Genomic DNA, 136,578 nt, shown 5'->3' on the forward strand with positions numbered 1-136,578 from the left:
GCTTTTGCAACTGACGTCTGCCCTACTTTTCATGCTAATGGTAATGCTTGTCCTCCTAATGCAGCTGTAAACTTTATAAGCCCATAGGTAGACAGCATCACAAAATATTTACCCCTCCCCACTGGCCCACGCTCAAGCTTCACTCCCCTTCCCCAATACACAAATGTACATCAATGTGCTTGAGACCAATATCAACATACTGACCTTCAATTCTTCTACTTTGCAGCTTCCCTCTTATCAGGAGATGTCAGCATTTAGTGCCCAGAGGAGGCATTTCCAGTCATCTCAGCTTAGAGGTCAAATATCCAAATATCCAAATATCCAAAGTAAAAAAGGTTAAAGAAAAGAAGAAGAAGAAGAAAGCAAGGAAGAAAAGAAGGAAACAATTTTCTTATCTCATAGTAATAAGGCAGTTTTCCATAAAAAAATAAAGACTTAAGCCTTAAATTCTCTTTCCTAATCAAAATGTGCTTTTCCTTCTTTAGACTATTCCTCTTATATCCTGTATTATTCATGATGTTTAATTCTTGAAATAGCACATGGCTGAAAACAGAAGCTAACCTCTTGTCCACTATGAATGAAATCTTCTTTTCCTAGGACCCGTCTACAATGTACAATTTGGGGTTTGCCAACATAATTATTTTCTCTGAAATAAGGTACAGCATTTTGCCTTTTCAATATATAGTTATACAATATATTGTTAACACAACATAGTTAATATAGTCAATATAGTCAATACAACTAGAACACACATGATATGATGCCAGTTTGGTGACTTTCTTCATCCATGTAATTCTGAAATTTGACAGTATAGTTTTCATATTGTAATGAGCTGAGTATTACCTTTGCAAGGATAGAAAAATAAAATAAATTCATAATATTCTTGTGTGGTTTGCCCCTGTGGTGGATTACCATAATGGGGGCATATTTGAGCCTTTCTCCAAGTCATTAAAAAACCTCCAGCGAGTAGCCCCTTGTCCTCTCCAGGAAATTGCGGGAAAGTATCTTTAATCACAATAATCCTGGGGGGAGAAATCTCAGAAATAAGACATCTGCTTCTGTGCCTTGTTGTTTTGCAGAATAGCAATGATTGCTTTAGCAGCTTCTATTGCCATATGTGTATAGTAAGTAAATGAACATAAAATTGAATGAACCCATAAAAGAAGGATAAACCCACCCAGTTTAACAAATCCACTCTCTCACCTGCTGTGCCCTGAAACATGAAAGAAAGAATCACGGGATCATAAGGATTCATAAAATAAGTCTCTGTTAACAATATTGACAGGAGGTATAAGGATGATTTGTCTGATGTGGGACCAACAGCTTAACTGCTTAGTTCTTTTTTTTAAGGGCAAATCATTCATTTACTGTTTAAAGATTGCAAGACAACATCTGAATTTTTGTAGCACAATTTAAATGTTTTAGTTTTTTGATAAAGCAGAGTATAATAGAAAAACAGTTTCCAGTAATATCTATATCTCTATTCAGAATTAAGTCTTCCACAGACATGTAACCTGGAAACAAAAGCCTGTTACAATAAGCAAAGCTTCAACGGAGCAGCTACTTTTCAGGCCAGGGAAAGGTTCATCCCTATAGGATGATGATGTGCTGTGAAAAATGGCTGCAAGGTCACAGCCTTGAGGGCGTTGGAAGTCTATTATCCTATTCCACATTAAGTAGTTTGGTGAACTTCAAACGACCGTTCATCTGCAACCAAGCTGCCAACCTTTCAAACAGGTAAAAAATAAATGAAAAGACATCCCTACACTGATGTTCCTTGATTTACACTGTTAAATGGTTCATTAACATGTAATTCTGGCTAAGAATTACATTTGAGACTCCTTGCTCAGATTTGGATTAACAGTACTAATGTTTAGAAATTCAAGTTCTTATTAATCAATAATTTGTCAGCTAGGATACGTTCAGGCATCAGCTGCAACTACAGAGTATGTGCACTGCCTCAGCGCTTTGGAAAGACATAATCTACAACACTACCAGCAGACAAAATATCTGTTACTAGACAGCATATGTGCAGTACAGCAAGACAAAAACATATATTCATATGTGCCGCGGACCAGCCGGAGAAAGAGGATTTCACCGCCCAGGGTCAGAAGGGACGGGGTAAGGAAATGAAGTAGCACCGACGAATGGGGTCAGAAGGACCAAGACAACTGATGGTTGCAAGGCAAGTTTTACTATGCTACGGTTGCAGATTATATAGACTAGAAATGGAAGGTTGCCAGACGGTGGTTTACATTATCTATAGACTGTCTCGGCTCAAGGTTAACTTCCCTGGGAGAAAACCCATAAGCCCAGAATCATCCAAAATAACCTGCATGTGCAGGGGGGAGACAGCTTTGCTTGTCTCATTTTACATTCTTTCTGATTTCTGGGCCCTGGTGATTTATCTCCCATGGAATGGAACAAGGAGGGGAACAAGTAGGGACAGTCCCTTCGAGCAGCGGCGGCATGCCTGGCATGTCCGTAGCCTGACCTCAAGGCTGACTGTTTCCCTCAGTTCCCCCTTTTTTATTTTTTAATTTTTGCTGCAAAATAATTCCATGAAGCGTAGTGCCGAGAGTAGTATATTGTTGCATGAGGATACGAAACAGACATGAGAAGATTATTATCAATAATAGGCAAATTATGGCCAGGGTAATAAATCCTGACAACCCTCCAGTAATCCACGACTGAGGGTTTAACCACTTTAAATGGTCCAGTAAAGTTTTAATTATATCTTCTTGCGAAATATCATCAAGATGTGCATTTTGTATATCTTGAATTTCAGCATTTAATTTCTTAAGATCAAGACTAATAGTATTATCTGACCAAACACTCAGCAGATGCATTTTTACTTTTTCCCATTCCCAAATACAGTCAGTGTACTTGTAAGGAGTAACACAAATCCATGTATACTTTTCATGACAAGCTAAACGCATCCTCAATTTTAATGCTGCCATCTGATCTCCAATCCCCCAAATTGCGTTTTTAAATTCATCTAACTTGTTATTCATCTGTAAATCTATGTGACTTTGTAAAGATAAAGCAAGACTGGTATTTTGAGATAACTGATTAGCAAAGTGAGCATGATTAATACTCTGTGAAAGAGCAAGACCGGCAGTAGCCGCGGTAGCAGACAGAGCAGCCAAGGCAAGTAAACTTACTGTTAGCCACCCAGTAAAGCGTCTCCTTCTCTGCAAGGCTTTAGAGAGTTCCACCCATGCCTGTACTCCAGTATCTTCATACCAAGGTTCTCTCAGATGTACAGGCACCATAACATATATAGGTTGCCTTAGTATAAGCACAGATTGTGTTCCTGCAGAAGGGAACATACAACTGTAAAAATACAATGAACACAGCTAATATTCTATCCTCCTTTGGAAGAATTACCAATGTTAATAGAACCAATCAAAGGTGTATATGGAGGAGCAACACAAGTTATAACAGGTGTATTGGAATAAGTTAGAGCTAGTTTCCATATATCCCAGTTCTTTTGAAATGCGATAAACCTATCTATGACGGGAATAGAAGAGATAAGAATTTACCCCTTGGTATAATCTATAGTACACCATATTTGGTTATTATTCCAAGATGCATTGCAACATTCAAAATTGGATCCAGGAAAGTTAATGGTCATAAAAGGAGGAAATTGAGTTTTTGATTTTCTCTTAAGAATAGTAACCATATGTCCAGCCATAAGTATCCCTTGTCCTCCAAGTAAACGCTTCATACACAAATAATTTCCTGAATCTTCACCTGTAACCTTGGCTATAGTAATAGCGGAATCCCTAAGTGGTGAGGCGTATGAGATTCGACCTCTAATATTAATAGGTTGCCCATTTTTATAGCAAATGATGGTATCCTTAAGATCCTCTCGTCGGCTGGTAGCCGGGCATGTAAGAGTAATGTTGGTTCCTGTAAAACGAAGGATGCCTGGAGAGCCTGACAAACTAACTGATTGATCCGTTCCCTCATCAACATCTGTAATAGCCTTTACACATCCAGTTTCCAGATTCAATGGGCTAAGACACACAGGATAGGTACTAAACCAGTTAGTATAATTTACACACATATTGATTTGTTTTATATTCCCAATAAGAGGCCCATAAACAGTATCATTGTAAAATACAGGAAACTCTGCTTCAGACCAAGATATGGGTTGTAACAGTGGAGGATCAGGTACATAGGCCCAGTAAGTTGCTGCATTAACAGAGGGGACACATGAAATTGTTACCAACATACCCAAAAATAAAGTCACAGGTGTAACAGGATTATTCTGTTGGTTCACTAACTCTTGAGCTCGTGAAACCAATTGTTTAATCTGTCGCCAAGTTGGAACATCACTCCTTTGAGTCGTCCTGGCAAGTGGTCTCCTCTTCTTCTTTTTCTGAATCAACACTGTCAAGTTTTCGGGAGAGATGCAGAGCTTCTTCATCTTCTGAACTTCTTGTGAGCTGTGGCGAGCCATCTATTTGCTTGACTAAGCAAGCGCTCAGGAAGCCAGAGAGGTCCAGGAGCTGATCTGGGAAATATACACACGTGACCACGTCCCCAAATCAACACAGGATCAGGACCACATCAAGTGCTGGTTAGCGGATGTTTCCCGAGGACCTCCAGAGATTGAAAGGCCAATCTTGGCTCAGCCACCAACCTTTCTCCTGTCAACAGTGAGAAAATTTAAAATAAACAGAGCATGATTTATAAGGTTATGTAGTGTTGTTCTATATAATTCCCCCATTTTTATTTTTTCAATGGTTAGCTTTAAAGATCTATTTGCACGTTGTATAATACCTTGTCCTTGAGGGTTATATGGAATGCCTGTAATATTGGTAATTTGTAATGATTTACAAAATGTTGCAAAAGCAACACTAGTGTAAGTGGGCCCATTATCTGTTTTAATAATTTTGGGAAGGTTCATGAAAGCAAAACAGTGTAATAAATGAGTGATAACATGTTTAGTAGCTTCTCAGGTCTGTGCTATAGCACAGAGGAAACTAGAATAAGTATCAATAGTGACATGAACAAACTGTAATGTCCCAAAAGACGGGATATGAGTAACATCCATTTGCCATAAATGACTAGGTAATAATCCACGAGGATTAACACCATAATGTGGAACAGGAAGGTGAGGTAAGCAGTGTGGGCATTGCTTAACAATTTGTTGGGCGGCTTCACAAGTAAGGGAAAATTATTTGCATAATGTAGCCGCCGACTGATGGTGTAAAGCATGCGATTGTTGTGCTGCTTGTGAAGCAGTTTGATCATAACTTACCATAATATGAGGGTGTCCAGGACATGGACCATGAGTATCAACAGTATGAAGATAAAGAATGCAATACCTTAGCCATTCTTGACAGCATGACGAACGGAAAGGAGGAGGACGGTAAATTGGGATATGTCCTGCTTTAGGGAAAAGAGATTGAGGAGGAAGAGCAACTATAACTTTATTTTTGGGAGGAAAATGCACAGGATAAAGATCACGTTTAGATCGAGTTAAAACATCTGCAGTCGCATTCATTTTAGACAATGGACCAGACAAGTTAGAATGAGCACGGATATGCAGAGCTGCAACAGGACCATCGTGGGAACGAATAAGCTGTTGAAGCAAATGAAAAGAGGATGACAATTCAGGGTCATTAGTATATCCTCTGGTTGCAGTCTCCAGAAGAAATAATAAGCGAATAAGATATTTACTATCAGAAAACAAATTAAAAGATATAGAAGGCAAATGTTTAAAAGCCATAATGACAGCATACAGTTCACCCCGTTGAGCTGAAGCCAAGGAAGTTTGTTTAATGAGTTTTGCCCCATCGTCAATGATTACAGTAGCCACTCCTGAAGAAGAACCGTCTGTAAAAACCAAAGGTACATGAGGAATAGGCTGTTGCTTAATTATAGAAGGAAAGATATAAGAGTTAAGTTTGCTGAATTGGATCAATTTATCAGCAGGCTAATGGCATTCCAAGGTACCTGAAAATCCTGCAAGAACAAGACCCCATTCATTACTATGTTGAAAAAGCCAATTTTGTTGACTAACTGAATAAGGGATAATAATTTGAGAAGGTTCTATACCTATAAGTTGAAAGCATCTAGTTCTACCTTGCATTATTAACTTACTAATAAGTTCATAAAAAGGGTTAATAACTTTAGAGGATGTAGTTTTCATATGAATCCATTCAATAATTCCAACAGTTTGCCATAAGATGGCAGTAGGCACATGAGGTGTTGGACAGACAACTAAAGAAATTGGCAGGTGAGTAGGTATTCCAGTTAATTGTGCAGAGCTGTTAGCTCTAGTAACTATTTGTAAAGCTTGAAATCCTCTGGAGTCATAGATCATGAAGTAGAAGGATCTGAGTCACCTTTAAGAATATCAAATAAAGGCTCTAACTGAGCAGTAGGAAGTTCTAAGGGAGGCCTTAGCCAATTAATATCTCCAAGTAATTTTTGAAAATCATTTAATGTTTTTAAATTATCAACTCGAATTTGCAGTTTTTGAGGCCTAATGGTAGAGTTATCAATATATTTTCCCAAATAGAAAAATGGAGATTGTCTTTGAATTTTTTCTGAGGCAATGACCAAGCCAGATGATTGTAAGGATTGTTGTAAAAATTGAGACGCAGTCTCTAATCAAGAAATATTATCAGTGGCTAAAAGTATATCATCCATATAATGTATGAGATATAACGTTGGAAACCTTCTTCTCACAGGAGTTAAGGTCTGAGCCACATATATTTGGCATAATGTAGGACTATTTGTCATGCCCTGAGGCAATACTTTCCATTGAAATCTCCTCATGGGTTCCTTAAAGTTTAAGGAAGGCAAGCTAAAAGCAAAATGTTTTCTATCTTCAGGAAACAAAGGAATAGTGAAAAAACAATCTTTAAATCTATAACTAAAAATGATAATTGTGTGGTATGGCTGTTGGAGAGGGTAGGCCTAGTTGAAGAGCTCCCATTATTAGCATAGTTTTATTAACAGCTCTTAGACCCTGTAATAACCTATATTTTCCAGACTTTTTCTTGATAATAAAAATAGGAGTATTCCAAGGACTATTGGAAATTTCTAAATGCCCTAATTGTTCCAGTACTAATTGTGCTGCAGCTTCTAATTTCTCCTTTGTGAGGGGCCATTGGTCCACCCATACAGGGTCATCACTCAGCCAAGTAATTGGATCCGCAGTGAGTGGAGGAGAATCCAAGGCCCCTAAGAAAAACCCAAACCTTGTCTATCACTTTTTATTTTCACATCAATAGGATAGACAGTTCCTTTTTGATTTGTTCCCAGCCCTTCTGTGGGAAGAAATCCTTGATCCAACACCATATTAGAGACGTGAGGATTTGGACTATAAAGTAATACTCCCATTTCTTTTAATATATCTTGGCCCAAGAGGTTTAAAGGCAGCCCAGGCAAAACATAAGGCTGGAAGTATCCTCAATGGCCCTCACTATCTTGCCATAATAATAACTGACTACTTTGCATAGGAGAAGAACTCTGTCCTATTCCTTGAAGTTCTGTAATAATAGGACTAACGGGCCAATGTTTAGGCCAGTGCATCTGCGTCATAGCAGAGACATCAGCTCCAGTGTCTAACAAACCTGAAAAAACCTTTCCATGAATGGTTCATTTCATTTCTGGACGTTCTTCCCCTATCTTCTGAATCCAGTAGGCAGCACTAGAAGATCCAAAAGCCTTTGTTTTTCTCTTTTGATGTTGTAAAATTTGTCCATGAGGTACAAAGGGCAAAAGTAGCAATTGTGCAATTTTATCACCAGGAGAAATCGTTAGTATATTTTTAATAGTTTGTGCCATGATTTTTATTTCTCCTTCGTAGTCAGAGTCTATGGGTCCTGGCATAATAGTTAAACCCTTCATGGCAACACTACTTCTTCCCAATAATAGTCCAATCAAACCCTTGGGTAAAGGTCCATAGATGCCCATAGAGAGGGCCTGAGGACCCATTTCAGGAGTTAATACATATCGGGCGGAGGTACTGAGGTCCAGTCCTGCGCTTCCTGCTGTTGCTCTGGAGAGCGAAGATATTGTATGTTTTTGTTTTTGGTTAATGTCTGATTGATAGTTTGAGGAGGATACACAGACGTTGCCCCTATTATTTGTTGGGGCCGGGGAAGGCCCTGAGAGGAGTTTCCCGACAGTGGTGTCCCATCCCTGTGGGCCACTGAGCGACAATCTCGTGCCCAACGTTTTCCCCTATTGCATTTAGGGCATAAACCAGGGATTTTCTGACCAGCTGGAGAGTTTTGAGTAGGGAAGGAAGGACCAGGGTGACAATGAAAAGATCCACATTCTCCAGCAAAATGACCTGCCTTTCCGCATTCAAAACTAGTCTTTGTTCTCTTTTGATTGTTTTAAACCCCACTTTAGTTAATGCTGCAGCCATAGCAGCACCCTGTATATAAGCAGGCCCAATGTCTGCACAAAGGCGAATATAATCCTCCAGTGTTCCCCGTTTTCTCCAAGGTCGAATCACAGCCTGACATGCATTATTAGCATTTTCAAAAGCAAGTTGCTTAACTACAATTGTACCAGTGAGTCCATCCACAATGAGTCTCCCCACCGCCTGTAACAATCTGTCTACAACATCAGCATATGGTTCATCAGGTCCCTGTCTCATTTTTGAAAGATCCTCAGTTTTGTGTGTAGAAGGTAATTTCCTCCAGGCTTGTAATGCCAAATAATTTATTTGAGGATAAGCAACAAAGGTATAAGTTAATTGATCTTGTAAAGAAATATATGGTCCTTCCCCAATCAGCATATGATAATCAACTGGAATATCATGGGTAGCATTCTTTTCTGCTTGTTCAGCAGCCCATTCATAAAAATCAAACTTCCATATTAAATAATCTCCACCATTTAAACAAGCTCGTGCAATAGACTTCCAATCAGCGGGGGAAAGAGCTTCTCCTGCAATAGTGTCAACCATAGCAGTAGTAAAAGGAGCAGTGGGCCCATATTGAGCACAAGCAGATTTTAAATCTTTCAAAACTTTAAAAGGAAGAGCCTGATGCTCCCTAATAGCCTGTTGAGGATTATTAGGATCAGGTCTTTCTAGGACAGGACAACAGAAAATAGGATCTTCTCCTCGTTTTATTGCTGCTTGTACAGCACGTTGCAAGAGACTGAGCATTTTTACAGATGTAGACTTTTGAGGAAGACAGTCCTTACTAATGTGCAGCTTTTTCACTGACTTATCTATCATAGCCATTAGAAAATCATCCTCAGGATGATTCTCTCTTTTATGTTTTTTTTTCTCTCTCTTTTATGTTTAAAAGCCTCATCGGTTAAGTCAAAATGTTCCTCTTCATCTGAAATATTTAAATTAATTAGCTCTTTCGGTTTAGGAAGTGGCGACACAGTAGCTGATAATACAGACTTTTCTTCTGTCAGAGGCTTATGTTTTTCTGACTTTACATTCAAATCAACACTATCATGAGAAGAACCTAAACATATTTTTATCAGATTCCACAAACTAAATGTAACAACGGCAGTATGAGTAGGCAGGCCCTCGAGACTCATAATAATTTTTTAAATCTTCTCCAACTTTCTGCCAGATTTCTATGTCACAGAGCCGCCATCAGGAAACCAGGGAGATACATCATGGATATGCTGCAAAAATTCAGTCAACTGTGAGGTAGAAACTTTATTACCCCGAGCTTTAAGCATCGAAAGTAAAACCGGAGCAAATAATTCACGCTCCTTTGAGCCCTTTTGCCCCATCTTATTTTACTTCTGACTGTTGCCTTATGCCTCTATTAGTCTCACTTTTACTCGTGTCCACACATATTTTGCATAAGGGTTCTCTTACCTGCACTTTCTTTTTCTTTTAATTGCCTTCACACTTCAGGTCCCTGTTCGGGCGCCACTTGCCGCGGACCAGCCTCAGAAAGAGGATTTCACCGCCCAGGGTCAGAAGGGACGGGGTAAGGAACTGAAGTAGCACCGACGAATGGGGTCAGAAGGACCAAGACAACTGATGGTTGCAAGGCTGCAGTTGCAGATTATATAGACTAGAAAAGGGAAGGTTGCCAGACGGTGGTTTACATTATCTAATGACTGTCTCCACTCAAGGTTAACTTCCCTGGGAGAAAACCCATAAACCCAGAATCATCCAAAATAACCTGCACGTGCAGGGGGGAGACAGCTTTGCTTGTCTCATTTTACATTCTTTCTGATTTCTGGGCCCTGGTGATTTATCTCCCGTGGAATGGAACAAGGAGGGGAACAAGTAGGGACAGTCCCTTCGAGCAGCGGCGGCATGCCTGGCATGTCCGTAGCCTGCTCTCAAGGCTGACTGCTTCCCACACATATGTTGGCTTGTTTAAGCCTCAAGCCCTCGATCCTTTGTTGAAATACAATAATTTCATTCCTATGGTTTTCAATACCAAAAACTCAACCTCCAGGAGGGCTAAAGTCTAATTTGTACTCCAAACCAAGTAGCAGTGCAGTTCGCTACTACTGAGGCTGAATCCATAAAGACTTCAAGACCACGACCAGAAGACAAGTTATTATATATAATACCCTAGAAGGCCTGAAACATAATTATCATATACATAGCTGGTCCTTCAGAGCTTTTTACCTATAACATGTTTTTTGATGAAAGTTATTTAATGTACTGGAGATAACTGTGAATTACTGATAAAATATTTGAATACTTATACTTACCTGGAATTTCATTTCTGCTGAAAGAAAAAGGAAGAACAGGACTCACCTAAAAAAATACAAACTTGAGAAATGAAAGTAAACATCTTATCACACACTATCACTTTTGGAAGCAGCATAGAGGGGCAGTCAACAGTAAAACACTGGTGAAATAGGACAAAACTCTAGGCCAAAAATCCATTATTATTATCATCAGTGACAGTACCACAACTGTGCCCTTCATAATTAATAAGCACTCCTAACAATCTTCATTTGGCACCAGATGATGTGTTTAAGAGAAACACTCTGGGAGGTTTTGAATCAGACTTGGTTTTGTGTTAGCCAAGTTACAGGAGAATTTTTAAAGTGGGGGGAAGGGAAGAAGGAAACGGAGCAGAAAAAGAACTGAAGCCATCATCTACAAACCAAGAAAGCACCGAGAGTTCCAAACGTTATGTCAGACACTAAAGTGACTGATACAGGCTCAAGTGGTTGATAAAACCTATAAAAAGACTACAGCAGCAAAGTCCCCATTTATCTGTAGAGTTCAGAAACTAAAACAAGGAATATTTCAGCTTAACATCTTATCTCAAGAGAATCATACACACTTCACATGTATAAAAATAGCTGAAACCAAACATTTTTAAAAGCTCCAATACCCAAAATATAAAGAAAAATATTAATTCAGAAGACTCAGTCAATCCATGATAATCACAAAACGGCTGGGCAATCTCTATCTCCCTCCCACACTAACCATCCATTCCCTGGAAGACCAAGGGAGATCAGACCTTCCAGACTTACCTTCCAGACCTTCCAGACACCTGGCTGTGCCAAAATTCGATGGAATCTCCTTGTGGAACAGCAGTTTCCCATCTCTTGTGTCTCTCCCTGTCATGATCATGCAGGAAGCAAGTCTGGCTGTGCTATTTCTTATCATTGTGTGTCACCCATCTGCAACATGATATTGAAAAAGTAGTTCCCTTTCCTCCAGAAGGTTGAGGCTCAGCTACAGGGGTAATTCTCCTGGGCACACAGTCATGATTTAGGCCGACTCAGTGACTTCAACAGGCTTAATCATGTGATCGGGTTGGTTTCCAGCTGCATAATGCTCCCACATCTGTAGATAGAGCTGCTCTAGTTCCATCGTGTACTGTTTGGTGTTGAACAGAGGGCTAGATGTTCTCTGCTTCCAGACTTTGCCACGAATTTTCTTCAGGTATTCGAGATCAGTTCCCAGTTTCACAGCTATCTCTTCATATTCTTGTCTATTTTGAGCAATCAGCTCAAGACAGCCTAAACAAGTGAGCTGGGAAGCTGCAACTCGGGAAGCAAGAGTCTCTCCTGGCATAGTCACCATGGGGGTCCCTGCCCAAAGGACGTCCATCCCTGTGGTGTGTCCATTACAGAGTGGAGTGTCCAAGCAGACATCAGCCAGCTGGCCTCTCCGAACATGTTCCTCTTTAGGAGCAACAGGGGAAAAAATGATACGGTTCGGGGGAAGGCCCATATTTTGTGCGTACTGTTGAATATTAGCTTCTCCTGCTGCTGGAAAACACAACAGCCACAGTACACTATTGGGAACACGCTTCAGAATATTTGCCCACATCTGCAAAGTAGATGGGTCAATTTTGTATAACTGATTAAAGTTACAGTACACAATGGCATCTTCCGGTAACCCATACTGAGAACGTGTGGTTACAATAATGGTACGGGGAACCTCCTCTCCAGTGGCAGCCTTATTGTTGATCAGGGTAGTTGCCAGTCCATTGCTAATACTGAATCCATTAATTGTAATCTGAATTTGTCCTCTGTTAATCATTTCAATAACTGCTTCTGCAACAGTATTCATAGGAATGACAGGCATATTAAGAGCTGTATTACTGCTGTCTGCGTTGTCTTCTCCATCAGGACATTTCATCTTGACTATTTGCACATCTGATAGACTATCAAGAAATGCTTGGAGGTCGATGCCATTCAGCACAATCCGATTGTCATAAATGTGCCCATTGGACTTAACATCGATGACGGCTTTTTTCTTCAGGTGAGGGAACATATTAGCATGATCACCAATAAAGAAAGTATGGGGCATATAAGCCAGTTTCTCAGAATACTGCTCAGCAACTTCAGCAGGTGAAGTTTCCTGATCAGTGATGATATAATCCATGAAAAGCACGCCACTAGTCCCAGGGTACCCCAGCCACATTGCCTGAATAGGAGCTGGCCTGAGAGCAAAGAGTTCATTTCGAGCACCCCTGGTATAACCGTTCATGTTTACAAGGATGTGTATACCATCTTGATGGATGCGATCAGCTGCTTTCCCATTGCATGGAATCTGAGAAAGATCAATGAAATGATTGGCTTCTGCCATCACCTTCGCTCGGAAGTTTGTGCCATCATGTGGGCTCAGGGCATAACAGAATATCTCAAATTTATCAGGATTGTGCATGCCTGGAATAGACTGCATAAGATGAGAAGTAGGATGATCCCCAAAGTCAGAACTCACGTATCCTACACGCAGTCGACCATCACTGAGCTTCAAGTCTTTTGGATGTTCATACGGCGGTTTATGAAGGACACTTATGTTAGCCAAGCAGAGGTTCCCATGCCTCTCAGCAATAGCCTTCCTGAAGCCATGAGAAAGAGGATAGAGCATACTATGATGAGGCTGCACAGAAGGCAACCTATTCTTCTCCAACTGGTCAGCCACAATGCTGGCCAACTTCTTCATTCGCTCATCATAGTCTGTCCAGTCACAGACAACCTGCAGGCAATAAGCCAAATTACAGTAAGCATCAGGAAAGTCAGGTTGAAGCTTCAGAACAGTGCAATAAGAAGCAATTGCTTCTGGAATATTCCCTGAATCCTGGTGAATGGAAGCCAGATTGCTGTGGGCATCCGCAAATGCAGGGTTGATCTGAATGGCACGAGTATAACACTGCAAGGCTCCCTGAACATCCTGCATCTCCCATAGAGTGTTTCCCATATTACAGTAGGCCTCAGCAAAGGTAGGACTGATTCGAATAGCCTCCTTGTAGTGCATCAGAGCTTCGTGCAGTTTTCCCTGCTGCTTCAGTACACTTGCTAAATTTGAATGGGCATCAGCACAGTCTGGGCAGAGCTCTAATGCTTTACGATACAAGCGAACTGCCTCTTCACTGTTTCCCTGTTCTCCTTTGATGTTGGCTAGGTTATTCAGAGAGTCTGCATGGGTGGGACACAGCCGGAGAGCTGTATGATAACAATCTTCTGCTTCGGCAACACTGCCCTTCTCTTTGAGAGCGTTGCCTAGGTTGCAGTAAGCATCAGGGAAATGTGGTTGCAGTTCAATAGCTCGCCTGTAGGCGTCTATTGCCAGATCCATCAGGCCTTGCTCATAGTATACACAAGCCAGGTTGCCATGTACCACTGCATGATTCGGACTCAAGCTAAGGGCACGAAGGTAAGCTGCCACAGCTCTGTCAAAAATCCGTGCCTCATTGAAGACATTTCCTAAATTGATATGAGCATCCAGGAAATTGGGGTCAAGGGTGACAGCCTTTTCAAAGTGATGAATTGCAAGCCAAATCTCCCCTTGTGCATTGAAAACACAGCCAAGATTACTCCAAGCTACTGCAAAGTTCGGTTGCGTCTCAATTGCTTTCAAATAACATGCCTTGGCTTCTTCTAAGCCACCCAGGGCTTTGAGCAGGTTCCCCAGGTCACTGCGAACACAGTACAAATCAGGATTGTACTGAAGAGCAGAGACGTAAGCTTGTGCTGCCCCTTCCATGTCGCCTGCTGCTACCAAAGCGGCTGCCAGGTTAATAGAACCATCGATGAAATCTGGTTTGAGACGCAACGCATGCCGGTAATGCTCAGTTGCTTCCTGCAACTGCCCTCTTTCCTTGTACACATTCCCCAAATTCGAATAGGCTTCTGCCAGAAGAGGGTTCTGTTTAATTGCCAGAGTACTAAAGTGGGCAGATCTGTCCAGCCTTCGACACTGGAAGTGTATAGATGAAAGTAATAAAAGTACACCAGTGTTGCCTGGCTCTTGTCTCCAGAGCTGCATGCAGTGTCTCTCAGCTGCCTCAAAATCTCCTGCCTGATATTCTCGATGTGCCAACTCAGCTAACCCTTGGAAGGAAAGCATACGTTTCGTTGCTTCTGTGCTGTCGGCCATGTTGCCCACGGAAGACGCCATCTGGAGCTTCTGGAGAGAGTGAAAAAAGGGGGTAATTGAGTCCCGCTGCCGCCACTACTGGCAAGAATGTTTCTAGTGGTAGCAAGCACGAGCGCAGCAGCCGTACCACTGCTTTGACAGGCTTAAGCGGCGGCAACAGTTACAGGCACCGAACCTTAGGAACTCTGGTTGGCCATCTACCTCTCATGCTCTTGAAATCTTAATTCTTAACCCTGCCCTCTTCCACCATTTTTCTCCTAATCAGGGAATAAAAATTACCTATCCATTTGCCTTAGAAGAAATCAAAAGTCAGTAGGCCAAACACTTTTTAAAATATGGTTTTCTGTCCATTTGGAAATGAAATTCATGATTGACTTTTCTTCATCATTCATATAGTCAACGTGGAAAACATTAGGGCCGTGAATTTCAATACAGTAAGATGAGAAAATTTTAAATTGGCCTTCCCAAACCACTAATAAGTAACCGATGTTGTATATAATGCTAAAATCTTAGAGACTGAGTTTGATATTTTAAAAGTTCTGAAAACATTAGCTAATTTCTCCTCATCAAATTTCTTATGCCTCAAACCTGAGTATTACTTTTTAAAAGATAAATTTATTTATTTTTATTTATTTATTTTTATTTTGGCTGCGTTGGGTCTTCAGTGCTGCGTGCAGGCTTTCTCTAGTTGAGGCGAGCGGGGGCTACTCTTTGTTGTGGTGCCGGGGCTTCTCATCACAGTAGCTTCTATTGTTGTTCCACAACTCTATGGGTTCCTTTTTAGGTCCTACGAAGAACCCTAGAAATTAGTTCATGTAATTATAGGTTTTTGCAAAATTGTCAAAAGTGAGATATTTTAATTTCCATCAGGTAAGACCAGCGTCTATTTCTTTGCCAATTTTCCTTCAATCATATTCTGCTATGTTGGATCATATTGGATTGGTCACAGGCTTTTTGGAAATCTGGCTAAGGAGATATTTTATGTGAGGCTATTATGTGATTTTCAGACACCACCATATGTAATTGACTATATAATATCCCATTACAGGAGTAACTTCCAGTACTCTTACTGACTACTCTAATGACTTAACTAGCACAAGACACAGAAGCGTAAGGACAAAAATCACCTTACAATATAGCCATGTCTTGCACTTCACAGCTCTCAAAGCATGTGCGTTTGAAGAAGAAAAAAAGAACTGAAAAGTATAAAACCAGAAGTTATTCTGTGGAAAATAATTTCAATCATCAGGCATGTGAAAGATAAGTCAAATATTCAGTTTTCTTCAATGCTTAGTCAAAATGGAAATTTCCTTCTGTCAAGAATATACTCCAGGGCTTCCCTGGTGGTGCAGTGGTTGAGAGTCTGCCTGCTGATGCAGGGGACACGGGTTCGTGCCCCGGTCCGGGAAGATCCCAAATGCCACGTAGCGGCTAGGCCCGTGAGCCATGGCCACTGATCCTGCATGTCGAGAGCCTGTGCCCCGCAACGGGGAGAGGCCACAACAGTGAGAGGCCAGCATACCGCAAAAACAACAACAACAATATACTCCAGGGGCTTCCCTGATGGCACAATGGTTAGGAAGCCACCTGCCAATGCAGGGGACACGGGTTCGAGCCCTGTTCTGGGAAGATCCCACATGCCGCAGAGCAACTAAGACCATGTGCCACAACTATGGAGCCTACGCTCTAGAGCACATGAGCCACAACTACTGAGCCTGTGAGCCACAACTACTGAAGCTTGTGTGCCTAGAGCCCGTGCTCTGCAACAAGAGAAGCCTCCGCAATAAGAAGCCTGCACACTGCAACAAAAAGTATCCCCCAGTCGCTGCAACTAGAGAAAGCCTGCGCACAGCAACGAAGACACAACACAGTCAAAAATAAATAAAGAAGTAAGTAAGTAAATAAATAAATAAAAGAATATACCCCATCAATAATGTGTGTAATGGAATGGTGTGAATGAGTATTTTATCAGAAATCCTGTAATGCACAATCCTATAGCAGTACTGAAATCAGTAATGCATGTATAATAGTAAATATTTATGAGGAAGTGATCCATAGACGTTTTCTCAAAGTTAACAATGAAAATTAATGTGACATTATCAATAATAAATTGTGACACTGAAATAAACTTTTCTAAACTATTAATAACTAAAAGCAAACTCTAATCAACCATGTTAAAAGAAATCTGTCTATAAACTACAAAGTTTATTTCTTAAAATTTTATTTCTAAAACACATAAACTGTCATATGAGGAGGCAGTTAAAGAATATATAGCTACAAGAGTGGGGAAAAAGTTTTATAGAGACACATCTGGCAGGAGTTAATTTTCAAATGTCATTTTTCTAGATTTTGTGACACCTATAGTATTGATATTTGAAAGCATTTAAAAAATTGTAATTTGAAGATTTGCTACTTCCAGGTAGAGTAAAATATTTTGAAGCAAAACAACATTTCCACTGAGAAAAATTTAAAAAGCCAAATAAAATAGTCAACATTCAATCAAAAAGTTCTAAACATACCAAGAGATAGAGTCATATGACTAAAATTCTAAGAAAGGAACAGATAATACAAAAATATTTATATAAGATATTGTGTATCTTTATCAGGAAAAGTCTTTATCAAGAAAAGACTTTAAAATCATCAGAATTAATATTAAATTTTATTTATTTGTACATTTTATTTATATATAGATATTTATATATTTATATAAAGGACTTAAAGATAAAGCCCTAGTTAAGGCAGTGACAAAAGCAGTAGCAGTGGGAGTGAAAAGAAATGGTTATATGCAAGGATATTTTGTCAGTAAAAGTCCAAGATCAAATGTTTGACTGCATACATGGGATGGATAGACGGAGTGGGAAAAATCAAAGTTAACTATAGAGGTTCTAGTGAAGATGGGGTTGCCATCACCCAACCCAAGGGGCTGCGATCATCCCCAAGGTCTAGGAGACTCAACGGGAAGGTCATGGTCTCTCCATCTCCTTATACTAGTTTTTTTTTTAATCTTTATTGGAGTATAATTGCTTTACAATGGTGTGTTAGTTCTTGCTTTATAACAAAGTAAATCAGTTATACATATACATATGTCCCCATATCTCTTCCCTCTTGCATCTCCCTCCCTTCTACCCTCCTTATCTCACCCCTCTAGGTGGTCACAAAGCACAGAGCTGATCTCCCTGTGCTATGCGGCTGCTTCCCACTAGCTATCTATTCCTTATACCAGTTTTGTTTTTCTGCTCATATACGTAGCAGCATTTCATTCAAGGGGAAAGTCATTGATCTGACTGGTCAAATTAAACACCATAGTTGAAGGCACATTTACAGTGGTTTCTTCCTCCACAATTTAGAAAGTAACGTTCACAATTTCCCTCTTCCTACACCGCAGAACACATTGGTCATTCCTCCAAAGTTTCCACTCCATAGAGTGGACCAGAGATGACGTTAGCCCAGAACTGAGAGCTTGGCATGAGATGGTGTCAACCCCACCTAGAGCTCTGGCATAAGTTATGACCCAACCCAGCTCTACAGAGAGCTCTGCATGGAATCTTGTCTCAGCCATAATAATGTGATTCCGGTTTTCATTTGGTATTCTTCTTTGCTTAACTTTCCCTGGCCACTCTGACAAACAAAATTTCAGGCAATCCTGGGCCACTCACTAACTTTATTCCATCTAATGTTATCCAGATTCCCAAGAAAATTACTAACAATAAAGGGGGAAATTTGGAACATGGTGAGTTTTAGGTGCCTGAAATATACAGGTAACTGAATCCAGTTAAGTAGCAAATTATTTGGATCTCAAATATGCCAGGAGAAGAGCAGACTAAGCTCAATTTAATGTACTCTTACTGGAGACACATGTAAATTCTGGGTCAATTTTGAAAAAGTTAAAAGCACATAGCTGAGATTAAAAGAAAGAAAGGAACACCTGCATGTTTCAGAAAGTAACAGAGAAATTAAATCCAGAGAAATAAGAGCAGACTGATGTCTATGGGCTCCGTTCCTTAGTATAGGCCTTATGTAAATAGGGGGTGGAGCTAGAAATCTAACATTACCTTGAGGCCAGGAATTTAGACTCAGGATGGAACAATATTGAGAAGTTAGTACAGATATCCTACAGAAAATTCATGAGGAACTGCTTAGTCCATTAAGAGGGCCAAGGGAGGTGGTGAGGAAGATTGATATCTCTTGAAAACCTTCAGGTTCAGAAAACATCAACACCTCTGAAAAGTAGGCCTGTCCTTCCCAGAGTTGTGATGGCCAGGTTGTCACTAACCTCTAAGGCCCTGTAGGAAGCAGAAACTGCAAGGAGAGTAATTCAAAGAAAAACAGATGCAGGATGGGTGTGGCAATAAATCCTAGGACCCTACCAGAAACAAAATTAAAACCACTCTAGAGGGAAATTTTAACAAACCAGGGAAGAGAGTATCCTAACCAGAAGAGAATAATAATTCTGAGGAAGTTACTTTACTTATTTAAGTAATATTCAATGCATTTCCATGGCCAGGCCCTTTTGAAGAATTCTAAAACATATACAAACAATTCATTTACATCTTATATATCCCACCATCCAGAGCCAAATTCACTTAAGAACTGTACTGGTGGAAATTGGGCAGCACTATGGAGAAAATAAAATGTGTTTACCATCAAAAAACATGAAGGTAAGAAAGTTAATGTCTAATATTTTAATTATCCTGTGGTTTCTTGAAATATTTTGAAACCCAAAATAGAGAAACCTAGGAGGAAATGAAGATTTAAATATTTAGAGATTTATCAACTCATCTATAAAAGCTTTATTAATCTCTTCTTTTAATAACATTCCTGAGAGGTATAAATGTGTCCAGTGATAGGGTTGAATAAGCCTGAGAGAATTTCAATTGTTCACTATTCTTGGTCAGCTCTTAAGACCTTTCAGGAGCATCTTGATTTTCATGGCCTCATCCAACAAAAGCAGGATATTTTACAGAAAGTCCTGGGCCACTTTTTGGCTTGCTTTTGTGCTTATGTTTTTGGTTTTTTCACATCGGGCGGTACATTAGGCTACCTATTGCATACTCCCTCATTCATGCATGCATTCATTCAAACAATATTGACTGAGTTGAGACATTTAATTAACACTCAATAAATGATGTTTAGATGAATGAATGCGCTTTCTATCAAAGTAAGTGTAAGTACTGAGAAAAATTACAGAATGTATGATCCCAGCCCCACAAAAGCTTATAACTGTGTTGAGGATATAACATATGCTGATTAAATAACTAATATATCATATTGGACAGTTTCTAAGTTCAAAGATGAGTTTTTATAAATAATCAGAGCCTAAGGAGGACAAAGAAGGGACAGTTCATTATGGGGTGAATCTATCAATAAATGTACATTTCAGATGAGATTTGAGATTGACCTCAAACAAGAGGACTTAGATATGTGAACAGAGAACAAAAAAGGCATGGTGATAGCATGTGCATAGATAGTGTGGCCAATATTTATGTTCTTCATTAAAGATAGTCAGAGATAACCCAAATGTAACTGTTTCCATGGGTCCATTCTCAGTATCCAAAGAAAACGGCAAATCCTATCTCAGTAAAACTAATGAAAAACACAATCTTTCACAAAGAGATTGTGAAGGAAAGGGGGAGAGAAAGGCTTGCATCCCACACCACACAACAAAACTTATTGAATTAGTTGTTTAATTTTCTCCCTCTGAAAATTTCCTCTCCTTCTCTCTGTACGTGTCTCTTCTCCCACATCTGGCCACACTCTACCAGCCATCTTTCCAGATCTTTCCAGAACTCTCCATCCTAGTTTCATTAGGCCCCAATTTAAACATCTCACAGGTCTCCAGGATGCATCCCCATCACTTATTCCACAAAGACAAACAAAGGACACTTCTCAGGATCACGTTTCTTTGAAGGAAGAGGTCATGAGGGTGATTATAAATAATATAAGGAGGAGAGCAGTGACTTAAAATACCATTTTTCAGTTTAGAATGTGAATACAGGGAACTTTGGGAAACTAGAAAATCTAGAAAGGATTCATTGATAATTATTTATGTTCAATGAATAAAATAAAATGTAATAATACGGCTAAACTCTGACAGATTAACTTTTTCAAAAGTTGCTTTCACACACCTTCACTATTGGGATGTTTGATAAACACACCTTTCCTTCTTTACTTTCTTCTTTCTTTGCAGATACTGGCACCAAACATTCAAACAATAAGAACCTTCCCATAAGTCCCTTGTCAGGCAAGATTAAGGTATAACAATCCAAACAAAGTTTTGAAGAAGATAACTGGTTGAAAGCACAGGAAAACCACTGGGTTTCTCTTATTTGACAGTCACATAATGAGTAATGTGCGAATTGGTTTAAAAAGTCTCTCTGCATGAGGGGCTAAGGTTAAGATTAGAACTTCTGAGGCCAGAAGAGCAAAATGACTATAACAATCCACATATTTTCAAGAGCTGCCCTTTGGATGTGAGGGATTGATTTTTCCCACTATTTTTTCAGCAACCCAACTGGTGTCTTTATTAGACGACATAAGAGAATACAGTGTGGCCAAGAAGGCTTAGATTTCCTTAGCCCCAAGTCAGATATTCTCCAGTGACTGTCCACTCAAATGAAAAAGAGAGATTTACAAGAGGAACCTGGATACAACTGAGTGTACTTTAATTTTACCTGAATTATTTGTTTTGTTTTCAATTCTCCGCTGAAGTGCCTACATTAATATATTTTGAAGAACATTTCCTTAAGTGGACGTATTCATTCAGTATATTTATTTACTATAATTTAGAAAAGCCAAATGATTTAGGCAAATTCATTTCTATATTGCCACAGCAGTGTATTGTGAACTAAATGACACCTGGCAGTTCTTTACTCAGATACTAACTCAATTAGAAGGCAGAACAAGGATACCTACCCATTCAGGGAGGGAAAGGTCACTTAGCCTCTGTAGCTGTCTTAGGTCTCTCATCATCACAGTAACAAATTGAAGACTAAAAACCATATGATCATCTCAATAGATGAAGAAAAAGCTTTTGAAAAAAATTCAATATCCATTCATGGTAAAAACTCTCCAGAAAGTGGGCATAGAGGGAACATACCTCAACATAATAAAGGCCATATATGACAAGCTCATAGCTAACATACTCAATGGTGAAAAGCTGAAAGCATTTCCCCTAAGATCAGGAACAAGACAAGGATGCCCACTCTCACCACTTTTATTGAAGGTAGTTTTGCAAGTCCTAGCCACAGCAATCAGACAAGAAAAGTAAATAAATAAAAGGACTCCAAAATGGAAAGGAAAAAGTAAAACTGTCACTGTTTGCAGATGGCATGATACATAGAAAATCTGAAAGACACCATCAAAAAATTATTAGAGCTCAAAAATGAACTTGGTAAATTTGCAGGATACAAAATTTATATATAGAAATCTATTGTATTTCTATACACTAACAGTGAACTATCAGAAAGAGAAATTAAGGAAACAATCCCATTTACAATCACGTAAAAAAGAATAAAATACATTAGAATAAATCTGCCTAAGGAGGTAAAAGTCCCGTACCCAGCGAACTATACAACACTGATACAAGAAATTAAAGATGACACAAACAGCTGGAAAGATATACCATGGTCACGGATTAGACGAATTAATATTGTTAAAATGACCATCATACCCAAGGAAATCTACGGATTCAATGCAGTCTGTATTAACATATCAAGGGCATTTTCCACAGATCTAGAACAAATAATTTTAAAGTTTGTATGGAAACACAAAAGATCCTGAATAGTTAAAACAGTCTTGAGAAAGAAGAACACAACTGGAGGAATCATGCTCCCTGGCTTCAGACTGTGCTACAAACCTACAGTAATCAAAACAGTATGGTACTGGCACAAAAACATCGATCACTGGAACAGAATAGAGACCCCAGAAAGAAATCCATGCACTTATGGTCAATGAATCTATGACAAAGGAGGCAAGAATATGCAGTGGAGAAATGTCTGGGCTCCTTAGGGATGGTTTCATCAATTAATTTGTTTTCTTAAATGGACCATACTTTTCCATGTCTTTGTATACCTTGTGATTTTTTTGGTTGAAAATTTGTCTTTCAAATATTATAATGTGGTATCTATGGAAATCAGATTCTCCCACTTTCCCAGGGTTTCCTGGGCTTTTGATTGTTGAAGGCTGTAGTAGTCTGTTTAGGGACTTTTCCAAATTATTTTTGCAATGACTGTTTTCCTTATCGTATGTATGCACTGAAGTCTCTGTTCCTTTAGTTCATGTTTAGCTAATGTTTTGACAGAGATTTCCTTGAATTCCTGCACCTAAAACAAACAAAAACAAATATACACAAGAACATCCACATGCATAACCAGAACCACACACCTCTGCCCATTGTGCAGATTGCTGGATCACTCCTTTAACATTTAGCTGACGTGCATTGAGTTCAGGGCTCAGCCCATGGTAAAAGCTTAGAGACTCCTCTGGTGTTTTCAGAACATACATCTTATCTTGAGTATGTATGTGGCTTTCTTAATTTCTCTGGACACATGTGTACTTTCTGTAGGTTCTAATTTCCCAAAGAATCTCCCCCGACTTTGGCTCCTGCATCTTCTGTGTCTATTGTATTTCAGTGCACAGTCTTCTGCCGCAGCCATCTGTGCTTTGTTAGTTCACCTTGCACTGCTTTTGAGCAATGACCGCCGCTTTTCCAGACTGTGTTCCAAGTTAGCTAAGACAGAGATAAGCATCTTGTGTCAGTCCTTCAGGTAGCTCCCAGACAGGTTAGAACAGATACACAGAATAATCTGACAGTACGGTCTCTTCTGCTCCCTCCTGAAGCAGGATTGAGGGTCCCACACTAGGAATGGTCTGCTGCTACTTTAAGACTATCACTGCATTAAGACTCCACCACTTTAAGACCACCACTACACTAACAGTGGATGGGGCAAGGGCAAGTAAAAATGCCACAAAGCTTTCCTGCCATTTTCAAATCTTTGGCTGATTTCAGGACTAAGAGAAACTCAAAGAACCCCACAGCAAGAAACAGTACAATCAAACTCTCAGAAGCCAAAAGACACAGAAAGAATCTTTTCTCACAAAGGAGAAAGAAAAAAGAAATTTGTTACAAAGCAGGGATCCTCAAAAAGATTAGAGCTAATTTCCTATATGAAACCATGGAATCAAGAGGCCAGACATATTTATAGTGCTGAAAGAAAAAAACTGTCCACCAAAAATTCTATATTTGGCCAAACTGGTTTCAAAACTTAGGGAGAAATTAACGCATTCCCAGATGAACAAAGGCTGAGGGCGTTTGTTTTACAACTTCCTACCACTGCCCTATGAGAAATGCTAAATTGAACCTTCAGGTTGAAATCAAAGGACACTAGACAGCAACTCGAAGCTGTAGAAAGAAATAGAAATCTCCAGTAAAGATAAATACATGGGCAAATACTAAAGCCAGTATTGTGTTATTGGCTTGTAACTCTACTTTTTATTTCTTACATGATTGAAAAAAAATGCATAAAATAATCATAAATCCATGTTATTGGGCTCACAAAGTATAAAGGTCTAATTTGTGACAACAATAATGTAAAGAGGAGAACGGAACTGTAGAGGAACAGAGTTTCTGTGTGCTACTGAAGATGGTTTCAATTGAAATTATATTGTTTTAACTTTAGAATGGTAAATGTAACCTTCTTGATAACCACAAAGAAAATATCAATACATTATATGCAAAAACAAACGAAAAGGGAATCAAGAGTTCACCACAAGAAAATCGGCTAAGCACAGAAGTCAGTAATGGAGTAAATGAGGGGCAAAAAAATGCATAAGACATACAGAAAACAAGCAGGAAACAGACAGAATTAAGTTCTTCCTCATCAGTAATTTTTGAAAAAGTAAGTGGATTAAGCTCTCCAATAAAAAGATGAACATTGGCAGAATGGACTTTAAAAACAACCATAATCCAAGTACATGCTGTCCGCAAAAAACTCACTTGATTTCAAAAGACACAAGTTGCTTTAAAGTTAAAGCATAGAATAAAATATCCCATGCAAATAGTAATAAAAAAGAAGGAAAGAGAGACAGAAAAAGAAAGGGAGGAAGGAAGGAAGATAGATCTGTGATGGCTATGTTACTATCACACAAAATAAACTTTAAATCAAAAACTATCACAAGAGGAAAAGGAGGCCACTATATGTTGATAACAAGTTCAATCTATCAAGAAGATATAACAACTATAAACATATATGTACCAAACAACCCCCAAATATGCGAAGCAAACATTGACAGAATTGAAGGAAGAAATAGATAGCTCTAAAATAATAGTTGGAGATCAATACCTTGCTTTCAATAATGGATAACACATCTAGACAGAAGATCAGTCGAGAGGTATGGGGACTGAATAACACATTTACCCAACGAAACCTAACAGCCATATATAGATCACTCCACTCAACAACAGCAGAATACACATTTTTCTAAAGTACACATGGAACATTCTCCGGGAAAGACCATATGTTAGGCCACAATACAAGTACCAATACATTTTTAAGAAATTGAAATCATACAAAGTATCTTCTTTAGCCACCGTGAAATGAAGGTAGAGATCAATAACAGAACCATTGATAGCCATTTCCCAACATGCCTGCCACACATGATATAAACCAATGAAGGAAAAAACATAATTTACCATTTAGAAAAGTGGGAAAGAGGACATACCATTGACACAGGGTGTGTGCTGTTTCCCGTTGTCAGGGATAGAAATAAATTAGCATCATTTATTCATTAGTGTGTTAATTTCTTGGTCAATCATTGGGCAGCCAGTGTTTCTCCCTGATGGGAAGATTTCCTATACTCAGTGTTGAGTGGAGCCAACCTTGAAAGGGACATTTTAAAGGATTATACTGTGATGGGCTTCGCAGTACCCTTCCTCCTATGCCAGTATTTAGGCTGGGGTATTTCCATGGAGTGTGTACAATTGTAGGCCCCAGTTCACCAGAATTTAGTTTGACTCGTTTTGTTAATACATTCCCTCAAGTTCTAAGGGGGAAGTTTATAGCAATACAATCCCACCTTAAGAAACAGGAAACATTTCGAGTAAACAACCTGACCCTGCACCTAAAGCAATTAGAGAAAGAAGAACAAAAAACCCCCAAAGTTAGAAGAAGGAAAGAAATCATAAAGATCAGATCAGAAATAAATGAAAAAGAAATGAAGGAAACGATAGCAAAGATCAACCAAACTAAAAGCTGGTTCTTTGAGAAGATAAACAAAATTGATAAACCACTGGCCAGACTCATCGAGAAAAGAAGGGAGAAGACTCAAATCAATAGAATTAGAAATGAAAAAGGAGAAGTAACAACTGACACTGCAGAAATACAAAAGATCATGAGAGATTACTATAAGCAACTCTATGCCAATAAAATGGACAACCTGGAAGAAATGGACAGATTCTTAGAAATGCACAATCTGCCAAGACTGACTCAGGAAGAAATAGAAAATATGAATAGACCAATCACAAGCACTGAAATTGAAACTGTGATTAAAAATCTTCCATCAAACAAAAGCCCAGGACCAGATGGCTTCACAGGTGAATTCTATCAAACATTTAGAGAAGAGCTAACACCCATCCTTCTCAAACTCTTCCAAACAATATCAGAGGAAGGAACACTCCCAAACTCATTCTACGAGGCCACCATCACCTTGATACCAAAACCAGGCAAGGATGTCACAAAGAAAGAAAACTACAGGCCAATATCACTGATGAACATAGATGCAAAAATCCTCAACAAAATACTAGCAAACAGAATCCAACAGCACATTAAAAGGATCATACACCATGATCAAGTGGGGTTTATTCCAGGAATGCAAGGATTCTTCAATATACGCAAATCAATCAATGTGATACACCATATTAACAAGTTGAAGGAGAAAAACCATATGATCATCTCAATAGATGCAGAGAAAGCTTTCGACAAAATTCAACACCCATTTATGATAAAAAACCTGCAGAAAGTAGGCATAGAGGGAACTTTCCTCAACATAATAAAGGCCATATATGACAAACCCACAGCCAACATTGTCCTCAATGGTGAAAAACTGAAACCATTTCCACTAAGATCAGGAACAAGACAAGGCTGCCCACTCTCACCACTCTTATTCAACCTAGTTTTGGAAGTTTTAGCCACAGCAATCAGAGAAGAAAAGGAAATAAAAGGAATCCAAATTGGAAAAGAAGAAGTAAAGCTGTCACTGTTTGCAGATGACATGATACTATACATAGAAAATCCTAAAGATGCTACCGAAAAACTACTAGAGCTAATCAATGAATTTGGTAAAGTAGCAGGATACAAAATTAATGCACAGAAATCTCTGGCATTCCTATACACTAATGATGAAAAATCTGAAAATGAAATCAAGAAAACACTCCCATTTACCATTGCAACAAAAAGAATAAAATATCTAGGAATAAACCTACCTAAGGAGACAAAAGACCTGTATGCAGAAAATTATAAGACACTGATGAAAGAAATTAAAGATGATACAAATAGATGGAGAGATATACCATGCTCCTGGATTGGAAGAATCAATATTGTGAAAATGACTCTACTACCCAAAGCAATCTACAGATTCAATGCAATCCCTATCAAACTACCACTGGCATTTTTCACAGAACTAGAACAAAAAATTTCAAAATTTGTTTGGAAAAACAAAAGACCCAGAATAGCCAAAGCAATCTTGAGGACGAAAAACGGAGCTGGAGGAATCAGGCTCCCTGACTTCAGACTATACTACAAAGCTACAGTAATTAAGACAGTGTGGTACTGGCATAAAAACAGAAAGATAGATCAGTGGATCAGGATAGAAAGCCCAGAGATAAACCCACGCACATATGGCCAACTTATCTTTGATAAAGGAGTTAGGAATGTACAGTGGAGAAAGGACAGCCTCTTCAATAAGTGGTGCTGGGAAAACTGGACAGGGACATGTAAAAGTTTGAGATTAGATCATTCCCTAACACCATACACAAAAATAAGCTCAAAATGGATTAAAGACTTAAATGTAAGACCAGAAACTATCAAACTCTTAGAGGAAAACATAGGTAGAACACTCTATGACATAAATCACAGCAAGATCCTTTTGGACCCACCTCCTAGAGAAATGGAAATAAAAACAAATATAAACACATGGGACCTAATGAAACTTCAAAGCTTTTGCACAGCAAAGGAAACCATAAACAAGACCAAAAGACAACCCTCAGAATGGGAGAAAATATTTGCAAATGAAGCAACTGACAAAGGATTAATCTCCAAACTTTATAAAGAGCTCATGCAGCTCAATAGCAAAAAAACAAACAACCCAATCCAAAAATGGGCAGAAGACTTAAATAGGCATTTCTCCAAAGAAGATATACAGACTGCCAACAAACACATGAAAGAATGCTCAACATCATTAATCATTAGAGAAATGCAAATCAAAACTACAGTGAGATATCATCTCACACCAGTCAGAATGGCCATCATCAAGAAATCTAAAAGCAATAAATGCTGGAGAGGGTGTGGAGAAAAGGGAACACTCTTGCACTGCTGGTGGGAATGTGAATTGGTACAGCCACTATGGAGAACAATATGGAGGTTTCTTAAAAAACTAAAAATAGAACTACCATATGACCCAGCAATCCCACTACTAGGCATATACCCTGAGAAAACCATAATTCAAAAAGAGGCATGTACCAAAATGTTCATTGAAGCTCTATTCACAATAGCCTGGAGATGGAAACAACCTAAGTGTCCATCACCGGATGAATGGATAAAGAAGATGTGGCACATATATACAATGGAATATTACTCAGCCATAAAAAGAAACGAAACTGAGCTATTTGTAATGAGGTGGATAGACCTAGAGTCTGTCATACAGAGTGAAGTAAGTCAGAAAGAGAAAGACAAATACCGTTTGCTAACATATATATACGGAATTTAAAAACAAAATGTCATGAAGAACCTAGGGGTAAAACGGGAATAAAGACACAGACCTACTTGAGAATGGACTTGAGGATATGGGGAGGGGGAAGGGTAAGCTGTGACAAAGCGAAAGAGAGGCATGGACATATATACACTACCAAACGTAAGGTAGATAGATAGTGGGAAGCAGCCGCAGGGCACAGGGAGATCAGCTCGGTGCTTTGTGACCGCCTGGAGGGGTGGGATGGGGAGGGTAGGAGGGAGGGAGATGCATGAGGGAAGGGATGTGGGAACAGATGTATATGTATGACTGATTCACTTTGTTATAAAGCAGAAACTAATAAAAAAATTAAAAAAAATAAAAATAATAAAATCTGAGGGCAAAAACTTCTCTGAGTGAAGACATCAATGAGCAAACCAAGAAACTAGGAATGATTTCATTTCTCCTGAGAATTGGGACAACTGACCTTGAAGAATTAATAACTGAATCCTTTCTTTGACAACTCTGCATGAGGCATCAATTGTGATGATGTACCTGCCTAAAGGATATTTTTGCCATAATTTTTTATCACATCTATATCTCTAATTGGACTCGAGTAAAAAGAATTTAGAAGTAGAATTTCCTAAGAACGTCTTCTATCTATTAAGAGAAATAGAAACCCATCATTATAGGCAATGCTTGCTCTTTCCAGGACATTTACAAAACAACGGAATTTGTAAGAAAGAAAAATATGAGATGAAGCTAATTTTATAAACTGCTATTTTGTGCTGTGATCATGTGTTTTATGTTTTAGCATGCTTTGCTCTGTGTGTACTTGATTTTTGCTTCAAACAAAACAAAACATTATGGAAAAGCATGAATACTCTATCTGACCAGAACTGTTCTTGGGAATTACAATGTTCTAAAGTTCTAAAATAAAGGCAAGTCTGATGTGGCCACTTGTTCTATTCATTTTTACTTAACTGTAGTCCAACTCAGACCCATTAGAACAGCAATACAGGAGTAAGCATATTTGGAAAAAATACATAAAATGTAAAATAAGCCAATAGTGAGTTGGTTTTAAAAATTATTCAGTTTGGTTAAGGCAACAAGTAATTACCAAGTCAATGAATATATGTTGTATATTTTTAAAGTGACTGTGTTAAGGGGGTAATACTAAAGGATTTTTCTATAATTCTCCTTAACATTACTCTTGTGTTTGAATGTTTTTAAAATAATCCAATCAACTAATTCTAGGTTGTCAAAATTTTTACAGTAGCCATTTATTGCTCTCTGGGAAGTTCTAAAGCAAACTCTACTCATTTAATAAAGTTTTGTTTTACCCTAAAAAAAAATACATTCCCTCAGTACTTTGTCTTTTGTATCCTTTTGCATTTACTTCATTCTTTTTTTTTATATAAAGAAGTCAAGTATCTGATACTTTTTTATTTTTTTTTGAATTTATTTGTGCTGTGTTGGGTCTTCGTTTCTGTGTGAGGGCTTTCTCTAGCTGTGGCAAGCGGGGGCCACTCTTCATCGCAGTGCGCGGGCCAACCACTATCGCGGCCTCTCTCGTTGCGGAGCACAGGCTCCAGACGCGCAGGCTCAATAGTTGTGGCTCACGGGCCCAGTTGCTCCACGGCATGTGGGATCCTCCCAGCCCAGGGCTCGAACCCATGTCCCCTCCATTAGCAGGCAGACTCTCAACCACTGCGCCACCAGGGAAGCCCTACTTCATTCTTTATTATCACTGCGAAACAACTTTGTTTCCTGTTCAGATGCCAAAAAGTGGATATCAATACCTCCTGAGTTTTACACATCACAGATCAGTTTTGGATATCAGGGACAGAGACAACAGCTATTTCCAATGACTTTGAGACATACTTTGAACATGTGATTAACATGTTGAGTGTTGAAATGTGTGTCGAGCTCATTATACTTGCTCTACAAGGTTTCAAACTGCAAAGATTTAAAAACCTTTATCTTTGAATAGTTTTCCTGTGCTGTCCCTTTGTGTCAGACTGTTAATGTGCAGTCTGGCACCTTCAACTAATGTGGCTTTGTAACCAATTATTTACATGTTGTTTTATCCACAGAGAATCTTTTTTTAAAATAACTTTACTTATTATTTATATTTGGCTATGTTGGGTCTTTGTTGCTGCATACGGACTTTTTCTAGTTGGGGCGAGCAGGGGCTACTCTTCGTTGTGGTGTGCGGGCTCCTCATTGCTGTGGCTTCTCTTGTTGTGGAGCACGCGCGCTAGGCACTGGGGCTTCAGTAGTTGTGGCATGCGGGCTTCAGTAGTTGTGGCTCATGGGCCCTAGAGCACAGGCTCAGTAGTTGTGGCGCACGGGCTTAGTTGCTCGGTGGCATGTGGGATCTTCCTGGACCAGGGCTCGAACCCATGTCCCCTGCACTGGCAGGCGGATTCCCAACCACTGTGCCACCAGGGAAGTCCGCACACAGAGAATCTTAAGGTCAAAACATACAACCTGATTAACTACACTTCCTCCTGTTCACATTTCCCTCATCTTTTCTTCATCTTCTGTCTATGTATCCTTGGCCCTGTTTATATTAAGTGCTTTTACCATTTTATTGGATTGTCTGTATTCCGGTGAGTTACCACAATGCTTTATGAGACACGCTAGGATATAAATGCATTTAAGTAATATATATATATATATATGTACTCTGCTTGAGTGCAGTGAATTCATTATCATGGGTCGGGATAAAATTTAGCATAGGTCGATATGTAATTTGTAAACTAATAAAGTCTTAAAAGTGAGGAAATAAGTCTTTTAAATTTAATTATTTATTGTAAAGAGCAGAATAGCATACATAAACACGTGCCTAATGAAAACTTGTATTTTAATTTGGAACTCTCATGAACACCTATTTTTTTGTTCTTCTAATGGTATGATAGTAGGCCATTTGATTATTTTTCTTTTTATGGCTTTAACTTTAGAACAATGAAATATTCATAAATTTTAAAAGGTATTTTTCTTTATTTGATGGGGGTGGGATACTGGAGAAATGAAAGGTCAAACACATACTTGTCTATATAGTGTGTACTTTTATTTCAATAACTGATTTAAAATTCCTAAAAGGATGCTATAATAAGTTATTATGCCATTTTACAGACTGAATTAAGTGAATTTCAGGGAGGTTTGAAACTTGTCTAAGGCTATCCAGCTGCTAAGTGGTAGAAGTGAGAATTAAATCCAGGTACACCTATCGCCAAAGTTTCTGCTCATCTCTTTACATCATCCACTTTTAATAGCCAATGCTTTTCTGCTTACAAATATGACTGAGGTTTCCAGACAGTCAACATTGCTTTTCAATCAGATAGAAAAATTACTGTTGCTTCTCTATAGACAGATTCCTTTTCCATTAAGTGACTTTAGTCGTTCAGATAATACTTCCAGACAGTAGTCATCATACAGTTGGAGACTAAGAACAGAACTCAGGGATGTGTCTAGCAGTCAGTAAAGACCAACTGGGCTCACTGATGATCCTTACGGTCATTTCCTCTAGACTAACGTAATGTTATTAAGAAGACCCTAATAATTCACAGTACTGCCCTTGCCTGATTGTTTGTTCTTCTCCCTCTATCACTCTCTCTTTCCCCATATTATTATTATTATTCTTGACAATTTTTGGTGAATTAAATTCAGGGATTAGTATTCAGGAGCGCTAGTCACAAAAGCAGAGAATCTTAGCTCACACCAAAGGAAGAAAATAGAGAAAAAGTATAAATTATATGAATACACACATATATCACACATGTACCAACTATATGTTGCACTTCTCCAAAATCTATTCGGTATCTGCACATTTATTGTATGTTAGCAGTAAGACTAGAAATGAGCATAACGCTCTGTTTACAAGATACAGAAAACAGACCGAAATATGAAAATTACTAGCAATGAGAATGGGGAAGAAAGACTACAACAAGGAATGTAGATGATATTTTTGTTTCTTAGCTATGATGCCAAATATTGAACTTTCAACTTGAGACAAGGAGGCCATAAAAAGTTGTATTAGTTTCCTAGAGCTGCCATGACAAAGTACCAGAGACTGAGGAGGTTAAACAACAGAAATTTACTCACTCACGGGTGTAGAGGCTAGAAATCTGAGATAAGGTGTCAACAGGATTGATTTCTTCTGAGGTATCTCTTCTTGGTCTGTAGATGCCATGTTCCCCTTTTGTCTTCACATGGTCTTCTCTCTGTGCATGTCTGTGTCCTAATATTTCCTTTTTATAAGTACACCAGTCATATTGAATTACAGCCCACCCATTTGACCTCATTTGACCACAGTTACCTATTTCAGGGCCTTATCTCCAACACAGTCATATTACGAGGTATTGGGGGTGAAGACTTCCACGTATTAACTTGAGCAGGACACAGTTCAGGTGATAATAGAAGATAAGAGTAATTTAAGCAAGTAAGTAACTATTGTTTACAGTGAGTTGCTTAAGGATATGAATTTACTCAAGAAAAACAAGAAGAAATTACATAACACTGTGTGTTATACAAAGATATTAAATTAATCATCATAACATCCTGTGAGATGGGCATTAAATTAGACTAAGCAAGAGTAAGCAACTTATCCAGAATTGTATAGTTGGTACTTTCCAGAATTTAAACCAGGTATTTCCCAGTTCCATTCTACGTTATATATTCATTTCATTATTTGAAATGCACTTTGAGTCTTCATTTTGCTTAGTTTCTGAAGTTATATGGGGATAGAATGGAGTTGGATATTTTCAGTGACATTCACACATGAGGAAGGAAATTGAGTCCAGAAGCTTCAGCAATGTTTGCATGGAGAACGCTAACAACAGAACCAGAAACACCGTTATCCTTCTGGTTCAGAATCAATTTTAAGAAGCCCAATGTTTTCCAAACTTTCACTAATGGGCTCTGTAGGGTCCTCTAACAATTTCTAAGAGACTAACTAGCTTCACATTCCAAGCCACTTAAGACAAGGAGGTCTGGTTGTTCTCTGTGAGGAAATCAAGTGACAATCATAGCTGGTAATTTAGGGTAATTTCTTCAGGGCCCAGGAAAAACCTAATACACAAGTAATAATCATTGTTAAGTGCATCTTTGACAAGGATTCATCAAGTATCAAAGAGGTCTATAAATTGGGAGAAATTATGATCAAAGACAAACATAGACCACAGATATTTAATTAATGCTCAATTATTTACGAGTTTAACTTTGGTTAACCTCGTTTTCCTTCTTCTAGACAATTTCCAATTCATCTCCACAAAGAGACCAGAATACTTACCTTCCAAAACAAGATTTATTGTGTTCCTTTAATTCAAAGCAGACAGTGACTTCTACATTCACTCCACCAAGTTTTGCTAGGAGAGAAAAGGAGACATTATATTTTGTCTTGAATTACATACGCCACCATACTTGACTTAGCCCATCCTACTGGAAGCACTTTGACGTAGATTCTACAGTCTTGTCTTACACCTTCTACGGAATCAAGCCAAGGGAATCACACATAGTTACAGCTGGAAAAACGTTTGTTCTGGGTTGATACTTTTAGCCTTTACCACCAAGACTTTATCACCAAGATCTATCTTTACAGTCTCTAAACAGGAAACCTTCTTGCCTTCCATTTTCATATTGACAAGGAACCTAACGGGAAGAACTGAGAAGTACCCAAAGTCAGCTAGCAGCCAGCACAGATAAATCATCTGTCGACATATTGTTTCTTTCAAATGATATAAACATAAGAGGAAGTCCTAGTGTTTGAAACAATTGTGCATGATAAAATTCCATGAAAACCTAGAAATCCAGATGCAGATCAGTAACATATTGGCTAAATAAGCTGTTATGTTCATGCAATGGACAAGTGTACAGACATTAAGAAGAACGAGATACTCTTTTCTATGAGATTCTCTTTTCACTGAACTCATCAGTGCTGCAAAAACAATGTTACATAATACTTTTTCTTTAACATTATATCAGGCATCCTCATCTTGTCCTGCATATTGCCAGTGTTACTAAAGTTTATCATTTACCTCTTTCTCTTTTAGACATATAATTTCTTCTTATTTTGGAAGCATTCATCAATCCCTATTTTACTGTCTCTTTTAAATTACAAATGAATATTGAATTTTATAAACTATCTTTTGCGGGATATTTCAAGTGATTGTATAGTTTTGCTCTCCTTGGACCTTGTTACATGGTAAATTATATTTTGTTATTTTATATATGCTATTTATTATATATTGTATTACATTTACTAATTACATTTATTACATTATAATTACATTATAATTAAGGTAGCATTTTGTTTTAGATAGACAGAACAACCAGAGGAATAGGAAGCATCTTAAAATTAGATGCAAGAGCATAAGGGAATTGAGATGAAAATAAAATTCACATATTGGATCAGTAGCAAAAATTATTCAACAAAAGTGGCCAAATATGGCTATCATTACTAAATTCTAGATACAGCAACTAGTTAAAAGTTAAAAAATAAGGAAACTGTAAAGGCATCAGAAACCTGGGAGACATGAAATAAAGTATTCATGAGGAATACCTTTCTAAGATACAAAGAAAAAAGGATACATTTAATTATATAAGAATTAAAATTTGCCTCATGGCAAAATGCACTACAAAGGTCAGAAAACAAGCAAAAGAAATTGGGAAATATATTAAGAAATGGATATGCTCTCTTTACAACTCTTGAGAGAAGCACTTGTTTCTTTTTCCTTTAACCTGTTATGGGGGTATTAATCTATAATGTAAGTGCATGGTTCCTTTCCTTTAACCTCTAATGTGAGATTTAATCTATATGGTAAGTGCATGGTTCCTTTCCTTTCATCTGTAATGTGAGTGTCAACATGCGGCACTGTTCCCAAGCACAGACTTTGGATGTTCCTGTACTGGTCCCATCACTGACCATCCACAAAAACTTACAAATGTTGCTTCACTTTCCTGGGGGTTAGAGTCCTGGCTACGAAATGGAAGCAAAATAGAACTTTCCCGCAGGGATGATAGAAGGTTTAAAGGAGTAAATATGTAAGTGACTTAGCACAGTGCCTAGTACAAGAGAGATCAATAGAAGTACTTATCAATTTTTAAAGAGACAGATGAAAGAAATCAAATGTGGTGATTTCAATCTATTGATATATATTCTTGACTTTAAACTACCTTTTCATTCATTGGATGACCTAACTTGCTCATGCTTTTTCTTACTCTGGTGAACTTGGGTAGCTAACATCATAGTTTAAAATTTTTGCTTTTATATTTACAAGTAAATTTGACCTGTAAATTTCTTTTTCCTTATAGTCCTCATCTATTTTCAGTATTAGGATTATATAGACTTCATAAGATGAATAAAGGAGCATTCTTACTTTGCTACTCTCTAGAAGTTTTTCTTTGTTAATATTGATGTTATCTGTTTAATAGAAGTTCGATAGAATTCACCTCCCAAATGATCTGGCTGGGCCTGGTATTTTCTTGGTGAAAGATTGTAAACTATTGACAGAATTCCTTTACTGGTGAAAGAACTCCAGCTATAAATTTCCTCTTGTGTCAGTTTTGGTAAACTTTAGGAGCTAGGAAATTGTCCACTTTACAGAAATGTTCAAATTTACTGGCATTTCATATATTCTCTGTTTGTACTCTCTGCTGTAACATTGTCCTGATTCTTTCTGTATATTATTTACTTGTGTTTTTGTTTTGCTTAATCAAAGTGTGTTTTTTAAATCTTTTCAAAGAATATTCTTTTGACTTACTGCATCACCTCAATTTTATACTTTTTTCTGTTTTATTAAGTTCGGCTCATATCTTTATTATCTATTTTTCTATGTTCTCAGGGTTTATTGTTTTACTCTTCTGATGTCAATTAAAACACTTGGTTATTAATTTTAGGAAATCTTTTTAGTTATAAATAGTTGAACTTTTTGAAGATTCCAGCTTAGTTGTAAGTATCTAAGGGTCAGCTCGTCCACATTGTTGCTAGCCTAAGGCTTAGTTCACCCTATCGCAATGTATATATTGACATTTTTTCCCCTCGACTTTCTGTGTTTTGCTACTTCTCACTTTTCTTTGGAGAGAAGCCCTTTGAAATACCCTTAACTTATTTTACAGCCAACAAGTCTTTAAAATAATGTGTATTTTTAAAAGATAAATCTACTTATATAATTAGGCAGAAAATCTGATCTGCCATATTTTTAAAAACAGCATAAATTCACTCTTCTCCATGATTAATCTGCTGTATTACATGACCTTCGAGTTTTTAGCTTTATCAATGACATGTACTTGAAAAATGTTTTAAAGATCCTGCCCAGTCTTTTAGAACATCCTTGTTCCTTGTTTCAGTTCTAGTTTTATGTATATTTTCTGCCTTGCACCTGATTCTTCCAACATCTGATGGATGGCCTTGGGAATCTAATTGTGGTATTGATTGTTTTTTGCTGATTCTCTCCACTTCTAGCTGATTTCTTCATTATTGTGTAAATTTAGATCATGAGCTCATGTTTAGCTAAACTTTATCTGTGGGAATGCTATAGGCCTGTGTTGAAGGTCTACCTCTCCAGAAAGGGTTTAGTTTTGTGTTTGGAATACCACCGATTTGGGAGCATTTTAAGTTAATTTCTTAGCTTCTGTTTGCAAGACCGCACATAAATTTGCAACCCAAACACTGTGAACACAGATCTGGGGTTCAGAATTCTCAAGATTTCCTGTTTCCTACCCAGAGCAGAGGCCAAGAGAATTTGGTCTTAGTCTCCCTTTGCCAGCAGATATTTTTCCTCCTGGCACACCCTTTCATTGAAGGTGAAGCTAGGGATAGATAGGTTTAGTTCTAACTTCCCATCTAGTAGGGATGGAGTCTTACCTCCTGCCTCTCATGTGGTCATGGCCATTTAAAAACAAGTCTCTATGTCAGGTGTGTCATTAAACTAAGGCATCCAGACAGATGCCTATTTTTATGGCCTATGAGCTATGAATAATTTTCACATTTTAACTGGTAACATTTTAAATGGTTACCTAAGTACCTAAATAATATCCTCAATTTTGCCACTTTGGTCTACAAAGCCTAGAATATTTGCCACTTGGCTCCATAAAAACAGGATTTCCAGCTTCTGTTCTAAGCTATCAAGATCTTCAATCCACTCCTAATATAGCTATAACTCTCACACATGTACCACCCTTCTTTCATGGGTCCTGGAAATTTCTACTGCATACTTCAAAAATCAACCACGCACTGAAAAATAAGTTGTGTACATTTAACCTAGCATACCTAACCCTTTTCCTTTAGGAGAGTTTTTCAAGTAATCTTGCCCACTGTATTCTTTAGAGCTTCATTAAAAATGGCAAAAAATTGGGGCTTCCCTGGTGGCGCAGTGGTTGAGAGTCTGCCTGCCAATGCAGGGGACAGGGGTTCGAGCCCTGGTCTGGGAAGATTCCACATGCCGCGGAGCAACTAGCCCCGTGAGCCACAAATACTGAGCCTGTGCGTCTGGAGCCTGTGCTCCGCAACGAGAGGCCGCGATAGTGAGAGGCCCGAGGCCGCGATAGTGAGAGGCCCGTGCACCGCGATGAGGAGTGGCCCCCACTTGCCGCAACTAGAGAAAGCCCTCGCACAGAAACGAAGAGCCAACACAGCCATAAATAAATAAATAAAAATTAAAAAAAAAATGGCAAAAAATTAAAACAACTTAACATTCAACAAATGGGAATTGTTCATAACAATTATAGAAGCACATACAGTAGAAAACTATAAACTGTTATTGAAACAGTGAGACATAACTAGTTTTATTCTTAGAGAACTATGTTTATTTAGGTCCCTTTTGTTTAAATAAGTATATTTCTGTGAATGTATGTATATAGTCATGTATTTATATACACATACATTATTTGTATGATATAGTTATGTAAACATATGAAATACATACCTATACACATACCTTTGATTTATATTTGTATACATACACAGGAATATAATTATAGATATTATATAGTTATATACATTGAACTGAAAACTGGTAGTATACATATATATCATATATAAATGTGTGTCTATGTGCATGTGTAGAACAGCAGGTTGAGAGATATGGAAGCATGAGTTAGACAGGGTTCACGATTGTAAAAGTAGTTATGTGTAGGTAGTGAGTTTAAGGCCCATTTGAATGAAAATATTGCATATTTTTACATCAACTGTTATGATGAACAGATTCCTATGTAAATAAAATTATAAATAGCTATACATACTTGTATGTGTAATGTAGAATTAACATATATATAGTTTTATAGATGTATTATATTTATATTATATAATATAATTGTCATACTAATGCATTATGTATTGTGTTATATAGAATATATTAACTATAGTGTATTATATCAGATAATAATAATTATATATTTATAATATATATATAAATACATATATTTATAATTTATATATTATGATATAATTGTTTTATAATCAATATTACAGGATATATCATATTAATATTATGAACATATTAACCATATAAATACATTTCATTACTCATATATTTTGTATATAATATATGCTAGGCAAAAATATATATTAATATAATACATAATTGTTATACATTAATATAAATATTAGTATATTACATTTATATATCAATATAATATTTAATACTGGTATATTTATATTATATTTAATATGTACATAGCTAATGCTCTTTAAACCCATCTGCTACAAGTAGAAGAAGACCAGGAGTATGGGCAAAGCAAATTCTAAAAGTATTAGATTACTCATATTCATTTATATGTCATTTTCCTGGAATCTGCATCTGGCTATTAGAGAGGACACACAGCAAAATCAACACGAAGTGCCCAGGAGGACGTAGGATCCTTTACTTATCGGAACCTCAAAGGAAACACAGTGCTATCCGGTTCCCCATCAAAGAGCCAAGAGCAAACCTTGAAGCACCCAGTAAAAGCCCATCAAACAAAAAAGCTTTCCCACTTAAACTGGAAAAACTTAAGTTCCCAAGAGAGCCCCTACATCAACCACCGAAGCTCATTTGGCAGTAAAAACAATAACGTTCACCGAACAACAAGAAACCCAAAACAATAGTTGTTTTAGCACAAACAAAAAAAAGCAGCTAATGAGTGTCTCTCCTGTTTGAAAGAAGGGGGTGGGAAGTGGGCAGAAGACTTGATAGGAAAGATAAAAAGAAAAGGAAAAGGAAAATAAAAGTTTCCAGTTTGACACTCAAGCTGTCTTCTGCATCCATTTCATCAAGACCACCAAGTCAATGTGGAGGCTTTTTCCTCCTTCCCTTTTCTTTTCATGACACTGATCACAACCAGCACTGCAGATTCCATCGAATTAAGGAATGCTGTTACCTACATGTGTGAATGAGCTGTGAGTAAAGTACTCAAGTAGAGGAAACCTAAAGTGAAACGTCTTCATGGATGTCCATGTGGCTGAGCAGGAAGTTAGCCTCTCATAGATGTGCTAAAGAAGAAGAGTTGGCTTTTATTTTATTTACTTTTTCCCGGACTGTGTTGAATGACTATCATCTACAAGTTCAGGCTACTTTTTGCTGAGGATTAATGCACTGGGAGAGCTGAGAGAAAACTGAAGAGTAGAGCTGTCTTTTTCTTGACCAGCTCACCTTACTTTCCAAAACTCTAAGTCTTTCCCTAATGCTTTCTCCTTTTTATTGTAGTAAAATGAACAGAACACAAAGTTCACCATTTTGATCATTTTACAATTCACTGTACCATTCAGTGGAATTTAGTTTGGTCACAATGTCGTGCAACTATCACCACTGTCCAGCGGCAAAACATTTGCATCACCCCAAGAGGAAACCTACACCCATTTTAAGGAGCCATTCCCTATTTCCCTCTGTTCCAAACCCCTGGCCACCACTAATGTATAATATTTGCCATGTGTATGGATATGCCACTGCTGGACGTTTCATATAAATGGAACCATACCATATGTAGCCTTTCGTGCCTGACGATAAGTTGTGCAGTGGTAGGAACAACTAAAATGCGATGTACTGTATGATGTATGTTTTACTGAAGTGGCTTGGTCAGATTATAATGATTTATGATAGAAATCACGTAAAGCAAGCATCACAATTCTCCAGGAATATTCTGTAGAATGCTAATGTTAATTACGAATATGTGAATCCCCAATCTTTCATTTGCATTGACCTTATCTCATTAATTCTTCTCCCAACACTGCCATAATTAGAGTTGAGTTCTAAAATGTACCTTCCTCTTTCCCCATAGAAATTGTCCCACAATTTCAAAAAGTTCTCAAAGGTGAAAAAGTGCACACGACGTTTATCACGTTTCCAAATGCCGATGGAAAGGCTAAGCTAACACTGTCCAAAATGCAATCTTCTTCTGTGAGAGCACCCAGCTTTAAACAAATACACATATTCTAAATACAGCTTAGATCTGTGACATGTTTTGGCCACTGAAGTATGAGCAGACATGATGGCCTTAAATGAGCAGAAGAGGCCTTAAATGGGCTTGTGCGGTTGGGCTCACCTCTTATGTTTCCGTGAACTTTTAGAGAAGACAGGGCCTGGGAGCTGCGGCCTCACAGTTGGGCTCCAGACGAAGAGGTGTATGACAGACCTCAAACTGACCCAAAACACGGAACAAAACTAGCCATCTAGAGGTCTAAAAGAGAGCCACTGCAGCTGGCCCAGAGGTCCAAGAAAAATAAATTCTTGTTTATGTAACTGACTTTGGTGTGATTTGTTCCAAAGCATTATCACAGCATGAGCTGACGAACACAACATCCTCCAAATCATTGTTATGTAAATGGTGCCACCATGCCTACATTTAAGGGAACTGTGTACTCAAATTGTGAGAATTCTTGAACTCTTGGTGCCTCTTCAACACAATGTACATGGCTAAATTTCCACAAATAAGTTCACTCATATACCACAAAGATCTCCCTCAACTTTTATTAAATGTAAAGCAAAGTTCTTTCTTTTCATTTTCTGCTTCTACATAGTTAAAATGCTGTTTATCAATGGAAAACGGTTCTTGCCGTTTGGCTTCTGTCGTTAGAGTCCTTTGAACTCTTTGGCTTTTCAGCTCCTAGGCTGTAACATTTGAACCAGCAAATGCCCCAAGGAGAAAAGCTGCGCCCAATGTCAAGCTTGCGTCTGTGTTTCCTTCTCTCCAGAACGTGGCCCACATGTCTTGGTGTCTCTCTCACATTGAGACGCCAGCGAACAGAAGTTTTCCTACTCCATCCAGCTGTTCTACGATTCCTTTAGACTTCGCCCGATCTTACGTTATTATCCGACCATCATCTCAATTACCCCGAGGAAGAAAATGTACAATTGTCAGAGAAAACGGAACCCTGGCACACTGTTGGTAGGAATGTAAACTGGTGCAGCCTCTGTGGACAAGAGTATGGAGGGTCCTCAAAAACTAAAACTAGAACTACCATATGACCTCGCAACTCCACTCCTGGGTTTAAATCCAAAAAGAACAAAAACACGTGTTTTCAAAAACACGTATTTGAAAAGACACATGCACCCCAATGTTCGGAGCATCAGTGTTTACAATTACCAAGATATGGAAGCAACCTAAGTGTCATCAAGTGATGAATGGATAAAGAAGATGCGGTACATATAACCAATGGCAGACTACTCAGCCTTAAAAAAGAAAGAAATGTTGCCATTTGCAGCAACATAGATGGACTTGGAGGGCATTGTGGTCAGTGAAAAAAGTCAAACAAAAACAAATACTGTAGAATATCACCTATATATGGAATCTAAAAAATCCAGCAATCTACCGAATATAACAAAAAAGAAGGAGAGTCACAGATATAGAGAACAAACTAATGGTTGTCAGTGCGGAGGGGGAGGAGGGGGCAATACGGGGTGGGGAAGTGAGAGACGTAAACTACTGGGTGTACGATAGGCTCAGAGACGTATTGTACAACACAGGGAATATAGCCAATACTTTGTAGTAACTGTAAATGTACAGTAACCTTTAGAAAGTATATAAAATTTTTTTAAAACAGAAATCATACTGAAAATTGGAAACAATTTAGATGTCCATCAACAGGAAAATGCACATATAAATTATTGTATTTCCTTACATGGGAATCCTACATAGTGAGGAAAGTACATGAACTACACAGATCTTTACGTGTCAGCATGGATGAACCTAGCAACGATAACACTAAAAAAAGCAAGTAAGAAGAGAAAACATAGTAGAATACTATATGAGGTTTAACAGTACTTAAAAATGTAGCCTAAATAGAAAGACATGCATGCAGTGATGGAGACCAAGTTCAGAAGAGTGGTTACCCAGGGTCAGCTGGGGAGTGGCTGTGTTGGGGAAAGTGGTCACAGCAGGCTCTTGCACAGGAATGGTAATGTTTCAGTTCACACGCTGGCTGGAGGACGGAGGAGTGTCTGCGACGTTATAATGTGAGCACGCTGCGTGTGAAAGCCATTGCTGACCACATGTAGGGGATCTGGTACGCGGGAGCTGGTAGTGGGTGGAGGCATCCAGAAGGTGGTGGTAGAAGAGGAACGCTGTATGCATAACGCCTAAGGCCTGACCAGAGGACGACCACTGTTCTAGAAACTGGACACAAATCCAACTTCTACGGCCAATGTTAAAAGACAGACTGAGGCATGTTTAAAATAAGACTTTCCGTGAGCAAAAATAGATTCAATTCAGGCACCACCAAAGCGGAAGTGGTGAGGAGCGCTCCAGCCACAGGAGCTGCAGAGATGTTTATTTTAAAAGGGCAGAAGCCAAGCAAGGAAATGACTGACTTGCTATCGCTTTAAAGCCTAGTTGGTGGTTTGTGACTGGTGGTCCTCAGCGGTGTGCGTCACCCTGAGCCGTTGACAGGCTTAGATTTTGGTTGGTTTACGTAGGCGGCCGCATCGCTAGAGCCACCGCAGGCTAACGGCCCCCTGCAGGGTTCATTTACTAACACCGATAGTCTGAGTCCTTCCTCTTAACTCGGTCACTTCACTTCCTACGCCTCAGTTTCCCTTCTGTAAAGTGGATATTCAGTAGTAAATTCTCTGTGCAGTTGTCAGTACAAAACAAAGTAATTATTAGTAACCACGATCATGTCCTGAATGCATGGAACACGTCACCATCTGCCAACTACCGTGTCAAGTTAGCAGAAACTCCAGAAATTAAGAGCTCTCCGCATAAATTCACACACCCGTGCACCAGGTAAGGGACCACAGGCAGACGTTCACTCCGCCTTTCGTGTGTCCCTCACGGAATACACGCTCTCTCCTGGGCGGGGGGAGCCCAGACACTTACGGGAGTTTACGTTTAAAATGCGTTGATACAACCAGGTCTCACGTTTGTTAGGATGAGTCAGCAAACGCTGTTTGGAAACCCCGAAGTCTCCACACCTCGCACGTTTCGCGCTGCCTTAGTCTCAGAGCTCAAGCCCCTTCTCTTCAGGCCGCGTCACCATGGGAGACAGGGCTGCGGGGGGACGCGACGCACGGCGAGCGTGCTGACGTCCTCGAGCCCCGCCCCCACGGCACCGCCCGCCGACGTAAACCGCAGCCCCGCGGCGTGGAGGGCGTTGATAGCTGCGCCAGCATGAGGCCACGCGGGGTCTCCGGAGCGCGGCATGGCGATGTTGGCCTACCTGGGGCGCGCGGCCCTATGTCTTCTGGCTGCGACGCCGGTCCTGCGCACGCTGCGGGGCCACAGCCGCCGGGCGGTGGGCGCCCGAGGGGCCGGGAGGCGAGCCGGGCCCCCAGGCGGGTGTGGGCATCGTGTCCGCAGCCAGCGTCCCCGAGGCCGCGCTCGGGCCATGATCACTCGGTGAAGCTGCGCCGGGACAGCGCGGCCGACATCTTTACGCGCTCTGAGGACCTGTGCGCACTGCAGGACTCGGTGCCTCTGCCCTCCGTGCGCGCTTCCCTACAGGAGGGCCTGCTGGACTTAAGGCCGACCGCCTCCGCGGGGTGCACTGGGCACCACTCCTGAGCACCCGCTGCCCCTGATCTGTATCCAGAGCTTCTTCCAGCCACGGCTTGTCGAGACAGGTTTGTACTTCCGGCTTCCAGGGCCCCTCATGTAGGCGCTGAGAAGCGGGGTGTTAAATGGTGCAAGGTGGAGGGTGGGCACTAGAACCAGTGCGCAGTGCCCGGGTGTGCGTGCACTAGACGGGGTGTGCGGCCTAGGACTCCTGCCAGCTCGGTGACCCCGGCCGGGTGCCTTAAGGATTCAAGGTCTCAGTGTTCCCATCTGTAGCGTGGGCTGAACAGGACCCAGTCTCTGTGGCGGATACAAGGATGCACTGTGTTAATGCTTCTAGACTCTACAAAGTAGAACACTTAGCACAGTTTGGAGCATCGTTAATTGTTGCACAGATGTTACCTGGTCTGTTGCATGACTTTGCCTGGTACACACCAAAGCGATTAGGAAATGGATATATCCCAGCTTCATTTCCTTTCCATTAAAACAGGGCTCAGGAAAAAAAAATTTTTTCAATTGTCGTATCATATAGTGCAAAGAGCACTGGTGTGAAGGCAGCTTAGGGTGTGAATTGCAGGGCTTATGCTGTCTGTGGCCTGGGCAGGTTTCTTTTGCACTACAATCCCCACACTTGTAAAATGACGTTAATAACCACTCTTTCTGTGGGTTCTTAGAATTAGTTAAGCAGGTTATGTGTGTAAAGTAGCCTGGCACTTGAATGAGTTGTCAGAACCAAGGGCTGCTGGGGAGGATGCTTCTGCCGTATGTAATCTTCCCTTCTACTGGGCAGCAAGTAAACACAAGCACAGTAGTCAGTGCTCTGGAAGAAGTGAGTTCTGGTGCTACAGAGCCCAGAATCTCTTTTTTCTTTAATTTAATTTTTATTTTATATTGGAGGATAGTTGATTTACAATATTGTGTTAGTTTCAGGTGTACAGTAAAGTGATTCCGTTATACAGATATCCATTCCTTTTCAGAGTCTTTTCCCGTCTAGTTTGTTACAGGATATGCAGTAGAGTTCCCTGTGCTATGCAGTAGGTCCTTGTTGATTATCTAGTTTATATACAGTCGTGTGTATATGTTAATGCTAAACTCCTAATTTATCCCTCCCCCCGATCTTTCCCCTTTGCAGAGCACAGAACCTTGGAAGGGAAAGTTCAGGGTAGGATTCTTGGAGGAGGTGCCATCCTTTCTAAGGATATGTAGAAGGTCCTGGGGTGGCAGGAGAGAGGAGTGTGTGTTGAAGTTTGAGAAATATAAGAAAATATGGCAAAACTAATGTACAGGAGTGGAACTCAGGGTTTGGGAAAGAAATGAGAGTGGATACTGGAAACTTAGTGAGGCCCAAGAGAAGGGGGCCTTGTTTGTCGTGTCAGAAGTTTGGATGTTTATCCTGAAGGCTGTGGGAAATTTCCACCAAAGAACAGTGAGATGGACTTGTGGTTTAGAGGCTCACTCGGACCTCCATGTGGAAGGCAGTTGATGTGGTGCAGGGTGATTTGTAATCTGAGGGTCCCACTTAAGTTATGAAAGGTGGGACTGGGTTTTGCAGCTCTGAGAGAGAATGGGTGAGGCCTGGTGACCAGTTAGAAAAGGGAGGGCAGCAAGCATGGGTGACAGTTTACAGCTGCATCTTTTTGAGAGACACAGAGCACAGTAGGAAGGGATTGGGGGTGGCGAGAGGATCTTACTTCATCTTCAGTGCTTTAGAGGGGCCTGGTAGACGGGTCTGGACCCAAGGTACAGATCTGGGCTTTTTGGGAGGACAGGTATTTGAAGGCATGGGTGAGACTTAGGTTATCCACAAGAAGATCCAAAGAATCCTAGGTCTGAGAGATTTTTAAGTGGGTATATTTGAGGATGTTTATAAGCTGTGAGAAAGTAGCCAGCAGAGGAAGGGTGTGAGGATCTAGGAGAGGAAATGATTGTTCATTTGATTTTGAAAAGCTGAATACTCATCGTGTGCCTGGCCCTTTTCTAGGATCTGGGGTTCACACCATCTGTTATCTCTTCTGCAAGGACAGTTCAACTCATCCCCTGGTGAAGAGAAGTCAGATTATTCTTTGCATCCCATTCAGGTATAAGAACTGTTCTGTACCTCTGAAGGGACTTTACTCAACCAGAGTAATAAGTTAGAAATCAAAAGGAATTAGAGCTGGAAGGGACCTTAAAGGCCAGTGTACTTAATTTTGCCTAATATTTTACACTGAATGTAAGAAAAGTTTATTGCAGAGCCCATTCTCTTCAGAGTTCCTTCACTGAACCTTCTTTACGTCTTGCACCCAGTGGGTCTATCCTGTAAATTTTGGCCTCCTCCTAAATTTGCTTCTTCATCCATATTGCATTTTGCCCAGACTATGGCAGAAACTCCTGGGTGGTTTCACGGCCCCTGGGTTCAGTTCCTCTAAGTTCATGTGCCTACTCGGGTTAAGTGATCTTCTAACATAAAAAGATGTGCTTAAAATAATGCTGCTGATGGCTTGCCCACACAGAGTTAGTGCAGACTAGCCGCCCAGCGTGTGCTCTGCACGGAGGCGTGTAGTCTGAACTATGTTCGGCCAAGCCTCCTGGGGCTCTTTGCCCTGAGGAAGGGGAGCTTTTTGTGATCACTCCCTTTATCTAGTCGGTCCTTCAGCAGCGGGGAGCCTTTTTCTAATCAGCGGAGGCACCCTTACTCAGCCAGTGGTAGCCCCAGGTCTCACCACCTGTGGGATACAAGCCACGCTCTCTCCCAGGCTTGCTTGGGCCAACATCTCTATTTTCATTTCTGTCTCTTCTCACACTTGGACCCCTGGCCTTTAGTCATCCCCACCTGCAGTATTTACAGTGCCCAGCAGGAGTCAGGCTTGAGTGTCTTTTCACAGATGTTCCCTCTGCAGTTAATGCACCTCCTACTCCAACTCTGCGTAGCCTCATCTTTCTAGACTGTACTTCAGGGTTATCATGAAGCCGTCACTTAGATATAACTTTTTGCCTCCATAGGAACCTCTATGCATAAAGGTTATGTTTATTTATCTCACGTGATTGAAATTTTGAGTTTATACATCTTCCTCCTTAATGAAAGCTTTAAGGGCAGGAGTCGTTCCTAATCCTTAGCACAGAGCAGATGCTTTTGTTTTTATTTAGATACTTTTTAATGATGATAAAATGTATGGTTTAAATCACTCATTTTACAACAATTTTGCTTTAGGTTGTGACAGAAATAAAGTTTACAAAAGTCGTGTTCCTGAGATAAGAAATAAAGATGTGACCTTCCAGTTGTGTAAAGCTCATAAATGCTGTGTAAGTGCATCGGGTGTGCTAAGGAATGTGGAGCTTAGTGGGCTAGTTGTGAGAGAGAGAGACTTAACTATGTTAACAAAGGTAAGCCTTCATTGTGTCCTGCCAACATTTGATAGTTGCTTTTTGGAGCGAACTAAACCAATAAAAGTTTAAACTGTTCCTCCCCATTAAAGGGATTGAATAATTGGCTTCTTTGGTGCACCTGTGTCTTGTGAATTGTCCAGTTGGGGATGGAGGTTTAGAAAGTGAGTTTCAGTCTTGTTTAAGTCTCTTCCCATCAGACTGGTCTCGTGATTTCCTACACACCACGTCTGTCTACATTTTCTTGTCTACCTTTTGTTGTTGTTGTTCAGGCCTGGATTGTCTCCTGTACCTGCTCAAACCTTGGTCCATTCTCATTTGTACCATGGAAGTTTGTCATGCTGGATACTGTCAGAATTAATCTTACTTAAGTTTGTGTTAAGCCACAAACCACATGTTTTGTATATTTTCTGTTTGTTTATATTTTTATGGTTTCTCTTCAAGAAATAGGAAGGGAAATAGCAAGATGAAGAGCAAAAAAGTCATCATTCTCTTTCAATTGTTAAAACATCTATCTGCAATCATAATTATGCTGCAGTGTGGTATGTGTTAAAATAGGAAATATATGTAACGTCCCGTAGGAGCAGCAAACTCAGTGGTGTTGGTGAGGGTGTGTCATGGAAGTAATCACAAAGCAGGTGACTCTTGATTAGGGTCCTGAAAGATTAGTGTGCCTTCCTTGTGTCCAGTAGTGGTCTGGAGGGGTCAGGAAGCCTGCCTTTCACTTTGAGGGAACAGAGGGTTTGAGGTCCTCTCTCTTCTATTGCTCTAGTACACTGCAGAGCAGCTAATAAAATACCGGGATTATAGTTGACATTTAAATCGCTGATTGATCATCAAGATTGGCATGTATCATTGGAAATGAAAATCGGAGGAGTCTTATGTTTTTAGGTTTTTCTTTTTTTCCCTTTGTCTCAAAAGTATGTAGTACTTTACTGAGTGGTTGGGAATAAAGTTTGCAGTATTCAGTGTATTCAGTTTTAGTACCTAAATAGAATTAAACTGTTGCTGTAAACTGGAATAACACTTTGTTACTGACGAGTTTTAGAATGCATCAGTTCATCAATTACCTGTTTGGGAAGATTGTAATTAATGGTTTTAAGAATGTGGCTATAAACCTCCAATTGACTCAAGAAAAGCAAATAAGTCAAGATTGACAAATGTATAGGCTCTTGATCTTATTGTGTGTGTGTGTGTGTGTGTGTGTGTGTTTTTCCTTTTAGTTGTCAAGGTATAAAGAACTCTATCACTGTTAAAACAGTAAACTTCATGGGGTATAATCTGACCTGGCAGGGAACAGATCACATGGTCAAGATCTTAAAGGTGATTTTATGTTTAAACTTTCATGAAAACATATGTGATTGAAGCACACTAACATATTGATACAGATGGCAGTTAATTTTTGTCTTTTCATACATGTGAGTGCAGCTTTTGTTTTGTAGAAAGAATATGACCAAATGGTGATGTGAATTGCTGTTGCATAAACCATAGTGTTGAATCCCCAGTGTTTGCACTTGAGTTTAACAACTCTGTGGTTTCCTGTCTTCTTCCTGAGACACTTAATCTCAGGTCCATCCTCGTTACACAGAGTGGTAAATTAGAGAACGATTAATATCACCATTTAAAGAAGTGAGACTGAAATCTCAACCATCCTGAACATAGGAACTGAAGGGGCCTCTCAGCAGTTCAGAGAGTTATTACCAAGCCAGTCGGCTGAATGCTGTTGAGTTTTCTCCATAGCAGAGCCTTCCAGGTCCTTCTTTTGAGCTTATTTATTTTTATACACAATTCTGTATGGATACTGTACATAATACTAAATAGTTGTATTAAGTGGGTTTAACTGGTGATGTATTTACATGAAGATCTAACTTCGTTCTGTTGATATCTTTTTAGGGGCTTTCCATTCATCAAAGCTTGTGATGTAGGTAATCAGTTGCCGGTTTGTAGCTATCATATTTATGATATATAGGGCTTGAACTGGGAAAGGTGGATGGTCATTCTTCTTGCTTTTGAAACTGACAGAGCCTTACATGAAGCATTTCCCTCTCTGAAATAAATCCATGTAAAACATGTTTGGTCGCTCTCCCAATGCAACTGTGTAGTTGTGTGGATTTGGCACACAGCACGCAGCCTGTGGTTATGTCTGTAAACAAGGAAGCCTGTTTTCCAGTCCGCAAATCAGCTGTTACCCAGTGAAGCGAACTTGACTGCCATTTCTGACCCCTCACACGGAGCTGTTATACTCAAGAATGTTCACACGTTTTCAAGAAACGTTGTTTGCGGGCTAAATGTACAAATTCCTGATCTGAAAGCCAGTATAAAGCAGCATCTCCCAAACCTCTGCTCTCTCACCAAGGCCACACACATTCCCTCGCTTATGGCCTCATGTCAAGCTAATACTGTCAGTATCAGATTCTCCTTCCCAGTGGTCTTGGGAGACTGCATAGTTGCTCTGTGAATGGCACCACTGCTGAGGTTGAGAGAAGAGCATCTCGGGTGTCAGTCCTGGCCTTGCATTCCCAGAGAGAGGGGTGTGCACCTCGTTCTCCTGTTAGGGTTTTCCTATGCTGCAGGGTTTGCTGCTTGTTGTCAAAAGGATGTCCTAGTGAACTGTTTTCTGCGTGGTTGTATAATCCCAGCACAGTTCTTTATGATCTGTAGACTTTTATGGGGTTGTGGCCAGGTCAGTTTTTAAATGTTTGGAAATGTCCTATTGAACAACTTTGCAGTGGCAGTGAAGCTTGATGGGAGAATTGTATTACTGTTGCCCTAGTTTTGGCTTAAGGGTGGTGAGAAGATGAAATTTTTGATGGGTCAGTTTTAGTTGTGTATGTGTATGTGATTTATTTTTTTAAATTCTAATGTCTATTATTCACAGCTTAGATATGTTGACTTTCTGATTATTCATCAGTCCCTTTGCTGATGTATTTTCTTCTGAAAAACTACATTTTCTTCCAGATTGTTTTTGTCTGATGGTGAAGAGTAAATTTTTCATTTGCAGTATAAAGTTGATCTGAGAAAAAATGTTTACCTTGGATCTTCACTTGGCTTCTGTGAAAGAAACTTAAAAAAATAATATGGGCAATTCCCATTACTAATCCTAAGCACGTACAACAGAGGTCTGTACAGTAACATAGCAAAAATAAGTTCCTGTAATTTTACTCAGTCATTGCCTGTTTTAGACTAAGGAGCAGTGAGAGACATTTATAAAGAATGATACCTCAGTTCACTTTTGTTAAATGTCCTCTAATATTTGGATACTTGGTATCTGGCTTGTGTTGTCTTTTATACAATCTTGTCTTCTTTCTTTGCACTTCAGTGTAACAACTCTGGGATTTCTTATCTTCTTCCTCAGACACTCAGGTCCATCAGAATTTCTTATGACTGTGACTGTAGAGAGTCCTTCCTCCTCAGAAGTGGAAGAGGCTGATGATTCCTCAGAACGTGTTCAGGAAGAGCCAGAGAAAATCCGTTTGAAACAAGAAGCAGTGCAGGTACAAAGTTATCACTTTAAAGCTATAGAGAAGATTATTTTTCAAATGGAAGCCTCATTGCAACACGGCACAGCTTGTGTGAGGGTTCTGTTTTCTCCTCCCATCTGCATTGTATCCCCTTGAATGGTTCCTTAAGCTTAGACCAAGGTGAATGGTGGACATTTGAACTCTAAGAAATAAAAACCAAAACATGCCGTTAGTAATATATTTTCCTTTCCTTAGAACCTTAGTATATTAGATGTAGGGAGAACCTTAGTGATCATAAGATAAGGAAATTGAGTTCTGAATGAATACAGTCAGCTGATTCAGTGATCTTGTTTAAAGATGAGAAAATTGACAGTTCTAGTTGAACTCTCTTTTTATAAGAGGAAAATATGGCCTCATTTTAAATAAAAGTAAAGTTGAAAAAAGTTTTGATGTTGATATTCTCCATTCCTAAAATCAAAAATATCAAGAAGCTACATTCTATTACCAAATAAAACTGACCTCTAATGTCATTCCATACTTTTGTTTGTATGGACAGAAAAGAAAATTTGATTTTTATAAGAAATTTTTGCACCTCAAAAATAATATATTTATTTTATTTCAACTTCAATGCAGAGCTGAACACTTCTAGTAAATAAAGGAACACCATTTGTGGGGACCTTGTCTTTGTGCTACAAAGTCCATATTTAATTTTTAATAATTATTTAAACTTAATTATTTAAATTTAAAAATTAGTTAATGTGATTTTCTTTTCATATGAAACCCAAAACTTGACAAGTTTCAGAATTAATTATCCCATTATTGTAGGACTATGGGAATTACTCTTTGATTTTCAAAAGAGAAAGTGAGATTTTTATTTTTTATTATTTTATTTTATTTTATTTTTTTGTGGTACGCAGGCCTCTCATTGTTGTGGCCTCTCCTGTTGCGGAGCACAGGCTCCGGACGCGCAGGCTCAGCAGTCATGGCTCACGGGCCCAGCCGCTCCACCGCATGTGGGATCCACCCAAACCGGGGCCCGAACCCATGTCCCCTGCATCAGCAGGCGGACTCTCAACCACTGTGCCACCAGGGAAGCCCAATTTTTATTTTTAATGAAAATTAATGATAATATAGAGAAATTTTAAGAAAAGAACTTAGAAAATTATGAGTTAGAGCAGGAGAAATCTTTAGTTCATGTAAAGTTACCCCCTTTCGTTTTATAAATGAGCACCTACAATTTGTAGCACATAAGTGGTGTATTAGTAAATGGCAGAGTACAACAAGACCCTAGTGCATCTAACCCGCATTCCTTGTCATTTTAGATGTGGTGTATTCATTTCCTTCACGAGTAGACCAGGAGATTGTATTTCTAAAAGCAATGATAGACACTGGGGAAGACCAAGAAGTTTAAACACTGGGACCACAGAATAGCAGATTCAGAATGCATGAGATCCCTTTTAGCCCTTCTCCATTTTGACAAGACACTACAATGATGGTATCAAAGTGTTTCAGTATATAAGCCCACAACAATCAAGAGATTTCAACATAGTATGGAAAGACGGATGACAGGTGGAAGAGTGTGAAACCGAAGCAGTAGAACAGAGGAAAAGCATCACCTAGAATATGCACAGGGACCACCTGCAAGTGAGGAGGATTCTGACCCCACCTGCAGAAGTAGCTCCGTGCTTTGATGCGCATGTAGGAGAGAGGGTGGAGTTAGTTAAAAGTGTGACTGAAATAGGGGAGCTCATTGAAGGGCTGTGTTTGGAGGAGGGGACTGCCAGCCCCACCCTCATGCTCCTGAAATGAGATGATTTCATTTTGAAAACAGTGAAACTTGCGAGAGCTAGGGCAGCTAGTCTGAGTTTTTACACCCTAGAAAATTGTGTTTGGGGGAGATCCTGTTACAGTTACTGCCCGCTTCTTCCTGCATAAGACGCCAATCAGTCGTTGACTTCAGGGAGCTTTCTGCACTCATTCTTAAATAGAAAATAACTGTCATTTGCCTGATAGTTGAGTAAAGCTTACAACATGAGAGAGGGGGGAAAAGAGTGAAAACATATCCTAGTAGGACCAGGGACAATTTAGAGAACAAAATAATTTAAGGAAAAACCTTAATTAATATCCTGAGAGAGGTTTAAAAAGAGCTAGGAACTATAAAATAAGACTAGGGTGTTAATTAAAAAGAGAATGGTCAGAAAGCAAGAGAGGTCTCCTGGAAATGAAAATATGGTTGCTGAAATAAATTCAGTAGGAATTTAAAAAATTTCTCAGTATATAAAAAAGACACAATGGAAAATGTGATAGACATATGTTAGAGGGTGCATCTGGGAGATCCCACATGTTACTATTAGCAACTCCAGACCCAGAAAAAAAATGGAGGGAAGCTGTCAAAGGGCAACAAAATTCTCCACAGCTGAAAGTAGACATCAGGCCTCAGATTGAAAATAGTTATGCAAGACGAGCAAGAATAGACTCATACCTAGGCACCCTTCATTGTGAAACTTTAAAATACTGAAAAAATAAATTAAAATAGAATAAAATACTGAGAGGACACAACCATTCCAGAGAGAAAACTACTGGTCACCTAAAAAAAAATTTTTAAATCTGACTTTATCATACTTGTCATCAGCACCATGGATCCTGGAAGGCATTAGAAAGATACCTCCAAAGTTTTTCAGGCACATAATTGTCACCCTAGGGGTTTGTATCCAGCCAAACTCTGAGTCATAAGTGGAGGCTGAAGAAGATATTTTGTACACAAAGTAATTTGAAAAATTGACCTCCTATGCTACATCGTAAGCTATTTATAGAAATAATCCAGCAAAATGAGGCAATAAACCAAGAAGGAAGGTAATAGGGGATTCAGTGCAGATTGCAGCTAGTCTAGAGTGGAGAAGCTTCTATTGATTGTGTGATTGAGAGCTTAGAAACACCTTGAGGCATATTGTACTTACTAGGTATTAGGCACTGTTGGAAGGGAGGAGGGAGACGAAGAGGAGAAGGAACTTGAACTCCAGAGGAGAAAGGGCTATACGGACATAAACCTGAAGCCAACTAAACTCTGGTTGATTTTTAACCTACTATTGGTGAGGAAGGGAAGAATCCACTTAAACTTGACACTATAGATGTGCCCCTTTTCAGTGACACACAGGGGTAATGACCACCTATCTAGTTTGTTTTCCAAAGCAGAACTTGTCCAAACTCCTTACACTTCAATAGTGTAAGGAGGGGCTCTAATGCTATAACATCAGGACAACAGGTATAAACTGGAACAGCCCAAGGTGGTTTGGGGTATGTGGTCACCCTGCACAAGGGCAGTGACACTGGCACAGTACGGAACGAGGTGTAGTCTATACACAGAGACACAGTACATCTGCAGGGGGCAATATTAATTTCATTGTAATAATGGCAATGCTGCCTTGGTTTGCAGCTTTTATTGTCAACTTGAATGTAATCACAAATAACTAACATAAACTATACTTAGTATGTATTAGTATTAACTTGGTATGTACTGAAATGTATTGTGTACTAGTATGTACTTAATATATATTAGGCTCTCAGTGTTTTTGCATATATTAACTCATTTAATCCTCTGAATAGCCTTATGAGGTTGGTGCTAATATCATTCCCACTTTTGAGAACAGGAAGCTAAGACAGGGAAGGAAGCTTGCCCAGGCTGTACCTAATTTAATGTTGGATCGAAGCTTTGAGTTTAGGCTGTCTGCCTGTTCCCTTAAACCTTACTCCATACTGACTCTCAAATAACAGAAGACTTAACTGCACATAGAACAGAATATAAATTTCAACGTTGACAACGTAAAAGCTAGGTTTGGAAGGTAGACAGGAAGTAGGAAAAAGGGAAGATGGTATGAATGGTCTCATTTTACAAAGTGTGACGTTGAGAGAGTTTCTAGTTGATCAACAATGTAGGTTTTTAAGTATATCACTACAAGTCAAAGAGATCATGAGCAGTGGAATAACTCATGATGGCATAACTTTACTGAGCAGTGCGGACATAGGAAAGAGTGTAAAGGAACTAAACCCCTACTTATTAGTAAGTTACAAAGTGAACAGATAATGCCTCCAATTTAGTGAGATAATAGTCATGTAAGAGTATTACTTGGAAATGGAGAAGAATTCAAAATAACAACAGTTGGACCTCCCTGGTGGCGCAGTGGTTAAGAAACTGCCTGCCAAGGCAGGGGACACGGGTTCGAGCCCTGGTCTGGAAAGATCCCACATGCCACGGAGCAACGAAGCCCGTGCGCCACAACTACGGAGCCTGCGCTCTAGAGCCTGTGAACCACAACTACTGAGTCCACGTGCCACAACTACTGAAGGCTGCACGCCTAGATCCTGTGCTCCATAACAATAGAAGCCACCGCAATGAACAGTAGCCTCCGCTCGCCCCAACTAGAGAAAGCCTGCACGCAACAGTGAAGACCCAACACAGCCAAAAATAAAAAAATAATTAAAAAAATAATAATAAATAACAATAGTTGATGTAAACCTCATAAAAAAGGAAATCCAAATAGCCAGTAAACACAGAAAAGCGTACGACTTCATTAAGTAATAAGAGAAAATTAATTAATTCTGTCATGAAAAATACTGTGATAAAAGGAAAATCCAAGATGAATTTGTCTGTTTTTCAAATCTTTAGAAAACAGCTGTTTCACAGGCATTGTTGTAAGCACCATAAAAGATATAAAAATCTAACTGTTATTATTTATGGAAAAATCAAGGATTGCAATTGGATCTATAGAGTAACAAATGTAAATTTGTGATGTTAATGACCTACTGCTTAAGAGGTAAATGTGTCAGTTTTCAAAGTCTAATGTATATATTTATTTATTTATTAAATTTCTTTATTTTTAAAAATTTATTTATTAATTTATTTTTGGCTACGTCGGGTCTTTGTTGCTGCATGCGGGTTTTCTCCAGTTGCAGCAATAATGTATTTATTTTTATTTCTTTGGAGATTTATTTTCTTCTTACAGATCATATGGTATCACCACTGTTTAAAACAGTTAGATTTTTGTCTCTTTTATGGTGCTTACAACAATGCCCGTGAACAAGCTGTTTTCTAAAGATTTGAAATAGGCAAATTCATCTTGGATTTTTCTTTTATCACAGTATTTTTCATGACAGAATTAATTGTTCTAAACATGTTTATTAACTTGTCAAGGGAATATTTATCATTTCCTTTGTTAGATGTAGCTGAACGATGTTTGAATGTGGAATGATAAAGGCCTCCTTTGCCTCTGGCTCTTCCTCTGTAAACTGGACACAGTAAATATTCTTTCTAAATTTCTAAATATAAATTCTTTCTAAATTTCGAAATAAAGAATATAAATTCTTTCTAAATTCTTTCTAAATTTCTAAATATTCTTTCTAAATAATTCTTTCTAAATTTCGTATGAAATCAAATGGGTTATTTGTAAATCAATATAATTTATGTAACACGGGTTTGCATGTTATCTGTCTCAGAATAAGCATCCAGTATAATATTGCTATTTCATACAGTATAATTATAATCAGAAAATAAAAGTAAACTATATTCAATGCATAAAGGGGAAGCAAAAGTCATAGAGATCTTCTTATATCTCACAAATATTTTCATTTATTTATAGGAATATGCTTTAAAGGCTCAAGATATTTAGATTTCATGGTGTTTATTTATATAGTAAGAGAATTTTCATAAGGGTATAATTTTAGCTTCCTTACCTAGAAAAATTCTGAGGAACTTGTATAAGAGCCAATGTTTCAACCATTCCCTTTAATAATACTGTAACTAGCAAGCTAATGAGTATTTACTTATCTAAAATATCCTAAAGTTCAACTGGGCAGCTTCAAAATTTTTCATATGACTGTTGATTAAAACTTTTATTTGTACCTTGCATCCATTTCAGTGTTTTTACTTTCCAAAACAATATATTGTATAAAGGACTCATATCTAGGATGCATAAAGAACTCTTAAAACTCAACAATGAGAAAGCAAGCAACCTAACTTTATATATGTGTGTATACAAACACACACACACACAATCTATAAGAACAAAAGAAAGAAAAATACATATATACATATTTTTACCAAAGAAGATATACAGATGGCAAATAAGCATATGAAAGGATGCTCAACATCGTATGTCATTAGGGAGATACAAACAAAACCATAATGAGATATCACTACACACCTATTAGAATAGCTAAAATCCGATAACTGACGATACCAAATGCTGACGAAGTGCAACAGGAACATACATTCATTGCTAGTGAGAATATAAAATGATAGTTATTTGGGAAGACACTTTGACAGTTTCCTACAGAGCTAAGCATAGTTTTACAATAGGATCCAGCAATCATACTCCCCAGCTAATTGAAAACCTATGTTCACACAAAGGCCTATACCCAAATGGTTATAACAGCTTTTTTTTATAATTGTCCCAAACTGGAAATAATCATATCATATTATCCTTCAACAGGTGAATGGATAAACAAACTTGGTATTCGAGATGATGGATACTTCAGGTGACAAAAGGGAAGAAACTATAGATTCAGACAACAACATGAATGAATCCTAAATGCATGTTGCTAAGTCAAAGATGCCAAATTCAAAAGTCTACATATTGTATGATGCCGTTTATTCAACATTCTGGAAAAGACAAATTATAGGGATGGAAGACAAATCAGCATTTGTCAGAGGTTGGGAGTGAATGACTACAAAGGCCACTCACAGAATATTTTAGGTTGATGAAACTGTACTGTACGGTAGTAGGCATAAGATACATGACTACGCATCTGTCAAAACACATAGAATAGTACATCACAGGGTGAACTTTAATGTATGCAATTTTTAATCAGAGTATCCTGGATGTAATGCATACTGTGACAAATAAATTTAACTGTATTCCCAATATATGATGAAATGGCACTGAAGGGGGTGGAGAAAAAGGAACTGACATAAGTGACTTTGGAAAATGATGTTTTGATTGGTAAATATAAGACTAGGCGCAAAAATAACTGTACATAAACACAATTTTAGTTGGTAAGTTTGTTTCTCACAGGAATACAGTTAAGAAATCTGAAAACACATTTACACAAGTGTAGAACAAATAAGTAAATAAATGGGAAATAATTTGAGTTAGGTTTCTCACTGTCAGTAAAAGATGTTACAAATAAGCAAGGGGCAAAAGCTAGAATGAACCATGTGATACTGGATTAGAGTCTTAGACATTAGTATGAACTCACGTTTAGTTTAATAGGTATAGAGATAGACACCTATAGAAATGATTATAGATATGTGTGTATATATTGGTTAATATACATGCGTATATTTCATAATTCTGCGGAGAGACTAGAAACAATGACACCAAGTAGCAACAAACACATCTAGCATCCAGGCCTTAGTTTCTAAACATGGTTCTCCAAAATAACAAAAAACAGACATCCCTGGAGAAATGACTAATTCTAGGCCTGGGGCAATGAAAACACAAGATGAGCCTGGAGCATTATGTAGTGCCAGGAAATAAAGCAGCACTCAAAAATCAAAAGGATAGAGGCAGATCAAAGGGACACAAGAACCCAACTGAAGGAGCACCTGATGGCCTAAGCTGGAACAATTTGAGTCATAAAATTAATTAAACTTTAAAGTTATAGAGAAATATGAAATAAATATTCATGAGTCCATACTGACGTAAATAACTGAATACATAGATAAACGGGGAAGAAGGTACAAATCTTTCTTACAAAGAATTTCAAATAACATATGTAAATACTCTTCCCTCCAGGAGATGGGGCTTAAACTCCCTCTTAGGAGAATTGGCTGGATTCCAAAAGATAGATTATGGAAAGGGAACAATAGTAACTTCACAGTGAAGAAATCTGGCAGACCTCACCTTAACCAAGTGATCAAGGTTAACATCACCAGTAATAAGTCATTACTGACACAAGGTGATGAGAAAGACATTTCACCTCTATGGTAATCTTCCCCAAAACCCCCAAAACCCTGGTCTGTCTAATCATGAGAAAAACACCAAACAAACCCAAATGCAGGGCCATTCTACAAAAGCCTGGCCAGTACTTCTGAAAACTATAAAGGTCACGGGAAACAAGGAAAGGCTGGGAACCTGTCAGAGACCATAGAAGAGAGATTATAACTACATTCAATGTGATATACTTGATTAGATCCTAGAACAGCAAAAAGACATAATTGTAAAAAAAAAAAGATCGATAAATCTGAATAAAGTCTGGAGTTTAGCTAAAAGTAATGCACCGCTGTCTTTTTAGTTTTAGCATATGTACTATGTAAAATAGTAACATTAGAGTAAGATGGGTGAAGAGTACATGAGAACTCTCTGTACTATTTCTGCAACTGTTTGATAAATCTAATATTCTCAAAAAAAGGTTTAGCTTTTTTTAAGTGCATAGTTGCATTGCATTATGATGAATCAACACAGAATAGATATTAAGCATAGTAGAAACTGTAGCTCCTGTAAAATGCAGATTTGCAGACCCCCCTCTCTCCATATAAATTGTATCAGAATTTTCTAGAAATGGAGCCAAGAATCTGCATTTCATATAGCTATAGGTGAATCTTATGCACACCAAAATCTGAGGATTCCATTTCTAGAGCCCTGTGCCTTTTATAGTGCCAAAAGACTTTTAAAGGCTTTAAACACCAAAGTAGTAATGGTATTATCCAAGGTAACCAAATTTGAAGAAAGTCAAAATTCAGCATATGCAAGATAGGTAAGGAAAGATAATATGTATATAACTGGTGGGCACACAGGATAACAGGGTCATGATAGTTTGGCAAGTGGATTCAAAGTATGGTAAGTATCCAAGTGGCAGCTGAAAGACTAAAAGTGGAAGCAACTTGCTTATTCAATCAACCCTTCCTGGGTTGAAGAAAAGTGATATTGCTATGGAGTGCAGAGAAATTACAACGGGCCTGTTCAATCAACAGGCAACAACTGCCTTAGTATGAAGTGATATTACTTCAAAAATGAATAATGCAGTACTGACAACCAAAACCAACACCACCAAGCTAATACACAAATGCTCAAGCAAGTTGAAAGGCTCTGACTGGAGTATCATAGAATGAACAGATGAACAAGGGAATGAGAATAAACTATGAAAATCAACGTGATGAAACTCACTGGTTAAATGAAGTCTAATTGGTCTTGAGTATGACATCCTATGTACCTCTGCCTACCCTCAGTTGCCTACCACGTTTACTGTGGTAGACTTCATGCTGGCTCAGGGCACCATTTTTGAGCCCCAACAGATTCAAGTAGTCCACAACCTTGCTGCCTCCTCCACCCACACAGCATATGCCAGCCCTCCTCTGATACCCAATCACATTCCCTCTGAATGAACCCACTTCGGCATTCTTCTGCCTGCATCAGCCAGCCCTCACTCATGTTTACCATTTATGATGGTTAATTTTACATGTAAACTTAGGCTATGGTGTCTGGTTCTTTGGTCTAGAAGCTGCTGTGAAGGTATATTTTAGATGTGATTAACTTGTAAATCAGTAGACTTTGAGAAAAGCAGATGATCCCTCCACAGTGTGCTGGACATCATCCAATCAGTTGAAGGCCTTAAGAATGAAGACTGAAGTCCTCCCACGAATAAAGAACTATGCCTCCAGACTGCAATAGAGAAATTCTGTCTGAGTTTCTAGCTTTTGGACTCAAGACTGCAACATGAACGTTTACCTTAATTTCCAACCTGCTGACCTACCCTGCAGATTTCTGACTTGCCAAGCCCCACAATCACATAAACCAAAGCCAATAGCCAATTCCTTAAAAGAAATCACCCCTCCCCACATATATACATTTGATCCTTGGACAACATGGGGGTTAGGGTACAGTTAAAAACTGCATAATCCAGTTCTGCGTCCGCAGATTCAACCAACCATGAATCATGTAGCACTGCAGTATTTACTGAAAAAATCCGTGTATAAGTGGACCCACACAGTTCAAACCCATATTGTCCAAGGTTCAACCACAATAGGATATTTTACCCTATTATATAAAATACAATAACCTATTATATATCCAATGCATTACAATATAATATAAATATCCTATTAGGTCTGTTTCTCTGGAGAACCCTAACTAATACACTATTCTGATCATTTTTCTACCAGTAACACTGTAACCATCTTCTCTTATAATGAAATACACTGCAGCTATTTTACCATTGCTACACCCAATGATATTTTTTCTTAGTAAGGTATGATATTTAGATAAGTTATAATCAATATATAGACTGAGAGAGTCCCATTTTGTTCTTTGCACCAAATAGCATAGAATCAATATTCCATATCCGGGCTGAGTATCAGAATCACTTGTGGCACTTCTTAAAAGTACAGTTGATCCTTGAACCACACGGACTTGAACTGGGTGGGTTCACTTAATCTACAGTACTACTCAGTCTGGGGTTGACTGAATATGAAGATGTTCAACCATAGATACGGAAGGCCGATTGTAAAGTAATTCCTGTATTTTCGACTGTGTGAGGGTCCACACCCTTAACCCCAAAGTTGTTCAAGGGTCAACTGTACATATGCCAGAGTTCAACCCCGAACTTGCTGAATCAGAATTTCCTCAACTGATTTTGATTCACAGCCAACGGCTGAAATCCCTGGGCATAAAATCATTTGACCACAGTATCCGCAACAGCATCTAGTCCAAGGTCACTTTTTTAAATAGAGAACTTGAGGTTAAGGGAGAATAAATTACTTATTCAAATTCCCAAAAAGGGTAAGAATGAACAGTATCAGGCTGCCATGTTTTTCATATTTCTATAAAGTACCTTTTATTTTCTTATATAGACATTTCCAGAAAAAAGATAACAAGTGGCATTCCAATCACTCAGTGCACACAGTTATGCATATCGTATCATCTGATCCACAGCTCCAGTTCACTAATATAGATAGATTATAATATTTAGGAAATAAAAAGAGGCAGCTCTATTTTATAAGGTAGTTCATGCCATGTACACATGAAACTGCCTGGTATATAGTTAGAAGACCTCGTAAATAGCTAAAATCTTGGCTATTGTGTTGTAATAAAACTTTGAGGACATGTAAATGGTACTATGTTATGTTTGATGATTTAATCAAAGAAGGGTGACCTCACTTTCCTAGTGATGGAACTTTGGTAGATGCATTCAAAGAGCTAACATAAATCTTAGCTTAGTTTCTAGTAGCTAGCAAAAAACTTCCAAAATCACTTCATATTGTGGATATGAAAACACAAAATAATGAATAACCTCAGTTTTCCACTACCGCTGACTTCTAACACTCCATGGCTTCTAATACAATATTTGTGGTTTTTAAAAAATTAAAAATTGACAGAGTATATACATACACAATCAGCTAAGATGCATGTTTCCAATAGTGTCTGCTTTACCTAACTAACGTCCAATATTGGAAGGGTAGGCAAAAATATTCAATATTATTAATATTTTTAAATTATACCATTCTAACCCTAATTATAAAATACAGAATACTATTCCATATTAATAATCATTTATCTTTATAATAATTTACTACATATAGATTCATACTACAATCCACATTAAGGTACAAATTTTAGCGAACATTAACATTAGTGATCAAAGCCCAGTATTACGTACAAATGTGTGCACTCCATACATACATACACACAACATGGTTTTCTAAGGTGTCACTGAACGTATCACAAAATGTGAATTGAGGTGTTATTTTGTAGAGGGTTCTAATATCATATTATTACCTGTTTTCGCTTGTTCATTTGACGCAACAGCATTCTTTTGCAAGAAGACAGTCTGAGGGATGCTCTACATCATCCAGCTATGAAACAGAGTTTTATAAACCCAAGTGTCCCATAGAGACATTTACTCCAATGAACTGGTATAATTCAAAATGTAATCTAACTAAACATGCTTAATAGTCTGGCTAGGAGAAGCAATACCATGGTTTATAGAATAGTGTCTCTGGAAAGAAAAGGAAGTGGACTCTTGGTTCTGCATAAAATCTTGTTAATCCTATTTCCATTTCCCCCTCCTACATTTGTAACAACTGAATAAACTGATTATGTTCTTTTATCTTATAGCTGCAATCTCTGTAGACAGACTGATTAAAATACATTGATGTGATCAATATAGTTACCAATCAATAACGCTCCAGGAATTGATTTTTATAATTTGAGGAATTCTGCACCTTGATTCATTTATATGCTATTGTCTTTTTTCTAAAAATTAGGGATTGTTAATATGGAAAATAAAAAAAAGGATTAAGGGGGAAGGGCCACGTAGGGAAAATTGCAGTTCTCTACAGCATAACTGAGGAATACATGTGATTAAGGAAAAAGTGATGATTTGGGGGGGGATAAAAGCGTGGATAATTGATAGAGAACTCGTGAAAGAGGGAAGCAATTGTAAATAGATTATTGTGGATGTGGAACTGACATTTCCAGTTATCATTACTGTTTTTTGTCCTTGACACTTAAGATCTGAGGAATGTTAAGCAATGTTTCAAGAGCTGCATGTATAAGAAAATAATATTCCCGCCACCGGAAGCTGCTCTAATACAGCTTCCCCCTTCCACTCCAGGCCACGGACAGACACTCAAAGGCAAGAGTGTTATCCCTTAAAATTGTCAGTAGTTCTCTTCCCCTCAACTCCCAGTTCCAACAGCCACTTCCCTTTCTAATGGGCTGCCTTTAGCCTCACCTTCCTTCCCAGATCCAGCAGTTACTCCACAATAGATCTGCATTGCACGTCCTGTAAAGGAATGCAAGGTTTTGTCTTGGTGTTCAGTCTCTCTTCCAAGAGATACACACACACACACACACACACACACACACACACACAAGGTATAAATTCATATTACTGCCAATGGTTTCAAAGAATCACTTTTCTGGCAGAAGAAAATCAAGGGATTTCATTACTAATGGCGCATTGAGTCATACAGCTGACGGTATTTGGCAGATTATTAACGAGCCTTTAATCCTGGGTTCTTTGTCGTGTATGAAATCGGAATTTAAGAGCACCATCTACATTAGCAAAAGCAGGTTGATAATCTTTCTACTTAAAGAATATATGCCAATCTTTTAATTCACTTTATAATAAATGAGATTTAAAATCATTTGGGCAGAAAGTTACTAAATATCAGATATTTCCTAGAAATTTTAAACTTTAAATAGGTTTAACTGACCTTAACTATTCAGATATATTTGGAAAATGGCAAAAGACTTCAAGAAAATAAGTCAAAAGGACATTGTTTATTTTTCATGTATGAACTGAAATATAAAAAGCTCAGAGGAAAAGTAATAAATGTGAATAATACACAGGAAACACTTTACAAAACATTTACTTTGGAAACCGTGCTTTTTGCTGAGTTTAACAGTGGTTGGTTGAGGTATCATATTTTTATAAAAAAGGAATTCAGCAAATAAGTCATTGAGAATATGGTATAAAAGTTTAGAAAATTAGGGCTTCCCTGGTGGGGCAGTGGTTGAGAGTCCGCCTGCCGTTGCGGGGGACACGGGTTCGTGCCCCGGTCCGGGAGGATCCCGCATGCCACGGAGCGGCTGAGCCCTGAGCCATGGCTGCTGAGCCTGCGCGTCCGGAGCCTCTGCTCTGCAGCGGGAGAGGCCACAACAGTGAGAGGCCTGCGTACCGCAAAAACAAACAAAAAAAAGTTTAGAAAATTTAAATGTGAGAGCACATTACTCATGTCAAATTATGAAGAATAATGATTACATTAAATACAAGCTTATTAACACATTGGGTTAATAGTATATAAGGTATGGAATCATAAGGAACATTTTATAAGGATTTTGAATTTTTTTCCTAACTTGTTTGGAAAAACTTACACTTGATTTTAGTGAAACAAAGTATCTACACCTTCAACCAAGACATTCTGGATTTGTAGGTTGACTAACACCATTCCACCAAAATTATTTTTCCTAAACCTAATTGCTATGTAGGAAAAGGTATGAGAACGTCTGTAGCAATTTCTGTATCTGTGACAATAGTAGTAAAGATATCAAACAAAATATTCTTGAATATATATGAATATTTCAATATATGTACATATTCTATTATCAACTCATTAGCACCTAATTCTACATTCATCACATATACATTCTGTCAGTGAACATAGTGAACTGAAACCGACTCTAGGGCCCATGAGATTAAAGTCAACGCCTGTTGCAATCATTCAGCATTTAACACAAAGCTGGAATATATTAGGTCCTAAATAGTTATTGACTAGATATATGGTGGGTCCATGTCATTCTAACTCAGTGTTCTCTACCTGCATTGGTGAATTCCATGGATCTGTTCTTGTGTTTACATCCAAATGAAAAATTCCTGGAGGCATTTTCAGAATTATCTTGATCTGTCTATAGCTCAATGCAGCAGCACAAACTCACTGTCCATGCCTGCGTGTGTGTTTTGAATCACACTGAGTGTGACTGCTCCTAGGCTGGCATGTTCTAGTGTAAAAAGGACAACTGTCGCATGTCCACCCTTATAGTCACATTTTACCAGCTGCAAACACTAAAATTTCCTTTTAAAGTGATGACTGGGAGGTGAAAAATAGTTTAATAGAATGAAACTCAAAGGCAAGAGTATCATCCCATAAAATTCTGTCAGTAGTTCTCTTCCCCCTCAATTCCCAGTTTGAACAGCCTCTTCAGTTATTGACGTTACTGAGACTTTTAATGGTATTTCATGAAATCAACAAACTGCATCAGAATTACTTTTCACAAACTAATAAAAAAGAACATGGACAGACAATATTTGAATGATGCCTTCACTACCTGAAAGCAAAAGTACATTATGAATCATCTTATGAGCTAAAGTATGTCATGTCTTCAGTAAAAAAGGGTGGTAGAGAACTGAGATGTTTCATGGATATCGGGGCACAGGCATGGCACACTCAAAAGGAAACTTGCATCTGGTCAACTAGTATGTTCTCAGTGAGAAGGGACTGTGTTTAAGACAAAAAGCATAATCTGATGCATAATTGGAATTTCTTAATTTTGATTTTAATAGTTTTATAGTTGTATTTGCATATATTTACAAATTGTTTGGTTTACAGTTATAAAAGCATACCAATTTCTATGCCTGGTTTTATGTTTATGCATATTAAAGTAAAATTATAATAGTAATTTATCACCATTGCGTGTCTTTGATTTTTTTCCTTCTAAAGGAAATAGAGTTTAAATATATATTCAACATCTACTCCCACTCATTTGTTTAATTTGGAGAAATAATGAGACTAAAGCTTTTAATAGGCCACTCAATATTTTAATTTATATTTTTGAGCCCCTACTATGTGAAATTTAGCATCACAAGTTGAACAGTCTTTGTTCTAAAGGAGCTCATGGTCCAGCCAAACTTCCCAAACTACCTAGAGAGGAATCCAATTCAGACTGTCACTCTCTGCTATTTACAAGCTCTGTGTTTGATCATGTTACATACTTTAATTCACAATTTCTTTATCTGTAAAATATGGGTAATAATAATCAAATTTAATCCAGTATCTGTATTAATGAGGTAATGCAGATTGAACAGCCCAGAGATATATAATATTGATGTATCACTTTTCACTACCTCTCATTAAATGATTTATTTATACATATGTATACACACACACACACACCACAGAGAGCAAGATAAGCCACCAACTGCTGCTTCATATGGTCTACTTCCTTAAGATTATACCATTGATCCTACTTCATGTATTAATTTTCAAAGAAGGAATTATATGTAACATTTACTAGCACTTAGCTACAAAAGAAATACAAATATGAAGAGCTTATAGAACAAGTTTTATGTTAGGACCTATAAAATACCTGTCATATAATAGGTGCTCAATAGAAATATGCTGAATGAATGAGAGCTAATCATTGACATGGAGTCAGAACTTATTGTCTAATATCAGTTGTGTAACTATTAGTTCTGTAACATTTTTAAATTAATGAAGGGAACTGAAAGTCAAAACAGTTTTTGCAGATTATAGCATGAGAATTTTTATTAGTTGACTCTGCATTTATCATGAATAATACTGTGATAGCTAATTTTTATATGTCAACTTCAAAGGGCCAGTGGGTACCCAGATATTTAGTCAAATATTATTGTTTGTGCCTGAAACGGTGTTTTTCCATGAGATTAACATTTGAAATACTAGACTAAGTAAAGCAGATTGCTTTCCTTAAAGTCGATGAGCCTCATCCAATCATTTGAAGGCCTGAACAAAATAAAAATGCTGACCTTCCTCTGAGTAAGCGGGAACTCCTCTTGTCTGACTGCCTTGGAGCAGGAACATGGTTTTTTCCTGCCTTCAACTTGAATTTCCTGGGTCTTGAGCCTCCTGGCCTTTGGACTGGACCTACACCATGGACTCTCCTGGGTCTCAAGTATGGCAACTGCAGATTTTGAGACTTGTCAGCCTCCATAATCACGTGAGCTAATTCCTTATTTTATATAATATACAAATATATCTTCTATTGGTTCTGTTTTTCTGGAGAATCCTAACATAATACCAACACTGACCACAAATATTTCAAAGAAACCTTCATCTTATAGTCCTATACTGATATTTTAAAAGACATTATCTTAGCACATACCAAGTTATAAACTATAAAATTTGATTGTCAAAATTTTTAAAATTTGGGGGCTTCCCTGGTGGCACAATGGTTAAGAAAACGCCTGCCAATGCAGGGAACATGAGTTCCAGCCCTGGTCCTGGAAGATCCCACATGCCACAGAGCAACTAAGCCCACATGCCACAACTACTGAGCCGGCATGCCACAACGACTGAAGCCCGAGCACCTAGAGCCCGTGCTCCATAACAAGAGAGGCCACCGCAATGAGACACCCATGCACTGCAACAAAGAGTAGCCCCCACTTGCTGCAGCTAGAGAAAGCCCGCATCCAACAAAGACCCAATGCAGCCAAAAATTAAAAATAAAATAAATAAATTTAAAAAATAAAATTTAAAATTTTTCTAAAAACATGATCTGCTCTGAAGTTTTCTCATTCTGTGTTTGTATTTAGCTTTACATTCCTCATTAAAGAAAAACTGGATGCAATGTTTTTGTTTATATATATGTATATTTCCTTCATGGAAATTTGAGGTTCCAGTTCATGCTAGTTTATTCATTTTCCTTAAAAAAGTTAGATTTTAAACCTTAGGTTTCTCTTAGTTATAACATGTATTTTAACATTATCTTCTAACCTAGGAAGTAATGATGAGGGATAAAACATCTGAGAAACACCATTATCACCCCTTAGTACACATATAACCATTCAATAGTATTATTTTAATATTTGAAGAGTAAAGTTGTCCAGATAAATTAATTATTAAACAATCTTGGAACATAATGAGAAAATGTTCTACAAAATCAAGATTTCTTCTATTTAAATAGATTCTTCCAGTGAAGTCTACAATGGATTCTTCCAAGGAAATTTTTGAAAGACTGCAATTATATTAAGACTAAACACTGGTGTTAAGCAAACATAGAATACAATTTTATCTCACTGAGAAACTGATGATGTAGTTCTTTTCCATCTCTAATGTATGATCCTATCATTAAAATCAACTTATCAAATAGACATTCTTACTATTCTATTTCTTTACAGACTCAACAATTAAATGCCTCTAAAATTGCTTAGATAAGTTTACAATGTGACAGTTGATATTTGATCCTTTGCTTCCTTCATAAACAATGATTATAGCATAGCATGAGCTTTCAAAGAGAAAAAAGTACATTAGTCAAAGCCATGGTAATAAAACTTTAAGTGAAAACAGCTATTTTATCCAAAAGCTTTAAAACCATTGAGAGCACTTAAAACAGTCCATCACTCTTTCTTGTACCTTGAGAACAGAGACCATGTTTGATTCTTCTGTGTATCTCCAGAGTCAAACAGTGACACATATTTGGAGTACTGTATATAAATGGCTGTTGAATTAATGTTGAATTAATTAATTATAAATACCTAGATTGGTCTTACGTCTTCCACTATAACATCCTTAACTTCTAAGAAAATATTGACTTTTTAATATCATATACATGTGTAATATCTTATACGTATTTACTTGAGACAATAAAGGGAGAAAAACAGTAGTTTTTTGTTTTGGTTTGTTTTGGTCTGCTTCTCCACTAGAATACAAACCTCATGGGAACAGACTTTGTCTCTCTTTGTTACTAATATATGCCCAAATCCCATACCAGTGCCTGGGCCATATTAAGTAATCAATAAATATTTATTGAATGAATGAATGAAAGATAATTTGAGATCAATGGTATTTCCTACCACTGTGGCTCATTCCATACAACATAATTGAGGGGTTAAAAAAATGCTTGCAGAGTGGCAGTGAAAGAACAAATGAGGTTGGAGGGGATAAATACATCCCCACAGTTAAGTTATTTGCTCTAAGAATGCATCTAAGCCTTTTGTTTTCTGACAAAGAAAAGAAAAGTCTGCACTTACCCAAGAGGAAGGAAATTGGTAAATAACCTGAAAGGGGCTCCGTCCGAGGCAGCCACCACAGGCCCCGCGGCTTCGCCTTCACCTTGGCCTTCACGCCCGCCACGCTAAGCATGCGGCCCTCGCAGGTGCGAGGCCGCCGTCAACAGCCATTTCACCCTGGAGCTCCACGCCTCTTTCGTGTGACTGGCTGCGGCCTTTTACCTCGACCGCGACGACGTGGCCTTGAAGCACTTCAGCCGGTTCTTCCTGCGCCGCTCCCACGAGCACAGCCGGCGGGCCCAGGGCCTGAAGCGCCTGCAGAACCAGCGCGGGGGCCGCCTCAACTTCCAAGACATCAGGAAGCCACTCAGTGATGAGTGCAAGAGCGGCCTCAGGGCCATGAAGTGCGCCTTGTTCCTGGAGAAGCAAGTGACCCGGAGCCTGCTCCACTGCACCAGCTGGCCACCGACAAGTGCGACCCCCACCTGCGCCACTTCCTGGCAACTCACTACCTCAGCCAGTAGGTGGCGTTCATCAGAGAGCTGGAGGGTCATGTCACCACCCTGAGCACGATGGGGGCCCAGGACGTCGACCTGGCAGGGTACCTCTTTGACAAGCTCACCCTGGGCGACAGCGACAAGAAGAACTGAGCCTGGACTGGACCTCCCCAGAGCCACGGGGAGACCAGAGCCCTGGTCACCGTGCCTGCCATGCAGACGGCAACAGTGCCCTTGCAGAAGAAGTTCACTTTTGTTTTTGGTTTTTTTTTTTGCAACAAGTGCAGGACTCTCTTTTCCTGGACTTTATCACTTAAGTTTTTTTCTTCCAGTTTTTCCGTTTCTTCCAATAAAGTTATTGGTTCATAAATAAATAAAGGTCTCTGGTTGATTCATGTGGGCAAATCTCTCATTTTTAAGTTTTAAAACAGGTATCCAGGAGTTTCTGAACACCGCCATACCCCAACCATATGCAGCTCAGGATCTCCACAGTGGGAGGGAGAAGGTGTTCCATGGGGCCCTGGAAAACACAAAATCAGTCTTCCGCTTATAAATAATGTAGGTATATGTGGGGTAGACTGGGGTGGGGTGGGGTGAGGTAGGGGTCGCTGGTGAATGTGGGTGCCTGTGCATAGTGAAAGTATACAACCATAGCCTGAAAATCATGACTGCAGTTGCCTCTGGGGAACAAGTGAAGGGAATGGGATTGGGCAGGGATTAAAACAAAGGGTGTCTTCAGTTTCACCTGAAATGTTTATGTGCATTAATTATGCAAATACTAATGGTTAAGTATGAGTAGCAAGATGGGGGGTGGAGGGGTTTGGAAGTCTGAATGGTGGAGTATCTCTTTGACAAGTTCACTCTGGGCAACACTGATAATGGAAAAATGAGTGTTAGGCTGTCTTGCTCAGAAACACGGGGGTGACTTCCCATGGTCACCAATGCCTGGAATGCATGTTGTAATAACAAAACATCCACTTATGTATGTTTTCTTTCTTTGTATCTTATGTATATATGCATGCTTGTGTGTGTGTGTATATATATATGTATATACATATATATATATATATATATTTTTTTAATTCCAACCAGCAGCAGAGTTCATTTTGAAGTTCATTAGGAAGACGCCCTTTGTTCAAAAGCAGTTCAGCGATCACATTACTGGAAATGATATAGCTGCTTCCTAGACCTTTCCTGAGCCTGGCTCTATTTCTGCCCTTGGGTTTCGTATATCCAACTTTGATTTACTTTTTGTTATTTGCTACCAAGAGAACCTAAGCTAATATGTCTTATTATCAACACACTTTTACCAGCCTCCACTGTATTTACAGTAGAGTAAATAGCTCTTCTAGGGTACTAAATGACATTTTCCCCTTTATCCCTACTACAGAGTCCACTGCACGGAAAAAGGATCAAGGGTGGAAGGGATTAAGTAAGAACAATTTCCCGAATGGAAATACAGAATACTGAAGCCTGCTACCATATGCATCTCTTCTCACCTAAAAGTGTTTTCCTCATAATTTACAGAATTTTAATTCCTTAGATCAGCCTTCCCAAGACTGTGTTCAGTATCAGCCAGTGCCTCAAAAACATTCACAAGTGTTCAGTGGAAAACTTGTATTAATCGAATTAGCAGGATTTTTTGTTTTGTTTTTTCAGTTTTTGTTTATTCTAGGAATTTTATGTCTGATGTAAAAAATATACATTTTGAATGTATACCATGGAGATAAAATATTCAGTGTTTCCCAAACATTCTGATCATGGGATTCTTTTTCTACCAAATCTCACAGAACAGTATTCCAAAGAAAATAGCTTTGGAAACAACGTTAAAAGGTCCCACTGTGGCCTCCTCTGGTGGCGCAGCGGTTAAAAATCCGTCTGCCAATGCAGGGGACACAGGTTTGAACCTTGGTCTGGGAAGATCCCACATGCCGCGGAGCAACTAAGCCCATGTGCCACACTACTGAGCCTGTGCTCTAGAGCCCGCAAGCCACAACTACTGAAGCCTGTGCACCTAGAGCCCGTGCTCCGCAACAAGAGAAGCCACCAAAATGAAAAGCCCATGCACCACAATGAAGAATAGCCCCCACTTGCCGCAACTAGAGAAAGCCCGCATGCGGCAACAAAGTCCCAACGCAGCCAAAAAATAAAATAATATAAAAATAAAGTAAAAAAAAAAAAAGGGGGGCCCTTCGTGTGTTGTTCCAGAAGCACATACCTGGTAGCTAAACCTCCTTCACTTTCACTTAGAGGTCACTATGAGAAACTGGAACCTTTGCTGTGAAGGTTTCAGCACAGTAAGCTTTAGACAGTAAGTGTAATGCAGGGCCCTCACCGTGACAGTGGGGAGATACCACACACATCCATTTGGTTTCCTGATAGGTAACTCCCAACACTGTGTTTTTCCATCTATTCTAATTTCCATTTCTAAATGACTGGCTTCTGGGAATGATAACACTGATGTTTCTCCAGCACTTGTATCAAAGTCAAGAGAAAGTTTAAGGCTGCTAAGTAGTTTATATTCTTCACCTCCCTCTACCTATGTATTCATCTCACCAGCAGCAGAATTCTTCATTTATTTTCCAGAGTAGATGGCTGAATTTTGGTCAGTAATACACCTTTTGGTCAAAAACAGTCTGTGCCTGCATCTTTTTGAAAGTAAGATGACTGTTCCTCTCACCAAAGCATGCTGAAATTTCTCAGAATTCAGACATTTAACTATAAGAAAAAAAATAAGGCATACATACTACAAAACATTGTATTAATAAAGTCCAAGATTGTTAAATAAATATATAATAAGTAATGTGTTTAATGTGTAGCATGTTTTTCCTCCAGTAGAGATGATCAACATTATTCACATCATTATTTGATTTTTGAATGAGCACCTTATTGCAATGCATTCCTCTTTAGGTTCAATGCAGGACTTATCAAGTTTCTCTCCAGCCCTAAAATACATGATGCAATTCTATAAATTGAAACTGCATTATTCCCAAACAATAGTGGACATGAGACAATATCAAAAATCTTGCATATTTTTAAAATTTAAATGTGTTCCCACAACAACCCTTAGGTATCAATTCTCATGACACCTCCACTGAATTTGATAAGCTGTCTATTTTATTCCCAGGCAGATTCAGCATAATACAAAACTATTATTTTCTCAATATGAGAAATATTCCATCACTTCAATACCTGATTATATAAGGCTGGGAAATAAGAAGGTGATTAAAGTAAGCTTCTCAACAAGAATAGTATTTCGGTCTGGCCCATTTTATTAACCAGAACTTTAATTTGTCTACTGTTTGGCTGATTAATTCGATTCAACAGGCATTTACTCTTTTTTGTTTTAAATAAAGTCCAATATTCTCGACTGTTTATTCTAATTTTATTTTATTTTATTTTATTTTATTTTATTTATTTATTGGCTGCGTTGGGTCTTCATTGTTGCGCATGGGCTTTCTCTAGTGGTGGCGAGCGGGGGCTACCCTTCATTGCGGTGTGCAGGCTTCTCATTGCGGTGGCTTCTCGTTGCAGAGCAGGGGCTCTATGCATGTGGGCTTCAGTAGTTTCAGCACGTGGGCCCTAGAGAGCATGGGCTTCAGTAGTTGCGGCATGTGGGTTCAGCAGTTGCGGTGCACGGGCTCTAAGGTGTGTGAGCTTCAGTAATTGTGACTCACGGGCTCTAGAGCGCAGGCTCAGTAGTGTGGCGCCCAGGCTTAGCTGCTTCGCGGCATGTGGGATCTTCCCAGACCAGGGCTCGAACCCATGTCCCTGCATTGGCAGGTGGATTCTTAACCACAGCACCACCAGGGAAGTCCCAATCATTTATTCTTAATAAATGAGTCTGTGCTGGGGAATCAAAGTTAAATAAGACATGTACTTGGTCCAGTTAAACTAAATATATTAGCACTTTGCCCATTTTCTAAGAGGAAAATACAAGTCCAATATGAGGTTATTTTAACAAACAATTAAATCAATAGTATAGCTAGGGAGTGTTTTCATTTATTACTCTCCATTTTATCTTTATAAAGAGGTATGCTACCCTGTCGTTCAACAAACTCACAAATGGGAATGCAGCAATTTTTAATAAGTATGAGAACTAATGTAGGCCAGCCATTCTTCCTCTCTGAATGGTGGACTCTAAATGAATCTAAAGCATCATCAAAAAAATACAATAAATCAAAAAAAAATGAAGCATCATCATAATGACCATCATCTGGGTAAATTATGCTGTCGAAATAACATGTTAAGGAACTTCCTCTTCCTAATAAAAAGGAATGTTACCTGATGGGGAGAGAGAATTTGGGGAAGAGCAATAATACAACATGATCAACAGATTACATTTTAGCAACCAAGGACACTCACTTGTTTACATATTTTACACTGCTGTTGCCTAGAGACAGAGGAGGCATCTGAAGGTATATTTTACTAGTGTGGGTCACACAGCAGCCTTCTACGGAACTGGTATAAAAGTATCTTTCCAAAACTAGTAAAAAAAAAAAAAGTTATTTCCACTGTAGATTGGAACCTGTAAGTAATCTATAGGTAAATGTAACCTAAAAAAATTAGGGCAGCCTTAATGGCAGTTCTTTATATAAGAAATACATACTTGCTGAAAGCTTTTACAGCATCACTAGCTTGCATCCACTAATAAAAACAGCCTACACTTTTTTTTTTTACATCTATTGGAGTATAATTGCTTTACAATGTGGTGTTAGTTTCTGCTTTATAACAAAGTGAACCAGTTATACATATACATATGTTCCCATATCTCTTCCTTCTTGCGTCTCCCTCCCTCCCACCCTCCCTATCCCACCCCTCTAGGTGGTCACAAAGCACTGAGCTGATCTCCCTGTGCTATGCGGCTGTTTCCCACTAGCTATCTATTTTACGTTTGGTAATGTATATATGTCCATGCCACTCTCTCACTTTGTCATGGCTTACCCTTCCCCCTCCCCATATCCTCAAGTCCATTCTCTAGTAGGTCTCTGTATTTATTCCTGTCTTACCCCTAGGTTCTTCATGACATTTTTTTTCTTAGATTCCATATATATGTGTTAGCATATGGTATTTGTCTTTCTCTTTCTGACTTACTTCACTCTGTATGACACACTCTAGGTCCATCCACCTCACTACAAATAACTCAATTTCGTTTCTTTTTATGGCTGAGTAATATTCCATTGTATATACGTGCCACATCTTCTTTATCCATTCATCCGATGATGGACACTTAGGGTGTTTCCATCTGCTGGCTATTGTAAATACAGCTGCAATGAACATTTTGGTACATGACTCGTTTTGAACTTATGTTTTTTTGAATTATGGTTTATGGTATATGCCCAGTAGTGGGATTGATGGGTCATATGGTAGTTCTATTTGTAGTTTTTTAAGGAACCTCCATACTGTTCTCCATAGTGGCTGTACCAATTCACATTCCCACCAGCAGTGCAAGAGTGTTCCCTTTTCTCCACACCCTCTCCAGCATTTATTCTTTCTAGATTTTTTGATGATGGCCATTCTGACCAGTGTGAGATGATATCTCATTGTAGTTTTGATTTGCATTTCTCTAATGATTAATGAGGTTGAGCATTCTTTCATGTGTTTGTTGACCATCTGTATATCTTCTTTGGAGAAATGTCTATTTAGGTCTTCTGCCCATTTTTTGATTGGGTTGTTTGTTTTCTGTTATTGAGCTGCATGAGCTGCTTGTAAATTTTGGAGATGAATCCTTTGTCAGTTGCTTCATTTGCAAATATTTTCTCCCATTCTGAGGGCTGTCTTTTGGTCTTATTTATGGTTTCCTTTGCTGTACAAAAGCTTTGAAGTTTCATTAGGTCCCATTTGTTTATCTTTGTTTTGATTTCCATTTCTCTAGGAGGTGGGTCCAAAAGGATCTTGCTGTGATTTGTGTCATAGAGTGTTCTGCCTATGTTTTCCTCTAAGAGTTTGATAGTGTCTGGCCTTACATTTAGGTCTTTAATCCATTTTGAGCTTATTTTTGTGTATGGTGTTAGGGAGTGATCTAATCTCATACTTTCACATGCATGTCCCTGTCCAGTTTTCCCAGCACCACTTATTGAAGAGGCTGTCCTTTCTCCACTGTACATTCCTGCCTCCTTTATCAAAGATAAGGTGACCATATGTGTGTGGGTTTATCTCTGGGCTTTCTATCCTGTACCATTGATCTATCTTTCTGTTCTTGTGCCAGTACAATACTGTCTTGATTACTGTAGCTTTGTAGTATATTATAGTCTGAAGTCAGGCAGCCTGATTCCTCCAGCTCTGTTTTTCGTTCTCAAGATTGACTTGGCTATTTGGGGTCTCTTGTGTTTCCATACAAATTGTGAATTTTTTTGTTCTAGGTCTGTGAAAAATGCCAGTGGTAGTTTGATAGGGATTGCACTGAATCTGTAGATTGCTTTGGGTAGTAGAGTCATTTTCACAGTGTTGATTCTTCCAATCCAAGAAAATGGTATATCTCTCCATCTATTTGTATCACCTTTAATTTTTGACTCTTAAGGACATTTGGTTTGTTTTCAGTTTGTGCTAATGCAAATCATGGACAGGAATCCTGCTGTACCGGTTATTCTGGTGCATTTACACAGGGCAGGGGTGAGGGCTGCAGGCTCACAGGCTCTTTATATACCTTCAGTTGATGGAGAGGCTAAATGCTTTCCAAAGTAGTTGTGTCGATTTGTACTCCAGTGTAAGCAGGGTAGAAGATTCCCATAGTACTCCAGGTCCACAATACCTGATACTACCAGACTTTGTGTATTTGTCCAGCTCATTGGCATGTAGTTTCCTTGGTTTTGACTCACTTGTCTCTTATTACTTAATGAAGTCGTACGCTTTTCTGTGTTTACTGGCTGTTTGGATTTCCTTTTTTATGAGGTTTACATCAACTATAGTTATTTTTTATTATTTTTAAATTATTTTTTTATTTTTGGCTGTGTTGGGTCTTCACTGTTGCGTGCAGGCTTTCTCTAGTTGCGGCGAGCGGGTGCTACTCTTCATTGCGGTGGCTTCTCCTTATGGAGCACAGGATCTAGGCGCGCGGGCTTCAGTAGTTGTGGCACATGGACTCAGTAGTTGTGGTTCGCAGGCTCTAGAGCGTGGGCTCCATAGTTCTGGCGCATGGGCTTCGCTGCTCCGCAGCATGTGGGATCTTTCCGGACCAAGGCTCGAACACATGTCCCCTGCCTCGGCAGGCAGTTTCTTAACCACTGCGCCACCAGGGAGGTCCAACTGTTGTTATTTTGAATTCTTCTCCGTTTCCAAGTAATATTCTTACATGACTATTATGTCACTAAATTGGAGGCATTATCTGTTCATTTTCTAACTTACTAAGAAGTAAGGGTTTAGTTCCTTTACACTCTTTCCTATGTCCACACTGCTCAGTAAAGTTATGCCATCATGAGTTATTCCACTGCTCATGATCTCTTTGACTTGTAGTGATATACCTAAAAACCTACATTGTTGATCAACTAGAAACTCTCTCAACGTCACGCTTTGTAAAATGAGGACATTCATACCATCTTCCCTTTTTCCTACTTCCTGTCTACCTTCCAAACCTAGCTTTTACGTTGTCAAAGTTGAAATTTATATTCTGTTCTATGTGCAGTTAAGTCTTCTGTTATTTGAGAGTCAGTATGGAGTAAGGTTTAAGAGAACAGGCAGAGAGCCTAAACTCAAAGCCTCGATCCAACCTTAAATTAGGTACAGCCTGGGCAAGATTCCTTCCCTGTCTTAGCTTCCTGTTCTCAAAAGTGGGAATGATATTAGCACCAACCTCATAAGGCTATTCAGAGGATTAAATGAGTTAATATATGCAAAAACACTGAGAGCCTAATATATATTAAGTATATACTAGTACACAATACATTTCAGTACATACCAAGTTAATACTAATACATACTAAGTATAGTTTATGTTAGTTATTTGTGATTACATGCAAGTTAACAATAAAAGCTGCAAACCAAGACAGCATTGCCATTATTACAATGAAATTAATATTGCCCACTGCAGATGTACTGTGTCTCTGTGTATAGACTACACCTCGTTCCGTACTGTGCCAGTGTCACTGCCCTTGTGCAGGGTGACCACATACCCCAAACCACCTTGGGCTGTTCCAGTTTATACCTGTTGTCCTGATGTTATAGCATTAGAGCGCCTCCTTACACTATTGAAGTGTAAGGAGTATGGACAAGTTCTGGTTTGGACAACAAATTAGATAGGTGGTCATTACCCCTGTGTGTCACTGAAAAGGGGCACATCTATAGTGTCAAGTTTAAGTGGATTCTTCCCTTCCTCACAATAGTAGGTTAAAAATCAACCAGAGTTTAGTTGGCTTCAGGTTTATGTCCGTATAGCCCTTTCTCCTCTGGAGTTCAAGTTCCTTCTCCTCTTCGTCTCCCTCCTCCCTTCCAACAGTGCCTAATACCTAGTAAGTACAATATGCCTCAAGGTGTTTCTAAGCTCTCAGTCACACAATCAATAGAAGCCTCTCCACTCTAGACTAGCTGCAATCTGCACTGAATCCCCTATTACCTTCCTTCTTGGTTTATTGCCTCATTTTGCTGGATTATTTCTATAAATAGCTTAAGGTGTAGCACAGGAGGTCAATGTTTCAAATTTCTTTGTGTACAAAATATCTTCTTCAGCCTCCACTTATGACTCATAGTTTGGCTGGATACAAACCCCTAGGGTGAAAATTATGTGCCTGAAAAACTTTGGAGATATCTTTCTAATGCCTTCCAGGATCCATGGTGCTCATGACAAGTATGATAAAGTCAGATTTTAACTTTTTTTTTAGGTGACCTGTATTTTTCTCTCTGGAATGGATGTATCCTCTCAGTATTTTATTCTATTTTAATTTATTTTTTCAGTATTTTAAAGATTCACAATGAAGGGTGCCTAGGTATGAGTCTATTCTTGCTCATCTTGCATAACTATTTTCAATCTGAGGCCTGATGTCTACTTTCAGCTGTGGGGAATTTTGTTGCCCTTTGACAGCTTCCCTCCATTTTTTTTCTGGGTCTGGAGTTTCTAATAGTAACATGTGGGATCTCCCAGATGCAACCTCTCTAACATATTTCTATCACATTTTCCATTGTGTCTTTCTTTTTTATATACTGAGAAATTTTTTAAATTCCTACTGAATTTATTTCAGCAACCATATTTTCATGTCCAGGAGATCTCTCTTGCTTTCTGACCATTCTCTTTTTAATTAACTCCCTAGTCTTATTTTATAGTGGCTAGCTCTTTTTAAACCTCTCTCAGGATATTACTTAAGGTTTTTCCTTAAATTATTCTGTTCCCTAAATTGTCCCTGGTCCTACTAGGATATGTTTTCACTCTTTTCCCCTCTCTCATGTTGTAAGCTTTACTCAACTATCAGGCAAATGACAGTTATTTTCTATTTAAGAATGAGTGCAGAAAGCTCCCTGAAGTCAATGATTGATTGGCTTCTTATGCAGGAAGAAGCGGGCAGTAACTGTAACAGGATCTCCCCCAAACACAATTTTCTAGGGTGTAAAAGCTCACACTAGCTGCCCTAGTTCTCACCAGTTTCACTGTTTTCAAAATGAAATCATATCATTTCAGTAGCATGAGGGTGGGGCTGGGAGTCCACTCCTCCAAACACAACCCTTCAATGAGCTCCCCTATTTCAGTCACACTTTTAACTAACTCCACCCTCTCTCCTACATGCGCATCAAAGCACAGAGCTACTTCTGCGGGTGGGGTCAGAATCCTCCTCACTTGCAGGTGGTCCCTGTGCATATTCTAGGTGATGCCTTTCCTCTGTTCTACTGCTTCGGTCTCACACTTTTCCACCTGTCTTCTGTCTTTCAAAACTATGTTGAAATCTCTTGATTGTTGTGGGTTTATATACTTAAACACTTTGATACCATCATTGTAGTGTCTTGTCAAAATGGAGAAGAGATAAAAGGGTTCTCATGCATTCTGAATCTGCTACTCTGTGGTCCCAGTGTTTAAACTTCTTGGTCTTCCCCAGTGTCTATCATTGCTTTTAGAAATACAATCTCCTGGTCTACTCGTGAAGGAAATGAATACACCACATCTAAAATGACAAGGAATGCGGGTTAGATGCACTAGGGTCTTGTCGTACTCTGCCATTTATTAATAAACCACTTACGTGCTACAAATTGTAGGTGCTCATTTATAAAATGAAAGGGGTAACTCTACATGAACTATAGATTTCTCCTACTCTAACTCATAATGTCTAAGGTCTTTTCTTAAAATTTCTCTATATTACCATTAATTTTCATTAAAAAAATAAAAATCTAACTTTCTCTTTTGAAAATCAAACAGTAATTCCCATAGTCCTACAATAATGGGATAATTAGTTCTGAAACCTGTCAAGCTTCATGTTTCATATGAAAAGAAAATCACATTATATAATTTTTAAATTTAAGTAATTAAATTTAAATAACTTTTAAAAATTAAACATGGACTTCATAGCACAAAGACAAGGTCCCCCCAAATGGTGTTCCTTTATTTACTAGAAGTGTTCAGCTCTGCACTGAAGTTGAAATAAAATAAATATATTATTTTTGAGGTGCAAAAATTTCTTATGAAAATCAATTTTTCTTTTCTGTCCATACAAACAAAAGTATGCAATGACATTAGAGGTCAGGTTTATTTGGTAATAGAATGTAGCTTCTTGATATTTTTGATTTTAGGAAAGGAGAATATCAACATCAAAACATTTTTCAACTTTACTTTTATTTAAAATGAGGGCATATTTTCCTCTTATAAAAAGAGAGTTCAAATAGAACTGTCAGTTTTCTCATCTTTAAACAAGATCACTGAAGCAGCTGACTGTATTCATTCAGAACTCAATTTCCTTATCTTATGATCACTAAGGTTCTCCCTACATCTAATATACTAAGGTTCTAAGGAAAGGAAAATATATTACTAACAACATGTTTTGATTTTTATTTCTTAGAGTTCAAATGTCCACCATTCACCTTGGTCTAAGCTTAAGGAACCATTCAAGGGAATACAATGCAGATGGGAGGAGAAAACAGAACCCTCACACAAGCTGTGCCGTGTTGCAATCAGGCTTCCATTTGAAAAATAATCTTCTCTATAGCTTTAAAGTGATAACTTTGTACCTGCACTGCTTCTTGTTTCAAACGGATTTTCTCTGGCTCTTCCTGAACACGTTCTGAGGAATCATCAGCCTCTTCCACTTCTGAGGAGGAAGGACTCTCTACAGTCACAGTCATAGGAAATTCTGATGGACCTGAGTGTCTGAGGCAGAAGATAAGAAATCACAGAGTTGTTACACTAAAGTGCAAAGAAAGAAAACAAGATTGTATAAAAGACAACACAAGCCAGATACCAAGTATCCAAATATTAGAGGACATTTAACAAAAGTGATCTGAGGTATCATTCTTTATAAATGTCTCTCACTGCTCCTTAGTCTAAGACAGGCAATGGCTAAGTAAAATTACAGGAACTTATTTTTGCTATGTTACTGTACAGACCTCTGTTGTAAAAGGATAGGATTAGTAATAGGAATTTCCCATATTATTTTATTAAGTTTCTTTCACAGAAGCCAAGTGAAGATCCAAGGTAAACATTTTTTCTCAAATCAACTTTATACTGCAAATGAAAAATTTATTCTTCACCGTCAGACAAAAACAGTCTGGAAGAAAATGTAGTTTTTCAGAGGAAAATACATCAGCAAAGGGACTAATGAATAATCAGAAAGTCAACATATCTAAGCTGTGAATAATAGACATTAGAATTTTAAAAAATAAATCACATACACATACACAACTAAAACTGACCCATCAAAAATTTCAACTTCTCACCACCCTCAAGCCAAAACTAGGGCAACAGTAATACAATTCTCCCATCAAGCTTCACTGCCACTGCAATGTTGTTCAATAGGACATTTCCAAACATTTAAAACCTGACCTGGCCACAACCCCATAAAAGTCTACAGATCATAAAGAAGTGTGCAGGGGGCTTCCCTGGTGGCGCAGTGGTTGAGAGTCCACCTTCCGATGCAGGGGACACGGGTTCGTGGCCTGGTCCAGGTAGATCCCACATGCTGAGGAGCGGCCGGGCCGTGAGCCATGGCCACTGAACCTGCGTGTCCAGAGCCTGTGCTCCGCAATGGGAGAGGCCACAACAGTGAGAGGCCCATGTACGACAAAAAAAAAAAAAAAAAAAAAAAAGAAGTGTGCTGGGATTATATAACCACGCAGAAAACAGTTCACTAGGACATCATTTTGACAACAAGCAGCAAACCCTGCAGCATAGGAAAACCCTAACAGGAGAACGAGGTGCACACGCCTCTCTCTGGGAATGCAAGGCCAGGACTGACACCCAAGATGCTCTTCTCTCAACCTCAGCAGTGGTGCCTTTCACAGACCAACTACGCAGTCTCCCAAGACCACTGGGAAGGAGAATCTGATACTGAGAGTATTAGCTTGCCACGAGGCCATAAGCGAGGGAATGTGTGTGGCCTTGGTGAGAGAGCAGAGGTTTGGGAGATGCTGCTTTATACTGGCTTTCAGATCAGGACTTTGTACATATAGCCCGCAAACAACGTTTCTTGAAAACGTGTGAACATTCTTGAGTATAACAGCTCCGTGTGAGGGGTCAGAAATGGCAGTCAAGTTCACTTCACTGGGTAACAGCTGATTTGCGGACTGGAAAACAGGCTTCCTTGTTTACAGACATAACCACAAGGCTGCCTGCTGTGTGCCAAATCCACACAACTACACAGTTGCATTGGGAGAGCGACCAAACATGTTTTACATGGATTTATTTCAGAGAGGGAAATGCTTCTTGTAAGGCTCTGTCAGTTTAAAAAGCAAGAAGAATGACCATCCACCTTTCCCAGTTCAAGCCCTATATATCATAAATATGATAGCTACACACCAGCAACTGATTACCTACATCACAAGCTTTGATGAATGGAAAGCCCCTAAAAAGATATCAACAAAACGAAGTTAGATCTTCATGTAAATACATCACCAGTTAAACCCACTTAATACAACTATTTAGAATTATGTACAGTATCCATACAGAATTGTGTATAAAAATAAATAAGCTCAAAAGAAGGACCTGGAAGGCTCTGCTATGGAGAAAACTCAACAGCATTCAGCCGACTGGCTTGGTAATAACTCTCTGAACTGCTGAGAGGCCCCTTCAGTTCCTATGTTCAGGATGGTTGAGATTTCAGTCTCACTTCTTTAAATGGTGATATTAATCGTTCTCTAATTTACCACTCTGTGTAACGAGGATGGACCTGAGATTAAGTGTCTCAGGAAGAAGATAGGAAACCACAGAGGTGTTAAACTCAAGTGCAAACACTGGGGATTCAACACTATAGTTTATGCAACAGCAATTCACATCACCATTTGGTCATATTCTTTCTACAAAACAAAAGCTGCACTCACATGCATGAAAAGACAAAAATTAACTGCCATCTGTATCAATATGTTAGTGTGCTTCAATCACATATGTTTTCATGAAAGTTTAAACATAAAATCACCTTTAAGATCTTGACCATGTGATCTGTTCCCTGCCATGTCAGATTATACCCCGTGAAGTTTACTGTCTTAACAGTGATAGAGTTCTTTATACCTTGACAACTAAAAGGAAAAACACACACACACACACACACAATAAGATGAAGAGCCTGTACATTTGTCAATCTTGACTTATTTGCTTTTCTTGAGTCAATTGGAGGTTTATAGCCACATTCTTAAAATCATTAACTACAATCTTCCCAAACAGGTAATTGATGAACTGATGCATCCTAAAACTCGTCAGTAACAAAGTGTTATTCCAGTTTACAGCAACAGTTTAATTCTATTTAGGTACTAAAACTGAATACACTGAATACTGCAAACTTTATTCCCAACCACTCAGTAAAGTACTACATACTTTTGAGACAAAGGAAAAAAAAAAGAAAAACCTAAAAAGCATAAGACTCCTCCGATTTTCATTTCCAATGATACATGCCAATCTTGATGATCAATCAGCGATTTAAACGTCAACTGTAAACCCAGTATTTTATTAGCTGCTCTGCAGTGTACTAGAGCAATAGAAGAGAGAGGACCTCAAACCCTCTGTTCCCTCAAATTGAAAGGCAGGCGTCCTGACCCCTCCAGACCACTACTGGACACAGAGAGGGCACACTAATCTTTCAGGACCCTAATCAAGAGTCACCTGCTTTGTGATTACTTCCATGACACACCCTCACCTACACCACTGAATTTGCTGCTCCTACGGGACGTTACATATATTTTCTATTTTAACACAGTGCATCATAATTATGATTGCAGATAGATGTTCTAAAAATTGAAATAGAATGATGACTTTTTTGCTCTTCATCTTGCTATTTCCCTTCCTATTTCTTGAAGAGAAACCATAAAAATATAAACAAACAGAGAAAACAGAAAATATACAAAACATGTGGTTTGTGGCTTAACACAAACTTAAGTAAGATTAATTCTGACAGTATCCAGCATGACAAACTTCCATGGTACAAATGAGAATGGACCAAGGTTTGAGCAGGTACAGGACACAATCCAGGCCTGAACAACACCAACAAAAGGTAGACAGGAAAATGTAGACAGACGTGGTGTGTAGGAAATCACGAGACCAGTCTGATGGGAAGAGACTTAAACAAGACTGAAACTCACTTTCTAAACCTCCATCCCCAACTGGACAATTCACAAGACACAGGTGCACCAAAGAAGCCAATTATTCAATCCCTTTAATGGGGAGGAACAGTTGAAACTTTTATTGGCTTAGTTCACCCCAAAAGCAACTATCAAATGTTGGCAGCACACAATGAAGGCTTACCTTTGTTAACATAGTTAAGTCTCTCTCTCTCACAACTAGCCCACTTAGCTCCGCGTTCCTTAGCGCACCCGACGCACTTACACAGCATTTATGAGCTTTACACAACTGGAAGGTCACATCTTTATTTCTTATTGCAGGAACACGACTTCTGTAAAATCTTTTTCTGTCACAACCTAAAGCAAAATTATTGTAAAATGAGTGATTTAAACCATACATTATATCATCATTAAAAAGTATCTAAATAAAAACAAAAGCATCTGCTCTGTGCTAAGGATTAGAAACAACCCCTGCCCTTAAAGCCTTCATTAAGGAGGAAGATGTATAAACTCAAAATTTCAATCACATGAGATAAATAAATGTAACCTTTATGCACAGAGGTTCCTATGGAGGCAAAAAGTTATATCTAAGAGACGGCTTCATGATAACCCTGAAGTACAGTCTAGAAAGATGAGGCTATGCAGAGTTGGAGTAGGAGGTGCATTAACTGCAGAGGGAACATCTGTGAAAAGACACTCAAGCCTGACTCCTGCTGGGCACTGTAAATACTGCAGGTGGGGATGACTAAAGGCCAGGGGTCCAAGTGTGAGAAGAGACAGAAATGAAAATAGAGATGTTGGCCCAAGCAAGCCTGGGAGAGGGCATGGCTTGTATCCCACAGGTGGTGAGACCTGGGGCTACCACTGGCTGAGTAAGGGTGCCTCCGCTGATTAGAAAAAGGCTCCCCGCTGCTGAAGGGCCGACTAGATAAAGGGAGTGATCACAAAAAGCTCCCCTTCCTCAGGGCAAAGAGCCCCAGGAGGCTTGGCCGAACACAGTTCAGACTACTCGCCTCCGTGCAGAGCACACGCTGGGCGGCTAGTCTGCACTAACTCTGTGTGGGCAAGCCATCAGCAGCATTATTTTAAGCACATCTTTTTATGTTAGAAGATCACTTAACCCGAGTAGGCACATGAACTTAGAGGAACTGAACCCAGGGGCCGGGAAACCACCCAGGAGTTTCGGCCATAGTCTGGGCAAAATGCAATATGGATGAAGAAGCAAATTTAGGGCTTCCCTGGTGGCGCAGTGGTTGAGAGTCGCCTGCCAATGCGTGGGGCGCGGGTTCGTGCCTCTGTCCAGGAGGATCCCACGTGCCGCGGAGCGGCTGGGCCCGTGAGCCGTGGCCGCTGAGCCTGCGCGTCCAGAGCCTGTGCTCCGCAACGGGAGAGGCCGCAGCAGTGAGAGGCCCGCGTACCGCAAAAAAAAAGCAAATTGAGGAGGAGGCCAGAATATACAAGATAGACCCACTGGATGCAAGACATAAAGGAAGTTCAGTGAAGGAACTCTGAAGAAAATGGGCTCTACAATAAACTTTTCTTACATTCAGTGTAAAATATTAGGCAAAATTAAGTACAGTGGCCTTTAAGGTCCCTTCCAGCTCTAATTTCTTTTGGTTTCTAACTTATTACTCTGGTTAAGTAAAGTCCCTTCAGAGGTACAGAACAGTTCTTATACCTGAATGGGATGCAAAGAATAATCTGACTTCTCTTCACCAGGGGATGAGTTGAACTGTCCTTGCAGAAGAGGTAACAGATGGTGTGAACCCCAGATCCTGGAAAAGGGCCAGGCACACGATGAGTATTCAGCTTTTCAAAATCAAATGAACAATCATTTCCTGTCCTAGATCCTTACACCCTTCCTCTGCTGGCTAATTTCTCACAGCTTATAAACATCCTCAAATATACCCACTTAAAAATGTCTCAGACCTACGATTCTTTGGATCTTCTTGTGGATGACCTAAGTCTCTCCCATGCCTCCAAACACCTGTCCTCCCCAAAAGCCCAGATATGTACCTTGGGTCCAGACCCGTCTACCAGGCCCCTCTAAAGCACTGAAGATGAAGTAAGATCCTCTCGCCACCCCCAATCCCTTCCTACTCTGCTCTGTATCTCTCAAAAAGATGCAGCTGTAAAGTGTCACCCACGCTTGTTGCCCTCCCTTTTCTAACTGGTCACCAGGCCCTACCCATTCTCTCTCAGATCTGCAAAACCCAGTCCCACTTTTTATAACTTAAGTGGGACCCTCAGATTACAATTCACCCTGCACCAAATCAACTGCCTTCCACATGGAGGTCCGAGTGAGCCTCTAAACCACAAGTCCATCTCACTGTTCTTTGGTGTTTCCCACAGACTTCAGGATAAACATCCAAACTTCTGACAGGACAAACAAGGCCCCATTCTCTTGGGCCTCACTAAGTTTCCAGTATCCACTCTCATTTCTTTCCCAAACCCTGAGTTCCAGTCCTGTACATTAGTTTTGCCATATTTTCTTATATTTCTCAAACGTCAACACACACTGCTCTCTCCTGCCACCCCAGGAGCTTCCACATATCCTTAGAAAGGATGGCACCTCCTCCAAGAATCCTACCCTGAACTTTCCCTTCCAAGGTTCTGTGCTCTGCAAAGGGGAAAGATCGGGGGGAGGGATAAATTAGGAGTTTAGCATTAACATATACACACGACTGTATATAAACTAGATAATCAACAAGGACCTACTGCATAGCACAGGGAACTCTACTGCATATCCTGTAACAAACTAGACGGGAAAAGACTCTGAAAAGGAATGGATATCACTTTACTGTACACCTGAAACTAACACAATATTGTAAATCAACGATCCTACAATATAAAATAAAAATTAAATTAAAGAAAAAAGAGATTCTGTGCTCTGTAGCACCAGAACCCACTTCTTCCAGAGCACTGGCTACTGTGCTTGTGTTTACTTGCTGCCCAGTAGAAGGGAAGCTAACGTACGGCAGAAGCATCCTCTCCAGCAGCCCTTGGTTCTGACAACTCATTCAAGTGCCAGGCTACTTTACACACATAACCTGCTTAATTAATTCTAAGAACCCACAGAAAGAGTGGTTATTAACGTCATTTTACAAGTGTGGGGATTGTAGTGCAAAAGAAACCTGCCCAGGCCACAGACAGCATAAGCCCTGGAATTCACACCCTAAGCTGCCTTCACACCGGTGCTCTTTGCACTATATGATACGACTATTGAAAAAAATTTATTTTCCTGAGCCCTGTTTTAATGGAAAGGAAATGAAGCTGGAATATATCCATTTCCTAATCGCTTTGGTGTGTACCAGGCAAAGTCATTCAACAGACCAGGTAACATCTGTGCAACAATTAACGATGCTCCAAACTGTGCTAAGTGTTCTACTTTGTAGAGTCTAGAAGCATTAACACAGTGCATCCTTGTATCCGCCACAGAGACTGGGTCCTGTTCAGCCCACGCTACAGATGGGAACACTGAGACCTTGAATCCTTAAGGCACCCGGCCGGGGTCACCGAGCTGGCAGGAGTCCTAGGCCGCACGCCCCGTCTAGTGCACGCACACCCGGGCACTGCGCACTGGTTCTAGTGCCCACCCTCCACCTTGCACCATTTAAAACCCCGCTTCTCAGCGCCCACACGAGGAGCCCTGGAAGCGGGAAGTACAAACCTGTCTCGACAAGCCGTGGCTGGAAGAAGCTCTGGATACAGATCAGGGGCAGCGGGTGCTCAGGAGTGGCGCCCAGTGCACCCCGCGGAGGCGGTCGGCCTTAAGTCCAGCAGGCCCTCCTGTAGGGAAGCGCGCACGGAGGGCAGAGGCACCGAGTCCTGCAGCGCGCACAGGTCCTCAGAGCGCGGAAAGATGTCGGCCGCGCTGTCCCGGCGCAGCTTCACCGAGTGATCATGGCCCGAGCGCGGCCTCGGCGACGCTGGCTGCGGACACGATGCCCACACCCGCCTGGGGGACACGGCTCGCCTCCCGGCCCCTCGGGCGCCCACCGCCCGGCAGCTGCGGCCCCGCAGCGTGCGCAGGACTGGCGTCGCAGCCAGAAGACATAGGACCACGGGCCCCAGCTAGACCAACCCCCGCATGCCGCGCTCCGGAGACCCCGCGTGGCCTGGTGTTGGCGCAGGGATCGACGCCCTCCACGCCGCGGGGCTGCGGTTTACGTCGGCGGGCGGTGCCGTGGGGCGGGGCTCGAGGACGTCAGCACGCTCGCCGTGCGTCGCGTCCCCCCGCAGCCCTGTCTCCCATGGTGACGCGGCCTGAAGAGAAGGGGCTTGAGCTCTGAGACTAAGGCAGCGCGAAACGTGCGAGGTGTGGAGACTTCGGGGTTTCCAAACAGCGTTTGCTGACTCATCCTAACAAACGTGAGACCTGGTTGTATCAACGCATTTTAAACGTAAACTCCCGTAAGTGTCTGGGCTCCCCCCGCCCAGGAGAGAGCGTGTATTCCGTGAGGGACACACGAAAGGCGGAGTGAACGTCTGCCTGTGGTCCCTTACCTGGTGCACGGGTGTGTGAATTTATGCGGAGAGCTCTTAATTTCTGGAGTTTCTGCTAACTTGACACGGTAGATGGCAAATGGTGACGTGTTCCATGCATTCAGGACATGATCGTGGTTACTAATAATCACTTTGTTTTGTACTGACAACTGCACAGAGAATTTACTACTGAATATCCACTTTACAGAAGGGAAACTGAGGCGTAGGAACTGAAGTGACGGAGTAAGAGGAAGGACTCAGACTATCGGTGTTAGTAAATGAACCCTGCAGGGGGCCGTTAGCCTGCGGTGGCTCTAGTGATGCGGCCGCCTACGTAAACCAACCAAAATCTAAGCCTGTCAACGGCTCAGGGTGACGCACACCGCTGAGGACCACCAGTCACAAACCACCAACTAGGCTTTAAAGCGATAGCAAGTCAGGCATTTCCGTGCTTGGCTTCTGCCCTTTTAAAATAAACATCTCTGCAGCTCCTGTGGCTGGAGCGCTCCTCACCACTTCCGCTTTGGTGGTGCCTGAATTGAATCTATTTTTGCTCACGGAAAGTCTTATTTTAAACATGCCTCAGTCTGTCTTTTAACATTGGCCGTAGAAGTTGGATTTGTGTCCAGTTTCTAGAACAGTGGTCGTCCTCTGGTCAGGCCTTAGGCGTTATGCATACAGCGTTCCTCTTCTACCACCACCTTCTGGATACCTCCACCCACTACCAGCTCCCGCGTACCAGATCCCCTACATGTGGTCAGCAATGGCTTTCACACGCAGCGTGCTCACATTATAACATCGCAGACACTCCTCCGTCCTCCAGCCAGCGTGTGAACGGAAACATTACCATTCCTGTGCAAGAGCCTGCTGTGACCACTTTCCCCAACACAGCCACTCCCCAGCTGACCCTGGGTAACCACTCTCCTGAACTTGGTCTCCATCACTGCATGCATGTCTTTCTATTTTTAAGTACTCTTAAACCTCATATAGTATTCTACTATGTTTTCTCTTCTTACTTGCTTTTTTTAGTGTTATCGTTGCTAGGTTCATCCATGCTGACACGTAAAGATCTGTCTAGTTCATGTACTTTCCTCACTATGTAGGATTCCCATGTAGGGAAATACAATAATTTGTATGTGCATTTTCCTGTTGATGGACATTTAAATTGTTTCCAATTTTCAGTATGATTTCTGTTTTAAAAATTTTATATACTTTCTAAAGGTTACTGTACATTTACAGTTACTACAAAGTATTGGCTATATTCCCTGTGTTGTACAATACGTCTCTGAGCCTATCGTACACCCAGTAGTTTATGTCTCTCACTTCCCCACCCCGTATTGCCCCCTCCTCCCCCTCTGCACTGACAGCGATTAGTTTGTTCTCTATATCTGTGACTCCCCTTCTTTTTTGTTATATTCGGTAGATTGCTGGATTTTTTAGATTCCATATATAGATGATGTCCTACAGTGTTTGTTTTTGTTTGACTTTTTTCACTGACCACAATGCCCTCCAAGTCCATCTATGTTGCTGCAAATGGCAACATTTCTTTCTTTTTTAAGGCTGAGTAGTCTGCCATTGGTTATATGTACCGCATCTTCTTTATCCATTCATCACTTGATGACACTTAGGTTGCTTCCATATCTTGGTAATTGTAAACGCTAATGCTCCGAACATTGGCGTGCATGTATCTTTTCAAATACGTGTTTTTGAAAACACGTGTTTTTGTTCTTTTTGGATTTAAACCCAGGAGTGGAGTTGCGAGGTCATATGGTAGTTCTAGTTTTAGTTTTTGAGAACCCTCCATACTGTTGTCCACAGAGGCTGCACCAGTTTACATTCCCACCAACAGTGTGCCAGGGTTCCGTTTTCTCTGAAGATTGTACATTTTCTTCCTCGGGGTAATTGAGATGATGGTCGGATAATAACGTAAGATCGGGCGAAGTCTAAAGGAATCGTAGAACAGCTGGATGGAGTAGGAAAACGTCTGTTCGCTGGCGTCTGAATGTGAGAGAGACACCAAGACATGTGGGCCACGTTCTGGAGAGAAGGGAAACACAGACGCAAGCTTGACATTGGGCACAGCTTTTCTCCTTGGGGCATTTGCTGATTCAAATCTTACAGCCTAGGAGCTGAAAAGCCAAAGAGTTCAAAAGACTCTAACAACAGAAGCCAAACGGCAAGAACCGTTTTCCATTGATAAACAGCATTTTAACTATGTAGAAGCAGAAAATGAAAAGAAAGAACTTTGCATTACATTTAATAAAAGTTGAGGGAGATCTTTGTGGCATATTAGTGAACTTCTTTGTGGAAATTTAGCCATGTACATTGTGATGGAGAGGCACCAAGAGTTCACGAATTCTCACAATTTGAGTACACAGTTGCCTTAAATGTAGGCATGGTGGCATCCATGTACATCACAATGATTTGGAGGATGTTGTGTTAGTCAGCTCTTGCTGTGATAATGCTTTGGAACAAATCACACCAAAGTCAGTTACATAAACAAGAATTTATTTTTCTTGGACCTCTGGGCCAGCTGCAGTGGCTCTCTTTTAGACCTCTAGATGGCTAGTTTTGTTCCGTGTTTTGGGTCAGTTTGAGGTCTGTCATACACCTCTTCGTCTGGAGCCCAACTGTGAGGCCGCAGCCCCCAGGCCCTGTCTTCTCTAAAAGTTCACGGAAACATAAGAGGTGAGCCCAACCGCACAAGCCCATTTAAGGCCTCTTCTGCTCATTTAAGGCCATCATGTCTGCTCATACTTCAGTGGCCAAAACATGTCACAGATCTAAGCTGTATTTAGAATATGTGTATTTGTTTGAAGCTGGGTGCTCTCACAGAAGAAGATTGCATTTTGGACAGTGTTAGCTTAGCCTTTCCATCGGCATTTGGAAACGTGATAAACGTCGTGTCCACTTTTTCACCTTTGAGAACTTTTTGAAATTGTGGGACAATTTCTATAGGGAAAGAGGAAGGTACGTTTTAGAACTCAACTCTAATTACGGCAGTGTTGGGCGAAGAATTAATGAGATAAGGTCAATACAAATGAAAGATTTGGGATTCACATATTCATAATTATCATTAGCATTCTACAGAACATTCCTGGAGAATTGTGATGCTTCCTTTACGTGATTTCTATCATAAATCATTATAATCTGACCAAGCCACTTCAGTAAAACATACATCATACAGTACATCGCATTTTAGTTGTTCCTACCACTGCACAACTTATCGTCAGGCACGAAAGGCTACATATGGTATGGTTCCATTTATACGAAATGTCCAGCAGTGGCAAATCCATACACATGGCAAATATTATACATTAGTGGTTGCCAGGGCTTTGGAACAGTGGGAAATAGGGAATGGCTCCTTCAAATGGGTGTAGGTTTCCTCTTGGGGTGATGCAAATGTTTTGCCGCTGGACAGTGGTGATAGTTGCAGAACATTGTGACCGTACTAAATTCCACTGAATGGTACAGTGAATTGTAAAATGATCAAAATGGTGAATTTTGTGTTCTGTTCATTTTACTACAATAAAAAGGAGAAAGCATTAGGGAAAGACTTAGAGTTTTGGAAAGTAAGGTGAGCTGGTCAAGAAAAAGACAGCTCTACTGTTCAGTTTTCTCTCAGCTCTCCCAGTGCATTAATCCTCAGCAAAAAGTAGCCTGAACTTGTAGATGATAGTCATTCAACACAGTCCGGGGAAAAGTAAATAAAATAAAAGCCAACTCTTCTTCTTTAGCACATCTATGAAAGGTTAACTTCCTGCTCAGCCACATGGACATCCATGAAGACGTTTCACTTTAGGTTTCCTCTACTTCAGTACTTTACTCACAGCTCATTCACACGTGTAGGCAACAGCATTCCTTAATTCGATGGAATCTGCAGTGCTGGTTGTGACCAGTGTCATGAAAAGAAAAGGGAAGGAGGAAAAAGCCTCCACATTGACTTGGTGGTCTTGACGAAATGGATGCAGAAGACAGCTTGAGTGTCAAACTGGAAACTTTTATTTTCCTTTTCCTTTTCTTTTTATCTTTCCTATCAGGTCTTCTGCCCACTTCTCACCCCCTTCTTTCAAACAGGAGAGACACTCATTAGCTGCTTTTTTTTCTTTGTGCTAAAACAACTATTGTTTTGGGTTTCTTGTTGTTCGGTGAACATTATTGTTTCTACTGCCAAATGAGCTTCGGTGGTTGATGTAGGGGGTCTCTTGGGAACTTAAGTTTTTCCAGTTTAAGTGGGAAAGCTTTTTTGTTTGATTGGCTTTTACTGGGTGCTTCAAGGTTTGCTCTTGGCTCTTTGATGGGAGACTGGATTGCACTGTGTTTCCTTTGAGGTTCCGATAAATAAAGGATCCTACGTCCTCCTGGGCACTTTGTATTGATTTTGCTGTGTGTCCTCTCTAATAGCCAGATGCAGATTCCAGGAAAATGACATATAAATGAATATGAGTAATCTAATACTTTTAGAATTTGCTTTGCCCATACTCCTGGTCTTATTCTACTTGTAGCAGATGGGTTTAAAGAGCATTAGCTATGTACATATTAAATATAATATAAATATACCAGTATTAAATATTATATTGATATATAAATGTAATATACTTATATTTATATTAATGTATAACAATTATGTATTATATTAATATATATTTTTGCCTAGCATATATTATATACAAAATATATGAGTAATGAAATGTATTTATATGGTTAATATGTTCATAATATTAATATGATATATCGTGTAATATTGATTATAAAACAATTATATCATAATATATAAATTATCAATATATATATGTTTATATATATTATAAATATATAATTATTATTATCTGATATAATACACTATAGTTAATATATTCTCTATAACACAATACATAATGTATTAGTATAAGACAATTATATTATGTAATATAAATATAATACATCTATAAAACTATATATATTTTAATTATACATTACACATACAAGTATGTATAGCTATTTATAATTTTATTTACATAGGAATCTGTTCATCATAACAATTCATGTAAAAATATGCAATATTTTCAATCAAATGGGCCTTAACCTCACTACCTACACATAACTACTTTTACAATCGTGAACCCTGTCTAACTCATGCTTCCATATCTCTCAACCTGCTTTTCTACACATGCACATAGACACACATTTATATACGATATATATGTATACTACCAGTTTTCAGTTCAATGTATATAACTATATAATATATATAATTATATTCCTGTGTATGTATACAAATATAAATCAAAGGTATGTGTATAGATATGTATTTCATATGTTTATATAACTATATCATACAAATAATGTATGTGTATATAAATACATGACTATGTACATACATACACAGAAATATACTTATTTAAACAAAAGGGACCTAAATAAACATAGTTCTCTAAGAATAAAACTAGTTATGTCTCACTGTTTCAATAACAGTTTATAGTTTTCTACTGTATGTGCTTCTATAATTGTTATGAACAATTCCCATTTGTTGAATGTTAAGTTGTTTTAATTTTTTGCCATTATTAATGAAGCTCTAAAGAATACGGTGGGCAAGATTACTTGAAAAACTCTCCTAAAGGAAAAGGGTTAGGTATGCTAGGTTAAATGTACACAACTTATTTTTCAGTGCGTGGTTGATTTTTGAAGTATGCAGTAGAAATTTCCAGGACCCATGAAAGAAGGGTGGAACATGTGTGAGAGTTATAGCTATATTAGGAGTGGATTGAAGATCTTGATAGCTTAGAACAGAAGCTGGAAATGCTGTTTTTATAGAGCCAAGTGGCAAATATTTTAGGCTTTGTAGACCAAAGAGGCAAAATTGAGGATATTATTTAGGTACTTAGGTAACCATTTAAAATGTTACCAGTTAAAATGTGAAAATTATTCATAGCTCATAGGCCATAAAAATAGGCATCTGTCTGGATGCCTTAGTTTAATGATACACCTGACATAGAGAGTTGTTTTTAAATGGCCATGACCACATGAGAGGCAGAAGGTAAGACTCCATCCCTACTAGATGGGAAGTTAGAATTAAACCTATCTATCCCTAGCTTCACCTTTAATGAAAGGGTGTGCCAGGAGGAAAAATATCTGCTGGCAAAGGGAGACTAAGACCAAATTCTCTTGGCCTCTGCTCTGGGTAGGAAACAGGTAGAAAATCTTGAGAATTCTGAACCCCAGATCTGTGTTCACAGTGTTTGGGTTGCAAATTTATGTGCGGTCTTGCAAACAGAAGCTAAGAAATTAACTTAAAATGCTCCCAAATCGATGGTATTCCAAACACAAAACTAAATCCTTTCTGGAGAGGTAGACCTTCAACACAGGCCTATAGCATTCCCACAGATAAAGTTTAGCTAAACGTGAACTCATGATCTAAATTTATCCAATAATGAAGAAATCAGCTAGAAGTGGAGAGAATCAGCAAAAAACAATCAATACCAGGATTAGATTCCCACGGCCATCCATCAGATGTTGCAATAATCAGGTGCAAGGCAGAAAATATACATAAAACTAGAACTGAAACAAGGAACAAGGGTGTTTTAAAAGACTGGGTAGGATCTTTAAAACATTTTTCAAGTACATGTCATTGATAAATCTAAAAACTCAAAGGTCGTGTAATACAGCAGATTAATCATGGAGAAGAGTGAATTTATGCTGTTTTTAAAAATATGGCAGATCAGATTTTCTGCCTAATTATATAAGTAGATTTATCTTTAAAAATACACATTATTTGTTAGCATACGGTATTTGTCTTTCTCTTTCTGACTAACTTCACTCTGTATGACAGACTCTAGGTCTATCCACCTCATTACAAATAGCTCAGTTTCGTATGCTAACACATATATACGGAATTTTAAAAAAAAAAGTCATGAAGAACCTAGGGGCAAAACGGGAATGAAGACGCAGACCTACTTGAGAATGGACTTGAGGATATGGGGAGGGGGAAGGGTGGGCTGTGACAAGGCGAAAGAGAGGCATGGACGTGTATACACTACCAAACGTAAGGTAGATAGATAGTGGGAAGCAGCCGCAGAGCACAGGGAGATCAGCTCGGTGCTTTGTGACCGCCTGGAGGGGTGGGATGGGGAGGGTGGGAGGGAGGGAGATGCATGAGGGAAGGGATGTGGGAACAGATGTATATGTATGACTGATTCACTTTGTTATAAAGCAGAAACTAATTTAAAAAATAAATAAATAAACTTTAAAAAAAAAAATTAAAAAAAAATACACATTATTTTAAAGACTTATTGGCTGTAAAATAAGTTAAGGGTATTTCAAAGGGCTTCTCTCCAAAGAAAAGTGAGAAGTAGCAAAACACAGAAAGTCGAGGGGAAAAAATGTCAATATATGCATTGCGATAGGGTGAACTAAGCCTTAGGCTAGCAACAATGTGGACGAGCTGACCCTTAGATACTTACAACTAAGCTGGAATCTTCAAGAAGTTCAACTATTTATAACTAAAAAGATTTCTTAAAATTAATAACCAAGTGTTTTAATTGACATCAGAAGAGTAAAACAATAAACCCTGAGAACATAGAAAAAAATAGATAATAAAGATATGAGCAGAACTTAATAAAACAGAAAAAAGTATAAAATTGAGATGATTTAGTAAGTCAAAAGAATATTCTTTGAAAAGATTTAGAAAACACACTTTGATTAAGCAAAACAAAAACACAAGTAAATAATATACAGAAAGAATCAGGACCATGTTATAGCAGAGAGTACAAACAGAGAATATATGAAATGCCAGTAAATTTGAACATTTTTGTAAAGTGGACAAGTTCCTAGCTCCTAAAGTTTACCAAAACTGACACAAGAGGAAATTTATAGCTGGAGTTCTTTCACCAGTAAAGGAATGAAGTCAATACTTTACAGTCTTTCACCAAGAAAAGACCAGACCCAGCCAGATCATTTGGGAGGTGAATTCTATCGAACTTCTATTAAACAGATAACATCAATATTAACAAAGAAAAACTTCTAGAGAGTAGCGAAGGAAGAATGCTCCTTTATTCATCTTATGAAGTCTATATAATCCTAATACTGAAAATAGATTAGGCCTGTGAGGAAAAAGAAATTTACAGCTCAAATTTACTTGTAAATATAAAAGCAAAAATTTTAAACTATGATATTAGCTACCCAAGTTCACCAGAGTAAGAAAAAGCATGAGCAAGTTAGGTCATCCAATGAATGAAATGGTAATTTAAAGTCAAGAATATATATCAATAGATTGAAATCACCACATTTGATTTCTTTCATCTGTCTCTTTAAAAATTGATAAGTACTTCTATTGATCTATCTTGTACTAGGCACTGTCCTAAGTCACTTACATATTTACTCCTTTAAACCTTCTATCATCCCTGCGGGAAAGTTCTGTTTTGCTTCCATTTCGTAGCTAAGACTCTAACCCCCAGGAAAGTGAAGCAACATTTGTAAGTTTTTGTGGATGGTCAGTGATGGGACCAGTACAGGGACATCCAAAGTCTGTGCTTGGAAACAGTGCCGCATGTTGACACTCACATTACAGATGAAAGGAAAGGAACCATGCACTTACCATATAGATTAAATCTCACATTAGAGGTTAAAGGAAAGGAACCATGCACTTACATTATAGATTAATACCCCCATAACAGGTTAAAGGAAAAAGAAACATGTGCTTCTCTCAAAAGTTGTAAAGAAAGCATATCCATTTCTTAATATATTTCCCGATTTCTTTTGCTTGTTTTCTGACCTTTGTAGTGCATTTTGCCATGAGGCAAATTTTAATTCTTATATAATTAAATGTATCCTTTTTTCTTTGTATCTTAGAAAGGTATTCCTCATGAATACTTTATTTCATGTCTCCCAGGTTTCTGATACTTTTACAGTTTCATTATGTTTTAACTTTTAACTAGTTGCTGTATCTAGAATTTAGTAATGATAGCCATATTTTCCCACTTTTGTTGAATAATTTTTGCTCCTGACCCAAAATGTAAATTTTATTTTAATCTCAATTCCCTTATGCTCTTGCATCTAATTTTAAGATGCTTCCTATTCCATTGGGTGTTTTGTCTATCTAAAACAAAATGCTACCTTAATTATAATGTAATTATACTATAATAAATGTAATTAGTAAATGTAATACAATATATAATAAATAGAATATATAAAATAACAAAATATAATTTACCATATAACAAGGTCCAAGGAGAGCAAAACTATACAATCACTTGAAATATCCTGCAAAAGATAGTTTATAAAATTCAATATTCATTTGTAATTTAAAAGAAATAGTAAAATAGGGATTGATGAATGCTTCCAAAATAAGAAGAAATTATATGTCTAAAAGAGAAAGAGGTAAATGATAAACTTTAGTAACACTGGCAATATGCAGGACAAGATGAGGATGCCTGATATAATGTTAAAGAAAAAGTATTATGTAACATTGTTTTTGCAGCACTGATGAGTTCAGTGAAAAGAGAATCTCATAGAAAAGAGTATCTCGTTCTTCTTAATGTCTGTACACTTGTCCCTTGCATGAACATAACGGCTTATTTAGCCAATATGTTACTGATCTGCATCTGGATTTCTAGGTTTTCATGGAATTTTATCATGCACAGTTGTTTCAAACACTAGGACTTCCTCTTATGTTTATATCTTTTGAAAGAAACAATATGTCGACAGATGATTTATCTGTGCTGGCTGCTAGCTGACTTTGGGTACTTCTCAGTTCTTCCCGTTACCTTCCTTGTCAATATGAAAATGGAAGGCAAGAAGGTCTCCTGTTTAGAGACTGTAAAGATAGATCTTGGTGATAAAGTCTTGGTGGTAAAGGCTAAAAGTATCAACCCAGAACAAACGTTTTTCCAGCTGTAACTATGTGTGATTCCCTTGGCTTGATTCCGTAGAAGATGTAAGACAAGACTGTAGAATCTGCGCCAAAGTGCTTCCAGTAGGATGGGCTAAGTCAAGTATGGTGGCGTATGTAATTCAAGACAAAATATAATGTCTCCTTTTCTCTCCTAGCAAAACTTGGTGGAGTGAATGTAGAAGTCACTGTCTGCTTTGAATTAAAGGAACACAATAAATCTTGTTTTGGAAGGTAAGTATTCTGGTCTCTTTGTGGAGATGAATTGGAAATTGTCTAGAAGAAGGAAAACGAGGTTAACCAAAGTTAAACTCGTAAATAATTGAGCATTAATTAAATATCTGTGGTCTATGTTTGTCTTTGATCATAATTTCTCACAATTTATAGACCTCTTTGATACTTGATGAATCCTTGTCAAAGATGCACTTAACAATGATTATTACTTGTGTATTAGGTTTTGCCTGGGCCCTGAAGAAACTATCCTAAATTACCAGCTATGATTGTCACTTGATTTCCTCACAGAGAACAATCAGACCTCCTTGTCTTATGTGGCTTGGAACGTGAAACTAGTTAGTCTCTTAGATATTGTTAGAGGACCCTACAGAGCCCATTGGTGAAAGTTTGGAAAACATTGGGCTTCTTAAAATTGATTCTTGTAGTGCTTTAGGAAAGATCACTGAACCAAAAGTATAACGGTGTTTCTGGTTCTGTTGTTAGCGTTCTCCATGGAAACATTGCTGAAGCTTCTGGACTCAATCTCCTTCCCCATGTGTGAATGTCACTGAAAATGTCCAACTCCATTCTATCCCCATATAACTTCAGAAACTAAGCAAAATGAAGACTCAAAATTCATTTCAAATAATGAAATGAATATATAACGTAGACTGGAACTGGGAAAATAGCTGGTTTAAATTCTGGAAAGTACCAACTATACAATTCTGGATAAGTTGCTTACTCCTACTTAGTCTAATTTAATGCCCATCTCACAGGATGTTATGATGATTAATTTAATGTCTTTGTATAACATACAGTGTTATGTAATTTCTTCTTTTTTTTCTTGAGTAAATTCATATCCTTAAGCAGCTCACTGTAAACAATAGTTACTTACTTGCTTAAATTACTCTTATCTTCTATTATCACCTGAACTGTGTCCTGCTCAAGTTAATATGTGGAAGTCTTAACCCACAGTACCTCATAATATGACTGTATTTGGAGATAAGGCCCTTAAATAGGTAACTGAGGTCAAATGAGGTCAAATGGGTGGGCTCTAATTCAATATGGCTGGTGTCCTTATAAAAAGAAAATATTAGGACACAGACATGCACAGAGAGAAGACCATGTGAAGACAAAAGGAAAACATGGCATCTACAAACCAAGAAGAGATACCTCAGAAGAAATCAATCCTGTTGACACCTTTTCTCAGATTTCTAGCCTCTACACCCGTGAGTGAGTAAATTTCTGTTGTTTAACCTCCTCAGTCTCTGGTACTTTGTCATGGCAGCTCTAGGAAACTAATACAACTTTTTATGGCCTCCTTGTCTCAAGTTGAAAGTTCAATATTTGGCACCATAGCTAAGAAACAAAAATATCATCTACATTCCTTGTTGTAGTCTTTCTTCCCCATTCTCATTGCTAGTAATTTTCATATTTGGGTCTGTTTTCTGTATCTTGTAAACAGAGCGTTATGCTCATTTCTAGTCTTACTGCTAACATACAATAAATGTGCAGATACCGAATAGATTTTGGAGAAGTGCAACATATAGTTGGTACATGTGTGATATGTGTGTATTCATATAATTTATACTTTTTCTCTATTTTCTTCCTTTGGTGTGAGCTAAGATTCTCTGCTTTTGTGACTAGTGCTCCTGAATACTAATCCCTGAATTTAATTCACCAAAAATTGTCAAAAATAATAATAATATGGGGAAAGAGAGAGTGATAGAGGGAGAAGAACAAACAATCAGGCAAGGGCAGTACTGTGAATTATTAGGGTCTTCTTAATAACATTATGTTAGTCTAGAGGAAATGACCGTAAGTATCATCAGTGAGCCCAGTTGGTCTTTATTGACTGCTAGAGACATCCCTGAGTTCTGTTCTTAGTCTCCAACTGTATGATGACTACTGTCTGGAAGTATTATTTGAACAACTAAAGTGACTTAATGGAAAAGGAACATGTCTTTAGAGAAGCAACAGTAATTTTTCTATCTGATTAAAAAGCAATGTTGACTGTCTGGCAACCTCAGTCATATTTGTAAGCAGAAAAGCATTGGCTCTTAAAAGTGGATGATGTAAAGAGATGAGCAGAAACTTTGGCGATAGGTATACCTGGATTTAATTCTCACTTCTACCACTTGGCAGATGGATAGCCTTAGGCAAGTTTCATACCTCCCTGAAATTCACTTAATTCAGTCTGTAAAATGGCATAATAACTTATTATAGCATCCTTTTAGGAATTTTAAATCAGTTATTGAAATAAAAGTACACACTATATAGACAAGTATGGATTCCTCAATAGGTGTTTGACCTTTCATTTCTCCAGTATCCCACCCCCATCAAATAAAGAAAAATACTTTTTAAAATTTATGAATATTTCATTGTGCTAAAGTTAAAGCCATAAAAATAAAAATAATCAAATGACTTACTATCATACCATTAGAAGAACAAAAAACTAGGTGTTCATGAGAGTTCCAAATTAGAATACAAGTTTTCATTAGGCACCTGTTTATGTATGGTATTCTGCTCTTTAAAATAAATAATTAAATTTGAAAGACTTATTTCCTCACTTTGAAGACTTTATTAGTTTACAAATTATATATCAACCTATGCTAAATATTATACCGACCCATGCTAATGAATTCAGTACAGAAAACAAAAAACACTGCACTCAAGCAAACTACATATATATGTGTATATATATATATTACTTAAATGCATTTATATCCTAGCATGTCTCCTAAAGCATTGTGGTAACTCACCGGAATACATACAATCAAATATAATGGCAAAAGCACTTAATATAAACAGGGCCAAGGAAACATAGACAGAAGATGAAGAAATGATGAGGGAAATGTGAACAGGAGGAAGTGTAGTTAATCAGGTTGTATGTTTTGACCTTAAGATTCTCTGTGTGGGGACTTCCCTGGTGGCACAGTGGTTGGGAATCCACCTGCCAGTGCAGGGGACATGGGTTCGAGCCCTGGTCCGGGAAGATCCCACATGCTGCGGAGCAAATAAGCCTGTGTGCCACAACTACTGAGCCTGTTCTCTAGGGCCCATGAGCCACAACTACTGAAGCCCGCGTACCACAACTACTGAAGCCCCAGCGCCTAGAGCCCGTGCTCCGCAACAAGAGAAGCCACAGCCATGAGGAGCCCGCACACCACAACGAAGAGTAGCCCCCGCTCGCCCCACCTAGAGAAAGTCCGTATGCAGCAACAAAGACCCAACATAGCCAAATATAAATAATAAGTAAATTTATTTTTAAAAAAAGGTTCTCTGTGGATAAAACAACATGTAAATTATTGGTTACAAAGCCACATTATTTGAAGGTGCCAGACTGCACATTAACAGTCTGACACAAAGGGACAGCACAGGAAAACTATTCAAAGATAAAGATTTTTAAATCTTTGCAGTTTGAAACCTTTTAGAGCAAGTATAATGAGCTCGACACACATTTCAACACTCAACATGTTAATCACATGTTCAAAGTATGTCTCAAAGTCATTGGAAATAGCTGTTGTCTCTGTCCCTGATATCCAAAACTGATCTGTGATGTGTAAAACTCAGGAGGTATTGATATCCAGTTTTTGGCATCTGAACAGGAAACAAAGTTGTTTTGCAGTCATAATAAAGAATGAAGTAAATGCAAAACGATACAAAAGACAAAGTACTGAGGGAATGTATTAACAAAACGAGTCAAACTAAATTCTGGTGAACTGGGGCCTACGATTGTACACACTCCATGGAAATACCCCAGCCTAAATACTGGCATAGGCGGAAGGGTACTGCGAAGCCCATCACAGTATAATCCTTTAAAATGTCCCTTTCAAGGTTGGCTCCACTCAACACTGAGTATAGGAAATCTTCCCATCAGGGAGAAACACTGGCTGCCCAATGATTGACCAAGAAATTAACACACTAATGAATAAATGATGCTAATTTATTTCTATCCCTGACAACGGGAAACAGCACACACCCTGTGTCAATGGTATGTCCTCTTTCCCACTTTTCTAAATGGTAAATTATGTTTTTTCCTTCATTGCTTTATATCATGTGTGGCAGGCATGTTGGGAAATGGCTATCAATGGTTCTGTTATTGATCTCTACCTTCATTTCACGGTGGCTAAAGAAGATACTTTGTATGATTTCAATTTCTTAAAAATGTATTGGTACTTGTATTGTGGCCTAACATATGGTCTTTCCCGGAGAATGTTCCATGTGTACTTTAGAAAAATGTGTATTCTGCTGTTGTTGAGTGGAGTGATCTATATATGGCTGTTAGGTTTCGTTGGGTAAATGTGTTATTCAGTCCCCATACCTCTCGACTGATCTTCTGTCTAGATGTGTTATCCATTATTGAAAGCAAGGTATTGATCTCCAACTATTATTTTAGAGCTATCTATTTCTTCCTTCAATTCTGTCAATGTTTGCTTCGCATATTTGGGGGTTGTTTGGTACATATATGTTTATAGTTGTTATATCTTCTTGATAGATTGAACTTGTTATCAACATATAGTGGCCTCCTTTTCCTCTTGTGATAGTTTTTGATTTAAAGTTTATTTTGTGTGATAGTAACATAGCCATCACAGATCTATCTTCCTTCCTTCCTCCCTTTCTTTTTCTGTCTCTCTTTCCTTCTTTTTTATTACTATTTGCATGGGATATTTTATTCTATGCTTTAACTTTAAAGCAACTTGTGTCTTTTGAAATCAAGTGAGTTTTTTGCGGACAGCATGTACTTGGATTATGGTTGTTTTTAAAGTCCATTCTGCCAATGTTCATCTTTTTATTGGAGAGCTTAATCCACTTACTTTTTCAAAAATTACTGATGAGGAAGAACTTAATTCTGTCTGTTTCCTGCTTGTTTTCTGTATGTCTTATGCATTTTTTTGCCCCTCATTTACTCCATTAGTGACTTCTGTGCTTAGCCGATTTTCTTGTGGTGAACTCTTGATTCCCTTTTCGTTTCTTTTTGCATATAATGTATTGATATTTTCTTTGTGGTTATCAAGAAGATTGCATTTACCATTCTAAAGTTAAAACAATATAATTTCAATTGAAACCATCTTCAGTAGCACACAGAAACTCTGTTCCTCTACAGTTCCGTTCTCCTCTTTACATTATTGTTGTCACAAATTACACCTTTATACTTTGTGAGCCCAATAACATGGATTTATGATTATTTTATGCATTTTTTTCAATCATGTAAGAAATAAAAAGTAGAGTTACAAGCCAATAACACAATACTGGCTTTAGTATTTGCCCATGTATTTATCTTTACTGGAGATTTCTATTTCTTTCTACAGCTTCGAGTTGCTGTCTAGTGTCCTTTGATTTCAACCTGAAGGTTCAATTTAGCATTTCTCATAGGGCAGTGGTAGGAAGTTGTAAAACAAACGCCCTCAGCCTTTGTTCATCTGGGAATGCGTTAATTTCTCCCTAAGTTTTGAAACCAGTTTGGCCATATATAGAATTTTTGGTGGACAATTTTTTTCTTTCAGCACTATAAATATGTCTGGCCTCTTGATTCCATGGTTTCATATAGGAAATTAGCTCTAATCTTTTTGAGGATCCCTGCTTTGTAACAAATTTCTTTTTTCTTTCTCCTTTGTGAGAAAAGATTCTTTCTGTGTCTTTTGGCTTCTGAGAGTTTGATTGTACTGTTTCTTGCTGTGGGGTTCTTTGAGTTTCTCTTAGTCCTGAAATCAGCCAAAGATTTGAAAATGGCAGGAAAGCTTTGTGGCATTTTTACTTGCCCTTGCCCCATCCACTGTTAGTGTAGTGATGGTCTTAAAGTGGTGGAGTCTTAATGCAGTGATAGTCTTAAAGTAGCAGCAGACCATTCCTAGTGTGGGACCCTCAATCCTGCTTCAGGAGGGAGCAGAAGAGACCGTACTGTCAGATTATTCTGTGTATCTGTTCTAACCTGTCTGGGAGCTACGTGAAGGACTGACACAAGATGCTTATCTCTGTCTTAGCTAACTTGGAACACAGTCTGGAAAAGCGGCGGTCATTGCTCAAAAGCAGTGCAAGGTGAACTAACAAAGCACAGATGGCTGCGGCAGAAGACTGTGCACTGAAATACAATAGACCCCATGAGAGGCAGGAGCCAAAGTCGGCGGAGATTCTTTGGGAAATTAGAACCTACAGAAAGTACACATGTGTCCAGAGAAATTAAGAAAGCCACATGCATACTCAAGATAAGATGCATGTTCTGAAAACACCAGAGGAGTCTCTAAGCTTTTACCATGGGCTGAGCCCTGAACTCAATGCAGGTCAGCTAAATGTTGAAGGAGTGATCCAGCAATCTGCACAATGGGCAGAGGTGTGTGGTTTTGAGTGTGAATGTGGATGTGCTTGTGTATATTTATTTTTGTTTGTTTTAGGTGCAGGAATTCAAGGAAATCTCTGTCAAAACATTAGCTAAACATGAATTAAAGGAACAGAGACTTCAGTGTGTACATACGATAAGGAAAACAGTCATTGCAAAAATAGTTTGGAAAGGTCCCTAAACAAACAGACTACTACAGCCTTCAACAATCAAAAGCCCAGGAAACCTTGGGAAAGTCGGAGAATCTGATTTCCATAGATACCACATTATAATGTTTGAAAGACAAATTTTCAACCAAAAAAATCACAGGATATACAAAGACATGGAAAAGTATGGTCCATTTAAGAAAACAAATTAATTGATGAAACCATCGCTAAGGAAGCCCAGACATTTCTCCACTGCATATTCTTGCCTCCTTTGTCATAGATTCATTGACCATAAGTGCATGGATTTCTTTCTGGGCTCTCTATTCTGTTCCAGTGATCGATGTTTTTGTGCCAGTACCATACTGCTTTGATTACTGTAGGTTTGTAGCACAGTCTGAAGCCAGGGAGCATGATTCCTTCAGTTGTGTTCTTCATTCTCAAGACTGTTTTAACTATACAGGATCTTTTGTGTTTCCATACAAACTTTAAAATTATTTGTTCTAGGTCTGTGGAAAATGCCCTTGATATGTTGATACAGACTGCATTGAATCCGTAGCTTTCCTTGGGTATGATGGTCATTTTAACAATATTAATTCTTCCAATCCATGAACATGGTATATCTTTCCAGCTGTTTGTGTCATCTTTAATTTCTTGTATCAGTGTCGTATAGTTCCCTGGGTACAGGTCTTTTACCCCCTGAGGCAGATTTATTCTCATGTATTTTATTCTTTTTTATGTGATTGTAAATGGGATTGCTTCCTTAATTTCTCTTTCTGATAGTTCACTGTTAGTGTATAGAAATACAATAGATTTCTATATATAAATTTTGTATCCTGCAAATTTACCAAGTTCATTTTTGAGCTCTAATAATTTTTTGATGGTGTCTTTCAGATTTTCTATGTATCATGCCATCTGCAAACGGTGACAGTTTTACTTTTTCCTTTCCATTTTGGAGTCCTTTTATTTATGTACTTTTCTTGTCTGAATGCTGTGGCTAGGACTTGCAAAACTACCTTCAATAAAAGTGGTGAGAGTGGGCGTCCTTGTCTTGTTCCTGATCTTAGGGGAAATGCTTTCAGCTTTTCACCATTGAGTATGTTAGCTATGAGCTTGTCATATATGGCCTTTATTATGTTGAGGTATGTTCCCTCTATGCCCACTTTCTGGAGAGTTTTAACCATGAATGGATATTGAATTTTTTTCAAAAGCTTTTTCTGCATCTATTGAGATGATCATATGGTTTTTAGTCTTCAATTTGTTACTGTGATGATGAGAGACCTAAGACAGCTACAGAGGCTAAGTGACCTTTCCTTCCCTGAATGGGTAGGTATCCTTGTTCTGCCTTCTAATTGAGTTAGTATCTGAGTAAAGAACTGCCAGGTGTCATTTAGTTCACAATACACTGCTGTGGCAATATAGAAATGAATTTGCCTAAATCATTTGGCTTTTCTAAATTATAGTAAATGAATATACTGAATGAATACTTCAACTTAAGGAAATGTTCTTAAAAATATATTAATGTAGGCACTTCAGCGGAAAATTGAAAACAAAATAAATAATTCAGGTAAAATTAAAGTACACTCAGTTGTATCCAGTTTCCTCTTGTTAATCTCTCTTTTTCATTTGAGTGGACAGTCACTGGAGAATATCTGACTTGGGGCTAAGGAGATCTAAGCCGTCTTGGCCACACTGTATTCTCCTATGTCGTTTAATAAACACACCAGTTGGGTTGCTGAAAAAATAGTGGGAAAAATCAATCCCTCACATCCAAAGGGCAGCTCTTGAAAATATGTGGATTCTTGTAGTCATTTTGCTCTTCTGGCCTCAGAAGTTTTAATCTTAACCTTAGCCCCTCATGCAGAGAGACTTTTTAAACCAATTCCCACATTACTCATTATGTGACTGTTGAATAAGAGAAACCCAGCTCTTTTCCTGTGCTTTCAACCAGTTATCTTCTTCAAACATTTGTTTGGATTGTTATACCTTAATATTGCCTGGCAAGGGACTTATGGGAAGGTTCTTATTGTTTGAAAGTTTGGTGCCAGTATCTGCAAAGAAAGAAGAAAGTAAAGAAGGAAAGGTGTGTTTATCAAACATCCCAATAGTGAAGGTGTGTGAAAGCAACTTTTGAAAAAGTTAATCTGTCAGAGTTTAGCCGTATTATTACATTTTATTTTATTCATTGAACATAAATAATTATCAATGAATCCTTTCTAGATTTTCTAGTTTCCCAAAGTTCCCTGTATTCACATTCTAAACTGAAAAATGGTATTTTAAGTCACTGCTCTCCACCTTATATTATTTATAATCACCCTCATGACCTCTTCCTTCAAAGAAACGTGATCCTGAGAAGTGTCCTTTGTTTGTCTTTGTGGAATAAGTGATGGGGATGCATCCTGGAGACCTGTGAGATGTTTAAATTGTGGCCTAATGAAACTAGGATGGAGAGTTCTGGAAAGATCTGGAAAGATGGCTGGTAGAGTGTGGCCAGATATGGGAGAAGAGACACGTACAGAGAGAGGGAGAGGAAATTTTCAGAGGGAGAAAATTAAATAATTCGATAAGTTTTGTTGTGTGGTGTGGGATGCAAGCCTTTCTCTCCCCCTTTCCTTCACAATCTCTTTGTGAAAGACTGTGTTTTTCATTAGTTTTACTGAGATAGGATTTGCCGTTTTCTTTGGATACTGAGAATGGACCCATGGAAACAGCTACATTTGGATTATCTCTGACTATCTTTAATGAAGAACATAAATATTGGCCACACTATCTATGCACATGCTATCACCATGCCTTTTTTGTTCTCTGTTCATATATCTAAGTCCTCTTCTTTGAGATCAATCTCAAATCTCATCTGAAATGTACATTTATTGATAGATTCAACCCATAATGAACTGTCCCTTCTTTGTCCTCCTTAGGCTCTGATTATTTATAAAAACTCATTTTTGAACTTAGAAACTGTCCAATATGATGTATTAGTTATTTCATCAGCATCTGTTATATCCTCAACACAGTTATAAGCTTTTGTGGGACTGGGATCATACATTCTGTAATTTTTCTCAGTACTTACACTTACTTTGATAAAAAGCGCATTCATTCATCTAAACATCATTTATTGAGTGTTAATTAAATGTCTCAACTCAGTCAATATTGTTTGAATGAATGCATGCATGAATGAGGGAGTATGCAATAGGTAGCCTAATGTACCGCCCGATGTGAAAAAACCAAAAACATAAACACAAAAGCAAGCCAAAAAGTGGCCCAGGACTTTCTGTAAAATATCCTGCTTTTGTTGGATGAGGCCATGAAAATCAAGATGCTCCTGAAACGTCTTAAGAGCTGACCAAGAATAGTAAACAATTGAAATTCTCTCAGGCTTATTCAACCCTATCACTGGACACATTTATACCTCTCAGGAATGTTATTAAAAGAAGAGATTAATATAGCTTTTATAGATGAGTTGATAAATCTCTAAATATTTAAACCTTCATTTCCTCCAAGGTTTCTCTATTTTGGGTTTCCAAAAGATTTCAAGAAACCACAGGATAATTAAAAAATTAGACATTATCTTTCTTACCTTCATGTTTTTTGATGGTAAACACCTTTTTATTTTCTCCATAGTGCTGCCCAATTTCCACCAGTACAGTTCTTAAGTGAATTTGGCTCTGGATGGTGGGATATATAAGATGTAAATGAATTGTTTGTATATGTTTTAGAATTCTTCAAAAGGGCCTGGCATTGGAAATGCATTGAATATTACTTAAATAAGTAAAGTAACTTCCTCAGCATTATTATTCTATTCTGGTTAGGATACTCTCTTCCCTGGTTTGTTAAAATTTCCCTCTAGAGTGGTTTTAATTTTGTTTCTGATAGGGTCCTAGGATTTATTGCCACACCCATCCTGCATCTGTTTTTCTTTGAATTACTCTCCTTGCAGTTTCTGATTCCTACAGGGCCTTAGAGGTTAGTGACAACCTGGCCATCACAACTCTGGGAAGGACAGGCCTACTTTTCAGAGGTGTTGATGTTTTCTGTACCTGAAGGTTTTCAAGAGATATCAATCTTCCTCACCACCTCCCTTGGCCCTCTTAATGGACTAAGCAGTTCCTCATGAAATTTCTGTAGGATATCTGTACTAACTTCTCAATATTGTTCCATTCTGAGTCTAAATTCCTGGCCTCAAGGTAATGTTAGATTTCTAGCTGCAGCCCCTATTTACATAAGGCCTATACTAAGGAACGGAACCCATAGACATCAGTCTGCTCTTATTTCTCTGGATTTCATTTCTCTGTTACTTTCGGAAACATGCAGGTGTTCCTTTCTTTCTTTTAATCTCAGCTATGTGCTTTTAACATTTTCAAAATTGACCCAGAATTTACATGTGTCTCCAGTAAGAGTACATTAAATTGAGCTTAGTCTGCTCTTCTACTGGCATATTTGAGATCCAAAGAATTTGCTACTTAACTGGATTCAGTTAACTGTATATTTCAGGCACTTAAAACTCACCATGTTCCAAATTTCCCCCTTTATTGTTAGTAATTTTCTTGGGAATCTGGATAACATTAGATGGAATAAAGTTAGTGAGTGGCCCAAGATTGCCTGAAATTTTGTTTGTCAGAGTGGCCAGGGAAAGTTAAGCAAAGAAGAATACCAAATGAAAAACAGAATCACATTATTATGGCTGAGACAAGATTCCATGCAGAGCTCTCTGTAGAGCTGGGTTGGGTCATAACTTATGCCAGAGCTCTAGGTGGGGTTGGCATCTCATGCCAAGCTCTCAGTTCTGGGCTAACGTCATCTCTGGTCCACTCTATGGAGTGGAAACTTTGGAGGAATGGCCAATGTGTTCCGCGGTGTAGGAAGAGGGAAATTGTGAACGTTACTTTCTAAATTGTGGAGGAAGAAACCACTGTAAATGTGCCTTCAACTATGGTGTTTAATTTGACCAGTCAGATCAATGACTTTCCCCTTGAATGAAATGCTGCTACGTATATGAGCAGAAAAACAAAACTTGTATAAGGAATAGATAGCTAGTGGGAAGCAGCCGCATAGCACAGGAAGGTCAGCTCTGTGCTTTGTGACCACCTAGAGGGGTGAGATAGGGAGGGTGGGAGGGAGGGAGATGCAAGAGGGAAGAGATATGGGGACATATGTATATGTATAACTGATTTACTTTGTTATAAAGCAGAAACTAACACACCATTGTGAAGCAATTATACGCCAATAAAGATGTTAAAAAAAAAACTAGTATAAGGAGATGGAGAGACTGGGAGTCTTATTTTCCCAGCAATTAACTTTTCCTCGACCATGACCTTCCCTTGGAGTCTCCTAGACCTTGGGGATGATCGCAACCCCTTGGGTTGGGTGATGGCAACCCCATCTTCACTAGAACCTCTATAGTTAACTTTGATTTTTCCCACTCCATCTATCCATCCCATGTATGCAGTCAGACATTTGATCTTGGACTTTTACTGACAAAATATCCTTGCATATAACCATTTCTTTTCACTCCCACTGCTACTGCTTTTGTCACTGCCTTAACTAGGGCTTTATCTTTAAGTTCTTTATATAAATATCTATATATAAATAAAATATACAAATAAATAAAATATAATATTAATTCTGATGATTTTAAAGTCTTTTCTTGATAAAGACTTTTCCTGATAAATATACACAATATCTTATATAAATATTTTTGTATTATCTGTTCTTTTCTTAGAATTTTAGTCATATGATTCTATCTCTTGGTATGTCTAGAAATTTTTGATTGAATGCTGACTATTTTATTTGGCTTTTTTTTATTTTTCTCAGTGGAAATGGTGTTTTGCTTCAAAATATTTTACTCTACCTGGAAGTAGCAAATCTTCAAATTACAATTTTTTAAATGCTTTCAAATATCAATACTATAGGTGTCACAAAATCTAGAAAAATGACATTTGGAAATTAACTCCTGCCAGATGTGTCTCTATAAAACTTTTTCCCCACTCTTGTAGCTATATATTCTTTAACTGCCTCCTCATATGACAGTTTATGTGTTTTAGAAATAAAATTTTAAGAAATAAACTTTGTAGTTTATAGACATAGATTTCTTTTAACATGGTTGATTAGAGTTTGCTTTTAGTTATTAATAGTTTAGAAAAGTTTATTTCAGCGTCACAATTTATTATTGATAATGTCACATTAATTTTCATTGTTATCTTTGAGAAAAACTCTATGGATTACTTCCTCATAAATATTTACTATTATAAATGCATTACTGATTTCAGTACTGCTATAGGTTTGTGCATTACAGGAATTCTGATAAAATACTCATTCACACCATTCCATTACACACATTATTGATGGGGTATATTCTTTTATTTTTTTATTTATTTATTTTTGACTGTGTTGTGTCTTCGTTGCTGTGCACAGGCTTTCTCTAGTTGCAGCGACTGGGGGATACTCTTTGTTGCGGTGTGCAGGCTTCTTATTGCGGTGGCTTCTCTTGTTGCAGAGCACGGGCTCTAGGCACGCAAGCTTCAGTAGTTGTGGCTCACAGGCTCAGTAGTTGTGGCTCACGGGCTCTAGAGCGCAGGCTCCATAGTTGTGGCACACGGTCTTAGTTGCTCTGCGGCATGTGGGATCTTCCCGGACCAGGGCTCGAACCCGTGTCCCCTGCCTTGGCAGGTGGCTTCCTAACCACTGTGCCATCAGGGAAGCCCCTGGAGTATATTGTTTTTGTTGTTGTTGTTGTTGTTGTTGTTTTGCGGTATGCTGGCCTCTCACTGTTGTGGCCTCTCCCCGTTATGGGGCACAGGCTCCGGACATGCAGGCTCAGTGGCCATGGCTCACGGGCCTAGCCGCTATGCGGCATTTGGGATCTGCCCGGACCGGGGCACGAACCCGTGTCCCCCTGCATCGGCAGGCAGACTCTCAACCACTGCACCACCAGGGAAGCCCTGGAGTATATTCTTGACAGAAGGAAATTTCCATTTTGACTAAGCGTTGAAAAAAACTGAATCTTTGACTTATCTTTCACATGCCTGATGATTGAAAGAATTTTCCACAGAATAACTTCTGGTTTTATACTTTTCAGTTCTTTTTTTCTTCTTCAAACTCACATGCTTTGAGAGCTGTGAAGTGCAAGACATGGCTATATTGTAAGGTGGTTTTTGTCCTTACGCTTCTGTGTCTTGTGATAGTTAAGTCAGTAGAGTAGTCAGTAAGAGTACTGGAAGTTATTCCTGTAATGGGATAGTATATAGTCAATTACATATGGTGGTGTCTGAAAATCACATAATAGCCTCACTGAAAACATCTCCTTAGCCAGATTTCCAAAAAGCCTGTGACCAATCCAATATGATCCAACACAGCAGAATATGATAGAAGGAAAATTGACAAAGAAAGAGACGCTGGTCTTACCTGATGGAAATTAAAATATCTCACTTTTGACAATTTTGCAAAAATCTATAATTACATGAACTAATTTCTAGGGTTCTTCGTAGGACCTAAAAAGGAACCCATAGAGTTGTGGAACAACAATAGAAGCTACTGTGATGAGAAGCCCGGGCACTGCAACAAAGAGTAGCCCCTGCTCGCTGCAACTAGAGAAAGCCTGCACGCAGCACTGAAGACCCAATGCAGCCAAAATAAAAATAAATAAATAAAAATAAATAAATTTATCTTTTAAAAAGTAATACTCAGGTTTGAGGCATAAGAAATTTGATGAGGAGAAATTAGCTAATGTTTTCAGAACTTTTAAAATATCAAACTCAGTCTCTAAGATTTTAGCATTATATACAACATCGGTTACTTATTAGTGGTTTGGGAAGGCCAATTTAAAATTTTCTCATCTTACTGTATTGAAATTCACGGCCCTAATGTTTTCCACGTTGACTATATGAATGATGAAGAAAAGTCAATCATGAATTTCATTTCCAAATGGACAGAAAACCATATTTTAAAAAGTGTTTGGCCTACTGACTTTTGATTTCTTCTAAGGCAAATGGATAGGTAATTTTTATTCCCTGATTAGGAGAAAAATGGTGGAAGAGGGCAGGGTTAAGAATTAAGATTTCAAGAGCATGAGAGGTAGATGGCCAACCAGAGTTCCTAAGGTTCGGTGCCTGTAACTGTTGCCGCCGCTTAAGCCTGTCAAAGCAGTGGTACGGCTGCTGCGCTCGTGCTTGCTACCACTAGAAACATTCTTGCCAGTAGTGGCGGCAGCGGGACTCAATTACCCCCTTTTTTCACTCTCTCCAGAAGCTCCAGATGGCGTCTTCCGTGGGCAACATGGCCGACAGCACAGAAGCAACGAAACGTATGCTTTCCTTCCAAGGGTTAGCTGAGTTGGCACATCGAGAATATCAGGCAGGAGATTTTGAGGCAGCTGAGAGACACTGCATGCAGCTCTGGAGACAAGAGCCAGGCAACACTGGTGTACTTTTATTACTTTCATCTATACACTTCCAGTGTCGAAGGCTGGACAGATCTGCCCACTTTAGTACTCTGGCAATTAAACAGAACCCTCTTCTGGCAGAAGCCTATTCGAATTTGGGGAATGTGTACAAGGAAAGAGGGCAGTTGCAGGAAGCAACTGAGCATTACCGGCATGCGTTGCGTCTCAAACCAGATTTCATCGATGGTTCTATTAACCTGGCAGCCGCTTTGGTAGCAGCAGGCGACATGGAAGGGGCAGCACAAGCTTACGTCTCTGCTCTTCAGTACAATCCTGATTTGTACTGTGTTCGCAGTGACCTGGGGAACCTGCTCAAAGCCCTGGGTGGCTTAGAAGAAGCCAAGGCATGTTATTTGAAAGCAATTGAGACGCAACCGAACTTTGCAGTAGCTTGGAGTAATCTTGGCTGTGTTTTCAATGCACAAGGGGAGATTTGGCTTGCAATTCATCACTTTGAAAAGGCTGTCACCCTTGACCCCAATTTCCTGGATGCTCATATCAATTTAGGAAATGTCTTCAATGAGGCACGGATTTTTGACAGAGCTGTGGCAGCTTACCTTCGTGCCCTTAGCTTGAGTCCGAATCATGCAGTGGTACATGGCAACCTGGCTTGTGTATACTATGAGCAAGGCCTGATGGATCTGGCAATAGACGCCTACAGGCGAGCTATTGAACTGCAACCACATTTCCCTGATGCTTACTGCAACCTAGGCAACGCTCTCAAAGAGAAGGGCAGTGTTGCCGAAGCAGAAGATTGTTATCATACAGCTCTCCGGCTGTGTCCCACCCATGCAGACTCTCTGAATAACCTAGCCAACATCAAAGGAGAACAGGGAAACAGTGAAGAGGCAGTTCGCTTGTATCGTAAAGCATTAGAGCTCTGCCCAGACTGTGCTGATGCCCATTCAAATTTAGCAAGTGTATTGAAGCAGCAGGGAAAACTGCACGAAGCTCTGATGCACTACAAGGAGGCTATTCGAATCAGTCCTACCTTTGCTGAGGCCTACTGTAATATGGGAAACACTCTATGGGAGATGCAGGATGTTCAGGGAGCCTTGCAGTGTTATACTCGTGCCGTTCAGATCAACCCTGCATTTGCGGATGCCCACAGCAATCTGGCTTCCATTCACCAGGATTCAGGGAATATTCCAGAAGCAATTGCTTCTTATCGCACTGTTCTGAAGCTTCAACCTGATTTTCCTGACGCTTACTGTAATTTGGCTCATTGCCTGCAGGTTGTCTGTGATTGGACAGACTATGAGGAGCGAATGAAGAAGTTGGCCAGCATTGTGGCTGACCAGTTGGAGAAGAATAGGTTGCCTTCTGTGCAGCCTCATCATAGTATGCTCTATCCTCTTTCTCATGGCTTCAGGAAGGCTATTGCTGAGAGGCATGGGAACCTCTGCTTGGCTAATATAAGTGTCCTTCATAAACCACCGTATGAACATCCAAAAGACTTGAAGCTCAGTGATGGTCGACTGCGTGTAGGATACGTGAGTTCTGACTTTGGGAATCATCCTACTTCTCATCTTATGCAGTCTATTCCAGGCATGCACAATCCTGATAAATTTGAGATATTCTGTTATGCCCTGAGCCCACATGATGGCACAAACTTCCGAGCGAAGGTGATGGCAGAAGCCAATCATTTCATTGATCTTTCTCAGATTCCATGCAATGGGAAAGCAGCTGATCGCATCCATCAAGATGGTATACACATCCTTGTAAACATGAATGGTTATACCAGGGGTGCTCGAAATGAACTCTTTGCTCTCAGGCCAGCTCCTATTCAGGCAATGTGGCTGGGGTACCCTGGGACTAGTGGCGTGCTTTTCATGGATTATATCATCACTGATCAGGAAACTTCACCTGCTGAAGTTGCTGAGCAGTATTCTGAGAAACTGGCTTATATGCCCCATACTTTCTTTATTGGTGATCATGCTAATATGTTCCCTCACCTGAAGAGAAAAGCCGTCATTGATTTTAAGTCCAATGGGCACATTTATGACAATCGGATTGTGCTGAATGGCATCGACCTCCAAGCATTTCTTGATAGTCTATCAGATGTGCAAATAGTCAAGATGAAATGTCCTGATGGAGAAGACAACGCAGACAGCAGTAATACAGCTCTTAATATGCCTGTCATTCCTATGAATACTGTTGCAGAAGCAGTTATTGAAATGATTAACAGAGGACAAATTCAGATTACAATTAATGGATTCAGTATTAGCAATGGACTGGCAACTACCCTGATCAACAATAAGGCTGCCACTGGAGAGGAGGTTCCCCGTACCATTATTGTAACCACACGTTCTCAGTATGGGTTACCGGAAGATGCCATTGTGTACTGTAACTTTAATCAGTTATACAAAATTGACCCATCTACTTTGCAGATGTGGGCAAATATTCTGAAGCGTGTTCCCAATAGTGTACTGTGGCTGTTGTGTTTTCCAGCAGCAGGAGAAGCTAATATTCAACAGTACGCACAAAATATGGGCCTTCCCCCGAACCGTATCATTTTTTCCCCTGTTGCTCCTAAAGAGGAACATGTTCGGAGAGGCCAGCTGGCTGATGTCTGCTTGGACACTCCACTCTGTAATGGACACACCACAGGGATGGACGTCCTTTGGGCAGGGACCCCCATGGTGACTATGCCAGGAGAGACTCTTGCTTCCCGAGTTGCAGCTTCCCAGCTCACTTGTTTAGGCTGTCTTGAGCTGATTGCTCAGAATAGACAAGAATATGAAGAGATAGCTGTGAAACTGGGAACTGATCTCGAATACCTGAAGAAAATTCGTGGCAAAGTCTGGAAGCAGAGAACATCTAGCCCTCTGTTCAACACCAAACAGTACACGATGGAACTAGAGCAGCTCTATCTACAGATGTGGGAGCATTATGCAGCTGGAAACCAACCCGATCATATGATTAAGCCTGTTGAAGTCACTGAGTCGGCCTAAATCATGACTGTGTGCCCAGGAGAATTACCCCTGTAGCTGAGCCTCAACCTTCTGGAGGAAAGGGAACTACTTTTTCAATATCATGTTGCAGATGGGTGACACACAATGATAAGAAATAGCACAGCCAGACTTGCTTCCTGCATGATCATGACAGGGAGAGACACAAGAGATGGGAAACTGCTGTTCCACAAGGAGATTCCATCGAATTTTGGCACAGCCAGGTGTCTGGAAGGTCTGGAAGGTAAGTCTGGAAGGTCTGATCTCCCTTGGTCTTCCAGGGAATGGATGGTTAGTGTGGGAGGGAGATAGAGATTGCCCAGCCGTTTTGTGATTATCATGGATTGATTGAGTCTTCTGAATTAATATTTTTCTTTATATTTTGGGTATTGGAGCTTTTTAAAATGTTTGGTTTCAGGTATTTTTATACATGTGAAGTGTGTATGATTCTCTTGAGATAAGATGTTAAGCTGAAATATTCCTTGTTTTAGTTTCTGAACTCTACAGATAAATGGGGACTTTGCTGCTGTAGTCTTTTTATAGGTTTTATCAACCACTTGAGCCTGTATCAGTCACTTTAGTGTCTGACATAACGTTTGGAACTCTCGGTGCTTTCTTGGTTTGTAGATGATGGCTTCAGTTCTTTTTCTGCTCCGTTTCCTTCTTCCCTTCCCCCCACTGTAAAAATCCTCCTGTAACTTGGCTAACACAAAACCAAGTCTGATTCAAAACCTCCCAGAGTGTTTCTCTTAAACACATCATCTGGTGCCAAATGAAGATTCTTAGGACTGCTTATTAATTATGAAGGGCACAGTTGTGGTACTGTCACCGATGATAATAATAATGGATTTTTGGCCTAGAGTTTTGACCTATTTCACCAGTGTTTTACCATTGACTGCCCCTCTATGCTGCTTCCAAAAGTGATAGTGTGTGATAAGATTTTTACTTTCATTTCTAAAGTTTGTTTTTTTTTAGGTGAGTCCTGTTCTTCCTTTTTCTTTCAGCAGAAATGAAATCCCAGGTAAGTATAAGTATTCAAATATTTGATCAGTAAGTCACAATTATCTCCAGTACATTAAATAACTTTCATCAAAAAACACGTTATAGGGCTTCCTTGGTGGCGCAGCCGTTGAGAGTCCGCCTGCCGATGCGGGGTACACGGGATCGTGCCCCGGTCCGGGAAGATCCCACATGCCGCGGAGCGGCTGGCCCCGTGAGCCATGGCCGCTGAGCCTGCTCGTCTGGAGCCTGTGCTCCTCAACGGGAGAGGCCACAACAGTGTGAGGCCTGCGTACCGCAAACAAAACAAAACAAAACAAAAAAAACATGTTAAAGGTAAAAAGCTCTGAAGGACCAGCTATGTATATGATAATTATGTTTCAGGCCTTCTAGGGTATTATATATAATAACTTGTCTTCTGGTCGTGGTCTTGAAGTCTTTATGGATTCAGCCTCAGTAGTAGCGAACTGCACTGCTACTTGGTTTGGAGTACAAATTAGACTTTAGCCCTCCTGGAGGTTGAGTTTTTGGTATTGAAAACCATAGGAATGAAATTATTGTATTTCAACAAAGGATCGAGGGCTTGAGGCTTAAACAAGCCAACATATGTGTGGGAAGCAGTCAGCCTTGAGAGCAGGCTACGGACATGCCAGGCATGCCGCCGCTGCTCGAAGGGACTGTCCCTACTTGTTCCCCTCCTTGTTCCAGTCCACGGGAGATAAATCACCAGGGCCCAGAAATCAGAAAGTATGTAAAATGAGACAAGCAAAGCTGTCTCCCCCCTGCACGTGCAGGTTATTTTGGATGATTCTGGGTTTATGGGTTTTCTCCCAGGGAAGTTAACCTTGAGCGGAGACAGTCATTAATTAGATAATGTAAACCACCGTCTGGCAACCTTCCCTTTTCTAGTCTATATAATCTGCAACTGTAGCCTTGCAACCATCAGTTGTCTTGGTCCTTCTGACCCCATTCGTCGGTGCTACTTCAGTTCCTTACCCCGTCCCTTCTGACCCTGGGCGGTGAAATCCTCTTTCTGAGGCTGGTCCGCGGCAAGTGGCGCCCGAACAGGGACCTGAAGTGTGAAGGCAATTAAAAGAAAAAGAAAGTGCAGGTAAGAGAACCCTTATGCAAAATATGTGTGGACACGAGTAAAAGTGAGACTAATAGAGGCATAAGGCAACAGTCAGAAGTAAAATAAGATGGGGCAAAAGGGCTCAAAGGAGCGTGAATTATTTGCTCCGGTTTTACTTTCGATGCTTAAAGCTCGGGGTAATAAAGTTTCTACCTCACAGTTGACTGAATTTTTGCAGCATATCCATGATGTATCTCCCTGGTTTCCTGATGGCGGCTCTGTGACATAGAAATCTGGCAGAAAGTTGGAGAAGATTTAAAAAATTATTATGAGTCTCGAGGGCCTGCCTACTCATACTGCCGTTGTTACATTTAGTTTGTGGAATCTGATAAAAATATGTTTAGGTTCTTCTCATGATAGTGTTGATTTGAATGTAAAGTCAGAAAAACATAAGCCTCTGACAGAAGAAAAGTCTGTATTATCAGCTACTGTGTCGCCACTTCCTAAACCGAAAGAGCTAATTAATTTAAATATTTCAGATGAAGAGGAACATTTTGACTTAACAGATGAGACTTTTAAACATAAAAGTGAGAAATATCCTGAGGATGATTTTCTAATGGCTATGATAGATAAGTCAGTGAAAAAGCTGCAAGTTAGTAAGGACTGTCTTCCTCAAAAATCTACATCTGTAAAAATGCTCAGTCTCTTGCAACGTGCTGTACAAGCAGCAATAAAACGAGGAGAAGATCCTATTTTCTGTTGTCCTGTCCTAGAAAGACCTGATCCTAATAATCCTCAACAGGGTATTAGGGAGCATCAGGCTCTTCCTTTTAAAGTTTTGAAAGATTTAAAATCTGCTTGTGCTCAATATGGGCCCACTGCTCCTTTTACTACTGCTATGGTTGACACTATTGCAGGAGAAGCTCTTTCCCCCGCTGATTGGAAGTCTATTGCACGAGCTTGTTTAAATGGTGGAGATTATTTAATATGGAAGTTTGATTTTTATGAATGGGCTGCTGAACAAGCAGAAAAGAATGCTACCCATGATATTCCAGTTGATTATCATATGCTGATTGGGGAAGGACCATATATTTCTTTACAAGATCAATTAACTTATACCTTTGTTGCTTATCCTCAAATAAATTATTTGGCATTACAAGCCTGGAGGAAATTACCTTCTACACACAAAACTGAGGATCTTTCAAAAATGAGACAGGGACCTGATGAACCATATGCTGATGTTGTAGACAGATTGTTACAGGCGGTGGGGAGACTCATTGTGGATGGACTCACTGGTACAATTGTAGTTAAGCAACTTGCTTTTGAAAATGCTAATAATGCATGTCAGGCTGCGATTCGACCTTGGAGAAAACGGGGAACACTGGAGGATTATATTCGCCTTTGTGCAGAAATCGGGCCTGCTTATATACAGGGTGCTGCTATGGCTGCAGCATTAACTAAAGTGGGGTTTAAAACAATCAAAAGAGAACAAAGAGTAGTTTTGAATGCGGAAAGGCAGGTCATTTTGCTGGAGAATGTGGATCTTTTCATTGTAACCCTGCTCCTTCCTTCCCTACTCAAAAACCTCCAAATGGTCAGAAAATCCCTGGTTTATGCCCTAAATGCAATAGGGGAAAACGTTGGGCACGAGATTGTCGCTCAGTGGCCCACAGGGATGGGTCACCACTGTGGGGAAACTCCTCCCGGGGCCTTCCCCGGCCCTAACGAATAATAGGGGCAACGTCTGTGTATCATCCTCAAACTAACAATCAGACATTGACCAAAAACAAAAACATACAGTATCTTCGCTCTCCAGAGCAACAGCAGGAAGCACAGGACTGGACCTCAGTACCTCCGCCCGATATGTATTAACTCCTGAAATGGGTCCTCAGGCCCTCTCTATGGGCATCTATGAACCTTTACCCAAGGGTTTGATTGGACTATTATTGGAAAGAAGTAGTGTTGCCATGAAGGGTTTAACTATTATGCCAGGACTCATAGATTCTGACTACGAAGGAGAAATAAAAATCATGGCACAAACTATTAAAAATATAATAACGATTTCTCCTGGTGATAAAATTGCACAATTGCTACTTTTGCCCTTTGTACCTCATGGGCAAATTTTACAACATCAAAAGAGAGAAACAAAGCCTTTTGGATCATCTAGTGCTGCCTACTGGATTCAGAAGATAGGGGAAGAACGTCCAGAAATGAAATGAACCATTCATGGAAAGGTTTTTTCAGGTTTGTTAGACACTGGAGCTGATGTCTCTGCTATGACGCAGATGCACTGGCCTAAACATTGGCCCGTTAGTCCTATTATTACAGAACTTCAAGGAATAGGACAGAGTTCTTCTCCTATGCAAAGTAGTCAGTTATTATTATGGCAAGATAGTGAGGGCCATTGAGGATACTTCCAGCCTTATGTTTTGCCTGGGCTGCCTTTAAACCTCTTGGGCCAAGATATATTAAAAGAAATGGGAGTATTACTTTATAGTCCAAATTCTCAAGTCTCTAATATGGTGTTGGATCAAGGATTTCTTCCCACAGAAGGGCTGGGAACAAATCAAAAAGGAACTGTCTATCCTATTGATGTGAAAATAAAAAGTGATAGACAAGGTTTGGGTTTTTCTTAGGGGCCTTGGATTCTCCTCCACTCACTGCGGATCCAATTACTTGGCTGAGTGATGACCCTGTATGGGTGGACCAATGGCCCCTCACAAAGGAGAAATTAGAAGCTGCAGAACAACTAGTACTGGAACAATTAGGGCATTTAGAAATTTCCAATAGTCCTTGGAATACTCCTATTTTTATTATCAAGAAAAAACTCTGGAAAATAGAGGTTATTAGAGGGTCTAAGAGCTGTTAATAAAACTATGCTAATAATGGGAGCTCTTCAACTAGGCCTACCCTCTCCAACAGCCATACCACACAATTATCATCTTTTAGTTATAGATTTAAAGATTGTTTTTTCACTATTCCTTTGTTTCCTGAAGATAGAAAACATTTTGCTTTTAGCTTGCCTTCCTTAAATTTTAAGGAACCCATGAGGAGATTTCAATGGAAAGTATTGCCTCAGGGCATGGCAAATAGTCCTACATTATGCCAAATATATGTGGCTCAGGCCTTAACTCCTGTGAGGAAAAGGTTTCCAACGTTATATCTCATACATTATATGGATGATATACTTTTCTTTATTAGAGACTGCGTCTCAATTTTTACAACAATCCTTACAATCATTTGGCTTGGTCATTGCCTCAGAAAAAATTCAAAGACAATCTCCATTTTTCTATTTGGGAAAATATATTGATAACTCTACCATTAGGCCTCAAAAACTGCAAATTCGAGTTGACAATTTAAAAACATTAAATGATTTTCAAAAATTACTTGGAGATATTAATTGGCTAAGGCCTTCCTTAGAACTTCCTACTGCTCAGTTAGAGCCTTTATTTGATATTCTTAAAGGTGACTCAGATCCTTCTACTTCACGATCTATGACTCCAGAGGATTTCAAGCTTTACAAATAGTTACTAGAGCTAACAGCTCTGCACAATTAACTTGAATACCTACTCACCTGCCAATTTCTTTAGTTGTTTGTCCAACACCTCATGTGCCTACTGCCATCTTATGGCAAGCTGTTGGAATTATTGAATGGATTCATATGAAAACTACATCCTCTAAAGTTATTAACCCTTATTATGAACTTATTAGTAAGTTAATAATGCAAGGTAGAACTAGATGCTTACAACTTATAGGTATAGAACCTTCTCAAATTATTATCCCTTATTCAGTTAGTCAACAAAATTGGCTTTTTCAACATAGTAATGAATGGGGTCTTGTTCTTGCAGGATTTTCAGGTACCTTGGAATGCCATTAGCCTGCTGATAAATCGATCCAATTCAGCAAACTTAACTCTTATATCTTTCCTTCTATAATTAGGCAACAGCCTATTCCTCATGTACCTTTGGTTTTTACAGATGGTTCTTCTTCAGGAGTGGCTACTGTAATCACTGACGACGGAACAAAACTCATTAAACAAACTTCCTTGACTTCAGCTCAACGTGTTGAACTGTATGCTGTCATTATGGCTTTTATACATTTGCCTTCTATATCTTTTAATTTGTTTTCTGATAGTAAATATCTTATTCGCTTATTATTTCTTCTGGAGACTGCGACCAGAGGATATACTAATGACCCTGAATTATCATCCTCTTTTCGTTTGCTTCAACAGCTTATTCGTTCCCACGATGGTCCTGTTGCAGCTCTGCATATCCGTGCTCATTCTAACTTGTCTGGTCCATTGTCTAAAATGAATGCGACTGCAGATGCTTTAACTCGATCTAAACGTGATCTTTATCCTGTGCATTTTCCTCCCAAAAATAAAGTTCAAGTTACTCTTCCTCCTCAATCTCTTTTCCCTAAAGCAGGACATATCCCAATTTACCGTCCTCCTCCTTTCCGTTCGTCATGCTGTCAAGAATGGCTAAGGTATGGCATTCATTATCTTCATACTGTTGATACTCATGGTCCATGTCCTGGACACCCTCATATTATGGTAAGTTATGATCAAACTGCTTCACAAGCAGCACAACAATCGCATGCTTTACACCATCAGTCGGCGGCTACATTACACAAACAATTTTCCCTTACTCGTGAAGCCGCCCGACAAATTGTTAAGCAATGCCCACAATGCTTACCTCACCTTCCTGTTCCACATTATGGTGTTAATCCTCGTGGATTATTACCTAGTCATTTATGGCAAATGGATGTTACTCATATCCCGTCTTTTGGGAAATTACTGTTTGTTCATGTCACTATTGATACTTATTGTGGTTTCCTCTGTGCTACAGCACAGACCCGAGAAGCTACTAAACATGTTATCACTCATTTATTACACTGTTTTGCTTTCATGAACCTTCCCAAAATTATTAAAACAGATAATGGGCCCACTTAACTAGTGTTGCTTTTGCAACATTTTGTGATTCATTACAAATTACCCATATTACAGGCATTCCATATAACCCTCAAGGACAAGGTATTATAGAATGTGCAAATAGATCTTTAAAGCTAACTATTAAAAATAAAAAAAGGGGGAATTATATAGAACAACACTACATAACCTTATAAATCATGCTCTGTTTATTTTAAATTTTCTCACTGTTGACAGGGGAAAGGTTGGTGGCTGAGCCAAGATTGGCCTCTCAATCTCTGGAGGTCCTCTGGAAAGATCCGCTAACCAGCACTTGGTGTGGTCCTGATCCTGTGTTGATTTGGGGACGTGGTCACGTGTGTATATTTCCCAGATCAGCTCCTGGACCTCTCTGGCTTTCTGAGCACTTAGTCAGGCAAATAGATGGCTCGCCACAGCTCACACCTAGTTCAGAAGATGAAGAAGCTCTGTATCTCTCCCGAAAATTTGACAGTATTTATTGAGAAAAAGAAGAAGAAGAGGAGACCACTTGCCAGGACGACTCAAAGGAGTGATGTTCCAACTTGGGGACAAATTAAACAATTGGTTTCACGAGCTCAAGAGTTAGTGAAACAACAGAATAATCCTGTTACACCTGTGACTTTATTTTTGGCTATGTTGGCAACCATTTCATGTGTTCCCTCTGTTAATGCAGCAACTTACTGGGCCTATGTACCTGATCCTCCACTGTTACAACCCATATCTTGGTCTGAAGCAGAGTTTCCTGTATTTTACAATGATACTGTTTATGGGCCTCTTATTGGGAATATAAAACAAATCAATATATCTGTAAATTATACTAACTGGTTTAGTACATATCCTGTCTGTCTTAGCCCATTGAATCTGGAAACTGGATGTGAAAAGGCTATTAGTTATGAGCATACAGATGTTGATGAGGGAACGGATCAATTAATTAGTTTGTCAAGCTCTCCAGGCATCCTTCGTTTTACAGGAACCAACATTACTCTTACATGCCCGGCTACCAGCCGACGAGAGGATCTTAAGGATACCATCATTTGCTATAAAAATGGGCAACCTATTAATATTAGAGGTCGAATCTCATACGCCTCACCACTTAGGGATTCCGCTATTACTATAGCCAAGGTTACAGGTGAAGATTCAGGAAATTATTTGTGTATGAAGCATTTACTTGGAGGACAAGGGATACTTATGCCTGGACATATGGTTACTATTCTTAAGAGAAAATCAAAAACTCAATTTCCTCCTTTTATGACCATTAACTTTCCTGGATCCAATTTTGAATGTTGCAATGCATCTTGGAATAATAACCAAATATGGTGTACTATAGATTATACCAAGGGGTAAATTCTTATCTCTTCTATTCCCGTCATAGATAGGTTTATCGCATTTCAAAAGAACTGGGATATATGGAAACTAGCTCTAACTTATTCCAATACACCTGTTATAACTTGCGTTGCTCCTCCATATACACTTTTGATTGGTTCTATTAACATTGGTAATTCTTCCAAAGGAGGATAGAATATTAGCTCTGTTCATTGTATTTTTACAGTTGTATGTTCCCTCCTGCAGGAACACAATCTGTGCTTATACTAAGGCAACCTATATATGTTATGGTGCCTGTACATCTGAGAGAACCTTGGTATGAAGATACTGGAGTACAGGCATGGGTGGAACTCTCTAAAGCCTTGCAGAGAAGGAGACACTTTACTGGGTGGCTAACAGTAAGTTTACTTGCCTTGGCTGCTCTGTCTGCTACCGCGGCTACTGCCGGTCTTGCTCTTTCACAGAGTATTAATCATGCTCACTTTGCTAATCAGTTATCTCAAAATACCAGTCTTGCTTTATCTTTACAAAGTCACATAGATTTACAGATGAATAACAAGTTAGATGAATTTAAAAACGCAATTTGGGGGATTGGAGATCAGATGGCAGCATTAAAATTGAGGATGCGTTTAGCTTGTCATGAAAAGTATACATGGATTTGTGTTACTCCTTACAAGTACAATGACTGTATTTGGGAATGGGAAAAAGTAAAAATGCATCTGCTGAGTGTTTGGTCAGATAATAATATTAGTCTTGATCTTAAAAAATTAAATGCTGAAATTCAGGGTATACAAAATGCACATCTTGATGATATTTCGCAAGAAGATGTAATTAAAACTTTACTGGACCATTTAAAGTGGTTAAACCCTCAGTCGTGGATTACTGGAGGGTTGTCAGGATTTATTACCCTGGCCATAATTTGCCTATTATTGATAATAATCTTCTCATGTCTGTTTCGTATCCTCATGCAACAATATACTACTCTCGGCACTACGCTTCATGGAATTATTTTGCAGCAAAAATTAAAAAATAAAAAAGGGGGAACTGAGGGAAACAGTCAGCCTTGAGGTCAGGCTACGGACATGCCAGGCATGCCGCCGCTGCTCGAAGGGACTGTCCCTACTTGTTCCCCTCCTTGTTCCATTCCATGGGAGATAAATCACCAGGGCCCAGAAATCAGAAAGAATGTAAAATGAGACAAGCAAAGCTGTCTCGCCCCTCCCTGCACATGCAGGTTATTTTGGATGATTCTGGGCTTACGGGTTTTCTCTCAGGGAAGTTAACCTTGAGCCGAGACAGTCTATAGATAATGTAAACCACCGTCTGGCAACCTTCCATTTCTAGTCTATATAATCTGCAACCGTAGCATAGTAAAACTTGCCTTGCAACCATCAGTTGTCTTGGTCCTTCTGACCCCATTCGTCGGTGCTACTTCTGTTCCTTACCCCGTCCCTTCTGACCCTGGGCGGTGAAATCCTCTTTCTCCAGCTGGTCCGCAGCACATATGAATATATGTTTTTGTCTTGCTGTACTGCACATATGCTGTCTAGTAACAGAAGTTGTGTCTGCTAGTAGTGTTGTAGATTATGTCTTTCCAAAGCGCTGAGGCAGTGCACCTACTCTGTAGTTGCAGCTGATGCCTGAACGTATCCTAGCTGACAAATTATTGATTAATAAGAACTTGAATTTCTAAAGATTAGTACTGTTAACCAAAATCTGAGCAAGGAGTCTCAAATGTAATTCTTAGCCAGAATTACATGTTAATGAAACATTTAACAGTGTAAATCAAGGAACATCAATGTAGGGATTTCTTTTAATTTATTTCTTACCTGCTTGAAATATCAGTTAAAGGTTGCCAGCTTGGTTGCAGATGAACGGACGTTTGAAGTTCACCAAACTACTTAATGTGGAATAGGAAAATAGACTTCCAACGCCCTCAAGGCTGTGACCTTGCAGCCATTTTACATAACACATCATCCTCCTTTAGGGATGAACCTTTCCCTGGCCCGAAAAGTAGCCACTCCGTTGAAGCTTTGCTTATTGTAACAGGCTTTTGTTTCCAGGTTACATGTCTGTGGAAGACTTAATTCTGAATAGAGATATAGATATTACTGGAAACTAATTGTTTTTGCTATTATACTCTGCTTTATCAAAAAAGTAAAACATTTAAATTATGCTAAAAAATATAGATGTTGTCTTGCAATCTTTAAACAATAAATGAAAGAATTGCCCTTAAAAAAAAAGAATTAAGCAATTAAGCTGTTGGTCCCACATCAGACAAATTATCCTTATACCTCCTGTCAATATTGTTAACAGAGACTGTTATTTTATTAATCCTTATGATCCCGTGATTCTTTCTTTCATGTTTCGGGGCACAGCAGGTGAGAGAGTGGGTTTAAGCTGGTGGGTTTATCCTTCTTTTATGCGTTCATTCAATTTTATGTTCATTTACTTATTGTACACATATGGCAATAGAAGCTGCTAAGGCAATCATTGCTATTCTGCAAAACAACAAGGCACAGAAGCAGATGTCTTATTTCCGATATTTGTCCCCCCAGGTTTTTTATGATTAAAGATCCTTTCGCCCCACTCCCTGGAGAGGACAAGGGGCTGTTCGCTGGAGGATTTATAATGACTTGGGGAAAGGCTCAAATATCCCCCCATTATGGTAATCCACCCCAAGGGCAAACCACACAAGAATATTATGAATTTATTTTATTTTTCTATCCTTGCAAAGGTAATACGCAGCTCATTAGAATATGAAAACTATACTGTCAAATTTCAGAATTACATGGATGAAGAAAATCACCAAAGTGGCATCATATCATGTGTGTTCTAGTTGTGTTGACTATGTTGACTATATTAACTATGTTGTGTTAACAATGTATTGTATAACTGTATATTGAAAAGGCAAAATGCTGTACCTTATTTCAGAGAAAATAATTATGTTGGCAAACCCCAAATTGTACATTGTAGACGGGTCCTAGGAAAAGAAGATTTCATTCATAGTGGACAAGAGGTTAGCTTCTGTTTTCATCCATGTGCTATTTCAAGAATTAAACATCATTAATAATACAGGATATAAGAGGAATAGTCTAAAGATGGAAAAGCACATTTTGATTAGGAAAGAGAATTTAAGGCTTAAGTCTTTTTTTTTATGGAAAACTGCCTTATTACTATGAGATAAGAAAATTGTTTCATTCTTTTCTTCCTTGCTTTCTTCTTCTTCTTTTTAACATTTTTAATATTGGATATTTGACCTCTAAGCTGAGATGACTGGAAATGCCTCCTCTGGGCATCAACCATTTTGAAAGACTTTTTCCCCCTCCGTAAGGGCTATTTGTCTCTTGGAGGCATTGTCTACATTACTCACCAAGAGGCAAGCATTTGTCCTTGCACTAAATGCTGACATCTCCTGATAAGAGGGAAGCTGCAAAGTAGAAGAATTGAAGGTCAGTATGTTGATATTGGTCTCAAGTGCATTGATGTACATTTGTGTATTGGGGAAGGGGCGTGAAGCTTGAGAGTGGGCCAGTGGGGAGGGGTAAATATTTTGTGATGCTGTCTACCTATGGGCTTATAAAGTTTACAGCTGCATTAGGAGGACAAGCATTACCATTAGCATGAAAAGTAGGGCAGACGTCAGTTGCAAAAGCTTCTAGCCATACACATAGGGCCATACGTAAATGATACACCTTATTGCATTCACCCATTCACCCTCCCCTGTTCACGGTAATTGGAAATTTCTATCCACTTCAGAGAAGTAACACAACTATCAATCATTTTCCCTGGCACGAATCTTCCAGGAGGAAGAAAATGGAATACACCTAGCAACAGAGCTCACGCACTAGCCCATGTGTCTTAGATTTAATATCTGATCACTAGCTGGATTGAAGCCAAGAGGTGGTTCACAAATTTGCTGCACATTAGAATCACCTGGGGAACTCTGAGACCTCCACGTGCCCAGGCTCCTCCCTAGACCTACTGAATCAAAATCTCTGGGGCTGGGACCCAGACACCAATGTTCTTCTTCAAAGCTCTTTAGGTAATTAATACGAGCAGCAAAACTTGAGGACTAGCCCAATAACGGGAACAAACTTATTTCACACAGATAAAGTGGGGCAATTCATATGTTAAAAGAACATGTATATATATATATATATATATATATATATATATATATATATATATATATATATATATATATACACATTATATTTCTTTTTTTCTCTTTATTCTGTTTGTGTTTCAAATAGGCTTTTTATTTTTCTTCTGCAAAAAGCATTATTGTTTCCATTTGGTCCAAGGCTTGGGAGAGGGCTCCAGGGCGGTTACAAAGCTGCCTAGTGGCTGCATAGCGGTGCTTCAGGCAGAAGCTTTGACGCCAGAGGGGCTCCTCAGTGGCCGTGGACTTCAGAGACTCCTGTTTGGCTCGAGGGTGAGCCTTTTGAAGAGATACTCGCCCAGCACAGCCTGCGGACCAGCCAGCCTGCGAAGGTTGGTCAGGTGGTCGCCCATCTTCTTGATGAGTTTCAGCTGCTCCTCCAGGAAGCGGCTCTCCAGGAAGTCACAGAGGTGGGAGTCTGCGCGGGCAGGACCCAGGGCTCGCACATCCGATAGTGCCTGGTTCAGGTTCTTCTCCCTAAGAATGGCAGCTTCCACAGTGTCCTGGCTTTTACCCCACTCATCTTGAGAAGGCTTCCGCGCATCCTGGAAGAGGGCGCGGCCGCAGCACTTTGTTTGCATTTTCAAGAGTCGCTGGGCGCCCTCACACTTCTCTTCAGCCAGTTGGCGAAAAATGTGGCCCCCACTGTCCAGAGTCCCATTGTTGCTGTCGAAATAGAAGCTCAGAGAGAGGTAAGTGTCCACAGATGCATGTTAACAGGCGGTGGACGGCGGCCTCCACCTCGATGGAATAATTCTGACGAACCTGGGAACTCGTGGTTGATCAGTGATAAGGAGCTAAACTCAAAAAACGGTGTTGGCCTGTCCTGGAGGCTGAGGATAGCTGATTCCAAAGGTTGCGACAGGAAGAAAGGCTGGACGGTTGTCGGGGGCTGGAGCAAGGAGCGTCCCTGGGTCTGTTCATTCCAAACACCGTTGAAGCAAAAGGCAGATCTGCAGGACTGCCGAGCGCACGGCCTCAAATAGGCTTTGATATAAGTGAACAAGAAGTCCAAGCAAGGACAAAACGTACCCTTCCCCCCACCAAAATAGCTGGCGATTCTAGAATCTAGATCTGGGTAGGGATTCTTCCATTACTTTCTTAACATTCCAAGCCACTAGAGCAGTGGTTCTCAAAGTATGGTCACCTTGTAACCGAGCAGTACCCTATGGGGCCTTCCTAGGACAGACCCATCCCCCATAGCCTCTGCTGTAGTTCCTCTCTGAAGTACTCAGATAATAGTATCTCAGGCATATTTCTTGAGTTTTCAGATGCTGAAAACCACCACCCAATGGAAGAAATGAACTCCTTGATGATCATGAGCACGTAGCCCCCAGACCTTCTGGCACCTAAGGATGGATAATGTTACCTGTCCTGTGGCCTCAACATCAACCAATCAGAGGATTGTGCATGAGATGATCACATTCCCTGGGACGTCCCTCCCTCACGTGGCCTTTAAAAATGCTTTGCTGACATCCTTTGGAGATTTCAGTGTGTTTTGGAACACGGGCCACCCCTCTCCTTGCTCGATCCTGCAATAAACCTTTCTCTGCTCCAGACTCCAACCTTTAGGTTTGTTTGACCTCACTGTGCTTTAGACACACGAACCTGCATTCGGTAACAACCTGACCAGCTTTACCAGCTTCCCCTGATAATATGTCATATATTCAAGTTTTAGGGCCCTGTCCCAGCCCTATGGAATCAGCAACTCTGGTGGGGCTCAGTGATCTCTGTTATAACAGGCCCTCCAGATGATTTTTATTCACCTTAAAGTTTGAAAATATCTGCATTGTCAGCTGGCCAAAGCGTCCACCAGCAGGTTAAGGGGAGTGGCACCTGGAAAAGTTAGGGAGTAGCCAAGTCAAGTACAGCAGCATTTGCCGTGGTAGTAATGGAGAATGCCTTTTCTCCACTGGTTGGCACAGACTAGTATCTGGGAGTAGTGGCAGGGTTATTTAGGATGCTTTACATTTCAGTGTAGAGTGACCTCTGTCCTGGTTTGCCAGGGACTTCCCCTGTGTGAGCACTTAAAATCTCATCCTGGCAAACCCCTTAGCCCTGGATTTGAAAAACTTAGGAAATCACATGCAATTTAGGGGAAACATGATCTAGGTTTTGGGCAAGTCACAAGTGCTAATTAAAGCTAGGCAAGTATGGACAACATCTAGCCTTCTTTACACAGTTGCGGCGGCGGGGGTGTGTGTGTAAATCTGATTGGGTGAAAGGACTTATTGTTAAGAAATCTTTGTAGAAACATCCCCTTCTGCTTAGTCCGCTGGTTCTCAGTTCTGGCTAGACATTGGCATCGTCTGAGGAGATTTAAAATGATTTTATTGGTTTAGGATGCCCAAATGTTGGTGTGAGGGGTTTTAAAAAGTGCTTCAGATGATTCTAATGTGCAGGCAAATTTAGGTGCCACTGCTTAAGCTTTTGAACCACTGCTACATATTTTCACCTCATCTTCCTATGAGAATATCTGTAGTTGGTTTTTTTTTTCTTTTTCTTTTTTTAACTGTCTTATTATAAGATTTACTGTCTTAAATAAGATTGAATGTACAGAAAATCCTGCTAGTCCATCTGGTATAGCTGGATCCTTAGACTAGTATCGTTAAGATATATACCATTTAAGTATTGTGACTGGTCTTTTAAAAATTGACATATGCATTGAATTAGTACCATCTGTTTTGAAGTTGTCATGTTGGGGAGCTATACCTCTAATCTGCTGCCATTGCTAAATATCTGGACACCTCTTATTAGGAATTACTTTCAAACATCTTTAGGGATTAAAACCAAGATTGCTGTATTATTTGTACTGGGACCACACAAACCTCACAACGTTCCCCCGCTGTACCATCTACCCCCATCTCTAACCCTTGGCAACTTCTAATCTCTTCTCCATCTCCACAGTTTTGTTATTTTAAGAATAATGTGTAAACATCATCATGAATTACTTAATCTTCGGAGATTGGTTTTAAAAAATTTTTCCCTCGGCATCATTCCCTTGAAGTTCATTTCAATTTTTGCATATATTAATAATTTGTTCCTTTTGTTGCTCGGTAGTATTCAGTCATAAGATTTTATCACAATTTGTTTCAACATTCATCCATTGAAAGACATTTGGGTAGTTGCCAGTTTTTGGCTGTTATAAATAAAACTGCTATGAACATTGACGTGTAAGTTTCTGTGGGAACTTAATTAAGTTTTTGTTTCTTTTGGATAAATGCTTAAGAGTACAATTACTGCGTTGTAGGGTGAATCTAATTTTAGGATTAAAAGAGACTGTCAAGCTGTTTCTCCGAGTGGCTAAACCATTTTATTTTCCCACCAGTGGTGTGATATAATTTTTCTATGTACTCACCAGCATTTGATGTTGTCACGATACTTTAATTTTAGTTATTCTCTGATATCTCATTATGGTTGTAATTTGCATTTCCCCAATGGCTAATCATGTTGAGCATCTTTTCATGTGCTTCTTTGCCATGAGTATATTCTCCTCCATGAAGTGTCTGTTCCTGTCTTCTGCCTATTTTCTAGTTGGGTTTTTTTAAGTTGTTTGGAGAGTTCTTTGTATATTATAGATACAAGTCATTTGTCTCATATGGGATTTTCAAATATGTTTTCCCACTGTGTAATTTGAGTTTTCATCCACTTAAAATGACCTTCTATGAAGCATTTTAACTCATTTTGATGAGATCCAATTTATCAGTTTTTGCTTTTATTGATCATACTTTCAGCTCAAGTCTAAGAATTATTCACCTAGTTCTAGATGCCAAAGATTTTCTCCTATTATTTTTTCTAAAAATATCCTGCTTTTACATTTAAGATTATGATCCACTTTGATTTAATTTTTGTGTAAGGTGTGGAGGTTTAGGTTAAGGTTCATTTTTTGTTTGTTTGTGTTTGTCGAGGGATGTCCAACTGTTTCAGTACCATTTTTTGAAAAGTCTATTCTTCCTTGATAGCTTTCGCACTGCTGTCAAAAACAAGTTACATGTATTTATGTCAGTCTATTTCTGGGTTCTCCATTCCATTCCATTGATCTGTGTATCGACCCTCCATCATGACTGCAAAATCTTGAAATTGGGTAGATTAATTCCTCCCGTTTTAATCTTCCTTTACAAATTGTTTTAGCTATTCTTCAGCCTCTTCTTACCATATAAATATTAGAATAAGCTTGTCTATATCCACAAAAACCTTGAGGGCATTTTAAGAGTAATATGTTAAGCCTCTTAACTTGGGGAGAATTGACATCTTTATTATGTTGTGTTTTCTAATCCATGAACAAGGTATGTCTCCCTATTTTTGGGGGACTTTTAAATTTTTCTTCATCAGCATTTTGTAATTTTCAGTATAGAGGACCTATAAATGTCTTATTGGGCTTATATTTAAGTATTTATTTAGGTCCGTTGTAAATGGCATATTTTTATTTAAGCTTCTAAACATTTGTTATTAATATATAATTTGATAAAATTGTGTTGATCTTGTACTCTAAAACATTTACAGGGCTTCCCTGGTGGTGCAGTGGTTGAGAATCTGCCTGCCAATGCAAGGGACACGGGTTCAAGCCCTGGTCTGGGAAGATCCCACATGTCGCGGAGCGACTGGGCCCGTGAGCCACAACTACTGAGCCTGCGCATCTGGAGCCTGTGCTCTGCAACAAGAGAGGCCGCGATAGTGAGAGGCCCGCGCACCGCGATGAAGAGTGGCCCCCACTCGCCGCAACTAGAGAAAGCCCTCGCACAGAAACGAGGACCCAACACAGCCAAAAAATAAATAAATTGATTAATTTAAAAAAAAAAAAAAACAAAAAAACATTTACAAACTAATATGATTTCTCAAGCTTTTTGTGGATTCCTTGGTATTTTCTCCATTTAGATTATCATCTCATCTTCAGATACAGACAGTTTTACTTTTCCTTAGGCAATATAATAGGATATATTACTATTCAACATTCAGTAGGCTATATTCCTTCCTGTTCAATGTAGTAGGAATAGTCCTTTTATCTTTTAAATAAACGTTTTAAAAATTTAACTTTTAAATTTATGTATTTATTTATTTTTGCTTTATTTTCTTAGTAGAACCTCCTTTAATATATTTAATAAAAGTGGTGAGAGCAGATATCGGTGCCTTGTTTCTGATGTTACAGAGAAAGAATTCAGTCTTTCACAGTGAAATATAATGTCGGTATAGGTTGTTTGTAGATCCTCTTTATGAGTTTCAGTATGTTCCTTTTCTATTCCTAGTTTGCTTGGAGTTTTTTTTTTCTTCTTTTTTAAAATTTTTTATTATTATTTTTTTACAACTTTATTGGAGTATAATTGCTTCACAATGCTGTGTTAGTTTCTGCTTTATAACAAAGTGAATCATTTATACATATACATCTGTTCCCATATCCCTTCCCTCTTGAGTCTCCCTCCCTCCCACCCTCCCTCTCCTATCCCTCCAGCGGTCACAAAGCACCGATCTGATCTCCCTGTGCTATGTGGCTGCTTCCCACTAGCTATCTACCTTATGTTTGGTAGTGTATATATGTCCATGCCTCTCTCTCGCTTTGTCACAGCTTACCCTTTCCCCTCCCCATATCCTCAAGTCCATTCACAAGTAGGTCTGTGTCTTTATTCCTGTTTTACCCCTAGGTTCTTCATGACATTTGTTTTTTCTTAAATTCCATATATATGTGTTAGCATACGGTATTTGTCTTTCTCTTTCTGACTTACTTCACTCTGTGTGACAGACTCTAGGTCTATCCACCTCATTACAAATAGCTCAATTTCGTTTCTTTTTATGGCTGAGTAATATTTCATTGTATATATGTGTCAAATCATGAATGGGATTGGATTTTGTCAAATGCTTTCTCTGCATTAATGGATAGGATCACATGACTTTTCCCCCTTAATCTATTGGATATGGTAGATTACACTGTTTGATTTTCAAATATTTAATCAACTTTGCATAACTGGAATAAATACCACCTATCATGGTATATTATTCTTTTTCTATATTTCTGGATTTAATTTGCTAATATCTGGCTGAGGATTTTTACAGGCAATTTCATAAAACATATTGGTCTGTAGTTTTCTTCTCTCTATACTATTCCTGTGTGGTTTTGGTATCAAGGTAATACTGGCTTCATAAAATTAATTAGGAACTGTTCCCTCTACTTCTATTTCTTATCAAATCATGTAAAATTGGTTTTAATTCTTTAAGTCTTGGGTAAAAGTGAAACATCTAAGCCTGAATATTTCTTTGGGGAGTTTTTAAATGAAAAATCAGTGTTTCTAATGGTTACAGGAAAATTGAGATTATCTATTTCATCTTGGCTGAGTTTTGGTAGTTTTGGGTGTAGAAGCATTGGCCCATTTCATCTACATTTTTGAATTTATAGTGTAGACTTGTTCATAATAACTTGTCCCTTATTAACCTGCAGGATATG

General features: G+C 39.1%; 3 protein-coding genes, 1 long non-coding RNA gene and 1 pseudogene across 12 annotated transcripts; 3 read left to right on the forward strand and 2 right to left on the reverse strand.

Annotated features, from left to right (window-relative positions):
• Nucleotides 1-11,701: 11,701 nt before the first annotated feature.
• On the reverse strand, nt 11,702-15,544 carry LOC308610882 (UDP-N-acetylglucosamine--peptide N-acetylglucosaminyltransferase 110 kDa subunit-like; the record flags this gene model as incomplete). The annotated part of the gene is made up of 1 exon (XM_081259881.1): nt 11,702-15,544. Exon 1 carries the CDS (start codon nt 14,840-14,842, stop codon nt 11,702-11,704), a length of 3,141 nt encoding a protein of 1,046 aa, XP_081116007.1. The 5' UTR covers nt 14,843-15,544.
• A 28,862-nt stretch (nt 15,545-44,406) lies between these two features.
• On the forward strand, nt 44,407-58,296 carry LOC308610886 (uncharacterized protein). 4 transcript variants are annotated; one of them, XM_081259884.1, is made up of 5 exons: nt 44,407-44,799; nt 46,713-46,809; nt 47,922-48,013; nt 51,450-51,588; nt 58,041-58,296. In XM_081259884.1, the coding sequence occupies exon 1, from the start codon at nt 44,414-44,416 to the stop codon at nt 44,738-44,740; it is 327 nt and encodes a 108-aa protein (XP_081116010.1). In that variant the 5' UTR covers nt 44,407-44,413; the 3' UTR covers nt 44,741-44,799; nt 46,713-46,809; nt 47,922-48,013; nt 51,450-51,588; nt 58,041-58,296. The 4 variants fall into 4 exon arrangements, 2 of the variants coding, with proteins under 2 accessions (XP_081116010.1, XP_081116011.1); XM_081259885.1 differs by lacking the exon at nt 58,041-58,296 and adding an exon at nt 51,913-51,997; XR_014014684.1 differs by lacking the exons at nt 44,407-44,799; nt 46,713-46,809 and having other exon boundaries at nt 48,002-48,094.
• A 1,052-nt stretch (nt 58,297-59,348) lies between these two features.
• Nucleotides 59,349-70,760, forward strand: LOC308610892 (ferritin heavy chain-like; annotated as a pseudogene). Its single transcript has 2 exons — nt 59,349-59,536; nt 70,182-70,760. The product of its transcript is annotated as a ferritin heavy chain-like (transcript).
• Nucleotides 70,761-70,864: 104 nt separating this feature from the next.
• On the reverse strand, nt 70,865-89,161 carry LOC308610890. Of its 5 annotated transcripts, none has more exons than XR_014014690.1 (4): nt 88,875-89,160; nt 85,389-85,561; nt 81,671-81,809; nt 70,865-71,052 (listed from the first exon to the last, which is right to left on the reverse strand). It is a non-coding gene; the product is annotated as an uncharacterized lncRNA (long non-coding RNA). The 5 variants fall into 5 exon arrangements; XR_014014691.1 differs by lacking the exon at nt 70,865-71,052 and adding an exon at nt 80,492-80,613; XR_014014692.1 differs by lacking the exon at nt 70,865-71,052 and adding an exon at nt 81,310-81,346.
• Nucleotides 89,162-89,409: 248 nt separating this feature from the next.
• Nucleotides 89,410-117,638, forward strand: LOC308610881 (UDP-N-acetylglucosamine--peptide N-acetylglucosaminyltransferase 110 kDa subunit-like; the record flags this gene model as incomplete). The annotated part of the gene is made up of 3 exons (XM_081259880.1): nt 89,410-89,617; nt 99,713-99,788; nt 114,489-117,638. Exon 3 carries the CDS (start codon nt 114,498-114,500, stop codon nt 117,636-117,638), a length of 3,141 nt encoding a protein of 1,046 aa, XP_081116006.1. The 5' UTR covers nt 89,410-89,617; nt 99,713-99,788; nt 114,489-114,497.
• Nucleotides 117,639-136,578: the final 18,940 nt, after the last annotated feature.

This window comes from Mesoplodon bidens (assembly GCF_964165515.1).
Source record: "Mesoplodon bidens genome assembly, contig: HAP1_SCAFFOLD_190, whole genome shotgun sequence".
Classification (NCBI taxonomy): Eukaryota; Metazoa; Chordata; class Mammalia; order Artiodactyla; family Ziphiidae; genus Mesoplodon; species Mesoplodon bidens.

Bases quoted from the DNA above. Each gene is read 5' to 3' on its own strand.
- LOC308610886 (XM_081259884.1), top strand. From the start codon at position 44,414: ATGTCTTCTGGCTGCGACGCCGGTCCTGCGCACGCTGCGGGGCCACAG.